Genomic DNA, 144,179 nt, shown 5'->3' on the forward strand with positions numbered 1-144,179 from the left:
GACGGTGCTTTCCGTGGGTGCGGGTCGCCCTCCAATCGCTCCCGTCTTCCCAAATTTCCAGAAAACCACATATCCTCCCACTCCAGTCAGGAGAAATCCAGTGATCATCAAGCCGAATATCCACACGTCTTTGAATGGACAGCTGGCTGAGGCATATGATCTTCCACTCCTTCCAGGAATCCAACATATATCCCACCGGGTGTGTCCCCTGTGGACATGTGGGAGCCCCCTGCTCCGTTCTCATTGTTGAAAAAAATCTTATCGATCGCATTGAATGACCAGTTTATCAAATCCATGGTTAGTAAAAATAGACTTTTTTTGAAGAAATGCAGAGAAGCGCTCTGTGGGCAGACAGGACAAAGAACCTTGGGAAAAAAGATAAGGGAGACTCCATTTCCCACCGTCTGAAGCAAATTTCTCCTCCAGCTGACTTGTACTTCCTGAAACAGGCGCATCTGAGACACCCCCCCCCACCACCACCACCACCACCACCACCACCACCACCCTCCCACCATACAAATTGCAAGACATTCATTCCTACTAGAGGCCACTGTAAATGCATTGATTGAACAGGTGTTCAACACCTTTAAGCTAGGTTTTTTAAATTACAGTTTGTACTTTTAAACATTTCTGTAGCCAACACATGCAAAACAATGATTAAATATGCCAATAAAGACAATCAGATATTTAAATTCTTGAATCGTTTACATTTTACTCCTGGGATTAAGGAAACAAAAGTAGGTGGAGACGCAAATACTGCTGATTTTGGATGGAGTCTGAATAAAACCAGTAAAGGTTAAATGGAACAGTCACTGGGATATTAATGTTGACATTTTCTGACCAAACTTCTATTCATGTCCAAATCTAACTTTAGCAATGCATTTACTGGAAAGAGATTAATACCAATTTCGTAAATCATTCAGGAGGATACATCCGCATAGAGGGATACTCATATGTTAGCTGATCTCTATGTGAGAGAACCCAGCACCTTTTAATCAATGTTTCTGCTCCTCTGGCCATGTCATTTGGTGGAATAAAGGCAAATTTATTAAAAGGGCAATAACAACATTGATATCTCAGCACATTTCATAAAAGGGAAACATATTTAGTTCTGTATACGTTGGTATTATACATGTTCACTGACCTTCACATGCTTCTTATCTTTGTGTAAAACTATTAGCTTCCTGATGTTTGTATTTATTCATTAAAGGCCTTCAAATAATTACTTTGCCCTTCATAATGAATTCATAACAATGTTAAAATTAAAATTTGACAAATACAAAGAAAACCCATTTGAATTTGATCTGATTTCTAACTTGTTTAGGATTAAGTGGATCAGAAAATCACATTTGGGGACTTTGTCCCCGAGAGTGAGACCAAGGTCAGACATCAGAAAGTAAACAGAGAGAAGTCACAGCTCATCTCAGTCAACAGAAACTAAAATGGGCTTATCAGTGGAAATAGAAATCTGAGTGCCGTGTGAACCTAATCTCCACACACAGATTCAGCCACAGAAAGATCTGCTGATTCCCTGATTTACTCTGCCTTCCTGTGAGTCGCGGTGTTCGTCCGGGCGAGGGGCTAACTGACAGATTTTGTTAATGATGAACAAACACTTTCCACTCTTGTGCCTTTCAGCTGTCAGAAAGCTAAATCTGTTAACAAAGGACTCCAGGTGTATTAACTTGAGCCTACTGTATGACTGGCTCCAACAAAATAGGTGGACAAGAAAACAGATCAATCATCCCTCAAAGAAAAGTTTTGCTTTTTGAACACCAGTATTGTTTGAATTTAAGATGAAAATAACGAACTTATAATAATATCATTATTATTATTATTATTATTATTATTATTATTATTATTATTATTATTATTATTATTATTATTAATAGTAGTAACAATAATATTAATAACCTTCTCAGTGGTCTAGTAGAGTGTCTGTCCTGGAACTGGGAGATCGGGGTTCAAATCCTGGTTGGGTCATACCAAAGACTTTTAAAATGGGATTAGGGCAGGGTAATGAATCAAAAATTTATCGTTATCTAAATTTCTGACTCTTATCCGTATAAATTTTACCCATGTGAATAAATTTAATTATACAAAAATTTAAAGATGTATGTAGTTTGGCAACGTTCATTTCCCTTTAAGAAACTGAACCACCTTGAGTCAGGTAAAAATGTGACTCAACGTAAGAAATGTGACAGCCCCATCTAGTGGACAACTTTTGTTTCTGTGCATACCTGTAGTTATCGTCCATTTATTGTTATCGAGGTGAAATCCTCAATATATCGTGATATTAATTTTAGGTCATATCGCCCAGCCCTAAATGGGACCCAATGCCTCCCTGCTTGACGCTCAGCTTTAAGGGGTTAGATTGGGGGGTTAAACCACCAAATAGCTCCCGAGCACAGCCACTGCTGCAGCTCACTGCTCCACACGGGGATGGGTCAAATGTGGAGATGAATTTTACCAAAGTGTGATGACTAAGGGGACTTTAACTTTACCTGACACTCCGTATTTAAAGACAGACTAAAAAATTAAATTTAAAAAATAATAAATTGTTAAGAAACAAATTAAAGAAATTAACGTAACATTTTTCCTCTTTTCATGATTATAAATGAATTTGGATCAATTTCAAAGTAAATGTGAAAATGGACACAATAAGACAAATAGTAACCTACATGCTAAGTTCATATGGGGGGGGGGGGGGGGGGTTAACAACATGAGAACTTCCTACAGCTGTTAATGAGGCTAACTCTTCTTCTGGTGCTCCTATTCCATAACACCTGACTAACAGAGTTTTGCAAAACAAATACATGATAATCTTTAAGTGTGAACAGACGACAGGCAAGAATAACAGCCACCTTTTCTTAACGTTATAAAAGTGTGAAAGTATGAGTTTGTACAGTTGTGTATAAAATAGTCCATGGCTTCAGATATTACAGGTTAAATTTCTAGAGTTTTATTGTTAAACTTATCCATGACTGTGTAATGTTACAACCAAATATGACTGCAGTTAGATTTACAGTACATTAGCTGCTATAATAAGCACTGAATGTTGTATGAAGCAGCTCTTAAGGCTTTGATTGATAAAATCCTGAATTCATTTGGAATAAATCATTTGTTCTATATTTTTCTAATTATATATAGTTTTGATACACAATCTCTTTTTAATGAACTAAACTAATTAGGATGGATGTTCGCTTTTACTTTATTCAAGACCTTAGAAGATACAAAAATATTTCAATTGCTTTTAATTTCATTCGTTTTCTTGACCTGACAGATAACTTTAACATCCACAAAGATTTTCTTCATATGTTGCAATATTTCAAAACATAACCAGGTGGTAAAAAAATTGCCCATATTCACTCCACACTCATGAGGCACACTGGTGGCCACATACAAGTGAAACTTGAAAAAGAAGGATATGGTGTTAAAGATAATTTGTCAGTAATTCACCCTAAAAGGTGAAACTAATATACGAGATACTCGTTACGTGCAAAGCCAGAGATTTCAAGCCTTTATTTGTTATAACAGTGATGATTATGGCTTAAGCTTATGAAAACCCCAAATTCAAGATATCAGAAAAAATTGTGAAAAGGTTCAATATTCTAGGCTGTAAGTGTCACACTCTAATCAGCTAATGAATCCAAAACACCTCCACAGGTTTGCTGAGCCTTTAAATCAGGACTACTCGACTCCGGGCCTTGATGGCCAGTATCCAGCACGTTTTGGTTTTAATCCTGCTTCAACACACCTACTTTCAATCAGCAAGTGGGTAACAGGCTTCTGCAGTGACTGATGAGCTGTTGCACAGGTGAATCGTGTGTTGAATCAGAGAAACCACTAAAACAGTCTCGATACCAACCCTCAAAGTCCAGTTTTGAATGGCCCTGCTTTAGATGGTCTTTCAGTCTAAGCTGAATTACTGAAATAAAAATATTTCCATATATTTTTTGTTTTAATTGTATACAACACTTTCCTCATGTTTTCCAGCTCTAACACTCACCACTCTCAAAGCAAGCATCAAAAACCAGATGTCCTTTTCGTGGGATCCCGGCGTATCCTGGTGGGGTCACCATCAGCTTGTTGATGTTCCCCACTAAAGCATCCTCCTCTCCAGTTTCACTTCCTGAACAAAGAGAGTAATATAAGTCTGAATGTACTCACATTGTAAAATCTTCAGTAAAACATTTTTTTTATTTTATTTATTTATTTATTCAATTTTATTTATTTTATTTTATTTTGCATTTACTCTCTTGAGATCCGAATTTGTATTTGGTGTGATGTAAAATAAAATAAAATAGAAATATTGACAGTTTTCTTAGAAAAAAAACTGAATTTCATTTTTTTAAATTCAATATCAAATGTTTCTAAATAATTATGAAACAGGTCTAAATTGAAGAGATTAAAAGATTCTAGTGCAAGAAGTCGAAGTCATCATAAGTGGACACAGGGTCTCAGGAGGTTAAACATATCAAAAAGTAGCCTACACCCACAAAGTAGTATTACAGAAACCCTGAGTATCACAGTAAATTTAACCAATAAGCATTTTGTCCAGTGCCGTTTTAAATATAATATATTGAAAACTGCTGTTGCTTTAAATTTGAAGAATAATGGGGGAACATTTGAGAAACCCCTGCAACCGGGTGTCTTCTAATTAGCTATTCCTCTGGTGATAATGGTGATACAGCTAGTTAGCACACAATCACTACACCTGTATTGCTGCTCGCTCCTACGACCTGCGGCTCTAAATTAGCCTGCTAGAATTTAGCAGGCACCCTTCCTTGAGCAAACTAAATTGCTCGGATACTTTGTGATGTGATTTACAGACGTCGAAAGCTGAAAACTACGAATTCCGAGTCGTGTTTACTCCAAAGTACCTGCTAGCTAGGCGGTTAGCACACCCAACGTCAGCGTCAAAATAAAGACGCGCTGCGAGCTAAAGGAAGGAAAATAAGGCTCTATTTATTTGTCAGAGAACGATGCAACGTGCCCTTTCTTCCGTCTGCAGAGCAACGAGGAGAAAGACAGACAAAGCTCATATTTACACACCAGCCTCGACGTCTCTTACAGTGTTCTCCTCCATCTTCCTCTCATCTGCTTCCGAGCCGACGCTCACAGCACGTTGCCACGGCAACGGAGCAACATCTCCATCAGTCAACTAGGGGTAGTTTTTACGACTGGAAAAGTATCGGATTCAGTTTTCAGGGCAGATTTGATTTGTGCTTACACCACACTGCTCATAAGGTTTTAAAATTATCTAATTAAAATTGTTTTTATTGATCGTTTAAACAGTTACACTATAAAATGCTCTTTTTCATCTGAAAATAGACATTTCTCATCTAAGCTCATGCTTAGATGACAAGCTCATGACAAGTGCAGTACTGTGGAAAAGTAATACATCTTTTTTGTTTGTTTCTTTTACCTCCAAGCAGCTTTTTATTTATTTATTAATTAATTAATTTATTTATTAGGCTCTCTTTTCAAATATCCAGCTTTCTGGAAGAAAAACATTCTGAGACCTTAATAAGACCTGAGAAATATTTCAAGTCCGCTTAAAACTATACAAGACAGTCTGGCACCTTAGAAGCACAGAAAAGCAATTTAAGGATAGTTTAAAAACGTTGCGCAATACTATAGCTCTGTGATCCCACTAAAATTCCCTAAATAAACCTCAGCGCCTGTTTGCAACATGAAGAAATGGTAACATTGGGGTTTGGCAGACAACAAATGCACCAAAAAGGGCTTTCAATTCAATGCAATGTAATTTGTGTACTGGACATAATTCAGTTTTGTTCCAGCTGTATCGAAACAAGGCCCGTTTTAATGGTATATTGAGAGAAAAATAAGCCAATAATTGCAAGCAGCAGTCAGAGATTGTGAGTTATCCAGCAGATTGATTAAGGCTGAAGATTTTCTAGACAATTGGAGCAGAGATGTCATCAGGGCCAATCAAGCCTGGCCCTATCCCTTTCCCATTACAAAGGCAGCACCTGATTAAGTAGATCAAATGAGCAGCCACACAGCTCCTGGAGCAAGAGGCACACTGGTTGCTGCTGATTTTCAGCTTATAAGCAGTCTGTAACAGGAGCAAATGAATAAGAGCAAGGAGAGGGCACTGATTTTTCTGTGGTGTGTGATCTGTGTGTGATGGCAAACATCAACAGGCAGTGGAGTAGATAGATCTGAATGATTATTTCTTAGATGACAGTAAGAGAATGCAGAGCAGCTGTGTAATATTTTGTTAGAATTGAAAATTGAACAGCTGTCAGCCATGCCAAGTCATTCCTTTACCACTATGCCAATGAAAAAGCTTTATGGTGGTACAATCATTCATCTTGAAGAAAGAGGTTGAAACTGAATTATGGTGCATGAGAAGAATTTATTAGATGCACAATAAGTTCTAATGTTTCTCAGTTTTGTGTAAAAAATAACGACAACATGGAAAGAGTTTAGTTCATCAGAATCTGGCTTTTATTTATTTTTAACAAAATGTTTGATTGAGATGGAAGTGAATGTGTTTCATAAGGGGAAGTACTGAGAGATGTGACTGAAGTATACGTATATATCGGGCCAATTTTTACCGTTCTTTATACATCATCATCGGCTGATATTTGTCCTTATTAAGCCGATTTAAAGTCTGGCACATCCTCAGGCAGCTCGGTGCTGTTGCAGAATTTAATTTAAATATAGTTTTACATTCACTGATAACATCAGCACAATAAATTAACTAAATCAACTTGTGGTGCACAAAGTTCAAATTTAACAGTTAGTAAGACTCAGAATTCAAAAACTGATTCAGCTTCAGAAATTGTGTGCATCAACTGATGTCATAAGTGACATTTTAGCATTTAAAGTATCTATCCAGAGTTTTCCCCTTTCAGAAACTGACACACACACACACACACACACACACACACACACACTCACATTCACACTTATGTCTACATACAAATGACTTAGATTTTAGAGACCGAGTTCACTCCTTTTTCAACACATTTGCAGTGGTCTCTAGTAAGTCAATCTCTGTGGCGAAACAGCTCTCATGCTCCTGTTCTGGGAACTAGGATTGAGCCAGAGAAAAGGTAAGCTGAAGACAGCAGGATTTGGAGTCTATCCAGACGTCTCATCTCTGATTGGCTAACAGCAATGCCACTCTACCAATGAATCTGTTTGCTTTGCAACATTAATGTTTTACATCCACAAATAACACAAGCCTGAAGGAATTCTGTCATATTGTGGAGTTGCTAAAGCTAACTGTTAGCTTCTACTACCCAAAATGCACTCTAGGGCTAATCAACAACAGCCTTCCCCATTGTGAGCCAAGATGCTTGAGTCAATGATCATTAATTTGACAATAAGACGTGCATTTTACTGGCTTTTCTAATCCAAGAGTTTCCTCATCTATTTTCTATCAGTGACTAATAGAGGTAGAAGACTAGAGTGTTAAACTCAGAGGGACCAATCATATTTAAAAAATAACAAAACATGGTTTCTCTGTGAACTTGGTGTTTAACTAATGAAAACCAAAACTTGTAAAAGTAGATATAACATATGATGGTTAATGCACTTCAAAATTGTAGCAGAGTGCGTTTATATAAAAGGATAGTAGACCACCAATGATTCCTGAACAATTATAAGAACTTAAGAGCATACACACCATCACAATGACATTTTAAAAGACATCAAAGTCCAGTTTATGTATTTCTGTGTCTCAGAAAGCCATTATTGTTCCTCTGAACTTTAAAATGATCAAATAACTCAGTCCTTAGAACTCTGTCCCACAACTCTGAAACAAATAAAATAAATAAATAAAATAAAATCCTTATAATTCTTGCCTGGATCTTTATGTTTGTGTATGTGTGTGGTCAACTTTCCTTGTGGGGTCACACCCATTAGGACAGTGGGAGGGTAAAAGGGATACTATGCAACTTTTTCATGTTTTTAAATCAATTTCTTGAGCCTGTATGTGTTAAAATAACCTTTTACAGAGTTAATGATATGTCACACAGACCCCCACCGCCTCTGTGGCCAGAATATTGCATTTGTAACGTCAGACGGGCGGGCCGCTTCCTGTTAGTCTGGTGCTGCAGTCTGCTTCCATCACGTTTCCTGCATGTTTTAGACCATGAGCACAGACGATTTGTTTAATTTAGTGATGAATCACTCCTGTAGACACTAAGGAAGGCTGGGAGACGTTTCAGCTGCTAGATTAAGGTGATAAAAAGATAAACTCACAACAAGGAGATACGTTTCAAGTTTGGTTTGACCACATAGAAATAATAACGAACACTAGGGGATGCTAAAAGCAAGCAAGCAAATAATGTGTGTGTGAATGGATGAATGATACACTGTAGTGTAAAGCGCTTTGGAGTCCTTACTCTGAGAGGTGCTATATAAGTGCGGGTCATTTATCATTTATCATTTAAAATGAGCAAATCTTTTTTTTTTTTTGTTGTATTCACATTCCACCAAATATAGGGAAACCCTTTTTACCCTGGCTAGCTGAGCACTTTCCCACATGACAGCTATCATCAAAGAGGGAAGAAGTCATGCAAAAATCAAAGCAGGCAGGAAGACAAGGTGCAGAGTTGGAGACAGGATGTTTTGAGAGACCTGGTGGGAAGTGCTTGGGGGGCTGGGGAGGAGAAGGGATGGCAGCTTGGGTGCAGAATCCATGCATGCGGCAGTACACAGAGAATCACTATGGTGACAGCAATCAGGGGCTCGGGGGAGTGAGTGTGGGTCAGAGAGGAGAGCTTGAGAAGCAGCTGACTGAGGAATCAGAGCTTGCTCAGGATGATTCAACTGACAGCCCCCCTCCAGGGCGGTGCTGGACCAGCTGTCCCCAGAGACCACGAGCTGTACGGAAACCCTTTTCTTAAGAAAATAATTAACATGGGAGACAAGACATTGCAACAGCGATGCTGTTAATAATAGGTTCACATCTCTTCTCACCAATGAAAATGTTTTTAAATAATAGAAACGTGCTAATTTTAAATGTGTAACCAACGTTATATTTCACGTCCTTCATCTCTGTGAGCCTCCACATATGTTCTCGTTTCCTTGTTGACATATTGGTTGAATCGAACAATTTGTTAACACTTTGCTTTGCAGTTTACTGTTGCTGATGCGCTCATTCGCTCACTTTTATTTTTATCTGTCACTGTCTCTAAATCCCTCTACTCCGCCCCCTCCTTTTGGTGCTGGGCAGCATCCACCAAAACAGATGGTCCAGTGTCAATGTGGCTGCTATTAACTGGCCGATCCCCCTCCAACTCTGATCTCAGACGGCAAAAAGCACATTTAAAATGTTGTTTGACTCTGTCCTGACAAAGGTACCGTGATCCTGCTCAGTCCAACACCATCGACCAACGTTAGAATGGCCTGTATTTGTACAGCGCCTCCTAGAGTTCTACAACCCCCCGAGGTGCTTCACAGCACAACCAGTCATTCCCGAATTCACACACACATTCACACGCTGGTGGGGATGAGCTACAATGTAGCCACAGCTGCCCTGGGGGCGCACGGACAGAGGTGAGGTTGCTGAGAACTGGCGCCACCAGCAGACAAGGAGGGTGACGGGGTGTCTTGCCTAACGACACAATAGCAGAATTCCCTGCCAGGAGCCGGGATCAAACCTACGACCTTCCCATTATCGGACAATCCGCTCAACCTTCTGAGCTCTGCCGATTTGTTTTATCTCAAGAAATAAACTTTTTTTAACAATATTTGTCTCTTTTTTTTACACGAAGATTCACAATCTAATTGAATTTTCCAAACTGTTTAACCCAATGAATGCAGTGAGTCATGCTCTGGCTGTTTCCTGTTCATTTAGGAGTCGGGATCTCCTGCCACGACTGTGACTGGTTGCTGCGTCATCACTGTGCCACACCCTGCTGAGGAAAAGGACAACCACCTGACCTTGACGCTCAGCCCAGCAGCATTTTTCCTCTGTTTTTTTTTTAAAATCCAACTCCCATTGAGTCTCCCTGTGTTTTATTATGTTCCAATGATGCATTTCCTGTAAATAATCTGAATGTTTTAAAGCAGATAAAATGTTGTATCTCTTTTATTTGCAAAAACATGAAATCATTCAACAATATTAAATCCCACACATCCTAATTTTGTTCGTTAATCCTAGTTTAAGTTCTAGCTTCTTTTAAGTGTCTGCATCCATGTCTGGTGAACTCACTTGAAAAGGAGGAGAAAAGAAGCAAATCTGAGTGATGGAAGAGGAGGAGATGATGGTGCTGATGCTGATGCTAGAACAGTTTTCCCACCTTGTGGTGACAGAGTGAACTGTAGCTGCTTGAATGCACGAGCAGTGGGGGAAGAGGGAGTGATGCAGAGGGAGGTGGAGGGGAAAAGAGAGAGAGAAAGAGAGAGAGAGAGAGAGCAAAAGGGAGGGGAGTTTAAACTAAGTGCTATGTTTTGGGACAGGCTAATCTGCTAGCGAGCAGTGTGAGGATCGGAGCGTATTGTGTGAGCCAGTGTGTGGGGGACAGATAAGGGAGCCAGCCAGCCTACCAGCCCGACCCACCGACCCGCCGAGTGCGTGTTTTAATGTGCTAACTCTGGGGAGATTTTAAAAGACAGCAGCGTATTGACTCCTCAGACGTGTGCGGAGACCTCGGGCACAAACGCCTCCACTAAACAGCCGCAGCCAGCAGAAGAGCATCAGCAGAGAAAGAGAGAGTGAGAGAGAGAGGGAGAGAGAGAGAGAAAGAAAAAAAGAGCAGGGAACTGAAAACAGCACCAAATCCTGAAATCAAAGAGGATTTTTTTATTCTCCTCTTTTTTTCTGTTTTCTTTCTTTTTTCTTGTTCCTGGGACAAGAGGGGCTGACTCCCAACTGCAGAGAACGGCCAGAAAAAAGCTGAAGAGAATCTAACAGTTGAAAGGACAGAAAAAAAACCTCATCGAATCTGAACATGTTTGAAATAAGCCGAACACTCAACGCTGCTTTGTTGAGCAATGAGGTAAAGATATCTGGATTTACCTTTTTGTGTTTGCATCTCACCTTTGTATGTCTGCTGCCAACCATTCTGTCATTTGTGTTATAGTATGTCTGCGTGTGTGTGTGTGTGTGTGTGTGTCCCTACACCTCGGTGTGCTTGCATCCAGAAGACAGAAGGGATGATTGATAACAGCAGCTGTTTATTTCTGAAAATGAAGGGACCGCTATGCTTCTCACACTCATTCTGCCTTGTAATCATAAACAGAGAGCCAGAGCCCCTGCCTCATTGTAATAAAACCACCGTAGCCATCTAGCCCATCAAACATAGGCTTTGCTTGTGAAATTGTCCACCTGAGGCTAAATCTGTATGTGTGCCTTCATGTGCACGCACGGCGTGAGTGGACGTGTGTGGCTCTATGTTCACACGTGTTGGTGTGAGTGCAAAAATGTTCTCGTAAACCCATCCACCTCCCTCTTTTCTTCAAGGTTTTTCCCCTCCTCACTCCCTCTTCTGTCCTTCCTACCTGCTGTTGTCTGCTCTCCTTCCCATCTAAGACACCCCTTTCCCTCTCTCTCTCTTTCTCTCTCTCTCTCCCCCTTCCTCCCCCACTGTCTCTGCTCCCCTCTCCTCCCGTGTCTTTGTATGAGCGTGTGTGTTCTGTGAGCAGCATCTCAAGATGATGGCGAGGTACGGGCAGCTCTCGGGACTAGCAGCCAGTGGCGTGGGCACCGTCCCCGAGACGCACTCGCCGCTATTTCCCAGGGATCTCCTGTCATCGCCCGTCCAGATGGGCTACAGGTCACCCCTGGTAAGAGGATAGACAGACCAACATACCTCTGCCTCTTTCATGAGCACAGGCGAGCGTAAAACCTGTAAATGAAAAGGCTGTTGTGGTAGTTAGTTTGGATACGGTGTGTGTGTGTGTGTGTGTGTGTGTGTGTGTGTGTGTGTGTGTGTGTGTGTGTGTGTGTGTGTGTGTGTATTGGAAAAAAAAGAGTAAAAGGGGTAAAAACCAAAAAAAGAGCAAATCAATTATGGGATTCTGCCTGTATCCCCAGTGGAGAATATTAGTAAATATTTACATTGTTATGTTTGTTCAATTACAGCCGCCTACTCTGTCTTTAACCTCTGCCAGTCATATTACTATCAAGGGAGTTTGAGGTGTTTGTGTGTGCATGCATGCATGTGTGTATGCATTTGGTAAATTTGGTAAATGCTGCAGCACTAAATGTCCAGTTTAATTTCCTTAGGTGTTCTAGCTATAGTTTCTGAAGAGCTGCTCAATGACGAGTTGTAAAAACTTCGGATTTTAAAAATGAAGTCTGATTTCATTAAATAATTAATCAGGTAATTTCTAATCGTTCCATTTTACAGAATCAGAGAAAGCAGGAAGTCTGCAGAGAGACATTTTCCACCAGAGTCAACATTACGCTGCAATTTACATAGTAAAGATTACTTGAGGCAAAAGGGACCGGGAGAGGAAAGGGGGCATGAGGAAAACCTTAAGTGTTTAGGCATAAAAAGGAAAAAAAAAAAGCCTTGTAAGAAAATCCCTGACTCGCTGCATAAAAGCGACATGAAGCTGTGGGTGTCTAATCTGCTGTGGGCTCCTCATTGGTTCGGCTCCCCTTCTAACTGGCTCAGATCCACACCCCGGAGCCTCCCGGAAGCCTTCATAGCCCACTGTCATGCTGCTGACTGTACCCAGGGGTGTCCGTCAAGTGTATGCTAATTCGTGGAAAAGGGATAAGCAGTGGAATATGTCCATGAGGAACTGAGCTTTAAAAAAATGGCTTTACTCGACTTCAAAGCCATCTGTCCAGCGCTTTGCTGATGCTTTTCTGAACGTGAAGCACTGTGTGCTCCGCTGGCTGTTTAGACCCACAGCAGCGTTATCAGCTGTCTGCATGAAGGTGCTGAACCACAAACCAGTGTTACCTCGATTTATGACATAAATACAATTGGCACATTAACGTATTACAATAAATCGTTTAATCATTCTAATGGCTCAATTTCCATCTGGGATTAATAAAGTATTTTTGAATTGAATTGGATAAAATTCTGTGGCGCTCACTTTAGGGGTTATTGTCAGGGAGGATGCATCTCAACAGGGAAGAAAGGAACATGCTTGGATTAAATTAAACGTAAGCATTAATTTCAAGAATTGTAATGAAGTCATTAAGCAGCTTCATTTATTACAAAAAATGTTTGTTAATAGTAGATTTGCGGGGATTTGGTGCATTTGTTTTCAGTTCATTTCTGGTGATGAAGCTTGTCCTTCTGTGTGTTTGTGTGGGAAAGTGCAAAGGCTTGTGTATTTGTTTGAAAATGTGCGTGCTTGAGTATGTGTGTGCCTGTATTCATGATTACCCTGGTTAAAAAAGAACATCGTTAAAGTGATTAATGGTGCCTTCATTAAGCACATCGAGATCATTTGCATACATTAGATAAATGTGCTGGAAGATTCTGGTTGTTTTGTTGGGTGAAGCCTCAGGTTTCAGAGGGCTGGTGCTACAGAAAAGAAACCGTCTACGAAAGCGGCTGCTGAATATTGGCAGATATTAGTAATAAATAAACCAGATGATCTGTAATTTATTATACTCTTTCATTTAATACAATAGGTTTTAATCTTGCTGTTTGTACAATTCAGTTTATTTTCCATTACACATGCACATTTGCAGTACCTGCACGTTTTGTGAGGCATGATTTTTGTGTCTCTTAGCGTGTGCACGTGTTCTTATGTTGTACCCGGTGGTGCGTTTAAAAAAGCTTTCAAAGAATTAATTTTCTGAACCGAGAAACATAGAGGAGCAGATTTCTGACAGAGTTAAAACTAACATTTTTCTGTTCTTACAGTTTTAGAACAACCACAAAGACCATCTTAAACAGAGTGGAAATTTGTGGACAACATTTGAACAAAAATTCAAATAGCAAATGATTCCGTGTATTTTTGTTTTGTTTTGTTTTTTGGCAGTGCGATCCAGTTTCCAGAAGCTCACATCTACAAACACACTGTGCACCATGCTTCAGAGATGAATGCTGTTAATTTTGAGAAAGCTGCACTGATTACCCACTGCAGGCAGCTGCCGTTCCCCATGTGACACTGGGCTTTGTTTGACAACTACTGTTTCCGTGTGAGAAAAAAAACGAAAGGCTGCATTTCAAACCTGCCTGAAGTCATTTTTAATCCCTACAAAATGCAAGAAAAAACAAGAAGGGAGAAGGGGTGGCTGGTGGCACAGAAGCTTGCAAACGTGTGTCACCACAGAAAATAAGCAGCCAGCAGATAGTTAGAGGTCATCTCTATTTCATAACAATAATTAGCTCCTTCCATCTGCCGCTCGCTGCATTTCTCTGAGCCTTGATTGCCGTGTTGTCTATATCCAGGAAATTAGTTCATTTATGCTCTGCAACCCTGCTGTCACCCAGGCACAAACAGGTGCAGCACGCTGAAGGGCGGCTGAAAGAGCGAGAGACAGAGAAACGCAGAAGTGTGCAAATTGCTGAATCAAACATGATAATCACGCAACAAGTACAATAGCGGCTGATTAACACAAGTACGAAAAAGCAAATGTAGCTTTTGTTGATGTTTTGAACTATTAAGGGATCTGCTGAAAATTTAAAACTGTTTTTAAGGCTGGCATATCTTTTAAAAAGGTGTGGCATAACCATTCATCTTTTGCTCTTTTACAGTAAAGCCAGTATGTTATAGTGGTTTCATTGATTCAGCTATAAAGCTGTCGGAAATGTTTCAAAAGACTCACTAGTGGACCATATCACACCTATAGTGTATCCCTCACAGTGCAGTGTGTTACGACGCCCCGGCTTGACTGAATTTACCGTCGGCGTCACAGGAACACAGAATGTGCAGCTTGTGCATCACGGCACGCTTATGGATGATCTGAGCACATGGTGCTTCAGGAGCACAGAGAAGCACACTGCAAAAGGAAGGGAGGGTTTGGAGTAGTGTGCATGTGTGAGTGTGTGCGCACATGCGTGTGTGTGTGTGTGTGTGCCTGTGTGTGTGTGTATGTTGGCCACCAGTGCTGCAGGGAGGACCTAGTGATCAGCAGCTGAGCCTGCATCCCGCAGGGAGCCATCACTGCAGAATGGAGCAGGTGTCTCATGCACCCCCCCCAACAAATCACACTCACCTTTTTTCACACTGTACACAATTGCTGCAAGCTAAGGGTAATTTTCCCCTCATTTTTGTCCTTTATTTCACATCATCCTCTCTGTTCTCTTTATTCATAAAACCTGGCCGTTTACATTCCGTCTTTTTGTGTTCCACTTTACTTGGAAGCTAAATTACTAAACAGCATTTTTCATATTTCCTACATAAAAGTGCTGCAGATGCAACACACACATCAACACCCCGCTACGGAATATCTCTTGAATACTTTCAAGCTTCAGTAATGTACGTGCACCACTGAATAAATATGTGAACAGTCATGTGATGAATTATCCCAAATTATCACTGAGTGAATATTACAGAGACGAGGGGAGAATACAACCCATAATCCAACTGTAAACAAAAGAGTCACACCCACCACTAAAAGTCAGCTTTAATGCTGTTATTCCCCACATTGACCGAGAGCTTTGTTCCTACACAGATTAGCATGACTAAATCATTATAATCCCAGTTGATGTGGATTATATTATTAGATTATATGATGCATTTTTAATTCTGTCTGTGCCGTTTTAGTGGAGTGACAAAATTAATTTCGAAACAACTTAAAGGTTGCATTTCTCTGTGGAAATATAAAGAAATGCAGCCAGATCAATGATTTTCCATTCAGTTGTGGTGTTTTGTTTTTGGGTTTAAAGATAATAAATACAGAGAAATTAATAAACTGACAAGTCTGGAGAGAAACAAAGGATTTTGTCTGTATAGCTGATTTGATTTAGTTATTAACACAAGAGAAAATAACTATTATCTGACAGGTTTGCAGCTAAATCTATTCTAGATTAAAATGGCCATATTGTTTGCATAAAAAAGATGTTATTGGTATTAGATGATCCAGCTTTGGGGAAATAATTAGAACTCTGACAGCGATATCAAAAAGCAGCATGGATATCTGTCAACCTTTGAAACCTCGACACAAGAGGTATTAGCCAGAGCAAGCCCTCCACTGACCCATCTCCATAAGTGATAATCTCACTCAGACGGCTTCGGCTCATCCCTCTTTCACGCCACACAAAATAATAATAATCAGAATGCAAACACAATTTCCTGACGACAAGAACATCAAGTGGTCTTTTTTTTTCCCCACAGACACCCGTTCTGCAGGTGAGAACGGTCATTTTAGAAGCAGTGGAAATGTGCTCTTATTGTTCACAGCTCATCGCTTGTTGATGCTGATGATACAGCGCGATCATCCTCGTCTGATCCAGACATGTTGATGAACAACGTTCCATCTCCTCTCAAAATGGATGGTTTCAGAGATGGTTTACTTTTATTGATTTGTTAAGTGTAGAGGATGAGGTGAAACATTTGCCATCACCATGAATAAATGATGGAAGTCTGAGTTGTGCATTAGTGAATTAGTAAATAGTGCATTAGTAAAGGAAAAGTAACCGCCAGTGACTTAGTGACCTCTGGTACCACTTGGGGATGTCCCGAAGCTAATCCTCGTAAATACCTTTATCCTGTTGCTTTTGTTGATGGATTTTGACAACCCAGTTAAATAAAGATTTATTGAAAAAATAATAAAGACAGCAGGGGAGGGATCATTTTTCTACAGAACTGAGAAAGCAATATCATTATTGGCAAGTCTCTAACTTCCAATAATAATAAACTTATTCTAACAGCTGCATTGGTGACAAGAATTAAAGTGAATTTCTCCATAAGAGTAGACATAAATCCCAAATGGAACATTTTATTATACTATAAATAACCTAAATTAGCATGTTTATTTATCTCACAACTGTAATTTACTCAGAACGTTTCTACGCGAGCTCTGTGTGTGTTATCAGTGAAATATCTGTTTTCCTCTGTGGCTTTTGTCATCTCAATTCAACTGAAAGTCTCGACGCCACAGAATAAGTGAAACATGTCTCGGAGCACGCAGGCATTTAAGCTGAAACCCCTGCTTTTTTTTCTGCTGCATTACACCGCTGGTTCTCTTCAAGCATGAAGTGACATTTCCAGAGATGGATTTGTTCGGTGTGGGCGCGAGATTTTGTCCCACAGAGCCGATGGCCAGACTGGTAAAGGACACTGCACGTGTCTAATTTCTGAAAGGTTAGTCCTTATCAGAAATCACGCTGCAGTCATTTATGCAGATTTGATGCTTGAGGAGGTTTAAAACACTGTGACAGATAACAGGACTTACTTCTCTCCTCACTTAAGGTTCTGAAAAGGAAGTTCGTAAAAAAAGAAAACAGGTGTTAGTTTCACAGATTATGAATTGGAGAGATAAATAATGTCAATAAATGAGCAGCAGCCTCAAGTGGGGAGAGTTTGTGTGTGTGTTTGTGTGTGTGAGGAGGAGGGCGGGGGGTGTTGTGATTAAAGCCTCCACCAGATGGACCACAGCAGTTGCCCTGTGAGCGTGGATGTACCCCGACCGGGATCAAACACAACCCGGGCTGCCGTCCTCACAGCCTCAAGCCCACCAGCAAACCCCCGTGATCCTCTGACCCACCACGCCGCAGCACGGCCTCGGCTTCATTTCACACGCCCTGTTCAGAACGCAACATAACTCACGGGCAAAAATTAAAACCCTTTGCCGTTGTTGTCATCACAAGCTTCATTGACTCTGTACACTCCAGTGATTCTGCATGTCTTTGAAATGATGACACGTTGTTAAAAATGACAGCAAGGCTGAACTTTATGACCAGCGAGGACCGCAGGCCTCCCGATGCTGAATGTCAGCCCGTGCTGCGGACCGCTCCGCCGTCCAAATGGACATTAATTCACCAGAGCCCTGTTGAGAATACACACTCAGTGCCAAGACACATACCAGACCAAACAGTAAGCCTTCCTGGACCTTCTGCACAAACCCTCCCTCATTTTCATTACTGTGAACACCAGCTTCCAAGACCACAGTCACCAAAAAGAGAACAGTAGTGATACTTAAGCTAAATCTAAATCAACAAAACAATAAAAATAGGTTATCTCTGCTGAGCATTATGAGCACAGTTTATTATCAGAGCCTACATAGTGACCAAACAAGTGATTTCAACAGAGGCATTTCAAGCTTTGGCTCAGAAAACAGCCTCCCTGTCACATCTGTGCAGACTGCATGACTCCAGCCACAGCAAACAGCTTTGAGTTAAAAGTTGAAGGAAATGGCTGTGACAAATGCAGCAGAGCCTTGCTCTGAGATCGGCATGAACAATTCACTTCAGATCTGAGGAGTTTCTGGCAGAGCGACTGGCAGAGGCCAGGGTTAAGCCGACTGTGCATCATGCCCACTGTCACTGAGGAAAGAAGATGTAGAGGACGAGCTCCAGCTAGATTTGCTTGATTTTTTTTTTACCAAATACAGATCTTAAAATAGAGTTTAGCATGGAATATTTGACATTCACCTGCTATATTTTAGAAAAATATAGCCCAAATGTTAGATTTTGAAGAGAACAAGTTCAGCACGAGCAACAATTAATTAAAAATCTTATTGTAGGCAATCACTGTGACTTATTTTCATTCCCTTAAATTGGCCTATCTGCAGGATGACTAGGAATTTAAATTGATTTGAAGGTTTTGTTCACTTGTTTACAGGGGCGGATTTAGGACTGAAGAAGATCCGGGGCTTAACACGCACGCGCACACACGCGCGTGCACACACGTGACACGCACTAGTCAACATCATATATATTTGTCTTGTACCACATAATTTTTAATCTGAAGCTACATATTAAGAATATTCAGGGCAGAGTATTGTTCCTGTTAGTGTTTAGTGTGAGATGATAGTAAATATTCCCTTTCTTTCTCCATCCACTTTACCTGATAAGCTGACTTTAGGCAAACCAGCAGCACAACAAATATTTTCAAATAAGACTCACAAACCTGAGTCAACACCAGTCTCATGAAAGCTGGGGTTCTGTCGCGGTATTTTTTGTCTAAAAAACGTCCTTATGTCCATTTTCACTCATGTGTTTCAGGCAGAGAGTGTAGAAAAAGCCGTCTGCTGAAGGGCTTCTTCTTCAGTGGTGGAGGCTCAGGCAGGCTGTATACAAACTACTGCCAGCTGCTCCCTCTCTGTTGGACTTTGGTACTGCATGTTACTTCCACGATTTAGATTCGGGGCTTTTCATGAAACATCCGGGGCTTCAGCCCAAGTAGCCGGGCCTAACGCCACCCCTGCTTGTTTAATTTAAATTTGCTGTGGTCTCTAGTAGGAATGAATGCCTTGTAAGATGTACTCTGAGTACAAAAATCCCTGGTGCGCCTGTTTCAGGATCAAGAAGACTGCCAGATCAGAGGAGAGCTTCAGACGGCAGGATTTTAGGGTCTTACTTTCTGTTATTTAAACATCTCACCTCTGATTGGCTAACACTATTGCAACTCTACCACTGACTCAGTTTGCTTTGAAACATTGATGTTTTATCTCCACAAATAACACAAACCTTGAGCAGTTTTGCCATGTGGTGTAGTTGCTAATGCCAACAGTTAGCTTCTACTAGCCGAGATGTCCTCTGCTGTTCCCTGGGCGCTACACCAACAATAGTCTTCCCTGTCACGAGTCAAAATGGGTCAGTCTATGAATGTTAAAGTGGCAATGTGTATTTTCCTTTACGATAGCAAGCAGTGCATACATAAATCATTGCAAGCAAGCAGTATTTTTGTGTTCGAGTAAGACTTTCCCAACGGATAGCCATTAGAGTCAAAAATCTCTGGGAGAACAACGTCCAGCTAAACGGCGCACGTCAGACTTGCTTTCATCACTGGCAACGAGTGAAGACATAAATGTGTAAAACAACATAGTTTATGAATGGCAAAAGTTTTGTAACTGTTTCTTACCAATCAGTAAATGCATTTTGTCCTCACGGGCTGCCGTAGAAGGAAACAAGGTATCACCCAGAGCCCTGGACTCCTCCCATGTATTTTCGACTAGGGATGTCCCGATCAGGTTTGTTTGCTTTTTAGTCCAAGTCCGATTTTGAGAATCTGCCGATACCGAGTCCCAATCCGATACTTTCGATACATTTAAAAAAAAAAAAGAAAAGGAAGAAACTGTTCCAGAATCCTTATTTTTTATTTAATTACCTTTTTATTTTAATTTTTAACCACAGATCACTTCTGTGAGGTAGCTTGAACAATCAAGTAATAAATAACATAAATTCATCACTTTGGACTTTATTGCAAATATAAAAAGTCTAATATAAAAACAGATGGCACTTCAACTTAAAATACCTGGCAGGGGTTTATTTTGCCTCGGCCCCCAAAATGCTTAGATACGTCCCTGGGCATGGGACGGAGTTTTGAAGATGATCTGAATTGTATCAACTATATAAATACTACATGCTGATAAATTATTGCTTTATACAGGTACAAACGTGTAGTGGGATAAATCTACCTACATTGTTTTAAGAACTTTTTGTTTTCTTGGTTTTTATTTTCCTGTCTTCCTGTCTTGTCTGTCTCTGATCTTCATGTTACGAAGCCACCAATATTTTTCAACAACTGGGCATCATTTAATTCATTTTTATAATAATTCCAGAGATTGTCTGTAAAAACTACACAGAAGCTGCGTTTACATGCGCCAAATTTCCCCTGTCCAATTCAAATACTGGTTTATCGGAAAATCCCAAATCTCTGTTTACATGAACACTAAGTGAATTAATCTGATCATGTTGTGAGTATACATGCACCAAATATTCAATCAGATTGAATAGGTTGAGCCAAAAAATTGTAAACAAACTAAATGAAATGAAATGAAAAATGTTAAAACAGAAATAATAATTCTTCCTGCTTCCTGAATCATGTAATCAATTTATTGTTTTCTCGTAGAAGTTATGTTTTCTTCAGTGAATAATTGTATATTTGTGCTGTGCTGCGTTTTATTGTTGACAACATTAAAATAAGGGAGGCTGTCATTTTAAGTCAGGCTGTCCAAATGACAACGGGGAGGTTCACTGGCTAGTACTATGTTGCACACATGCGCAGTGGGCATTATTTTACTCCCAACAATCTGAACAAGGACAAGCACCATCTTACATTGGTTATCTTCTCAGTCCCTACACCCCCAGCAGGTCCTTGAGGTCCAGTGACCAAAGCTCACTGGTTGTGCAGCGCACCAGGCTAAAGACCAAAGGTGACAGATCATTTGCTGCTGTGGCCCCCAGACTCTGTAACTCTCTCTCCCTGAGCCTGAGATCAGTGGACTCAGTGGTCTCCTTTAAGAAGTAGCTGAAAACTCACCTGTTCAAGCTAGTTTTTGCGTGACCTTCGTCACCACCCTTTCTTTATTCTGCTCTTATTCCGCCTTTCCCGGGATCCACTGATTTCCCTCTTTCCAATTCATTGTCTCTCTCCCTTTACATTTCATTAAAAAAAATTTCTCATTGAGACAACGTGTAGTTTTGACCGATTTATCTCTGGAAATATGCATCGAAATGTTGTTAAAAAGTAATGAAATGATGCCCAGTTGTTGAAATATATTGGCCATAAAAACATAACCATAAAAATCAGATCGAAAATACATGGGAGCTGGTCTAAGTCTCCGGGTGACGCCATATTAGATGCCATGTTTCCTTCTACAGAAGCCCATGAGGAAAAAAGACATTTACTGATTTGTAACAAATGGTTACAAAACTTTCACCATTCAAATACGTTGTTGTTTTACACATTTAACTCTTCACTCGTTGCCAGTGATGAAAGGAAGTCTGATGTGCTGGTCATTTTGCGGAAGTTTGCACTCCCTGGGGATTTTTGACCCTAATGGGCATCCATTGGTATGGTCTTACTCCAACACAAAAATATTACTTGATTACAATGACTTAGGTTTCTACTGCCCCCTATCACCAGGAAAAACACACACTGTCACTTTATGTTTATGTTTATGTATTTAGCAGACACTTTTGTCCAAAGCGACTTACAAGTGATTATTGGCATGTTGCCCTTGAGGCTAACAACAACAATAACAGCAACAACTTGACATCAATCATGGAGAGGAGGGAAACAAGGAGTGAACAGTAGAGAGGGGGGACGGGTGCAGGGAGGGTGCTAGTTTAGAGGATGCTCTCTGAAGAGCAGGGTCTTCAGGAGTTTCTTGAAAGTCGAAAAGGAAGCCCCTGTTCTGGTAGTGCTTGGTAGGTCATTCCACATTTGTGGAACGATGCATGAGAGGAGTCTGGATTGTCCTGAGCGTGGTGTAGGCACTGCTAGCCGATGATCCGGTGATGACCGGAGCGGCCGGGCCGAGACGTAAGCCTTTGCAAGAGGATTCAGGTAGATGGGAGCCGTACCATCTCGGACTTTGTATGCTAGAGTTAGCAATTTGAATTTGATGCATGCAGCTAGCAGTAGCCAGTGGAGCTCAATGAACAGAGGGGTGACGTGTGCTCTTTCTGGCTGATTGAAGACCAGACACGCCGCTGCGTTCTGGACCATTTGAAGAGGTCTCACAGTACAGGCTGGAAGACCAGTTTGAAGGGCATTGCAGTAATCGAGGCGGGAGATGACAGTAGATTGCACCAGGAGCTGGGTGGCATGTTGTGTTAGGTATGGTCACATTTTGAATAATTTTTTTGTAAATCTTTTTCATATTTGAATTGTTTTTGTGAAGCGCTCAGTTTTTACCTTGAGAGGCGCTATTTAAAAGATAGTTTTGTTTCTTTCTTTTTACATGGACGCCAATCGGAATGAAGTTTCATTCCGATCGGGCTGCATCGGATCAGAATTCTGACTGACATGTTTACATGAAGAATTTTTGATCTGATAGGGCATTCATTCTGATTTTTTGTGCCTGGAACAAAGATGTAGGGGACTATTATGTAACTCAGAGAGACCAGTTATAATCAGAAATAATCATTAAAAACATTTTTTAAGTGAACCACACCTTTAAAATCAAATTGTTTGGCTTTTGTTGAAACTGCGCGTATTTTCAGGATAAGAATACAATCAAGAGTGGTGGTTAATGTCTACTGGAGTGAAAATTGGCACGTTTGGTTGTGAGTTGTTCTTTCTCAGTCAGTCCTTTGACCAAAGATGTATTTTTTCTTTACTCCAACAAGGGGCTGTCTCTCTTGTTTGCACCCTTCAGTGTGAGTGGGTTTAAGCTTGACTGTCCTCTCAAAATGCTTTAGCATCAACCAGCCTTAGTATCTTGGACTTGTTCTTTCTCTTGTTTTTTCTCTCATTTTGCTTTCAAGGAGCAGCTTTGTGGCCAAACTACACCCAAGTCAGAGAAATCACTTCACATCGAGAAACCCTGATCATGAAACTACCTAAAAACATCCAAACTATGTGTAAAAAGTCAGTCAAGCCCCAGGCGCAGAGAAAGCTTGATGCTATCATGTAGACAGTTGTTTATCACCGCAGAGGGACACAGACATGCTGAAGTCTGCAACTGTCATTTGCTGATTGTTACCGGCAGAGGGTGGACACCTGCCAGGAGGAGGGCAGTCATCAGTCTGAGTAGCACAGCGAGATGCTACTTCTGCCAGGACTTCAATGGAGTAACTTAAATCCATCCTTCAAGGACAAATCCAAAAGACTCCTGGCAGAGCAGCAAATACCGCTCTAATAAATGTATAAACCAGTTTTAGTGCATCAGCTGCTGTAAATCGTGTGATATATGTTGATAAGATTGTTCTCCTCAACTCCGTTCAAACTGTCTTTTACTCCTGGATACAATTTCTCTGCCTGATGGTGATAATTCGGTTTGGCGGCATGTTTTCCATCTCCTGTCCTTGTCTGCATTCATTTCATCTAACTTGCAATCGCAAAGATGAGTTTTTCTTCCTAAATCAGAATCAGAATCAGAAAAAGCTTTATTGCCAGTGCTCCAGCGAACCAGAACATAGGAACTTGACTCCCCAGCACAGCCTGACCAAGGTTACACACACATGTAGACAGAACAGATACAGGCAGACCACGAGAGCAACCATAACGGCCTGGTATGCTGCACAACCAGTGAGGTTTGGTCACTGGACCTCAAGGACCTGCTGGGGGGTGTAATGGGGAAAAAAAAGTTTTGATTCCCTTGTTAATAATGGAGGTATTTTCTTCCAGCACACCGAGGTAACACCTCAGCTGGCGTCTTCACTTTCCCTCCTTTTAAAATAGAAACCTTATTATGCAGAGTGAAACATAAGACAGGTGTTGAAACACTGCATGTGACAGTTAACAAGACTCAAACCGAGAGCACCCACAATTATCAATGTGTGCACTCTGCATTTTAAAACCAAACCTGCATATGTTGCACGCCGCTTTTCTTTACCTCTTCTTTCACACTTGTTACACAGGCTCGCCGGGTTCACGCATTCACCAGAGGATCCTCTCTTACACAGCACCACATCCAGAGTTCTAACCTTTAGATTCACGATCAACAAACAGATTTGTCAGATGTGGCAGAGATTTAGTGAGCAGGAGCATCGCGATACATTAAGAGGAACAACACAGACTGCAAGTAATCTGTTAAAGTCTACGACCTAGAGGTTTAAAGGAGCCAGGCAGATTGGAGGGTTCATTACAATTATTTATATAGATATAAAATCCAACATGTTTTGCTTCTGTGATCCATTCCTCCGTGCATGCATTTGTGATTGAATGAGGTGTGTGTGTGTGTGTGTGTGTGTGTGTGTGTGTGTGTGTGTGTGTGTGTGTGTGTGTGTGTGTGTGTGTGTGTGTGTGTGTGTGTGTGTGTGTGTGTGGACATGAGCCAGAGCTAATAACTGAGATGGGATTCCACATTGCTGACAGTGTGTTTGCTCTTTCTGGGTTATAGCCACAAAAGCTTTTTAATTTTTTAAATATTGCAAGAGCAAAAAAAAAAAAAAAAAGAAAAAAAAGAAATTTAATTGAATTTTAAATTAAAATATAGCTCTTCAAAAACTATTCAGCATCAGTCATCACCCTAAAGGCCATAGACTGCATCCAATCCGTGAAATGGACTTCAAGTTTTTCTTCCAACAAAGTCTGACAAAGTGGAAAAGACATTAAAAGAGTAGCTTTTCTTCATCATTGACCCCAATAATAATCTTAAATATATCATGGATTAAAATCCACACTGCAGCATCCCTGACATTCAGGCTATTAAGGATCTCGACATGGATGCCTTTAATGTAACAGTTAAACAATAACATAATGCACAGGGTGGTAACTTGTACACTGCAATAACATCATTCCATCTTCGTGTCACAGCTACACACACTCTGCAGCACAACATGGTGGAAAGCACAAACTGTGTTAACAGCTAATTTACTGAGTAGTGGAAGTCATAGTCACCTCTTTTTTAAAATTACGATCCCATAGAGCAATCGAGTGAAATATCATGCCACGCAAGGCTACCGTGAGAAACTATTTTCACTTTCAAATCGTGTTCTCATTTAGAGAAAAGGTTATTTGGATCGCATTGGCGGGAGCGATAACAACCTCCGAACTCTGCCCATTATGAAATACAAAAGAACCCAATCACCTACTTTATTTTATTGTGAACACAGAACAGAGACACACAAAGGCCCAACAAAAATATTCTCATTTGATTTGCGACTAAGTCAGCTCTCTCTTCCGTGCTGTAGGGAATAAGAAGAAAAGAGCAGCAAGAATAAAAACATGGGTTTGCCAGGCATACTGGAGGCTGGGGTATGAAGGGTTTCTTCTCAGGTCCAACCCAAGCTTTTATTAAGCAGAAAGGTCAGAGAAGGAGGATAAAAGATGGAGAGAAGACTGAGGGCTTGTTGCCTGTACTATTCAGCTGCAAATTTTGCTTCCCCTTCTGTTCAAACAGTAAAGATAAAGCAGTGTGACAAAAGAAAAGAGACAAAGACACATTTCTATTTTAATCCATTTTCATTGTGTTTCATTCTGTATTACTCTTCCTCTCTGTTTTGTTATATACAGTACGACTGGTACAAGCCTCGAGAACGCAAGAGCCAGCATTTTCTTCTGTAGGGAACAATAGAGAGCTTGTTCTTCTGTGTGTGTGTGTGTGTGTGTGTGTGTGTGTGTGTGTGTGTGTGTGTGTGTGTGTGTGTGTGTGTGTGTGTGTGTGTGTGTGTGTGTGTGTCTGTGTGTGTGTGTGTGACTAAATCCTAATTGAGGGTGTCACAGATATTCTTATTTGTATGTCAGACACATAGTTTCACTAAGCCTAGTTAGCTAGCAGTAGCTAACCAGACAGGTGGAGGCACAGACATCATACACAAAGACACCCCGTGGACTGGCGCTGCCTATTGGAGCTGCCATTATTGCAGCCATCTTGGATGGGTCTCCATTCACCCTCAATGCACTTATTTTTACTGAGGAAGGTGTCTACCCAACTAAAAAAATCACATTTTATTATGCTTTCACAAAATCAAACATATGACATTGCATGATTTGGTAAAATATTATTATAATTGCATAAAATAAATACAACTAATTTAAAATATATATTCTAAACAGGCTAGAAAAGTCCCAGAAAAGTACTAAGTGATCTGTTTTCATTAGTATGCCGGTTTTTGCAACCATAGGCTGTACAAAAACAGGCTAGTTGCTTACTCTGCTTTGACTCCAGTTGGAGTGAGGGACCCATCTAATATGGCGGCAAAGTGCTTACGATCTCCAGCACCAAGTGGGATGTCTACGTATTCATATCTCTAGGTGGAAATTTCAGAGAGGAAACAGTCTGGGGGTATGTGATGCCTTTGTCAGCCTTAACATCCATTCTTCTTTACCTTCGTCTTCTTTGTGCTTATTTGAGATTTTATTTGTGCATTTAATTTTTTTTTGGGGGGTGGGGGGGGGGAGTGGTTGTGGTCAATGTTCCATATGTGTTAGATAAGATTCACATGCAAAGCCAACTGCTCATAAATCTGTCAGTGGGATATGATTTGTTACAGCAAGTTTGCATTTGGAGCTTAAATATCAACTTTGCATGAAGTTTATTATAATAGAGGGACTACATAACATGTTTTATGTTCTTTATTTCTAATCAGAATGATTTTTATATCAGTACAGGGTTCTGTTTTGTTAATTTGTTAAATAAGTTGTTAGTTTAAATTTGGCTTTTTGGATAAGAAAAAGTGACACAGTTCTGCGGCCTCTACACATGATTTAACCAACAAAATAACAATGCTAAAAGTTAACCAAATGGGACTTAATAAGAGAAAATGTACAGGTTGTTAAAGCCTAACAACAATGGCGGGTGTGTGTTCCTAGCTGCAGCATGAGGTGTTTGAACTTGTGAGAAAGTGGAACGGTGTGTACATGAATTTGCAAGCATTGCGAACACAGTATAGCATTAAGCTGCACATGTCTTCAGTAAATCTATGGTGTACATGAGTGTGTGTAAATGTCTGTACGTGTAAAAGTTCCGCTGAGTACATTAGCCTGTCAGGTAACAGTGTTAAAGGAGGCAAGAGCTCCCTCTTCTTGTCTGCTTGAGGTAGAGTCCAGAAAGGAGGATACAAGAGCTCATGGGAGGGGACAAAAAATGTTTTGTTTTAAACATTATATTGGATATTATACTTAATCAGAACTCTCAAATGAATAGTTATATTAATGCTATTATACAGTCTATGCTATAGGATTTATTCCAGTGTGTGAGGAACAGCTTTGGAAGTAAACCCTGCTGTGCATGCCAGGATCAGTGCTGCCCTTTTCCAGCAGGATTTAAAGGCACCACATGGCTGTAAAACAGCAACCACTCATGCACAGCAGCAAAAATGCAGACAACTCTTTCCCAGCTTAATGATAAAGGAGGGACGTGGAGGTGTATAAACTCAAAGCTTTGTGCTCTGATCTCATGCACAATTATTACAGTCGGCTGACAGATAATTATGCGCATACACAAATATAATATGGTTTTAACTGCTCTGTGGCAGTCTATCTCCCCGCATGATGCTTCTTCCTCCACCCCTATGCTCCATGAACCACCTCCACTCTCCTCCCTGAGCACCCCGCCCCATCTGCCTCTCCTCAGCCAATCAGAAACCTTCAGGTGAAAGGCCCATCCCTAATTGGGGAAAATTGAAAGATGTTTGATGTGGAAGGAGAGCATCTTTTTGTGTTTTGTTTTCCTGCAGCACGGGAAGGGGTTGCCGGTCTTCCACACTCACCCACGCTTTTACTTGATTTACTTTTTCTGCTCCTGTTACTACGCTCCACCACCTCTTCATCTCATTCATCCTCTCCAGCGCGCTGCTCACTCTCCACTGACTTTACCAGCTTTTCATTCTTTTTTCTTTTCTTTTATAAGTTTGTCAGCTGAGATCACCTTTAGGATCCAAACAGCCAACAGGAGAATGGTCATGGTGAGTAGACAAGATGTGGACAGGTGCCTTTTCCCTCTGTGTGTGACTTATTGTACCACAGCAGGCAAGCAGTTACATGAACAACCTGCTTATATATTCATTTATGTTGTTTTCAGAAATAAAACTATTCTAAATAGTTTGCTATGGTGTTTTCTAGTTGTCCACGGCACATGCGGTCAAATAGGTGTGTATAATTTAGATTTTTCCCAGTTTCATAAAAAATATATAAGTTATCATGTAAATTACCACTAATTTATGTCCAGATTTATTTTGTAACTATAGAAATTGAAAAAAGGGAATACAAACCATCCCTGAAAGATCTTAAATCAATGTTTTTTCTAACCAAAAGCTGATTGTTAAAACTATCTGAGTTAGGGGAAACAGACAGGGAAGAGGTATAGTCATGTATGTACAGAGGATTTACCATACACCCTGTAATAGCTAATTTAAATACTCTGTGCTGCGCAGGCATCCTATTACCATAACGCCTGAGGCTGCAATCACTCCTTTACTCTCCTCTCTCTTCCTCTACGCGCTGCTCTGCTCACTCAAACACTCAGACTTCAGCTGCGATTGATTGCCTTGCTGGGATTCAGAAAGCCTTTTCTCTGCCAAAGCAGCCAGAGGTTGGCGTGTGCCGAGGAGAGCTCAGAGCCAGCCAGAGAGCGAAGGTGTTAACGCTGAAGGGAGGGGAGAGAAGAAGAGAGGAGAGGAGGTGAGGCTAGGGGGCGGACAGGCAAGGCAACGCGCCAATCATAGAGAGCTCTACCGCTGACGGGGGTGGGCTCTGACCTTCCAGCTAAGCAGTCGACTTGGTGGGAGGTTGAGAGGAGGAGGAGAATGGCGGTGGTGGGGATGCAAGGAGGGAGGGGTGTAGGATGGGAGGGAGAGAGAGAGAGAGTCTTGCTGCAGCCCAGCACTCTCCTCCAGACTCATCATTCTCCTCACATCTGTGGAGGAAGGCAATGCTTGCGTGCACATCTTAGAGTGCCGTACGCTCAAGATCCAGGAAGAAGCGGGAGAAGAGTCAGAAAGGAGAGAAAAAACAAAAGGAGACAGTGCCGGAGAAGACTGAGACAAGGGAGAGTTAGAGCAGGAGGGTTTCTTTTCTGAGGCGTTGCTGTAGTTGTGAGGAGAGAGGGAACGCGAGACAACGGCTGGCATCTCCCAAATGGAGTGGAATGGGTTTAAGATGGTAAGAACGGCTACAGGCAGCCTGACAACATGCTTCATTTTCAACTTTCTGCAGCAGCTAAAGGAGCTTGTAGTAAATGCATTCTCACCCAGTGCATGCGATGTTCTTCTTTCAGCCAGTGTAGTGATGCTGGCCAACTGTTTCTCACTCAGCATGTTAGGGTTGCTTCATTCAGGCAAGCAGCTTTCAGCAGGGGGTTTAGTTAGACTAAAGATTTGAATGAGAAATGGAAGATGTCAGGCACAGAGCTGGACAGCATGCTGATAGGAGACGGGTGGAGGCAGGAGTAGAGGTAAGAAAGGTGGAAGGAAGCAGTTAAACTGGGGAGCAGCACCCATTTTACGTTAAAGCTAAGGCTTTCTCTGATTTTGCATAACTCTGCAGTAAGAAACTATCTTTACCTGGCCGTATACTCTGTGTGTAAATATGGATTCAGACTTCTGCATGTGAGTTAATGAGTGGTGAGTAGGCCTCTTGTGTGCAGTTTCAGTGCTTTGCCTGTGTGTGAAGAGAAACTTGATAGACTAGAGTCACAAAAGATTTTAAAGCTCATCTTAAAGCATGTCTTATGTTAAAGTGTGTGTCAGCACAAAAGCTGTGATTATGAGCTACCCAAGTGTTCTCCCTTCCTCATCACCCTGAGACTCACTCTAACATCCATCCATCCATCCATTCATCACATTCACGCTACAAAGTACGAGGCTGACTAATAAAACCAGCAGCCATTTTATCCTCCCATCTCTTTCACCTGTCACCGACTGTAAGACAATCATATTTCATCGTCAGTACAGCTCCAAGTCGTCAGCGCTATAATTTTGCCTTTTAAATGCATCCATCGTTTCCACAAAGGCTTTCTTATCATCCACTGACTCGTTGTTGTTTTTTGCATTTACATAAAAATAATTTTGCAGCAAGTAAACGTTTAAGCGTGCGCAGGCCACTGACAATCCTACGTCATCAAAATGTTAACGGAAATGAAGGCTATTCCTCCCTGATTACGTGGCTAGAAGCTGTGGTTGCTCCTTTGTTCTGTCTCCCTGGGCACTGAAGGCTTCAGTCATGTGTCAGCAAAGGTGTTGATGCCCAGCAGGAATATACAGTATGATGCATGTAGACAGGCGTGACCAAAGGACGACTCCATACCAAGTTTACCTACAAATTACATCAGGATTAAAGCTGCAATGCGAATTTCGGAAAACAAATTAGCTTAAAACATTTTTCATGCCTTTTAACAACGTTCTAACACAGCAAGGCTATAAATGTGTAGGGAGCCTAAGTCACGCCCATCTACTTCTGGACCATGGGTCCCTGGAAGAATGAAAAAATGAATGCAAGTCAATGGGGCCAAAAACTACCGGTTCCCTATGGTGGTGATAAAAATAAACTAAATAAATAAATTAATTAAGTGGTTCTCTTGCATTTGTCTGAAATCCTCCGCCAATCACACATTTCAGACCGAAAGCAGCTATTGGACCATCTGGTTGTCGGTCTGGTTAACCGCTGCACTGTTGCACTTTCATGGGTCTTTCATTCATTACTCACTCATGCATTCAACAACAGAACACCACTGGTGTGAGAGGTTCTCTGTTTAATAATATCAGCTGGCTGCTACAACTTCAAGTTTAGTACAAACTACCTGAGTCCCAAAAAGAAAAACACTGTTTGAAGTCACGGACTTAGAAAACGACGACGGTGTTTAGCACATTCTCGTTTACTGTGGAAATGAGAGTTTCTGGTTCCAGTGAACAGAGAACCAGTGAAGATACACAAGGGGTGAGATGGATAGATAGATAGATAGATAGATAGATAGATAGATAGATAGATAGATAGATAGATAGATAGATAGATAGATAGATAGATAGATAGATAGATAGATTGATAGATAGATAGATAGATAGATAGATAGATAGATAGATAGATAGATAGATAGATAGATAGATAGATAGATAGATAGATGATAGATAGATAGATAGATAGATAGATAGATAGATAGATAGATAGATAGATAGATAGATAGATAGATAGATAGATAGATAGATAGATAGATAGATAGATAGATAGATAGATAGATAGATAGATAGATAGATGATAGATAGATAGATAGATAGATAGATAGATAGATAGATAGATAGATAGATAGATAGATAGATAGATAGATAGATAGATAGATAGATAGATAGATAGATAGATAGATAGATAGATAGATAGATAGATAGATAGATAGATAGATAGATAGATAGATAGATAGATTGATAGATAGATAGATAGATAGATAGATAGATAGATAGATAGATAGATAGATAGATAGATAGATAGATAGATAGATAGATAGATGATAGATAGATAGATAGATAGATAGATAGATAGATAGATAGATAGATGATAGACCGATAGATAGATAGATAGATAGATAGATAGATAGATAGATAGATAGATAGATAGATAGATAGATAGATAGATAGATAGATAGATAGATAGATAGATAGATAGATAGATAGATAGACAGACAGACAGACAGACAGACAGACAGACAGACAGACAGACAGACACACACACACACACACACACACACACACACACACACACACACATATGTTTATAGACACAGTGGCTCTGTTACACTCAGGCCAATGCCAGGTGCTCCAAGGTTACACCTCAATGCTAATAGGCTACAGTGCCCTAAGAATTTATCAGCTGCCCTACATGCCGAGGGGTTCAGATGTCACTGCACGTCAAAATAATATCAGATAAGGGTGCGGGTATAATTTACTGTTGTAGTTTGAACCTGGTCCAACCATAATCCAAAGAACATTCGAGTGCGAGAGGATTTACGGATTGTTGAAAGCAACGTGTCATTTTTCTGTTTTGCACGTTGGTGTCGTTGGTTTAGTGTGTCACAGCACCTGCTTATGTGCGTTCAAATACAGAGTGACATGGTTAACTAGAAGCTGATTAAACATGAAGTTCATTCACAGTGTGAAAGGAAAGATGCCGTTACCTCTTCATCTCCGCTGTTGAACTAATCTCATGAAAACATGGCTCTTTGTGGCTTCATCCTGTTTATATTCAATATATCGAGCAGAACTTGAAGAATGTGCACAATTCTACCTCTTCCATGATATATTTAAAAGGTGAATACAGAGCATGTTGTCTCTGGGTGCAAGTGCTAACTAGCAGTGTGTCTTATGAGCAACTTGACTAGATTTTAATTAAACTCTCAGAAAGGCTTCGTTGGACGTGCGTCTGATTAACTTTTACAGTCAGTCTGATTCAAGATGGCCCCACAGCTAACTGACTTTTGCTCCAAGTGGCATCAAATTCATCATTTTGACAGAGATTGGGATCAAATTCCATGTGGTGGAAGTTGAGTGTCATTCACAACATAATATTAAAACGTTAACAGATCTTAATGAGATTTTTTGTGCCTTTATTTTCGAAAATGTGACCCAAAAAAAAAAAAAAGAAATTTCTAAAATTCCATTAAATTTCAGCAAAGAATTATTTTTGTTAAAAAAAACAGACACGGAAGGTAAGTAATGAATGGTAGCTCTTTATTTCATTATTAATATGGATAATATATGGTTCCAACTTTTGTTTGATTTAATTATTGGTTAAATAAATATTAGATGTCTGGAAAAAGAATATAATTATGAAGTGCATGTGAGATTAAAACTGTTTTTAATGAGCAATTTTAGGCTGATTTGGAGAAATAAGGTGTACAAAAACATGATTAATAACAAAACTTTACTATAATTTGAAAATAACTTGATAATCCTCAAAACCTCATCTAAAAAGTAAATTTCCAAACTGATTGGTCAGTAATATTTGCAGTATGTTTGTATGATGAGACTAACTAACAGACTGAATTAAAATGAAGTGATTCCAGATGAAGAATGTTTAAAAACGTTTAAATCTTCTCCAAGGAACATTGATCAGTACAGTTTTGGTTTTCTCTCCTTGCAGGAAACGAAATAATATTTTATGGATTTCTTAATATTTATGACTAAAAAGGACGATGTTAAGTAATGTTTGTTGATTGTGAATGGAGTGTCCCCTAGTATGTAGCTAATGCCTCATAAAGACTGATCCGTAAAGGTCAGTGCTTTTATCTGTAATGTGATTTCATGCAAATCAAAAGATAAAGGTGATGCCACATTGTTCTCCCCTAATATGTTTGTTACATGGATGATGAATTCTCACATAAATGTTTAAAAATGGCTTCTTTTGCTGGTGTTTAAAATCATAACTCTGGGATACCGCACCTGAGAAAATTCGGTGACACTTTATAATAAGAGCCCCTTTATTAATACTAATTAGAGCATTATTAAGCATTAATCAACAAAGAATGCTCATATGGACATTCTCAATATTAATTATCAACTCTCCTTAAGTTTAGGACAAAGGGCCAATAATTAATTACTTAATGTAAACATTAATATTAAAATGACAGTAGTTTCCTGGCACTGGGGGACAGTACATACATTTCAGGGTAGCTTTATACCATATTGCTGTGACTGTTGCTAGCTTAAAAAACATTATGGTAAATATTGTCACTTGTGGAGCAGAAATCAGGCGACTTCGGCAGGACTCCGCACACTTTGATGGTTCTTCAGTTAATTTCATCAAGAAAAAGCAATGCTGATTGTAGTTTTCAGGCGTTACTCTCCGGATCTGCTCGGGGTCCTGTGGCTGCCATGACGTCATCATACTACGGCAATACCGCTCGGACCAAATACACTGCATCTCTTTTTGTTATTCTGTTCTTTCACATAGGTTTGGGAACGAGTTTAGCATTTTCTAAAATGTGTGTTTCTTACTGTCTATATGTTTTTGAACGTGGTAATGTAACTTCTGTAAGTCGTACATGCAGCCAACCATCTAGTGTGATGTCATCGCCAGGCGCAGGACTCCGAGCCGGCCAGAAGGAAACATGGCGTTTAACATGGTGTCCCCCAAAGACACTAGATCCGTGCCCTATGTACTTTAGACCCGATTGTTATGGTTATATGTTTCGAAGCCGTCAAAAATTTTCAATGCCTGGACATCATTTTATTAATTTTCAACGATGTTTCAATGGCTATTTCCAGAGATTAATGGTAAAAATATACAATGTAACTTCAAGCAGTTGTCAACACTTTATTTAATAGTTTATTAATGCTTATTAAGGCACTGAATGACATTAATAAATGGACCCTTATTGTTAAGTGTTAACAGACAATTCAGTTGTGTCAGAACTAGTTTAGTCCTGATAAAAGTCACAATTAAAAGACAAATATGCAGCTGTTATAAAGTGCACTAGTTTAATTAAGAATGACTTGACATCAGAGCTTCTGACTTCAGAGGTTTTTCTATTGCTTTAGTGTAATTTACAAAAGTATTTTGTTGGAGGGTAGAATGCCTTCTCCAGGTCAGGGATGAGGTCCTACCTCAAGTGGAGGAGTTTAAGAATCTCGGGGTCTTGTTCACGAGTGAGGGAAAACTGGAGCGTGAGATCAATAGGCGGATTGGTGGTGCATCTGCAGTGATGCGGATGTTGTACCGGTCTGTCGTGGTGAAGAGAGAGCTGAGTCAGAAGGCGAAGCTCTCGATTTACCGGTCGATCTACATTCCTACCCTCACCTATGGTCATGAGCTTTGGGTAATGACCGAAAGAACGAGATCGCGGATACAAGCGGCCGAAATGAGTTTTCTCTGAAGAGTGGCTGGGCTCTCCCGTAGAGATAGGGTGAGAAGCTCGGTCATTCGGGAGGGGCTCGGAGTAGACCCACTGCTCCTCCACATTGAGAGGAGCCAGTTGAGGTGGCTCGGGCATCTGGTCAGGATGCCTCCTGGACGCCTCCCTGGTGAGGTTTTCCAGGCACGTCCAACCGGTAGGAGACCTAAAGGTAGACCCAGGACATGGTGGAGGGACTATGTCTCTCACCTGGCCAGGGAACGCCTTGGGATTCCCCCGGAGGAGCTGGCCCAAGTGGCTGGGGAGAGGGAAGTCTGAGCCTCTCGCCTTAGGCTACTGCCCCCGCGACCCGACTCTGGCTAAGCGGATGAAAATGGATGGATGGATGGATGGATGGTGGATGGATTTTGTTGGAACATTGACACTATGAATGTTGCAAAATAATATTTATCTTTAAAAGTCTTGTCTATTTTCATTTAAATAAATGCTGGATGGGAGCAGTTAATGAGCCAAAAGCCTGTTTAAATAAGAAGATGCTTTAAAAAAGGGGAAAAAACCTTCTGTCCCAATTTGCACACTTTGTTTTTTTAAATATTCCTTTTGTGCAAAGCCTAAACACACATGAAGACTCGATAAATGGTTGCATTAAAAATTAAATCGGCTTCCGCAGTGATTTCCTTCATTTATTTAAAATGTTGTTCCTCCCCCCCCCATCTCCCTGTCTTTTTAAAAAGCCAGAAATCTATGCGGTATTGCGAGGCATTCTGCTGCGAGGGGAGCAGCATTCACAAATACTAGACCTAATTCCTTTGGCAGCAGCTCAAACTGCTACAGACAGACACATAATCAGCTGGGGAGCGTTAGCGCCTCGGCCCACTAGCAAACACAGGAACGAGCCCTTGTTGTGCATCGCTGCTTTTTAGAATAAATATCTCAGTGGAAAATACAGTGGAAGAAAAGGGGTGTTTTATGTTCATATGGTGCTTTGCTCAGTCACAAAATATGAAAGGGGAGAGGAACACGGGCTTTCCTCACTCCTTCTGGAGCAACTCTCTCCCTCATCCTTCACTGTACTCTGTGTATTTTGGTATTCATGCAGATGTTTGGATTTGACTGGCAGTTTCTCCGGAGACCGTGCACAAGCCGTTGATTCTTCTCATCTGCATTTTGCATCCCTGGAAAAAAAAAATAAACAAAAAAAAAGAGAGCGGAAAGCAGCGTAGAGCATCAGCAGGCAGACAGGCTGAGTGCATCAGTAGAAGTTAGAGCGCTTGTGCAGCTCGTGCTGCCTGTTGTTCGGCAGCTTAACTGGCCCCGGCGCTGTTGCTGTGTGATGTTGAAAGGACATTTCAAGGTCACGCTTTTGACAGGCCCCATCGCCTCAAAAACATGAAACATTTATGTAGTTCTGTAGCCAGATGAATTATAGATTCAACATGCAACCAAACACGGTACAAAATGGCAGCTTTAGGCGTGGTAACAGACACATTTGGGGCCACAAATAAAAGAAGCTTTGTTTAGCCTTCCCTTTGGCATCGACCGCAGGTGTGTCAAACTGAACATCTATCCATCCACCACTCACATGTTGTTGTTAATTCGTGTGATGTTTTTTGAAGACACGTTAAAGAGTTGAGCAGTTGTTTTCACCTAACTAACCCTTTAATTCTAATCATTTAATCTTTTATTTTTCCTCCCATTTTATTATGATCTTTTTTCATCTTTTTTTATTGTTCTTGAGAAGCTCGTGATTTTTATCTTGAGAGGTGCTACATATGGGAGAGATCGTGCGTTCGTGCGATGGAACGGTCCATCTTTTCTTGGGTTGTAGAATCCCAAGAAGGCGCTATACAAATCGAGGCCATGTACCATATAAAATCATTTTTACTTCATCTGTTACATGGCTTAAGAGTTACAACGTTTAGTCTGATTTGTGTTCTTGAAAGCAAAAGATGATCGTCTTTGTTGTGGTTGTTCACATTAAACACAACTCCCCTCTTACTTCTGTTTACTTTGCTTGATGAATTGCATCATTTTTATTGTGCCTTATATGTTTTTTGCTCTCACATTTTTTGTAGTTTTCTTTGCTGTCTTGTTAAATTCAGGTTAAAAGCAAAGAAACACTGTTACAGATAAATGATGTCTGTCATAATGTTATACTGAAAAGTCATTTTCTAAGTCAGCTACAACTTTTCAGGCACATAAATTACTTCCAACTTAAATAAACAACTTTTCCAGTGCATTGTTGAGTTTGGCCAATTGCTGGAAAATTGTGAACATTTGTGATTAACTCCGGATTTACCAAGAGACTTTCCTGCAAAGGCAGTAACAGAAACATGGAATATTACTAATCAGTTATTGTCAATGGCTCTCAGAGACTTGACAACACCAAGACCTTAAAGCTGACTCAAAGTAAAACTTACTTTACTTTTCCAATGTTAATACAACGTGAACCTACTATTTTGCTTATTTTTTCCCAATAGGAATGTAGAATTAAAAACGTTAAAGATGTGGTTTTTTAAATACATTTTTTATTGTATTTTCTGATTTAAATGAGTTATTCTGAGTATTTCATCCAGGCCGAACATGAAAATAGTCTCCTACACCTGCATTAGCTTCTGATAGAAAATAGATGGTGAAACTCTAGGATTTGACAATCCTGACAGATCTACCTCACACTGTCACTTAACATTCATGGACTCACAGATCTTGACTCACGACGATGAAAGCTGTTGTTTTAACATCCAGGAATCAGCAGTGGACGCCTTGGCTATTTTAAGCTAACTGCGAACATTAGCAACACCACCACCAGGCAGAACTCCTCCAGGCTTGTGTTATTTGTGGAGAGAAAACTTCAACGTTACAAGTCAGTGGTAGAGGCGCATCGCTGATATCCAATCCAAAGCGAGATGTCCAGATTTCAAGAAATAAGACTCCAAATCCTGCCGTCTGAAGCTCATCTGTGATGTGGCTCACTTGTAGTTCCTGAAACAAATGCACTAGGACAACTCCCTGCCCATGCATCTGTATACCCCCCCCCCCCCCCCCCCAGACGACTTAGTAGATATTCATTCCTACTAGAGACCACTGCTAATGTACTGATTAAACAAGTAAACCACTACTTTAAGTATGCATTGACTCTCAGTTGTGAGAATTGCTTTCTTTCCTAGACATTACAACTGGCAGCAAATGGCAAAGAATGTCACACTCAGCACTGATCAAGCCTGAGAACCATCACCAACAGGAACCTCTGTGATCTGGTAAACCCACAGAGAAAAAGACACAAAAAAGTACAATCTACCAGCCTATAGATGCTCGACTCCCCTGCTTTTGTCACAGTGCTGTAGATATTATTTTATGACAATCAGCCACCACTTTTTCCACATCTCCTCCGTGACATACGCCACAGTACATGAGCAGAGATAGCCTCCTGTGAGCAATTTCAATTACTCTGCACTATCCAGCAGTAGGGGGGATTTATCTGCTTATTTCAACGCACGCCACACTTAATGATTTAGCTGGTGTGCCGCAGGCCTCGGCTGTTAGCTGTGCTGTTGTACGTGTGCTGAAGGCTTTTGTTTCTCTCCCTGCGTGTCTCCTGCTGCAGCAGGAGCTATCTTTGGGGTAAAACTCGAATCCCAGAGTAACTTGACGAGAGAAAGGTGCATTCAGGAGTGGGGAAGTTAAACTCTAAATTTGCAAGGCAGCTTTAAAGCGTCATGAAAACGACCAAAACTTCACAGCACTCAATTAGCATACAGAGTAATTCTTGTGTTGTGATACGACAAGAATCCAGAAAAGAGAAGAAGGGAGGATACCTGTTGTGTGAAGAGATGGATTACATTTGATATTTTATCAGAAGATTGTTGCTAAGTGGTTTTCTACAGAATAGGTTTTATGTTTCAGCTTGTTGCTCTGTCAGCGACATATTTGCTTCCTCTACAGCTGCATGTAGTTCTGAGTTATCCACCGCCTCGATCAAACTGTTAACTCATTAAGACAGATGACGGACGGCTGTCCTTTTCCCTAGCAGCTATTAGATTATAAGAGCTCCGGCTCAGAGGCAAATCAATAACAAGATTATATAAACTGAGCACACGCACGCCAACATACACACACACACACAACCTGGGGCTGTAAAATGAATTCTTGAGTACCACGGTCAGTCTGTGTCTATGTGATGTGGCTGTGTGCTTTTGTGGGACACGCAAAAGTGTGCGCACACACACACACACACACACACACACACACACACACACACACACACACACATGCGAGATGAAGCTGATGGAGGCAGGGGTGGACTAGGACCAAAATTCGGCCCTCCCCATTGGGAGAGTGGTGGGGGTGGGGGGTGTTGCCGCCCGCAGACTCGTCTCTAGGCTGAATGTGAGATCGAATATGGACTGGGACTGTTAAATTACAAGCAGGGCCAGACCACTGGGACCGGGAGCCCTGGCCTTCCAGATCAGCTCATTCTCCACGGGCGGAGATCAGCGGGACATTAGCTACACGCTAACACAGTAAAACAACTCCTACGTCATCGCTCTACCGCGTTTTTCTTGCTAAAAATGCCTGGAAAACTGTTAGCTTTGGGTTACCATGTAGCTAATGTTCTGCAGATCACCAACTGTGGAGTGGTGTCGGCCTAAGCAGGGCAAGCAGCCCACTTGGCTAAGCGGCCCACCGGGACACTGCCAGAATGCCAGATAGGCCAGTCCACCCCTGGATGGAGGAAACAGTGATTAGATCAGGTGGAGCTCCGCCTCTGCTTAGCAGCCAGCCGTGTGTTTATTCCTCTCTCTCTTGTTCTCTGTGGAAGTGCTGCGTATTGTTTCTATCATAACGCCTCCAGGCTGTTTATGGCTCTTTAAAATACCTGCTTCAACAAATCCAACATTGCCACTTCCAGCTGCAAACCAGTTTTAATTAGAACTACTGTGAATTATGCTGAAAATGAAGTTCAGTCAGAGGAGTTTTCAAGTTTTTTGATTCTGCTGCTCCCATGTTTGGAAAGCTTTTGCTTTAATTGCAATCTTGAGCAATGCACAGATGTTTGTAGTTGTTTGCAATATTAAGACACTGCTGAACTGCTTTTTCTCTGACCTAACACATGCAGTCAAAGCACAGTGGAGTAGTGGAATCAAGTGCTTTTTGCACAGTTGCACATGGCTGTCCTGTGCACTAGTGCAGCGTCATGTGTTTGGCCAAAGATAGTATGCAGCTTCACCATTATGGCTGGTTGCCTGTACAGGTGCACGCCCGGTCTCATTCACCTAGCAGTCAGCCGTGGAGCTGGTGTCCTGGCTTGCTGCACGTGCTGTTGCTGACTCAGTAGGATTCACCTGCCTTTTGCTTCAGACCCAGCCTAACAGGAAGTAGCTCCTCAGAGCATTTGAATGCATCTTAAATGTTTGTACCGTCACACAGTAGACAACGTGACACCATGCTTGCACCATTTATTATCACTCGGGGTGGGAAAAGTACTTTATTTTCTTACTTAAGCAAAAATAAATAAAGAGAAATAAAAAATGAAAAGTAATAACTTGGTGTAAATCTAGATGATAATTTACCCGAACCAATAAAACAAGCTAAAGTTGGTCACTTTAACAGATACTGAACTAAAACTCTTCATCTCCAACAAAAGATGTGCCAGGTCTTTAAAGATGTAGTTTTGGCCTTCAGTAGATTAATTAATCCCCCCACCCAAAGGAAAAAATATCTTAATGTGACTGATCTTTTTTTTTTGTTACCATTAACATAAAGAAGCTATTTTACTTATTGAACAAGCTTTAATTATGGATGGAAAGTAAGAGACTATTATTTTGCCTCTTTAATCCACAAAAATTATCTATGTAAGAGGCTCAGCTAATCAGGCCTATTCATCACACCCGGGGATTACAGCAAGGCACACACCGGCGCTCTAAAAAGCTGCCTTACTGATTAAACTTGAGCTGGAAGTTGAAGCTCGGGCAGAGGCTGGCAAGCTGATTATGAAGCTTGATTTTGTTTGAGGGTAAAGATGGCACCGTACAGACTTGCAGCTGACAGTTGGACCAGGAAATAGAGGTGAGTGGCTACAGAGCGAGGGACATTTACTGGCACAGGAGTGAAACTAGAGGAACAGCGATGAGGACCAAAGAGACCTGGCCAGGGCTGGGGCTAAAGGACAGGGACCTGGGCAGACAGGCAGGACCAGGCCTCCAATTCCACGGTCCAGTCCCCTGCGCTCCGGGCTTTGGCCAAACAGCTAGGCAGGTGTCCAGCTGATCTCACACCCCCACAAGGGAGGAACTGCAGAGTATCAGTCACTGGAGCTGCACAAATTGAAGTGTCATCTCTAGAGTCAAGATGCTCACCAATTTTCTGCATGCGTTGGTGCAGAGCTGGGATTCAGCCAGTGGACAAATGGTTCCAGTTCCGCCTACAGTTTGGCTCAGAGAGGGAGACTGGTGTGTGTGTGTGTGTGTGTGTGTGTGTGTGTGTGTGTGTGTGTGTGTGTGTGTGTGTGTGTGTGTGTGTGTGTGTGTGTGTGTGTGTGTGTGTATGTGCACTGAAGGTCAAAAGATGGGATTCTCTGTCTTTTAACAGTCCACAAGACAGATTAAAGTATTTTTTTAAAGACTCAAGGAAAACAAATATTCCGCGCAAAGTAGATCCTGAAAGAGTGTGTGTTTGTGTGTCTGTGGGGTTTGACATGTGCTCTTAAAATTGAACATCACATATTTTTTTATGAGAAATACATTCAGCCATTAGGCAGCCCTTGTTAGGCAGACCCGCCTGAAATCAGCCTCATTCTGTCTTCTCCTGACCTCTGACCTCACACAAGCGAGTGCCGATTACCCCACAGCTGTGAGGGAATCAGTGGGAAAGCTGCATCGATCTCGCTGAAAGACCGAAACATCACACGTTCAAAAGAAGAAAGGTGGGAGGGGCAAAAAAAGTTAAGTCAAAGTTAAATGAAAAATTGCTTACATACATGTCTCCCTCAGTCTGGAACATTTATTATTCTGAGTCACAGAGAGAGGAAAGAGGAGGAGGAGGATAGAGGAGAAGAATCCATTTGGTAAAGTAGATGCAGATCGATGAGACTGGAGGCAGGCGGGCCAGAGTGCATCTGAGTAAGTGTGTGTGTGCGTGTGTGTATACCTGTGATGTGTCTGCGTGTCTACTTGTGTGCATGAGGCGTCCCAGATTACTTTTGCCGATTGATCCGGACCAGATCCGTCTGACCTGCAGGACATTTCAGAGCTCAGAAGAGGCTGGTGGAGGACGAGAGAGATGGCGAGAAGGAGTAGGCCAGGGAGAAATGGGAGAGGAGAAAAGAAATATAAAAATCAATAGCGCAGAGAGCGGTACACGGATCTTGACTGGCCGGGAAGCTGAGATAGTAAAGTCGTATTAATCTCTTTGTGTCTCAGTCGGTTTGATAGGAACTGAAGCTCAGCTTCACTTTCGCTCAAGGAGAGTTTGAGGAAGCAAGAAAAGGGCGACATGTGATTCTCGATATCTCAGCAGCAGGAAATAAATTTCAGACCAGATAATGGCTTTGTTGGGGGTGGGGGATTGTTTTCACTCATCCATCTACTTTTAACAACTTAAATAATGCTTTTTCAAAACATGAAAGCCAAAGGAAACCACAAATAGTGCCTAAAATGAGATGATGATGCGAAATCTAAGATGTCAGATGCTTTCATGCTTCCATTTTGTTGCTGCCAGGCAGTTTATCAGCCGAGCGATCCTGCATCTCACTCTGCGGTCTTCTATCTGCTCTGGCCAAGTCAGGGTAAATGGACTGACTAAACCTTGTAAAAGAGGAGGAAGGGAAGCTCGCACCAGACCAACAATATTAAAAACAGATTAATCTGCTAAAAGCAGAGGAGGAGTGACAACCCGGGCGATGCTAAAAGGAAAGCAGGCCTCCTTGATCACATAAATCTTTTTGTCAAATCTGCTGCAGATAGTATACCATCAGGACCCAGGGAGAGGTAAAAAAACATCAATAATCTTTTGTGCTTTCTAACATAAAAGGAAAGCAAACATGCACTCCTCCTTTAGCTGTTGGAGGGTAAAGCTCATCTTATTTTGACTGCGGAGCCCGGATACCGCTGGCTGGAAGCCTGCGGAGACAGGAAGCACTTTTGTGGCATGAAATATTAATGGCCTTATAGAGTGTATTGATTATATAATAACTTTTTCCACCATCCGAGAGCCGACTGAAATGTATTCCCTGAATAATTGAAAATGTATCCATGAGCGGTTTTTCATCTCAGTGGTTGGTGGATGTAATTGCACTGCAGATTTTATCAGAAGCAGCACATGTGTTTTCATACGATAAACGCAGGCATGGCGAGGATATGAAGAAAGATTAAACTCAGTGTGTGTGTGTGCGTGTGTGTGCCTGCGTGTGTGTGTGTGTGTGTGTGTGTGTGTGTGTGTGTGTGTGTGTGTGTGTGTGTGTGTGCGTACGCGTGTGTGTGTGTGCGTGTGTGCGTGCGTGTGTGTGCGTGCGTGCGTGTGTGTGTGTGCGTGTGTGTGTGTGTGTGTGTGACCTGATACCGTTTTCTTTTTGTCGAATGGTTGGGCACTGAAGACTAAACAGTGGTTGGACAGTGAGATACAGACTCCAACACGCTCCTAAGCTTCATTTTACCCACATTTTGCTCCCTTGCACCATGTTAGCTGTTGAAACTGAGACTCATGTGCATCTGCTTGCTGCTTCTCACATTTTACCACATGTGTACATCCTACCAACACACTGCACCGTCTATTTGCTGCGGCACATCATCCACTCCCTACTGAGTCATTCTTTGCAGAATGGGTAAAAAAATGACAAACATTTTTAATGTTTCACCTCTAACTTTTCCTTTTTCAGGGTAGCTTTAATTTTTATGGATGGGACAAATATGATGTAATTTCCATACTATTATCTGATTGTTGTGAGCATCTTAGCTGCTGTAGATGTTGTCATCCCCGGCATTACTTCTGTACCAATCAAAGCTCGACTGTGTCACCAAAAGTTATGCTAATTGGAGAATGTGTAGCTCATTTGTTCCAGTCAGATTCTGTTCTACCCCCATCACAACTTTTTATAAAAGATAAACCTTTGACTCTCACCACCTTAAAATAAAAAAAGTAGCTCAACTGTTTTATTTATTTTATTTTTATTTTTATATGACCACCCCAAATATATCTGGATATTTACCAGAGGCTGTCAGCGGAGAGACGTCTCGTCTTCTCTCTACCTTGACCTCTCTGGCCCTCCGAACCGTCTCTCCCCCCATCTAACTGACAGTTCGCACTCATTTAGACCTCTATTATGCATTCCTGCCTTAGTTTACAAGACACATTGACAACAGAACATGTACAGACTTTGTCTCCTCTCTCCCACCTCTGCCTCTCTCTTCCTTTGAACAATTGGAAGCGTCTTCCCCATTACTCAACCCTTGCTTTTTATTCCTCCTCCCAACTGATCCCTCACTCCTGCTCCTCATTAGCCTAGTGAACTAGACCAAATTCTTGCTTTGCAAAGAATGGTCTAGGCATGCTCCATTGGAACCTCAGCAGCTCCTACCAGGACTCTGGCTGGCCAATCACAGCTCTCTAGAGGGGTTTCAAACACATTCAGAGCTGTGATTGGTCCATAATGGTGGGCCAATCATAGTGCTCTATCTGCTTAGTGAACAAATCACAGAGCTTTATCCGCTTTGTGGGCCAATCAGGGCACTCTATATGCCTGGTGGGTGGGATGATGCAACAGAGTGAAACAAGAGTATGTCACATTCATTGTCCAGTGGAATGCGGAGATCATTTGAAAGACAACGGTAGAACCCGCCCCACAACCGAGAGCAGTCAATGGAGCGTGGCCAGACTAAATAATACATTTATTTAGTCTGGCTTGCCAGGCTAGCTCCTCATCTCTCTGAAGGACTAAATGAAAGCAGAGGTCATACCTCCTTCTCTTCCTCTCCTCCTGCTAAATTGGCTGTCGTAGCATCCATAGAAAGCTGCGAGGCATTAAAGCCCCCTGCTCTGGAGAGTCAGAGAACCAACTTCCTGCTCATTTGTGGCATCGTTGCCTTTTTCTGCCAGATGCTTGTTTACCCTCAGAGAGTAAGAGGGAAACCCTCATTATAAAACCTTCTAAGGTCACCGCAGTCACCACTCCAACCTGCCAGCACCAACATACATGCACTTTTTATATTTTCAACAAAGGAGGAGCTTAAAAGCAGCAAATGAGGTGATATATCTGTTTCCTGTGACAAATCCCAGCTGTAGCTTAAACTTTTTTCTTTTCAACACAAAATCAAACTCTTGAGCTACCTGTCTTTGTTTTAGTTTCCCTGGTGGTGACTGTCACTGTGGCTTGTTTTTAGCAAGATGCCATACTCCCAATACCCTTCAACCCCCTCCCCCTCCTCCTACCCAAATCCCACCATAACCCTAACCTTGCAAAGTGAGTGTCTGATGTTGACAGCGGGCCATGCGTCCCTCCCTCCCTGTGCTCCGCTCCATAGGGGTCAACAGAGACACAGTGGCGTCAGGCAGAGCTCCCACAGCTCCAGGGCTGGGCAGAGAAGGGATTGCTGACACAGCCAAAGATGGTAAGGAGACAACTGCTGCCAAATGGATGGCCTAGCCATTTTACACACCCATGAAGTGACATGATCTGATGTTGTACTGTGCACATATAAATACACGCTGGTTGGTGATGCTGCTGACTGAGAAAGTGGGGATTGGAGCACAGAGTGATGGATGGGGACAATAGATACTGGGCAGCAGGGAAGACTGGGACTGAAAGGTGTGCAAACATGCTGACGTACTCACGTGTGTGTTCATTAGATAATGAGTGGCACTCATTCGTTGTTACATTTTTCATTCCTTTACAAGTCTGTGTAGGACTGGCTGAAAAATTAAATATCAGATTTTTTTATTCAAAATTTGAGTTAATTAGATTTTTTTTCTCTAATTCCTTAGTTAAACAGAAACTGAGTGAATATATTTTCAAAACCTTGCTTTAATTTGTTTCTCCCTTCTGAGAGTTGACCTGAATTCAAAGTCCTACTAAATACAAACCTGCTCGGGAAAGACGTTCCAGACCCAGTCCCAAAACTCACACTTCCACCCTTGTGCCCCCCAGTTGTGCATTCTCGTCGAGGTGCTAGTGCGTAGGGTGTCCCAGTTCTCAAGTGTAGACCCTTTTGCACTCTTGATAAACACCAAAGTCCACATCGGCACAGAACTATGTGAAGGGTATTACCCACAATCCATTGCTGCGTGGAAATTTTGAAAAGAAGGCAATGAAATGGCTCAAGTGCCCTTTCTGAAACTATGTTGTTTCAATTCTAAGTGTTAAAATATTGAATATTTTATTATTGCATAAATATATATTATTACAATCAGATGTTTTTCTGATGGAAAGATGCATTACATAGCAATTGTGAGCTGATAACGGTGTTGGCGTGTATTTCTTATTTTAACATCCATCAATTTCTAAACTATTTCAAGCAGAAAATTTGCACAAACAGCGAGCGGCATTCACATTTAAGGAAGTCGCAGTCGATGACGCAATGCCCGCTGTACCAATTCTACCAACACATTCTCACACCCAAAGCATCAAAATGTGACGCGTGTGACCAAGCCTCAGTATATGACGATTCGGGATGCCCCAGCGCGTCAGGGGACGACGATCAGGGACACACTGATGACGCACCGTCCCAGAGCGTCGGTATCAGACGCCGGTGGTGAGACAGACATTAGAACGACTTGTGAACTACTTAACCTTCCCCTCACCCCAATCCTAACCTTAAGGTTACAGTTACTGACCTTAAGGTTAGGATTGGGGTGAGGGGAAGGTTAAGTAGTCGAATAATATCTGTGTGACCGCGGGCGTCAAGCACTGACGCCAGCGGAGCCACGTGTCCCTGCGTGTCCCTGATCGTTGTCTCCTGACGCGCTGGGGCATCCCGAATCGTCATATATTGAGGCTTGGTCGCACGCGTCATATTTTGACGCTTTGGGTGTGAGAACGTGATTCTACAAATGCTTTCACACTTAATTACAACACACTCCAAGCCTTACATGCACTTCCACCGAGTGCACTCTATAGAGGACTGTAGGCAGCAATACGAGTATTCGGAAAGGGTCGCCTGTTGTCTTTTGTTTCAGTTTGCTAATGTTTTGGTTAGCCAAGTTGATGGTAGTGCTAAGGTGCTAATGCTAATTTAGTGTTGTATTGAGCTAAACTACTCATCAGTGTGTTTTAGCAACCTCACTTTAACAAGCTGCAATAATGCTCTATAACCGGATTGAACCGGAGGCTCCCCCTTCATGGTGAGCAAAAGCTAACAGAGCTAACTGTCTGGCACAAGCTGGTTTTAGTGAAACGCTGCTCTAAAGGCAATGTGACTGAAAACATGGCAGCAGATGATTTTGTGAATTCTAACTTCTGCTAAAATCTTAACATTAGGCAATGTTTGTGTGGGAAAAACATTCATGTGGACTGCTTTACTCAAACTGTGTTTTGTGCTTTGTTAGAGGCATGTGGGCTGACTCATTCTCAACTACGGAGGCCCAGAAGTGGAAAAAATGTCTGAATTCCCTCAAAAAAAACTAATTTTTCACAGGTGCCAAATTTGAATTCATCGGTAAACTAAACTATCACTCAGCACTAACTCTATGTACACATTTTTGTATTTAAAATGTACTCAGCTTGAATCTCTACCCATAGAAATTTCTAGAGAACTTAATGAAAGACCGATGTTGAATGTGTCAAGCACCTTTTAAATCTGTATTCTGTTTCTTCACTGCACTTCCCTTTTGAACGCTTTAACCAGACTAAATCTGCAGCCTTACAAGTGAAGCTTTTGATCTAGCTGAAGATTCACAGTGTAAGGAATTCAAAACTCACACCGACAAAAAAAAAAAAAATAAAACACACACTCATATTTGTGTTACAACATTCCAGTAACTGCATAGATTTCCCTGTGTATTACTTTTAGCCAACAGCCATGCGCTGGTCCGTCCCATGCAAGAGCTGAATTCTAACTCTTGAGACCAAGTGCCAGAGAGGGTTGAGTTGAGTGTTGTGCCCAGTCAGCAGGACGTGCAGTGAATTGTGTCCTCAGCACCGAGCTGCACAGTGGGAGAGCAGGGACAGCCAGAGTGTTCACTACCAACACGAAGAGGATCACTGAGCAGGATGAACGCTGGTGGGCAGGGATGAGGAGAGGAATATAAACGGCTACTGAAACTCAGCAGGTCCCTGTTAATTAGAGGCAGCCATTTTGGTGTAAAAAAAAAGAGAGAGAGAGAAAAAGTCCTCAGAATACGTCCCATGGAGTTGAAAGTCTCTCTGACAGAATGGAGCCCAGCAGGGAATGTAAACAGATTTAATAAGGCCCTCTCCAATCAACTCTGTTATGGCTGCAGTCAATGCTTTTCTCTCCGCCCTCTTCGTTCTCCCCTCGTCTTTCTCAGGCTGTCTTGGTGTCTCTGTTGTGGTGGATTGTTGAGTGAGCAGGGAAGGATACTGTCAAAAGAACAATTTGCATGCAGCTCTCATCTTGAGAGCTTTTAGACATCTCCCTGTCTGTTTGTTTTCTGCTGTGGGCTTCAGCCATTGTTCTCCCTCTCTCTCTCACTGCGTGTGTGTGAGTGTGTGTGTTTAAAATAAGAAGGTGGAAGCAGATTTGAGGCTGACATTTTTTGTTCCTTCCCTGGAAACATTTATACGGAGGAAGAAGAGAATGTTGGAATTACAGTTTTATTTCTAAGAAGCCTTCTAAAATGTGGGGAAATAAACAGTTGAACCCCTCGTATTTAATGAAATGATTTCACAATAGAGGGGATGGGATAGTGTATTTATCATTGTGCAGAAGCAAAGATAAAAGTGTGTTGATTAAAACACAAAACACTTACTGCATCTAAATTTGTTTTAAAAACCTATTTCTGGACTAATGTTGCGAAATTCCTGCTTTCAGTTGTATTATTAGAACACTGGGCCCAGTCTTCTGATAGTCCATAAATAGAGAGAAACAGGACTTGTCGTTTCTCTTTTGCTGAAACCAGCCTCGCTTCCGAGTGCAGCCTTTCTGCTCGTACTTAAGAAAAGTTAAAAATAGACCGAGAGCTGAACAGGAGAAAGGAGAGATCTGACTTACAACTTTAATTGTATGAGATTCCAGGAGGTTTGCATTCTGATGTAGGGTTTTCGCTATGAGGTGGGTGGGATGTATGTTCTCTGGATTCTCAGCCGTACTAAAGGACATGGACGGGTGTTTCACAAGGTGTTTTTTATTCATCTTAACGCAGAATCACTACAGGTCAATAGTGATCACATGCACACCTTCTTCTGGCTTGATTTAGTTAAAAAAAGCTAATATTTGTTTCCTTTCTCTGATCCATACAAATGAGACCACACACACACACACACACACACACACACACACACACACACACACACACACACACCTTGTTGTTCATTTAAGCCAATAAATACTGATTTGCAGCTGTTTGAATAGCCTTTCTTTGTGTTGTTTTTCTATAGAATCCTGTTGACTCCCAATCAGCATGTGCATTAAATAAATAACAGAGTGTTTTGCTAGTAAATCAAAGTGCAACCAACCTCCTGAGACTCTTTACACCCCTTCCTGTATTTTTTCGCACTTACACTAAGGTCTTAGTTGCTCTTTGAACCTGAGAGGCTCTCTGAAACCACATATGGAAATGCAAGTATCCCTCTGTCACAGCAGCAGCATCAGCATCAGCCACCTCACAGATAGCTGAAGGGCTGCCCCTGTCGCCGTCACCTCCCACAATCCTCAGCAGCTATCAGTACAGGGAAAATGTAATCTTTGCACACACTTCCTGTTTCTCCTCTCTGTCTGTTGTACCTGGAAATGTTCAGAGATATTAGACGTGTTGTCTCCAGTGTGTTAGCTAATTTTGTTTCTGTAAGTATCAAATACATAACAATTCAAGTCATGGCTGAAGACTTAAGTAATTTCAGTGGAATAGATGAAGCATGTTTTTTTAATGAATTTAGTTATTGCATGAGTTAGAAATATGGTTGTTCATACTGACTTTCATAACTTCAGTATCAATGCAGATTTTTTTATATTCTAGGTTTGTTTTTTACATTTGACCAAATGAGCATTTGATCTTCTTGGGTGTTCAACTGTTTAAAATCTGACGTATAAAATACTCAACAAGAATAACCTTTAACTGGGTGATAATACATACAATCATTCTAAAATGTTTTAGATATTGTTATCGAAAAGTATATTAGCTCTCAATGTGAGATGCACTTCATCCGGATGTTGAGGAGAACATTCAATCATTTTCTGAACTGTTTATACATCAGTGCATCTCCACTAGGCTACAGGACCCCGGACAGTTCACCAGTCCATCACAAGGACACGACCAACCATTCACTCTCACCCTCACCAAGGGGGTACGCAGAGAAAACCCACTTGTGCAGACTTCCTGCAGAAAGGCCAGAAAGGTTATATAGGGTTATTGATACAACAGCCATAATTTGAGCTGCAAAAGATGAGGATGAAAATTTAGGGTTAAACACCTAAGCTCCATCAGATTCTGAAGATTTGTTACTTTAAAAAGTTCCTGACAGAATCTGATTAACTCTAATGTCTAAGGATTTTAGTGTTACCATTCAAGGACATGCAGAGCTTTTCAAAGCCTTTGAAAGAATGTGTTTAAAATAAACTTTTTCTTTCAAGGAAATGTGCCCTTAAGAAGTAAAGATAAGCAGCAAATCATGGACAACAAAAGCAGATCAGATGCTGAAATTTCCCAAATCAGCTCAGATAGAGCTGAAGTGAACTGATGGGCGTGCACATGTAGTTAGTTGTACAGTGATCAGACATATTTTACCTGCATGAAAGAACCATTGGGCAGATTATTTAAATGGTAAAGCAAAAATACATATTTTGAAATGTCAACTTATTAAATTACATCAAAACAACAAAAAAGTCACAAATCATTGGTGTTAAAGGTGAAGCTGAGCCATCAGACCTTGCAATAACATTCTTAGTTTTAAAATGTTTTAAAGCTCTAAAACAATCACAATAATGTTGCGTAATGTTTTAAAAGATGGAATGTGTTGCTTCGACTGTGTAAAATGCCAAATATTCGACTCAAAAGCATTTTTTTTACATCTGTTTCGATTTGATTATGTAATATTCATCTGCTGGCTGGCACGGCTATCTAAGAGGATCAAATGTTCTCTGGTACAAATCTGTTAAAAAGCCCAGAAATTACCAAACTTCTTGCTACATCCAATTTCCTTTGGATGTTTTTATCCTGTTGAAAAGCAAACATGCTGCTGTAAGTTTTCACACAGGCATGCATACAGCCTGTTTAAAGATGCCTTTCAATGACTATGTTTATTGAGATGCAGAAGTATTAATGCCTTCAAGGCAGCTACATTTGTTTTCTTATAGAGCCTTTGCTTTTATATGCTACCGGTCTCCTTTTTTCTCTCTTCATCATTCCCTCTTTGCTCCTCTTCGTCAGATCATTAGTAACATGGAGGCGCCGGTGACAAATGGCCCCAGCGGAGGAGGCACCACATCTAACGGTCCGACCTCCAACAACCGCGGCTGCCCCTCACCCATGCAGACCGGTCCCACGAACGACGACAGCAAGACAAACCTCATCGTGAACTACCTGCCCCAGAACATGACCCAGGAGGAGTTCCGAAGCCTGTTCGGCAGCATTGGTGAAATCGAGTCCTGCAAACTAGTGCGTGATAAGATCACAGGTATGCAATGGAGGCTTTTATTTTGGAAACTGTGAAAACAATGGGTTTTAGTGTATTATGATAATCCTAATTCCTAAATAAGCATGTCTCACTGACTTGAGACCATCTGTTTTATTAAAAGTGGGGTTGGACACAATTTAAGTCAGAAATATAATTTCAGGATGGAGTTTGGGTTTTCAAGTCACATGGTTCTGTTCTTGAAGGGATACTTTTTCATATTTTTCATATTTTCTTGAACCAGTGTGTGCTAAAATGACCCTTTAGATGCGGTGTGACAAACTCAAATTCACACTGGGCCGAAATGAAAAATTGGGACAAAGTTGCGGGCCAAACCCATTCCTTCAAACTTTCAAACTTTTTTTTTTTACACTGAATGTGGAATAACCAACTTACACACGAGCAAATCGATTTTAAATAAAGCACACATCAGTTGTAGTAATTAGTCATGTCTCATTTAAAAATACGTTATTCCTTAAAATGTGTGTATATACAGCTTTCTTTTTATTTTTTAAACTTTTGAATCTTTTAAGTATTTCTATTTCATGTTTTCATGCTCATTCTAATTATTTACTCTCCTCTTCTGCTCCTGTAATGAATGTTATCGCTGCCGTGACACCAAGCTTTCCCTACTGAGGGACGATAAAGTGATTTTCTATTCTATTCTTCTATCTGTAATCTTTCCAGTTCCTGCTTTAAAGTAGGCAAAATCTTTTTTCACAGGCCAGCAACATAAATAAAACATAGTAATTCTCTTAAATCAAAATGCAACATCTCACATTTTAACTTTCCTGCTTTGAGCAGAAAAAGTGCATACAAACCTAAATAATCCAAGCCCAGTTTGCTCCACTCTGATTTACTGTGATGCTCACCTGTTGCAGCCAGACACCTGCCCCTGTGGGGTTGGGCTCTGAGCCGAAGAAGGAGCTGTGTTGTTCTGTTCATCTTCATCACAGACAACAGGTGCTCACACAGGTTTAAGCTGCTGAACATGGAGAGCAGCGGGACCATGCTGTTGGTCAGAGTGTCGGGGAGGAGAGATAAAAACTGCACCAGCTACAGAGTCAGAGTGACTGGAGCTAAATTATCTCAGTCTGGAAGTTGGTCGGTGAGCTTTCTCTGTCAGCAACAGACACCTGAGTTGTTAAAATCCATTTCTGGGCTTCAAAGTCGGCTAATTTCTGAGTAATCTTGCTGAGTAAGAGGAGTGTTCTCAGTTTGTCGGAGACAGAGGAGGTAACGCCACAGACGCTGATGCTAGTAGCATGGATGCTAATGACTGTAAATTTGTGGATAGTTATTTTCTCTTGTTGCATTAATTAAACACGAATATGGATACATTGCAACCTAGTGGTGAAATACTGTCACTGCACTACTAACACAATCGCCATGCATTATGGGAAATGTAGTTTATAGCCAATGCACACTTTGAGGCAGCATAGACCTATTTTAAGTCACTTGAAGCTATCGCGGGCCACATAAAATGATGTGGCGGGCCACATTTGGCCCGAGGGCCTCGTGTCTGATACATGTGCTTTAGAGGATTAAAGTTAAGGCCGCCCAGCCTCTATTGCCCCCTGTGGTCAGAATATTCCACTTGCAACTTCAGAGTGGCAGCCGCTCTGTTGGGACTTAAAAACTAGGGCTGACATACCTGGCGCTGCAGTCTGCTTCCAGCACGTTTCCTGCATGTTTTAGATCATGGACACAGCTGATTTGTTTGATTTAGTGATGAATCAATCCTGTAGGCACTAAGGAAGGCTGGTGAGATGTTTCAGCTGTTAGATTAAGGAGTTAAAAACAACGTACGGACAACGAGGAGATTAGTTTTGCTTTTTGTTCTATAAACGGACACTGTGGGGTGCTAAAAGCAAGGCAAAACTGCCTTGTTCCTCTTTCAACTGGGCAGTATCAGAAACCTGACCTGCACTAGAGAAAGTTTAGTGTCAAGAGAAGAGATTAGACATGAAGACCATCACTTCTTGAAGAATCGATCTGTTAGAAAATAGAAGAGAAGGAAAAGCCGCTCACGCGGACCCCAAGAGAGCATGTTCCCCCGTCTGTCTCTCTCTCTAAAGTAAATCAGAACAATTATCTTGTACTGAAGAGCAGCTTCAAAGATATCTTAGGACGAGGAATTCAAATGCTGCCTTAAATGAAAACTAATTACGCTAAAAGTTTGTTCCTACTGAGGTTTAAAGATTTAAAGCTCCTTTCTTCCATTCAGCGGCGTCTCAGCTGAACTTCTGCGAAACACCCACCCTGCATCTGTTTCAATAAGATTTGGAGTCGATCTTACTTATTTATTGGATCAAATTCTTAGATGATCTTGGTGCATTAATATTTATGTTAAAATTGTTCTCGTAGAAAGCTGAAGAACAAATTTGAATAAATAAAAAGCTTAAGCTATTTTAGTGTAAGGTTTTAGAGCCTGCATGACACACGGTGATCTTAGACATTTATAATAGATCCACTCTGGGGTTTGGAAGGTTTTTTATTCTTTATTTAGAACAAAACACATTTTAAAGAAGCCATGTCTGCATCTGACAGAACAAGACTGAAAAAGAATGCAGCTGCATAGCAGTCACATTTTAATTACACTATTTTATATAGATATTACCTTATAATGCAGCCAATTAACGTAAAGATTAAAAAGCAGAGTTGAAAGACGTTGCTGAACATGGGATTATTTTATCTAGCTTTCTGATTACATGTATGGGTGATGAATCAGCTGGCTAATAAATAAAAAAATAAAATCAAGTTTGTTGCCGATTATTTTCATTGTGCCAGTTTCTCAACAAGCACCTGTTTTAAGGCGGTTTTGAAGGATTTGAAGCATCCTTGTTCAATGTTTAAATGTTATGCCCCCCAAAAATCCAGAAAAATATTAATAACTCAAGATTGAATGCAAAATTTATTCATCAGTTATATTTTGCCAGCTCAGTGGCCTATTGGTAGAGTGTCCACACTGGGACTGGGAGATCGGGGTTAAAATCCTGGTCGGATCATACCATAAACCTTACCAATGGGACCCAGTGCTTCCCTGCTTGATATTTAGCTTTAAGAGGTTGGATTGGGGGAGGGGGTTAAACCACCAAATAGTTCCCGAGCGCAGCCACAGCTGCAGCTCACTAACCCACCCATGGGGTTGGGTCAAAAGTGGAGATGGAATTTCACCAGCGAGTGATGGTGGACTTTAACTTTAACTTTTAGTATGTCCCAAAAAGCCTTTAAGATGAAGTGGATTGCTGTAACTGAGTACATTTCATTTATATATTATAATACTTTAATTTGTCACTTTTGCAAACCACTCACTGAATACATTTTTAGACTAAAGTTGGAGAACATCATTTCTGCTAAAACATATGCGAGGAGCTAAATAAGGCAGCAAATGTTCTGAATTTTGCACATACTAAACAGTTTGACTCTGTCCTGTCTGACTCGAGTATTTGGGAAGATCTGCAGAATGCGACGGCGTTTTCTATGACAGATCCGTCTTCATCCTCAGCGTGCTCGAGCGCTACGACTCGGAAATGCAGCAAAGTGCCACATGTTCTCCAGAGGAGCTTAAATTAGGCAGCACTTTGCGGTGCTAATCACGGCTGTAATCTGGGCGTAGTGGCTGTGTGGGTGGCCATGCAGCAGATGGATCGGGGGTGGGTGGGGGTGCAGCTCTGTGATAATGCTCCATAATGGCTTTCATTTTAGATCCTACTTACTGACACTCTACTCCTGATAATCTCATTAAAGAGCACCAGGCAGGGATCACCGAGCCATTGAGGGATAGCAAAGGGAAGAGGGTGAACACACACACACACACACACACACACACACACACACACACACACACACACACACACACACACACACACGTGACGCAATCATTAAATTGGATTTCCTGTAAACTAAAGGTCCGATTTTAATGACAGCTTGGCTGTGGACCAGAGACGGCCAACGATCTAAACCATCTCTCCCTCCTTCGGTGCCCACTCTTAGGAGAAGATTTCTGCTGCTTCAGGATCCTCTTTAGCACCGTCCTCCTCTTGTGCTGTAATGGGTCTCGAAGTGGAGCCAGATTCACCAGGATAATGGTAGATGTTGTGTACAAAAATAACACTGGGATACCACATGCTATCACCATCACCATCACCATGCTCCCTCTCCTCCTGGTCTGCAGCAGTCAGGAGCCCGCAGGAAGTCGGGAGAGCGTTTTAAAATGAAAAGCTTCACTGTAAACCTGCGAGGATCTTAAACGGGGACTCAAGGAGGTAGAGGTGTTTGCGTTTCTAAACCATTTATGGAATTTCTTTGCTCTGCACTACAAGGACTACCCCCCCTTTCCCCCACCCACCACCACCACCACACACACACACACACCCCCCGTGGTGCAAGCCTGTTTTGCTCTCCCATGGGTGCAATTTTCCCATGCAAACTTTTAGGCTAAAAAAGCACAGGTTCCTTCCAGCAGGGAATGCCAAGAGGCTCCACGCTCTCTAACCGTCATCCAAGTCATTAACAGACTAAGCCAGGCTTGTGGAAGGGAGGAAAGCCATCCCTCACTGAAGCTGAAGCACCTGTGCTGTTCTTCATCCATCATGCAACTCTACAAATAAATACAAGATCATTACGATGCTGAGGGGTTTTATCATCATTTCTGGGTGAGTTAAACATTTAGTGAGAAGATTTTTCTCCTTGGTAGGATTTCAAAACCAAGAAGCTCTGTAGTTATGAATTGATGCTGATGGGAATAACAGGACTTCTCTCTTCTTTCATATTCTGCTTTTCTGAATCTGGAGTACAAAAGTGGTTCTTGGAAGTTAAATCCACTCACATAAATTTCAACAAATGCCCTTGGATAATTTCTTTTTTACCAGAAAATGAGTGTTTTTTTTTACTCAGTTCTCTTTCAAATATCAAACTGACTTCAAACAAACAATAATTGGCATTTGTTTACACCTCTGTTTCCTCCCAGTGGTTGAGTCCCGGCTAACCTGCTGACAAGGTGTTAGCTCTTGAGCCTCTCTGAGGTATCTGAGACAGACAGGTTTTCAGCACCCTCTCTGCTTCCTGTGGACCTACTCATGTCAAACCCAGTGACGCCATCATGGTGTGAAGCTCAAGGCGAGCGCTGGCAGGCAGAGACACTTCAGCTTCTCCTGTCATCTCAGCTGACTTCAGTCAGTGGAAGAGCCACCTCTGGGTGTCTTCCCTGTTCCTCTTTCGCCCGCCTGCTCGCACAACCACTTCTGCACGGTGCTCTCCCAACACGCTGGGGACATGCAGGTTAATCTTTTATTTAAAGCTAGCATTCACTCCTCTATCTGCAGCCCACACAAACACACCTGCACAAAGCCCTGGACTTCCACCTGTTCATTTCTTCTCTGCCTGTGGAGACGAAGAACACATCAGAAGTGTTCTTCAGTGATCTCAACATCTCTTCTTGTGTTTAAATGTTATGTCATATTAAGAATGGTGAGCCACAAATATTCCTTCTCTCTGCTTATCTGAATGTTCAAGATCAATAATAATTCCTTGTGGTTTTAGAGCAAAAACACAAAGGCATTTTTTTTTCCAGAGGGAAAAAAGGCGAATGTGGAATCAGCATTCCCAAAATGGGATTGACTGATCTTTGTCAGCAAGTCATTTTACGGGATAATTTTCTGCATCAGCTGCATTTCTGCTATAGAAATGGATCCATTTGTTTTCATAATCACATGGAGGAGAAGAAAATAGCTTTCTTGATGCTGGAACAAGAACCGCCTGCATTGGTCTGGTTTGGAGCGGGAGAGAAGGGGGTGTAATTTCAGGGCCGACAAGCATTTGCATTCCAATACTTCCATGAATATTAGCGGCCAAAAAAGAAAAAAAACATTATAACGTTGATAGCATTTTTTCTGCTTACTTATTCCTCAAGTAATGGCATTTGCATGACTTCACCGTCAAAGTCCTCTCTCGCTGATATAAATGTGAAATACGATCGAGGTTATTTTTGCTCCTAAACCTATCTCTGTTCTCTTTGTGCACACCACCCCAGTTACCTTCCACGTGTTGGCTTTATGCGTGTAATCTGAGGGACTGATGCAAATCATAGTGACAATCTAGCAAGCCAAGCAGATGTTGGGTATGAAAAATGGATGGACTGATGTCAGATGTGGAGCAGTTTAAGCTGGAGCACCTCCGACGGGCCGCAGCTTCAGTTCTGTGGTCTATCAGTGCATCTCATTCACATGGTGCAGGTGGGAAGAACACTTTTGACTTCCATTAATACAACTGTTATTATTATGGAGTCAAAAACAGTGGGTTTGAATTCTTCTCCTGCACAAGGATCACAAGGCTGCTTTTCTTTGTTGAGCCATTTCCCAGAACAGGACTCCCAAAGCACCTACCTACAGGGTTTTCCGTGCAGTAATGGACTTCTACAAACTGTTCAAATTCACTCTGAAAGAGTACTGTGTGAGGTCTGCTGTAGTGTTTATGTTCCACACACAGGCTGCATTTATCTAAACCTGAAATAGGCTGAAGGCTGGCTGAAGACAGTGTGAACAAAGCTGACATGGAAAGAGATGAAAAAAGGATTCGACATCTCCAAAGCCAGGTATTAGGAGAGCTGACAGGCTCAGGGGTGCATACACAAGTAGGCAGGCAAGACATGCATTAATGTTTTAGAGTCCCAAGAATGTCCTGTGTCTCCTCAGGGTGCCCCCCTCTTCTTTAATTTCAACCCCTTTGCCTTCTTAGCTCCAGATCTGGCTGTCCTAAGCTTGCCCAGCTCCACCGGTCCTCCTCTGACCCTCATATTAGACAGCTTCTGTCCCATTTCATCTCACTCCGAGTGGCCTTTTCATGGAAGGCAGGGGTTGTGACTGTCCCCTGTGCCTCCTCAGTCTGAGTCAGCCTCCAGGCTGGCTCCTCAACCCCCAACCTTCCACTCTTACGTTTACTTTGCCTGGCCAGGCAAGGAGAAAGGTGTAAAGCTAAGGAAGGCGGGTTGGGCTCTCGTAGGGGGGTCTGAGCAGGTTCAGCATGTCAGGTTCCTCAATCCTGACATAACAGGGTTATCCATGACTCAAAGGGGGACTCTTTTCCTACCAGCTTTTTCCTTCTGCAGCAGCACCGTTACAAAACAAGCCCACACACTGCAGGCTGCAGTCCACCGGCCCCAAGGCACAGGGAGTCACCGTGAGGGGGTGGTTTACATGTGTGTGTTTGTCCCTGAGCCTCTACGTGGGCAAGAGTGTGTGTGTGTGTGTGTGTGTGTGTGTGTGTGTGTGTGTGTGTGTGTGTGTGTGTGTGTGTGTGTGTTGGAAGCAGGGCCTTGGGAACTGAGAGTGGGAGCCTCCTGACTGCAACAGTGACTGCTACCTTGGCAACCCAGGAGGGAAAGATGTGTTGAATGAGTGAGTGGGAGAGGGATCTACAGTCGATGCCTTTGTGCGGGGGATGTGGCTCTGTTTATGAATTTACTTATTTAAATGGGCTCAATACACGCCACATGTTATGCTCTTACTGTACTCCCGGTGTTTAAGACGCCACAGTCTTTTGTTCTCTTTGTATTTCTCCATCTCCCGATTTCCCGGCGGAGCTGAAAGTCTTTGAGATGAGCGAAGCAGAGCCTGCCACGAAGCTTGTGACAGGCTACCTTTTTAAATGTTGAGGAGCTCCAGCCCATCAGAAATAGCTCTAGTTAAAGTCACTGTAGAAGCCAGGCAATGAAAGATGGAAGAAGCAAGCTGAAGCACATTATTTATAGATACTTTTTTTTATCTCTGCACTAAAATGTGGCTAGTTTCTTCTTCTGATTGAGTAAAACTGTGTTTTTAAGTCTTCTTTTGGTGCTCAGGCATCATCATCTCCTGTGGTCCCTTCGCCCTGCAGCTCCCCCTCACAATTTCTGCTCCGCGGGCCCTCTTATGACTTCAGAATGACAGAAATATTTGGCTGGTGACAGTGTGTGATAAAAAATGGGGGAAAGAAATAGCCTGTAAAGGTCCACTCTCATCAGGTTTTTATTTCTAGATCCACACAGAGATTTCCTCCTTCCTCTCGTTGCTAGTAAAACCTAAAAAATGCACACACAAAAGAGAAAACTGAACGATTTTTAACAGAACCGGCACAAAATGCCTCTGCTCTGTGTTTGACTAAGGAATTACTGTTTTGACAACAATGTCTACAATACAAATTAACTTTTTGAGTAATAGCTGCATAATTTAGAACATGATTATTAGCAACAATGGTGAGCATTAGCTGTAAAATAAAGGTTGTTGCAGCTTTGTGTTTCACTCGGTGGCTCCCACTTGAGATCAAAGTGAGTATATAGCGTGCTGTCTGAGCCGTGCCTGATGACAGTATGAGATGAAGACGCTTTCATGTCTGCAGTACAAGGCTCTTAGTCACAGAATACAACAAAGGGCGAAAAATAATGACAGGAAATATGCACTGGACTCTCTCATTTGTCTATTTTACAGCATGTGACTGTGTATCATACTGTGCCCCTCACTGTATTATAAGATTGTAATATTCCAACTTGATTGTATAGAAATTCAGCATAGCCGTGCTCATATCCACTTTATTTCATTTGCATGAACCAGATAAACTCCTGTGCAGTTTTGTGGAGGTGTGTTAGCTTGCATATACATGCTTTAGGTGTGCATGCACAGAAGGGAAAATAAAGATGAAATTACATATTAGTGCCAGCAGGCAGGACACCAGCTCAAAGTACACTCATTTTCTCATCTCACACGTTGGGCATCCTGCTGCTCCTCAGGAAACAAATAATGGCTTAGTCATAACTCCTCGCCAACACACCAGAGAACTACTCACTAGAAATAGCAGTGATTTATTTTGTTTTACTGCTGAAAAACAAGCCCACCTCCCTGTAGAATTTATGTCCAATTCCACAAAAAAAGGTCTGCCAGACGCAGGGTTCACCTCAGCCCCCGCCTCGTGTGGGTCGTCCCTCAGCGACGGCAGACATGTGCCATTAAACGATGAAGCACCGCAGCATTGTGGCATTATCTGTGCAGCTAACTCGCTAATGCTGCCATTAATGACCTATAGACCATCTGTATATAAATGTGACACCTATTTCACAAGTTCTTCATTAGATTTGCATATTTTTTCATTAATTATACAAACACACGGGTATCACTTTTCTATAATATGCTCATGTGGCAACTGACTAATCAAACTGACGATATCTTACCTCGTTAAAAATCCATTTAGACCAGCAGTGCTTTGTTTAGGTTCTGTGGCTTTAAATGACAATAAAACTTATATGCTAATGCGTTTATTAGGCTAATTGATCTGCGCAGGGCTGTTTTTTTAGTTACCGCTCCATCAAAGCTATTTATCAAGTTCTTTCATTAGCTTCTCCACACTGCCTCTGATGCAGTGCGTTTTTATGTTTTAATCATGAAATAGCAGACAGAGTATTATCTGTTTGTGAAAAATGCTGCTCTTAGAAACATTAGAAAAAGGGACAGAGAGGTTAACATAAAATACAAATGCATTTTCTCTAGTTTTATCTGACATTTCCACTAACATTGTTAACCATCTTCTGTTTTTTTAAGTAAAATATCTCGCAGAAGCAAAGCAACATCGCTGATTTTACATTTTTATTTAAAAGTGTGGCAAAAATTCACAGAAAGCTTTTGAAAAATAAATCATCCTCTGTTGATGGTAATAAAGCTTCTCTAGGTGCTAATCTGCTCATATTTAAAGATGCAGGCCGACCTTGCTTTCATAAAACACACCACGCTAGGTCAATTGCTGCAGAGCTGTGTTAACGCGCGTCAGAGCTGTGCCTATCCATGGTGTGTCGGGCCAAAACTGAGATGGTGGGATCCTACAAGGCTCCTCCTGCTGGGGGATTGTTCTGAGGGGCACACAGGAGGGGCTGTGATAAGTTCAGCCCCTCTGCCTGTTGAGTATGCAAGCATTCACTGTAGGCATCCATGGTTTGAGTCGCTTACATAATTACTTTCACGTGTGATTATGTCTGTGTGGACCAAAAGTTTCATATAAAGCGTTCTCATCTTTTGAGTTTTTGAACCAACAAAATACTGCTGTCTCTTCGATCCTCGCTCTCCTGATGTGAAGGTAAACCTCTACTGCTCGTACATGTGTGCACATACATTCCAGGCAGCAAGCTAGCGGCTCCCTGCTGTTAGTTGGCTAGAAGCGGAAGGTGGAATCCCCTCCCGGAGCTTTCTCTGAAGCTGTAGGCAGATGTCTCCCTGCATCTACCCTCATCTCCAGCTCACCTGGGGAACAAAGCTCGGCAGTGAGCCCCATTCCCACCTTCTTCCCTCCAGTTCTGGAGGCTAGACGTGGCAAAGGAGGAGTAAAGATGAGGCTGAGTGCGAAAAACTATGCCAAACTGTGGGCTATTATCACCACGTGTATAACACACACACACACACACACACACACACACACACACACACACACACCTGTCGCATTCAAGCACAATTAGACTCAAATAAATGCATTTTTGTAATGTCTGTCTTACCCCACGGCTGACTCAATGCATGCCCACACAGATAAGTAAAGACCGATTCTGCAGTGTGATGCTTGCTTTACATCATGGTTGCCAGCTGGCTGCATGAACAGCTTCACTGAACCAGTCTGTCTTGATGGCCGTCCATTTTATGTAAGAAAGGGAGAGTGTAAATAAGAATGAGGGGGTCCAGAAGTTATCTTTACTTTTTAGAGTGTTATAATAGTTTAAGAATACCATTAAAATTATTCTTATATCACTTAGAAAACTCATGAGTGACGGTGCTTTGGCCACAAACTGACCAATTCCAGGCTTTGTTCTAAACACCTTTCTCCCCTTCTTCGTCTTTGCTCGTGGTCTCTGGTGTGTACAATCAGAGTTATATTTAAGCGGGCAAACTCAACACCTGATGTCAGCTGAGAGTCAGGGAGGAAGTGGAGAGTGGAGAAAGAATGGCCGGTTATAAATAGCAGAAGTCTCTCCAGGATGGCAGATTTTTAATTAACAATAGAGTGCCTTATAATCCACCGTTAATCCAGAGGAGAAGAGGGAGGAGAGGAGAGAGGAAGAGAAAAATCATCAGCTGTTTGATGTTAGGACTACAAGTCCCTCCTGGCCCTTCCCCTGCTTGCTGCTGAGCTCGTCTGCTCTGTGATATCCATAGCCCAAATGTATTTATTTTGCGAAAGAGCCATGTTTCATGCTCTGTGATTCACTTTGTTTCTGACTAACTGCTGTCTGTTCTTATTAGCATAAATGTGTGATTGCTGCTCCTTTTAGATGCTTGTGTGTGGCGTGATAGAGGCTGAATGTTGGAAACTGGGGTTCCTGATGGGCGGGGGGGCGTGTCCGCTTTAAAAGCCCTAAGCCTGTTGAAAGTGTTGATCCACTTGGGAAACACAGGCCTGTTCAGCTCTCAAGGGGGCTCGGCTAAAACCCTGAGAAAATGGCTGTTATTTCTTTTTTAATGCAGCTACAAAGCTCTTCAACGTTTTGTTCTTGCTTTAAATTTGATTCCTCACATTTTATAGATCGCATTAAAGTAACACTGAGCCGTTTCCTACTCCTCCTACTGTGGAATTGCAAAAACAACCCTACAGCAGCCTGCTGTAGCTAGCGCCAACAACGAGCTAACACTATGAGCCAATTAATATCAAAATAAACCACAAAGTAAAAGGATTCCACACGGTTGGACTAAAAATGTCATTATCTACAATTCCAGTAGCAATAAAAGTACATCATCATCAGTCTGTGATTTTGTAGCCTCCTTTAGCTCCTTCAAAGGAGTGTTGCGCCTACGTTCACTCTGGTTTGAGCTCTTTGCTTCACCTACAAAGGCTTACTCTCTTACTTTTACTTCCAGGCTCCACCATGAAGTGAACAGAAAAGACAAACTTCTTCTTTTTCTTCTTCTTGTACTTTTTATTGCAATTAGCAAACAGAAAATGCTAAGCGCTAGCATAATACGTAACAGCCATAAAGCATGTAAAGTGCACCCCCTAGAACACCTACCCACTCCACAAAGCTATCTAGTGTGCATTTTGGTCAGCAGAGGGCTGCAGAGTGGTTTCAAATATGAAACTGGTCAAGTTCATTACCAACAGTCTCTGAGATCAATGTTGGCCTGCTGGTTGTGCAGCGCAGCAGGCTAAAGACCAAAGGTGACAGAACATTTGCTGCGGTGGCCCCCAGACTCTGGAACTCTCTCCCTTGATCCTGAGATCAGTGGACTCGGTGGTCTCCTTTAAAAAACAGCCGAAAACTCACCTGTTCAAGCTGGCTTAGGTGTGACCTTCATCACCACCCTCGTTATTCTTCTCTTTCTACCAACTCTGTCCATCCCAGGATCCACTGATTTCCCTCCTACCTATTCATTTTCCCTTTCTTTACATTTCTTAATTACATTTTTTCCCCTGTTTTAACCGTATTTTTAAAATCTTTTTCTTTTTAATTTTTTTCATATAAAATTTTTTGGTCTTGCGAAAATGTATTCTTCCAATTGTTGGAAGCAGACCGTATCTATCATGTGTTCTAAAGTCAAATTGAAACAACGAATCTTCACTGGGAATGCAATGGGAGTTAGTTAAACATATACCAGTTTTCAGATTTCTGAGCACCACTGTGATATTTAAATCAGAGATAAAATTATGTTTTACTGGATTTTCGAGGTAAGATGTTCCAAGGATTGCTGCTGTTGGAGACTAAAGACTGAGTTTCAAAAGATCAAAGAACCAAAGGGTTTTTATATTTGAGCTCATATAAAGAAATGACCCTTAAATTCTAATCGTATTTTTGTTTTTCCTTTGGGGTTTCAGGACAGAGTCTTGGCTACGGTTTTGTGAACTACATCGACCCAAAGGATGCAGAGAAAGCCATCAACACATTAAACGGACTCAGACTTCAGACAAAAACAATCAAGGTAATAAACATGGCATTTACCCTCCAAAATAAACAACTTGATAAAAATATCCTATTTCAAAATGTTACAGGGATGGTCTCTAAATTACAACGCTGGGTTTTGCTGTCTGGGGTGGCTTTTGGATAGAGATGCTGTTATAGAACATGCCGGCGGGCAAGATTAGATTAACGTGCATGAGCCACAGGAATAAAAAAGACCATCAAAATCAAACAGACACATTAAACAGCTTGAGACTGTGGCTGATATGCTAATTACATCTCTAAATGTCAAAACGTAAAGGTAAAATTATATACATATTACTGACTGGAAAGCAGGAAACATATCAGTCTTTCAGTTCCCACAAATTATTGAGGCCTCTGGTGTTTCTCTTAGTATTATTGAGTGCTTCATTATTTAAACAGCATGACTAATGGAAAGGATTAGCTGTTGTTAGTGAGGTAGGATGGCTACACCAACGCCAGTGCTGCACTGTCCTTTATCCTAAACCATGATGTTTAATTTGCAGATGTTTTGACAGCAACGTTTGTCTTAATGAATATCTAACGTCCACATCTCCTATTCAGGCTGTCCTCTCTGCGGATGTGTTGCTGTTAAGCTGGGGTGTAATCTGTTGCTCTTTGGCCATCCCTAGATTCTCGCTTTATGTCATCCAGCTTAATCTGATCTAGTCCAGTCTAATGTAATCTAATAGGATGGGATTATCTTGTTTGCATGCCGTCAATCTTACAGGGAATCCCTGCATTCCCTGGAGGGCAAACTGGTCTTTATTCAGCTGGTTATTCCATCTCCAGAGGAATAAAGTGGTCAAATGGTTCAAGTTTGTTAAGGGGAGGTGTGTAATAGTCAAATGATACACATTGCTAGCATAGATGAACTAGAAAGGGTCTGGATCAGATTCAAAGAACACTGATGCTGATTTTCTAGAAAATACAGTGACATTAGCACCTAGGGAGCCTGGGTCTCCTCCCTTATTGGCCGGCTCATGGCAAGACAAGGCGAGGCAGCTTTATTTATAGAGCACATGTCAAACACGGAGGTAATTTAGTGTGCTTTACAATCATCAGGACATGACATGAAAACAACATAAAAACACAAATCAAAATACAAATAGATAGAATTATAGTTAGAGCTAAAGGAGAAGACAGAGTTACAGCGCAGATTGCTGGAGACAAAGCAAGATAAGAGACAATGCTTTTAAAATGCTGATGAGTGCATTAGGGTTTTTAGTTTTGATTTTAACAATACTAGGGTTGGGGCACATCTGAGGTCATGGGGACGCTGATTCCATATGTGAGCAGCATAGTAACTATAAGCATCTCCACCTTGTTTGGTTCTGACCCATGGCTCTACCAGCTGATTGTTTTCAAGGGATCTCAGAGCCCTATTGGTGTATATACAGAGATGAGATCAGACATGTATTTTGGTCCCACGCCATTGAGTGATTTATAAACTAGTAGGAGCACTTTGAAATCTATTCTGTTGTTCAAAGGTGACCAGTGTAGGGATCTAAGAACAGGAGTGATGTGCTCCGTTCTCTTAGTTCTTGTTAAGACTCTAGCAGCAGCATTCTGAACAAGCTGCAGTTGCTTCACAGCTTTTATGGAAAGACCAGTTAGGAGACAATTGCAGTATTCCAGCCGACTAGAAATAAAAGCATGAATAAGTTTCTCCAAGTCTGGTCTGGACATGAGACCTCTAACTCTTGAAATCTGATGAAGGTGATAAAACGCTGATTTAGTTATAGCCTTGATATGTCCAGAGAAGCTCAGGTCGGAGTCAATGATAACACCAAGATTTCTAATCTGGGTTTTTGTCTTTATTCCCCTGGAGTCTAGCTGAGCAATAACATCCATTCTATCCTTCTTGTTGCCAAAGACAATAACTTCAGTCTTGTCTTTGTTTAACTGAAGGACGTTTGACTGCATCCAGTCATTTACTTGTTCTAGGCACTGACAGAGTGAGACAAGTGGTTGACAGTTACTAGGTGATAAGGCTAGATATATCTGGGTGTCATCAGCATAGCCATGATAGGCTATGTTGTCATTAAGTATGACCTGACCCAGGGAGAATATATAGATTAAAGAGTAGTGGTCCTAGAATTTAGCCATGGGGGACCCCACACGTCATGGTGATCCGCTTTGATTGGTAATCCCTAATACAGACAACATAGTCTCTGTCTTTGAGATATGATTTGAACCAGCCAAGATTGGATGGGAAGAGCAAAAAATTAACGCAAGTCAATGTCTCTAAAAGAGTCAATGTATCCAAAAGAGCTATTTTCTAGTCTGCTTTGCCTTACCCCCTGAATCACACATGTTGTACATCAATTTAAATGAAAAGTAATGTTGTCTGTTTCGAACCACGCCTTGTCACTCTACTTGTACATATATTTATCAGCTTGTAAATGTTCGTAATTAGCATGATTTGTCAGGGTCAGAGTATCGACCAGCCGGATCCAACAACCACACTACAGAGAACGTTTTTAAATGTTTATTTGAGGACTTGGTACAGCGAACTGGACCCGCTGGAGTCGGTTTCGGGCAGCCTGGCCTGGGAGACAGAAAACAGTCAGCGAGGGAGATGATTCAGGTGACTTATTAGAAGAGTAGTCCGTGGTCAGGCAGGCAGAGGTCGTGCAATAGAAGGGCAGACAGGTTCAAACGCTCAACAGACTGACAAGGCAGCAGACGATCTCACACCGAGCAGCAGGAGCCAGGTGCTTAAATAGGGAGCAGCACAGGTGGAATTAATCAGCTTAGATTACTGCTGCTGCAGGGTGACAGGTAAACACAGACATCAGGGCATGATCATGACATGATTACAAACAGACAACATGTTGCATATATGACATCACCACACAATCTCCTCTCCTCTAGTGTAGCTGCTACTTACTACATGGTCAGATTTATGGTGGTTCTTTCCTCCTGAAGGTAAAAAACGATTCCCCCGGTTCAAAAATAAGCAGTTCTTGGTATCAAAATGCGTATTTAAAATTCACGAATATCATCTGTGAAATCCATGGCACTTAACACGTGGAAATATAAGTTTTTAGCCCAAATGACTTGCATTCATTTCTTTGTTCTTCAGAGGACCCATGGTCCGGAAGTAGATGGGCGTGACTTAGGCTCCCTATTGTCAAATTAGCGTTCATGGACGCACCCATCATGTCTTAAGACGGGGAACGCTGTTGTTGGTTTAGCGTCCAGGAAACAACAGAAAACGGCTCGGCTAGTAGAAGCCAATTGTTAGCATTAGCAACTACACAAAATGGCAGAACTCCTCCAGGCTTGGGTTATTTGTGGAGATAAAACATCAACATTGCAAAGCAAACAAAGTTAATGGTTATCCAGTCAGAGGTGAGATGTCCAAACATCAGGAACATTAATGAGTAAGACTCCTAATCCTTCCGTTTTCTGCTCCCCTCTCTTCCACTTCCTGAAACAAGAGCACCAGAGCTTTCTTTTTTCCTACAGAGAAGGACTCAAGCTATTTATTAGACCACCACAGATTTATGAAATAAAATGCATGTAAAATTCCTCCTGTGGTCAGAAAGGTCAAGAGGAGCTCATAAACAAAGATGTGCATTACCCAAGTATCGGGAATGCAACAGTGTTTAGCGTCAAACTGCAGAACTGAGTGAGAAAAGATTTTGTCAGTGGCTAAAAATGGAAGTTTGAAGTTGTTTACACAGTGTAGCAGTCAGTTTCTTTTTCACACCCATGATGCAAGAGCTTGCCTCAAGTTGTTTGTGAGATAAAGGAGGTCTTTGTCATGACAGAAGACAACACTACATCACTCTTTTACACTTAATTTGCTTCCTCCCACTACTCCCTTTCCCCTGCTCTCTCTCTCTCTCTCTCTCTCTCTCTCTCTCTCTCTCTCTCTCTCTCTCTCTCTCTCTCTCTCTCTCTCTCTCTCTCCACACAACAGACCGAACCCCCCTGAAGGCAACAAGGTTAATTAAAAGCAGCACAGTAATTCTAAAATTAAGTTTTGTCATTCTTCATGTCACACCCTTCCCACTCTCTGCCAGTACACTTGTGAGGAAACGCTTCGGCTGGAGATTCACGTTCTCCCAGGCGACGTGTCTTTTCCAAAGTGTCTTTGACTTGTTTCTGCTGGTAAAGTTTTCTCCGTCGTGACACCTCCGATTTTTGTCAGTGGTGTGCAGCGGTGCTTCTTTCCTGCTGAGGTGTGAGGGGAAGCAGTGTGCAAAAAGGTGCGAGGAGCTCGCAGTGACACATATGCACACAATATGAGACACATTTATCCAGCGCGTGCTTGTGATTACTTTATGATTTCTTTAATCTTCACACTTAGTTTTACTAACTTTTCCTGCACACGAGCACACACTCCTGTTTCACACATGCTTCACACCGCACAATACTGCTCACAGCTTGAGGAGGTGTTGATGGATTAGACATCTGCAGTTGGCTGACAAGGAGAGAAAATGAGGGAGAGCTGTACAGCAAAGAAAAGAGGAAACGCAGGGAGGGAAAAAATAAGCACAGTCTGGAAAAGGTTTAGTGAGGCAGCATGCAGGAAGGAAGCAGAGAAAATATAACCAGGCAGCAAAAAGGGGCAAGCTACGGGGAGGAAGGAGGAGACGGAGGCGCCGAGCAGAAGAGGAAAATGTGTGAAAGAGAAGTGAGACTTGGGGCGATCCAGTTGTTCCCAATCCCATTCTCTCACAGGCGGGATTTCCATGCTGTTGCTCAAGGATATGGCTGCATATCCACCATATATTTGCTTGACTTTAACCCTATTTGATGACTTATGTCTCTGCTTGTCAGAGGTAATGAAAGCACTCAGAGGGAAAGCTGCTTCAGTCAGCAGCTGTAGTAATGGGATTTACACGATTCCACTGCTGCAAAAGTGAGTGTACGATTGAAGGTGTAGGGGAAGTTCACTAGCAGCACGGAAAATCACTTCCTGCCGAGAGACTACGCCCATGCGTGGAGTCGTTTTAGTGGAAAAAAGAAGCACCTCTGCCATAAAGTGTATATAGTTTCAAAAGAACAACAAAATAACTTTCTTCCCGTTTTGTTTTCAGCATGTTTTCCCTCTCAGCAGTGCAGAGTGTGAGTGAAGTGACTCTTTTGTCTTAATTGTGAGCCGTCTATTCAAAGTGAAACAACCTTTGGATTTTCCTCGGGGGAAACTTTTCTATACTTCCCCCAGCAAACAACCGACTGAGGCATGAAGTGTTATCTCTCTGGGGTTCTAAGCAGCTAAATCTTTTCCTAACAATGATAATCCCCACGGCAAAGAAGAAAAATACAGTCTCATTTTCCTCCCTGTGGATCCAATGATTCACACCCTTTCCTACTAAGAACACACACACACATGCACACACACAAGTCAAATCATTAATTGTTTTAATATTTTAACTTTCTTGTGTCGAGAGCCTTACAAACCTTGGTGTGTGTTCTTCAGGTGTCATATGCACGACCCAGCTCAGCCTCCATCCGTGATGCTAACCTGTACGTCAGCGGCCTGCCGAAGACCATGACCCAGAAGGAACTGGAGCAGCTCTTCTCTCAGTACGGACGCATCATCACCTCCCGTATCCTCGTCGACCAGGTCACAGGTATCCATGGGGCAGCGCCTGCTTTACCCTAACACCCTGACTCTGTCACATGACTAATCAGATAGCTCGAGTTAACTATGGTTCTCAGTAATCAGACAATTGACGAGACAGGTCCATTTGCAAAAATAGCCGTGTTTCCACCAAATGCCCGTTCGCATTATTTGGAATCGTACGATGTCCAAGGAAGGCCCCTCCTTTCTTGCCTCTGATTGGACTTGAAGGGCTCTACTACGATTGGCTATTTCATTTAGTAGCAAACCGTCTTTCCTCGCTAAGTGCACACCGTCCTCCTGCCACCAGTAGAACAGCTGTATCGGGGAGTTTTGTAAAGGAAATGTGAACTTGGCGCTATAGAAGCCATTCTTTCCTGTTTTGCAAAATAGTTTTTTTTCTGTTTCTTTTATTTAAAAACCCTGAAAAACATAAAATGTGAACTTATAATAAATGTTGGTAACTCCAGTGCTTGAGAGCAAACAGATATAAAATCAGTCTAGCAGAGTGAAAAAAAAAGATTTATTACAAGTACATATTTGACGTTTTTCAGGTTCTTTCATGAAAGAAAGTTTAAATGAAATGTTGGAAAGCAGGACAGACTGGCTATTATTACACTTTTACAAAAAATAGTCAGGATCTGGCTGCAGACATAAAAACCCTGCAGCAAGAGAAAACAGCTTGCTGTTACATGAAATAGCCAATCGTCGGAGAACCTTCCAGCCAATCAGAGGCCAGAAAGGTGCAACCTTCTTTGGACATCCTACGATTCCAAATTACACAGCCAGTTCATGACTTTGCGACCATCTGGGCAATGAGTGATGTCACTGATCTGCGCCAAAAGACATCCACGGACATTAACATCATTAAAAGTTTTATTCTGTTAAAGCACATGAGAGACATAAAAAGCTGTATCCAATTACCAGAAGAAGCTCCATTTTTTTTACTCTGTGAGAAAACAAAATGCAGAGAATTGTGGCATTGCAGGGGATTTCCAGCGCATCTTTCAGCTTTGTTAGTTGAGAAACTGTGATTTTAAAGCAGCTTTAATGCTTCTATCGTTCCTTTCTGCCTCACCGACTACTTGTCCAGCTTTACAAATGTCGGGTGTTTGGAAATGGTTGCTGAGTTACAACCAATCAGCGTGAGGTCACCAACCGTCACACTCAGCAGCTCTACTGGGCATTTCTTAGTAAATACCCCAGGTATGCTGGTTCCTGAAACTGGCCCGGAAAATGGCCCTTTTTGGGCCACCCTGCTGAAATAGAGACATGCGCATCTCACATAGGTCCGGTAAAATCATCTGGAAGCTCCGTTAGTGGAACCTGGCCTCATTTTCCACTTCCATACTTTTGTTTGTTTCTTTAAAATAACAAAAAACTTTCATTCTTTAATTTTTGAGTGAAGTCAGGTGAAATGTTTTGAAATTAACTTTGTCTAAATGACTGAAATGCTGTAAAATAAATGTAACGTTTACTTCTAAATCGTTTCCTTCCAGCTCAAAGTGCCATTTTCTTATCTGCCCAGATTTTATAAATATTGATGGTCCAGGTGCCGGTCTGCTCTGAAATATAATGAAACTATTACGTTGCACAAAGCATCAAAGAAATGAAGCAAACAAAGCAAATATCTTGTTTCTTAAAATCTTTGTGCAGCTTGAATCAGACAATGAGACTAACTAGCTAAAACTGTTCATTATATCGCTAAAAATTTTAGTGTCCTGAGCTGATTAGTAACAACACAGTAATTAAATACTATTTATCAATATTGTTTTTATTTTTAAGATAAGAATTACAGCTAAGTAGTCTCTCAGTATTCTTTTAACCAGTGAGGACAATGGTCCTGTCGATTAAGCCGCCAGGTCTCAGTAACCTTCTCCACTCATGTTCTGGCTCGCAGAGTTCCTGGATTGATAAATCCAGGGAAGTGTCTGATCATTTATCCAATCATTGGCACGTGATAAAGTCAGTGTCACCTGGGATGCTCAAGTCCTGTACAGACGGTATTATGGAGTCTCTTTCCAACAAAGGCACTCTGCTTCCGGTGGCATTTGCTAGTTCTGGCAACAACAGCATGTATTTTCCAGCCACTCTGGGTGTGGGTGCAGGTGCTGCAGCAACATCCTCGTTTTCCTACCTGTTACGGTTTTGATTCTTCCCATCTTAAGCTGAAGCGTGGTGAATCACAGCTTCAGCTGTCTTCCATGTGTTCCCTCCTTTCTGCTTTATGGAAATGTAACTCTCCAACTATTGAGTTAAAGATTAACGTTGAGTTTTCCATTGAACTATCTGTCCATATGGAGCACGCCTCTTGGTTTCATTCCTTCCCTCCCTAGTGTCCTCTACACACCAGACAAAGTGACCTCAACAGGCAGTTTAATAAAGCGTGGAGAACACAATGATTACATGCGAGGCCCAAAATGAACACACTTATTTACACATGTTGCATTACATTTAAAATTCCCAGCTGAATCACATCAGCCTGTTGTACAGCACAGGAACCCCTCCAGCATGACTCAGATCCATTTCAGTGGATGTGTGTTTGCCCACAGGCTCCAACCTGCTCCAGCATTATGTGCAGTGTGTACTGATGAAGCAGAAAAAAGGAGTAATGCACTGTAAGCCACGCTCATTTGCCTAAGCAGTATAAATCACCGCTGGCAATGAAGTGCACGCCCGTCTCCACAGACTGAGCAGACGAAGCAAGTGGGGAAAAGGAGATGAAAGAAAAAAAAAGGAAACTTGAGAGCATGTAGATGACCAAAGATGTGGGAGGAAAAGGAAATGAAGGGAGGGAGGATGCAAACTAATTGCTGAGGAGGGTGGAGGCTGTAGAAGGGGAGAGGAAAACACCCTCAGAAACATTTTTTTAACAAGTCTTCATAAAACCATGCTTATTGCTGTGTACCTTTGCTATAGACGTTTAAATCTCTGATATCTGGCTTGGAGAATCAAATAACGGTCTAAAAACAGCTGAGCCCAGATTGTTCTGACTCATCTAAAATGTCACAATGTATATGTATGACCAATCAGAAGCAAAATAAATCCTCTGTTCTCTGGAAATAGCAACTCATATGTCTTGGTTAAAGGTGTGGAACACTGAAAAAACCTTTTTAATTATTGTTTCTGATTATAATCGGTCACTCTGAGTTTTTTGTGCAGACTGAACATGAACATAGTCTCCCACACCATCTCCAGCATTAGCTTCAGACAGATATTAGACTCTAGGATTTAAAAACCCTGACAGATCTCTATTATGCTGTCACTTAGCATTCATGGACTCACCCGTCGTGACTCTCGACAGTGAAGATTGTTGTTGGTGTAGAGTTAAGGAACCTGCAGAGATCGTCTGGACTTGTAAAAGCTAATTGTTAGCGTTAGCAATTCCACAACATGGTAGAACTCCTCCAGGTTTGTTTTATTTGTGAAGATAAAACATCAACGTTGCAGAGTAAACGGACTCAGTCATGTTGCTGTTAGCCAATCAGAGCTGAGACCTCCAAATATCAGGAAATAAGACTCCAAATCCAGTCGCCTGAAGCTCAACTCTGATGTGGCTCACTTCTAGTCACGCCCCACCCCCGAGTACGGCTGACAAAGAATTTATTTCTACTAGAGACCACTGCAAATGTATATATTAAACGAGTGATCCACACCTTTAAGATGCATTTTATCCACATTTATTCAATGTCCACCCAAAACCATCTCTTTGCCAACATAAAGAAAATCCTCTACTGCATCTTATGATCAGATCTCAAAGAAGCAAGATATTTTTCTTTAGGTTTTGTCTAGAATGTTTGCAGAAATCCAGTTATGGTAAAGTATAATAAAATAAACTGTAGAGTTTTACATGTCAGAACATCATTGAAAATGATCAGATCTTTTTCTAGATCCTAAAATTACTCCAATATAACCTTGAATAACCTAGATTCCAGCATTACTTTAGTTATTAAACAATAAGCTGAAAAGGAAAAGCTTTGAGAGATATATTAAAGGGGCATTATGGAAGTTTGACAAAAACATGTATAGAAATAATACATTTCTTCTTCATACATTCTCCTGCAATGCCCAGGTCCTGTAGAATGAGCCCTGGCATTTTTACTGTGATTGCCTATTTTTCTGTAAAATCACAGAAAAAGAGAGCTGCTTGGGTCGAGCAGGCTGCTTCATGCGCGTTCACGCTCAGGCATTGCCCTCTGAACCTTCTTAAATGGTACAGATACAAGTGACGTCACTGGCGTGTTAGCTTGCCTGGTAAGATGTTGGACTTTAGTGCAGAAGAACCGTGTTTGATTCTGGATGTGAATGTAGCTTATTTAGAGTTTCTTTTTTACATTAATGGTATATTTTTTTTACAGTAAGATGCCCACATTTTTATTTGAGACTCGCTGAACGGCATTGAATTCACAGATAAAAAAGATGTGGATTCAACTTTCATTTTGGAACAATTTTTCAAGAGCATGCAGGAGGACTGACCCATCTTAAACCTTTGTCGGCTGTGCTGAAGACAAAGGTACAGAACCAAATTATTTAATTAACTAGCTGCGCGTTCTCCTGTCCTCTGTCCTCCGGGCCCTACACACACACACACACACACACGGAGTTGACTGTCTCAGCTGTTATTTTCGTTAAGGAGTGTGCACGTACAGCATGCGCGCCTCGTGCACGAGCCTACTATTGAAGCTGCCATTACGCTTTTGGCCTGAGGGGGCAATCGCGAGCATACAAATTCAAAACTCCGTAAAGTCCCTTTAAGGTGCTGCTTATAAAATACATTTAATTAATCATCATCAGTGTGAAAAGCTCTGTGCAAAGTAAGAATTTTGAGTTTGCTGTTCTGGAGCATACAGATGTGTGTTACCACAATGTCAAAAAGCAAAGAACAGCCATCAGCATGAAGGTAGTGGGCTTATGAATTGGGTTAGCTTGAACTCCTCTGTAGACCAAAGTATTCTTGAGTCTACACCAGGCAGCCGCTGTTGAACCAAACTGGGGCATAAAATATGAAAAGCATCCCAAACACAGCAGCAAATCTTCAGCAGAATAGGTGTAAAACACAACAAATCAAAATATTGCATTTATACCCGACTTCAACCTGAATGCTGTAGAGGGCCTTTAATAAGAGAGTGGTGCCTGATGGAATAGCTGCAAAGCTCAAGGAATTCTTAAGAAATCTTAGAAAGATAATTGTTTATGTTTGTTTATTTATTTGGCAGATGCTTTTATTCAAAGCAACTTACAATTTATAACCTATAGGGCACGTTTTGATCTATGGGGGAAACCGGAGTACCTGGAGGAAACCCACGCATGCATGTGGAGAACATGCAACTCCATGCAGAAAGGCCGCAGCCAAGTTTCGAACCTGCAACTTCCGTGCTTTGAGGCAACAGTGCAAACCACTGCGCCACCATTCAGCCTGGACAAAAATGTCCCCATTCCATAACACAAGTTGTTGGTTTTGGGTTTTTGTCCTGGCATCGTGAAATCGCTTAGGCGTTTTTTTCACTTGACCAATATTTCCAGAATCTTGCAGAGATTGGATCCTTTTAATTCTGAAACGTAAAACTCAAAGACTTAGAAGAGGTGTATTCTCGCTTTACCACAACTGTACCTGTCTTGTATATCAGTCAGTACGCATGCAGAGCAGGCAATGTTTGTCACCCTGCTCAAACCTCCAACTTGACTAATTGTTGTCCGAATAACTAACACACACACACACACACACACACACACACAAAGATAACACGAGAGAGGGATATTCTGCGAGGTGCCCCCCAGGGGGGGGGCTGAGGATCAGCAGGAGAAATGTTAATGATTAATTAGGTGTTAGAGTTGCTGGTGATTAAAAACATGGAGGATCTTAGAGTGGCCCTGAGAGTAGTATGCTGGCACCATTGACTCATCTTTTTCTTCTCTCTGATACTGTAGAGACAGAAGAAACACACCCGCCCACACACTCACTGCCATTAAGAAAGAAATGGGCTGCAAATTAATACTCTCCTGTGACTGCCAAAAAAGTAAGCACAGAATAATAAACAGAGAAAGAGAGGGAAGCAGAGAAAGAGGCAAGTTTAGTCCTTGCTTGATTGTTTTGGGACTCTGTTAATTCTGTACCTGATATCTGCTTTGTCTCTGTGACAATGCCCTGGAACAAAAGGCCTCTTGAGAAGAAAACGTGATTAAAACTTCCTCTTTTCCTGCTTGTCGACACACATTGAATGAAACAGATGCCAAATCTGAGATCTAATTCAGTTTGTGATTCCTACAAAAACTGTTGGTTAGTCTGACAAGCATCATGAGTGGACTGATGCGCTGACAGAAACACACAGAGCGATGCGGCAGAACATTGAAGTAAAGGATGCTCTCCAGTGACCACTGGCAGATGGGTTGATGATCCACTGATCCTGCTCTGCTAAACTGGGAACAGAGAGTGTTCTCCAAATGACCTCCTCATCAACAGGATGCCGTGATTCTTTTGTTCGTAAACACAAGAAGCAATTTAAAAAGCCTCGCTGCTCGCATCGCTCACAGTCAGATGAAAAACTGGTACCCCCAATCCACCCCTGAGACTCCGAGAGCAAGTGCTACATTGACTCAACAAGGGATTCTCGTCATCCCTTCCTCTGCATATCGATTGCTTCTGAGTAGACAAGCGTATTTATTTTTCCTCTTTATTGGTGCAAAGCGTGCCAGGTTCCCTCCCCCTTCAGCTTCTCTCACCCCCAGGTGAGGAAGTTGGGGTGCGATTTTGTATTCTCGCAGCTGGTTCAAGCAGGTCTCCATTTGAAGCAGATAAAATATCAGAGATGGCTTTGGATCGATGGCTGGCTATTCCCAGTTCTTCCTCCCGGACCTGAATGTACACGGAGGTCAATGCTTACCTGATCAATGACTGCAAATACAATTGATCCAGAGACACGACTTCTGCAAACGACAGCTCTAATGTGAAACTAAATTGCTGCTCAGTTTGTTGAAGGATTGACTGTGAAGAGGCTGACACCATTTATTTGTGAGGCAGGGAAGGTGTTAGAGAAAGGATTCTCATAGTAACCAGCCACAAGCATCAGCATTGTAACACAAGCCATGATGCGGATTGTCTTAGTCAGTAATCGGTGTATGGAATAACACTTCTCATGATCTATATCACAATCTATTCATGAAACATACAATTCTTAACCTTTTGATGCATGAATTATGAAATCTTCAACCATGATTTTTTAACATTTTTTTTCATTCGTCTTTAGGTGTGAATGAAACAAATTTCAAAAAATATTTTTTGTAAAATTTTATAATTTACAAATAATTTATTACATGTCCACTTCAGTGGGCAGCGTGCATTCTGAGCATGAAATATGGTGGCTTGGCTTACTGAAGTCCAAATGGAGGGGCTCAAATGCAATAAAGTCTTCAACAGCTGTGCTTAATAGCAAAAACAAATAAATAACAATTTTGAGTACCTGTCCACTGTAGTGACCATTATGCATCAAAGGGTTAATTATTGTCTTACTATTAAATAGAGAAAAATCCACACAAAATCTCACTATGCACTAATGTGTGCCTGGGTTGACAGCATTTTCAGTAAACATGTTTCTTTAAACAGGAAAAATACTTTACCTGGTAATTATTTAATATAGAGTTCTGTGCCATGGCTATCGCTCATATCATCATGTTTTGCCTCCATTCATCCACATTACTGTTTCTTTAATTACAGGCGTGGTTCACTGTAAACCCATGTTTTAACTGTCATTTCTGATTATAATCAATCACTCTGAGATTTTAATGTAGGCTGAACATGAAAATAGTCTCCTACACCTACCTCCTGCATTAGCTTCTGATAGAAAATAGATGGTGAAACTCCAGGATTTGAAAAATCTAACAGATCTACGTCACACTATCACTTAACATTCATGACCTCGCCCATCTTGTCTCACAACAGGGAAGGCTGCTGTTGGTTTAGCCTCCAGGAAACAGCAGAGAACATCTCTGCTAGTAGAAGCTAACCGTTAGCATTAGGAACCACACAGCAGAACTCTTCAGGCTTGTGTTATTTGTGGAGATAAAACACCCATGTTGCAGAGCAAACAGCCAATCAGAGGCGAAATGTGTAAATATCAGGAAATAAGACCCCAAATGCTGCCGTTTGAAGCTCAGCTATGATCTGACTCCTTTCTGGTTCTTATGACAGGCTCACCAAAGCTCTTTTTCCTTCCGAGTATGCCTTACAAGGCCTTTGCCCCTGCTAGAGACCACTGCAAATGTATTGATTAAATTAGTGAACCACACCTTTTAATTCATAAAAAATAACCCAAGATATTAGGATAAAATCAGGACAAGCTACAAACTGATGTGCAAATCTGTTCTGCCGCAATATTGAAGCAAATTTCCCCAGTTTTTATTTTTTTTTATTTTTGTTTCTTGTAACATCCCGGCTTAGGGGGCAACACCCTTTTGTTGTCTTGCTCTGAGTGCAAAGAAAACAGGAAGAAGCTTTTTTTTTTTTGTTTCCACTGATTTCAAACTCACTGTACTTGATACTTGATACATTTTATTACACACCACTTCTAGGATGACAACTTCTCTCCTGAATACGTAGTCGTTCTCTCCTCCTTCGGCTTAAATAGTGACATTAAAACTGTCTCGCTGCTTTCTGTCTGGCCACGTAGACGAGAACGGAGCAGTCAAGGTAACACAAGCGCTCGCCTTTTTTGCTTGCATGTTTTCATTAGAAATGTAGTCTACTTCAGCTGCAGCCAACACACATTAAACCAGCTACATGCATCAACACACACACACACACACACACACACACACACACACACACACAGAGAGAGAGAGAGAGACAGATGGTTGGAGCTCTGCTCTGACAGAGGCTAAAGCACGGGGCACCTACACTCTTCAAAGTCTCTTCTCCTCTCCTCGTGTTTCTGTTTCAAATGCCATCTGTACGCAGGAACACTAATGTTACTTAAAACAAGGACATTGCTTTCTTTCTGCCTCTAATTAGAAGCCAGCAGGAAGTAGGTTTCTTTTTTCCCTGTGCAGCGTTACACAACATTTGAAAATGTATGCTTGATTTGGTGTTTTTCTGTTATAAAAGACATGAAATGGAGCAGTAAAGTATATGAGAACAACATTTTACTCATACGTTCCCAAGGTCCAGTACATTTTGACTGCGTGGGTTGTTGTAGAGGAATATAGTGCTCTAGATGGATGAAACTGTGTCTGTGCGTCTGAGGAAGAGTCAGGATGCGTGTGTGTTTCATTACCCAGCAGTCGGGTTTCTCACCTCTTCTTTTCCCAGCCTCAGAGGAGCAGTCGTTTCTCTTTGTCAGTCAATCAGTGTTTTGAGAAATGATAGTGGGTTTTAGAGAAATAGGAGCTTTGTTTGGGAAGGAGCGAGCAAGAATCGCAGTGAATCCTTTCATCATCGTCCCTTTTTTCTCTCCTCTCACCTTCTCTCATTTTGTCCTTCCTTACCTCCCATTTCTGCCTGTTCCCTTTTACTATTTTCATCCTAGCCATACCTAAACCCCCTTCCCCGGTTCCCCCACCCCTGACCGAGGGAGCGTGTTATTAGTAAGGCAGACAATGTGCCTGTCGGTGTGTGTTAGAGAGAGATAAGCGCAGGTAGAGAGAGTTACATAAGCCTCTGTTGATTACTGTGGAGAAGGAAGCTAGAAAAAGAGTGAGAAGGGGCAAGAGTGAGTGAGAAAGACAGACTGCTGTACTTTAGTAAGTACATTGTGCTCTAACGCCGCCTCTGAGGCTGGCAGGTTCTTGATAAGTGGGTCCAAAGCTTCCAGGGCTGCTTGACGGAACAGTCAGGATGGGTTGGACTTGCTCGAACAGCCGCAGAGGTTGCAGGTTGGTTGTTGTCACACTGCTAACCAATCTTATGGTTTATTACACTAATGTGGCATGGCTCTAGCGAGATAAACAAACAAATGAGACAACTCTGCAGTCTGAGCTGATTTGTTAGTCACAACTTAGTTAATTATTCTTGAAAGGTGTTTTGCTCTTAGATTCCTTCTCCTTTCTGTCTAAAGCCAGGATCTCGCTGGGTGACACACAGCTTTCAGAGTGGAGTTCAGGAAATATCTCATTACATTCTGAAGGGTTCTCGGTTTCAAAATCTTTCCAAAACAAATATTATCTCTGGATAAAGTAGTCAAAGGTGTCTGAAACCCTTTTCAATTTAGTTTCCATGTATTAGACTGAGTCAGAAACATGGGTCAGCTTTGGGACATTTTAGTGACACAAGAAAGAATAAATTAAGACAATTTGGGTCCAATTCCATACGTTTTCATCCACTTATCCGGAGTCGGGTCACGGCAGCAGCTGCCTAAGCAGGGATGCCCAGACTTCCCTCTCCCCAGCATCATGGGCCAGCTCCTCCGAGAGAATCCTAAGACGTTTCCTGACCAGCTGAGAGACAGAGTCCCTCCAACGTGTCCTGGGTCTTCCTTTAGGTCTTCTCCCAGTTGGACGTGCCAAAAATCCTCACCAGGGAGGCGTCCAGGAGGTATCCTAACCAGATGACTGAGCCACCTCAACTGGCTCCTCTTGATGTGGACTACTCTACTCTGACCCCTCCCAGATGATCGCGCTTGTCCACCATCTGTAAGGGAGAGCCCAGACACCCTTCAGAGAAAACTCATTTTGGCCACTTGTATCCGCAATCTCTTTCTATCGGTCACTACTCTTGACCGTAGGTGAGGGCAGGAAAGTAGATCGACCAGTAAATTGTGAGCTCGCCTTCCGGCTCACCTCCCTCTTCACCACGACAGGCCGGTGCATTGCTGCAGATGCAGCACCAATCCACCTACTGATCTTCTGCTCCAGCTTTCCCTCACTCATGAAAAGACCCAGAAATGCTTTAACTCCTTCACTTGAGGCAAGACCTCGACCCTGACCTGGAGAAGGCATTCTACCCTTTTCAGACTCAAGTTAAAGGTAAATGGTAAATGGCTTGCATTTCTATAGCATCTTCACAGGGTTCTACAACCCCCAAGGCACTTCGCAGTTTCAGTCATTCATTTATTCACACACACATTCACACGCTGGTGGGGATGAACTACAATGTAGCCACAGCTGTCCTCGGGTGCACTGATGGTCCCTCCGACCACCACCAGCAGGCAAGGTGGGTTAAGTGTCTTGCCCAAGGACACAACAGCAGCGGGAGCCAGAATCAATCCTACATCCTTTTGATTAACGGACAACTCGCTCTACCTCCAGAGCTACTGCTACTCTAGTTGTGACATAAAAATGATTTGTTCCATTAAATGCCCTCTTTACCCTGTCGTACATAAAACTGATAAACATGTTAGAAAGCTGCCTTTTGTCAAGCAAAACAAGCATCTCTATTGTCTGTGTTTGTTTACCAAGAACGCAGCTTTTTACTAAAGCTGCCATTGATGAAAGCTCATCTAGGTCTGCCAGCAGCTACAGTTTAACAGAATAAACAGATATTTTCACACACGCCCACATAGGGATTGAACTGGTCATTAAAATATTACTCCAGCACAGACTCTTTTTTTAATCCAAAACAGAAAAATATCAACAATACTCCACCTGCAAACAGCAGATTAATGCTCACGTCACTGGGTCATAACGTTAACAGGATTCTATGGGGGGAAATGCTGCAACCTTTTGAACAAGCTTTACTTGCTTCAGTCACACAAAGGGAGACTTTAAATCAATGCCTCGACATCAGTGCTGCACATGCATGCTCCAAGCTTAATGACAGCTAATTTGACCGAGAACATGAGGCTGCCGACACCAACTCCAGACGGCTCTGTGAGGAGCAGCACAACAGAAAGCACTGGCATGAATGCAAGTGAAGACCATTCATTCATTCTGTCACCTCTAATGTAATAACAAAAATAACACAAGGACAGACAAAAAAACAGAGTGACAGCTCAGAAATGAATGTCAGGGAGTTTGGGGAAACTAAGACTTGTACTGTTTCATTTTGGTTTCCCTGGATGCAGCTGGACACATTTTGTGTTTAAGCAGTGTAGCAACATTCCCTATCAGCACTCCTCTGTTTATCTGATTGTATCAAACCTGCTTCATATCAACCGTTAGAGCCAACCTGCCAATTGCCTGCTCGTTTTAAGCAGCGCTCTCCTCCTTCGTTTCCTGGAATCGTCATTTTCAGAATTTGTATCATCAAAGAAAATAACACCCTCTGAGCTAGCGATGCAGCTGAAAACAGCTAGTTGTGTTAAGGATCTGAATCAAACAGTGAGGCATTTATGAAATTTGCTGTCTGAATGGTGGATGTTGTACAAAAGGACGCTCCTGCCCAGAAACGATCACGCAGCCCAACCTCAGAGCCGCCGTAGTTGTGTTTTCTTTACACCAAACTGTGTAAGTGCTAAAAGAGAAACCAGACTGTTCTCTACCTGATGAACTTCAGCAGACATGAGAAAATAAGATTAGACTGTTTAGAAGGAGAAACAAATGATGCAAGCCATGTTGTCGTTCTTTTTTAAAACACAGAAACGGTTTTGTTACCTGTTATTGACGCTACAGTTTCGCCGACGGCTGCCGGCTTCTTCAGGCTGACGCTGATGGTGGCGCGTCACTTCCTTCTCCGTTTATCTGCGGGCAGCAGAGGACGTTGTCGCCCTCTACTGCCCGCTCTCCCCTCTCCGACGATGCAGTCCCATGGGTGGTCCAGCGTGTAAACTCCGTCGTCCCTGTTCATGGTCCCACATCCACATAGGGCAGTAGAGGGCGACAACGTCCTCTGCTGCCCGCAGATAAACGGAGAAGGAAGTGACGCGCCACCATCAGCGTCAGCCTGAAGAAGCCGGCAGCCGTTGGCGAAACTGTAGCGTCAATAACAGGTAACAAAACCGTTTCTGTGTTTTAAAAAAGAACGACAACATGGAATTAGAAATAACGCACAGCAAGAACACACCTAAGATGATGCAAGCTGTCTTCACCTAAACAGATAGTGCAGTACAGTGAACATAAATTTAATCAATTTGGCTCACAAACAATTAAAGGTGTGGTTTACTAGTTTATTCAATTTGCTGAGTTCTCTAATGTAAATCATTACCTTACGAGTCATTTTTTTAAAAAAAGCTATGATGCTCCTTTTTTGAGATACAGAGGTTTGCTGGTGCAGAGGTGAACTGAAAACGCACGAGAACGCCTTCATCCATGTTGCAAAAACACCATCACCAAGACACACTCTGCTCTCTCTCTTCGCTGCAAAATTAAAAGGCTTCATGTGGGCCAAGATGGGCGAGGCCATGGATGATCCAGCTGGTTAGCTACAGCTAACACCTGTGAAACATTTAACTTGAGACAACATTTAGTCTTGTTTTAGACAGCTTTATTGTCATTTTGATACATTTTCTGCTTCACAATTACAGTAACTACTTCATGTTATTTAATTTAAATAATCACGCACAATTCTTTTTAACATTAAACATTTATAGGCAGTGATTTACAAGTTAAATCACAATAAAAACCTTCTCAACTACAAATGCAAAAAGACAAGAGCAGAAAATACATTTTAAAAATAAAGAATGGTGATAATCATCTATGACAGAAGACTGCTAATGACAATATTTGTTGATCTTTGTGAACTAAAACCTGTTCAATATTGATGTATAGACTTTAAACAATTACTGTTTGTCTGGTGTTTGTCATGAAAGAAACATTAAATTAGTTTTAATGATCCAACATTATGTTTCCATGAATCTATTTTAATGATTCCAAATGTTATAATTTGAAAAATGCATAGATGCTTGTGAGTGGATTCAGTTATAGTTTGTTCCTTGCTTAGATCACTCAGTTCCTTAAAATTCTGCTGGAAAACATCACAAACAGGAGCAGATAGCACACACACACACACTTATGTTGTGACCCAAAGAGGTACTGTTCAGCATCAAGTGAAGAAAGTTGAGGTGTACTGAAGAGCATCTGAGAAAGTGTATAATTTTGTGCTGTGCAAGTGCACGTGTGTGTGTGTGTGTGTGTGTGTGTGTGTGTGTGTGTGTGTGTGTGTGTGTGTGTGTGTGTGCACGTGTGTGTGTGTGTGTGTGTGTGTGTGTGTGTGTGTGTGTGTGCACATGTGTGTGTGTGTGTGTGTGTGTGTGTGTGTGTGTGTGTGTGTGTGTGTGTGTGTGTGTGTGTGTGTGTGTGTGTGTGTGTGTTGGGTCTTTATCTGTATGCCAGGCATTTATCTGAAGGGCCTCCAGCAAGAGCCAGCTTAGGAGGAGCTCAAGGCCAAACAAGTGCAAGGATTAAAGGACGAAATAGAGTCCTCTCCTCTGTCTCATCGTGGAGGAGGACGAGAATGAGCAGCCCTCTTCACTTTCTTTGCTAACACTGAGGTGCCCTTGAGCAAGCTCTTAGAGTCTTCAAGTGTCTGTCTGCACCAAGCTATACTGAAATGAGTCTGACTTCACACATCAAGCAGGTGAATGCTACCAGTTGTTTGTAGGAATTTTACAAACCACCAATATTCATTGACACCAGATTGAATAGCTAAAACAAAAGCCTCAGAGACAAAACGATGACCCACAGTTTACCTCCAACACTCCATCATGAAATAAAAAATGACCGAAGCAGTCGGCGGATGCTGTTTATACCGTGTAGATCTCAGCAAGAGCATTGTTTTGTTTCTTTTATTAATTTGCCTGGGACTGACTAATTAAAGACCACACAACACAAATAGGTGAGGAAGACTTGTGAAACCAGTCATGGGGTTTGGATATAGAGAAGGACTAAATTATATACAACACTAATTAATGAGATAATTTAGCAGACAGAAGAAAAATGCTGTGGTTCAGTTCTGGTGGTCGGTGAAGATGTGATTTCACACTCAAACCCAACAAACAGAGCAGAAGGAAGAGTTCTGCTTTTGGTGCTGCTGCATGAAGAAACAAATGAACACCATTTTAAGTGATTAAAGGCCTTTTACAGTGTTGACAGCTAAAAAATCAGCTCCCACAGAGTGTATGAAACAGGTGAGAACACTAAGAAAACAGCAAATAAGCTCTGCGACTAAGCAAAGGGTGCAACTATGTAACAAATGAAACACTTATTCAGAAATCTGGTGTAAAATTTGATTTCTGCATTTTGCATACAACTATGTCTTTCTGTGGAGCTTGAGATGTTTTGATTTCTTGGAAGGAACAATTGGTTTGTACAGATGCTGCTTCGGTTAAAGCCTCCATGTTGCGCCACCGTGTTACATTGTAATGCACAAACTGAACCTCGACTTTAAATTAAATGCTGCATAAACTTTTATAGTTTTCACCATCTTCCCTACTTGTTAATAGGAGTTTAAAGGTGGTTCACAGAAAAACATTTTTAATAATTATTTCTGATTATAATCAGTCACTGAGAGTTTTTCATGCAGGCTGAACATTAAAATAGTCTCCTGCACCAAACTGCTGCATTTGTTTCTGAAAGAAAATAGACGGTGAAACTCAAGGACTCGAAAATCCTCATAGATCTATATCACACTGTCAGTTAGCATTCATGGACACACCATTCTTGACTCACAATGGGGAAGGCTGTTGTTGATTTAGGGTCCGGGAAACAGCAGATAACTTCCCAACTAGTAGAAGCTAACCGTTAGCAATAGCAACTCCCCCACACAGCAGAACTTCTCCAGCCTTGTGTTATTTGTGGAGATAAAACTCCAACGTTACAGAGCAAAGTGAATCAGTGGTAGAGTCTCTTTGTTTTAGTCAATCAGAGGTGAGATGTCAAAATATCAGGATTTAAGACTCCAATTTCTGCCTTCTGAGGCTGCTTTCTCCTCCAGCTGACTTATACTTCCTGATTCAGATGCATCTGAGCTTTTTTCCCCTCCAGAGTACAATTTACACAGCATTTATTCCTACTAGAGACCACTGAAAATTAATTGATTAAATGCGTGTTCCACACCTTTAAGGAGCAGATTTCCAGCCAACAAGAGTAAATTCCACACACTTCTAGTTTCAAACCCACAATGTGATGCATCCACCTGAACCAATCCTCATGTAACCCTCTTACCTCTATTAAGGTAGCGCGACTCGGGTTGCGAAAGACCAAAGTCACCGATTCTTGTCATGTGTCTTGCCCATGTATGTCTGATCTCTGAATTGTGTGTACTGAAACTCTAATTCACCTCTGGGATTAATAAAGGATTGATTGATTGATTGATTGATTGATTGATTATAATGAGATTACACAAAACAATGTTTTTTGTTAGGTTTTTTTTGTTGGGGTGAGGTGGATGAATCCAAAAATAGTAGGAAGTTAATCACCACGTGTAAAGCCAGACTAGACGAAGGGTAAGACATTTTTAATTAATGATTTGGCTTTCAAAGAATGTTTTATTTTTATTTTTTCATGATGCAGCTTGGCTGGATATTAAATAACCTTGTGTTGCCTGTGTCCCGCTGAGAAAACGAGAACAAAAGATGGTGAGCTGGTCAAGGTGCTTCTGTAAATAAGAATTCAGGCGAACGAGCACCATGAGACAAGCCAACAGGAAGTGTGTGTATAAAAAAGAAATGGGGAGAGGGATGGCATGTACAAAAATGTGGACTAACAATAAGGGGGAGCTTTTTAAGAGTGAGAAAGCGACTGCCCACAATGATGCCTCAAACATAACATTCCCTTCTTTCTTACTGCCTTTCTTTTATTCTGCCTCAGTCACACAGACTTGCCTGTGTGCACACAGTATTATGTAAATAGTCTCTTCGGCAGAGTGCTGCTGCTGAACGAGCATCCTCAGGGCTATCCAAGCAGCCTCATTAAAAAGAGGCACAGCATCCATTAATAGATACCAGCACACATGTACACATATGCACGCACACATGCATGCATAGGCAGTCAATAAAACACACAAAGCATTCGTAGACACCAATAAAAGACCTCCCGGGAAGCACATCTCTAAATGTTCCTCTTAGGTGGTAGTCAAAAAAATAAAATGTCTCCAAGGAAACGGCTCAAATGTCACTGAGAACAATGCATGAAGAGGATGTGGTGACTGTGACTGTAGAGTAGAAGAAAAGAATGGACAATGTGGCTCAAAACCCAGGATTTAGCCTATAACTAGTCTGTTACTGGTGTTGTACTTAAATAAAGACTGCAGACTTTATTTATCCTGTCTGCTGAAGGTGTTAATACTTTTTAAAGGCTAGACCTTAATAGAAGACATCATTTAAAACTTGCAGCACGACCACTAAGGCTTCTTCTTTACTCTTTACACATTTACTTGTTAAACTGTGATTAAGTCAAAGTTTCAGTGCTTGTCTCCCTTCAGAGAAATTTACTTTGGATAGATGGTTTACAGTGTACCACAATGCTTCACTCATCCAAGCCCCCCCCCCCCCCCCCTTCACTGTTTTAACGTCCAGGAAACAGGAGAAATGGTCTTGGCTAATAGAAGCTAACCGTTAGCCTTAGCAACTCCACCACAAAGCAAAACTTTTCCAATATTGTGTTATTTGTGGAGATTAAACTTTAATGTCACAAAGCAAATGAGGTCAGTGGTAGAGTCGTGTTGCTATTAGTCAATCAGATATCTCAACCCAAATATCAGGAAGTAAGACTCCAAATTAGGCCGTCTGAAGCTCAACTCTGATTCCAAAACAAGTGCACCCAGACTGTTTGTACCCAGAGTTCAACTTTCAAGGCAATCATTTCCAGAGACCACTGAAAATGTACTGGTAAAATGACTGAACCACATAGGTAAAACTGACCATGGCAAGCTTTATTTGTTTTGTTTTTTAGGAGAACTTCCTTTTGGGAAAGGTTATATTTAGGCCTCCCCTCTGATTTGTTGGATAAGCATGCAATTTATTTTTAGGTTAATTTGTGAATGTTGATGCTTTTTTTTTTAATTTACAGCATACATTTTTAAGTCAGAACACAAGGTGTGAAAGAGTTATTTATCAACCTGATACATGTCTGATGGCATTTATTTTTCTATGATTTTCTGAGCTAGAGAAACTAGGGAGCTTCCTGGAAGGGAAAAAAACTTAAAGGCTTTTTCTGGTTATATGTGCACAACAAAGATGGAGTAATACCTAGCTGGCTGGTGGGACATGAAGGAAAGTCAAACTGTAATTCTTGAATGATCTGCTGTTGTATGACTATCTTCTCACCAATGTTTACAAGATTTTTCTCACTGCACTTACATGTTGTATGACAACATTTGCACCAGTAACTATGCAGTTTAATTGTTTCTGTTTGTCCCTGCTCAGCTCCGTTACAAGCCATTTCCATCACACAAGAAAGTCCAACGTTCAACCTAAACAAACACTTTTACTGATTCTTCTGACACTGAAACTGCAGAAGTTCTATGTAAAACCTGTAAAGTAAAAAGGGGCCTCTGTTTTTTGTGATCTGCTGGCCCCGCAGGCGGCTCCCGAGGTGTGGGATTCATCCGCTTTGATAAGAGGATAGAAGCTGAGGAGGCCATCAAGGGTCTGAACGGTCAGAAGCCATCGGGGGCCGCCGAGCCCATCACGGTCAAGTTTGCCAACAACCCCAGTCAGAAGACCAGCCAAGCCCTTCTGTCACAACTCTACCAGTCCCCCAATCGCCGGTACCCCGGCCCGCTTCATCACCAGGCTCAGAGGTTCAGGTGAGTACAGCGGTTTAGTCACCACATTTACTAAGATCACAAAGAAGCATGTCAAATGGGGGAGATCTGAATTTTCTCAAACAAATTTGAGTTGAGGCTCACTGATTTTTAAGCAGTCCTGCTGACATTAGTTATCTTTAAATACCAAGAATAAGCAGCTTTACTTTTTTAGGCCAAGTTGTGAAATGAGGATCCATTTCACATGCACATGGCTGCAAAAGTTATTCTCAGTCTACCTCTTTCTGCCTGTAATATTATTAAATGACCCAGATGAACCAACTTGATGGATGAAGACGTTTTATTTCAGCAGTTTTTTTTTTTTTTTTTTTTTTGCTTTTTTTTACAACAGCTCTATTACTTTTTCAACAATAAAACCCAAAAGATCCAGCCCTGAGCACATAACCGTAAAGGAGCAGTAATTAGAACTCCCATGCTGAATTTTGTTACAAGGAACTCAAAGTGCTTTTATTATGTGCAGATGTACAGATACTTTATTTTGCTGACAAATGCAAAGGATATTTTTACTGCTCCAAAGTCAAAACACAAGCAAGAGTCCTCTGAAGCAAAGTTAACTCGTTTAAGGAGATGGCTTAACAAAGATTAGCAACAATGGTGCTGTTTTTAGGCCGTTTCTGTCTCCATTAGGCCCGTTTCCACTTTTGGAACTTAAGGGTAATTTTATCGGTACAATGTCTCCATTTCACCGTACCACTTAAGGGACCAACCAACCACCTGAACTGGGGTATGAGCTCAGAAATGGCCCAGTAGAGTTGCTGGGCAGAACTGGTGATTAATTTGTGCTGATTGGTTCTAACTCAGTAGGAAATTATTGCCAAAACAATCGGTATAATTTAAATTGGAAGAGTTGCTGGTTGTCAGGAGAGATGGGACTGAGGGCAGCAGGGAGTTCAACAGTGGCATATGTCACAACCCAAGAGACTAGCGTTGGTTGTGGCTGACACGCGGTTAATATAGGAACGTCTGCATGAAGCTCGAATAGAAACGAGGTCGTACTTGCGTTCCAAAGTAAGAAAGGTTGGCTTAGTGGTTGATGTCAGAGTTGAAGAATAGAGCTGGTCAGCTCGGGTACTCGTAGCTCGATTCCAAAGAAGCAATGACTGAGTGGAAACAGAAGTGGTTTACTTCCGTGCATAGGCAATGGTGACCATGTAGTCGGGATGTCCAGTGTAAGGGATGCTGGGAAGTAGGGTTCCAGGCATCGGTTCCGCGTCCAGGAGGATGCTGGCAGGTGGATGACATGCCACTGATGAAGCAGAGTGGAAGGAAAAGAAAATGAGCTGTGTTCACTTTGTTTTAAAAATTGCCGTTTCTAAACTCCCAACGCTGAAAAATATGGCAGAAATAATTCATAATGCCGTTGTTATTAGTGCACCTTATGAAACAGCACTTTGTCTGGTCATCAAACACAGCTTTTAAGTGACACAACCACTCTCCCAGTCTTCCAATTGGATTAAATTACAACATACTTCGACAGAATAAAACTTTTAGTTTCTCCGGATGCCTTTTTGTGCTCATCACCGACGTCCTATGCTGAAATGTTTGAGAGAAGCGTTTGAGAAGCTCTTGAAAGGGCTGATGGAGACAACAACGGAGAGGACGAGCCATCTTTTTTTCCCAATGTCACCTTCCACCCTCCCAGAAATTTCCCAGGACTCCTTTAGTGGAAACAAATCTACTGTGACCTTAACTGGGGACATCTTTAAACTGGGACCAGTGGCAGCTCCTACTTATCAGCTCCTTTTCAATCAATCAATCAATTACTCAATCAATCTTTATTTGTATAACACCTTCCACTGCCTTTGCAGAGCCCAAGGCACTGAACATAAAATACAACATACAGACATGAAAGTGCCGTACAAAATGTAAACAAGGAGCATAAAAGCATACAACCAGGTCACATAAAGGCCAAACGATAAAAATGAGTCTTCTAACGACTCTTAAAAACCTGAGGCAAAGGTGAAAGTTTAATATCAAGTGGAAGCTCATCCCAGAGAGAAGGAGCCAAGACAGAGAAAGCCTGATCACCTCTAGACCTGCACCTAGTTTGTGGGACAATCAGTAGCTCCAGATCAGCCAAACAATCAGGCATTTAAGAAAGCAAATCACAAAATTAAGACTAGGTTTGGGATCTCCCCTTTCATTGTAATTGCTTTATTGTGTGTGTAGAAGACTTAAATAGTGCCAAATAGCATCATCTCACAAGGCTGTTAGAAATTAGATTTAATGAAATAAGCTCAAATTACAGCTACAAGTGATTCGTTCCTAAAATTTACTGCAATAACTCCCAGTCAGCATGCTTGCTCTAACCAACAGGCCTGATTCAGAAACTATTTGCATCAAAATTCTATTTATATGTTGTTCAAACAGAGGATATAACGCCTACACACGTAGAGAGCGTGACTCATCAAATTGTCTGTGTCACAACAGCGAGGCACCTTTATTCCACTCTTGCAAACGCTCATTTTGGCCAAATATGTCCTCTGATTGAAAAACAGCTGAGAGCCCCGCACCTGGTGCAGGTGTTGGACAAACCGGTGAGCGTTCTCTGGGCGGTTCGGCCCAGATCAAAGAGGAACTGTTCATAAGAGACTGTGGGGTTCTGTCGTTCACAACTACGTCTGTCCCCTCATTTCATCCCACTGCCATCGTGTCAGTACCTCTCAGCAAAAAGCATGAATTAGGATTAAAATGCGTAGGCAATAAAAATTTTAATTTGAATAATTAATAAGAATTTTAAATTGCAGCTAATATTGTCAAGCTTATAATGAACAATAATTATGCAGCAGTTTGCAGAAGCCATATTTCTAAGAGAATGTCTGCCAATTTTTTAGTAAACGAGCCTCAACAATACAGGCTGAAATTATTTAGCACATTTGACATCTTTAATTGAATAAAATTAGGTTAAAATTGCTGTAATTTGGATTTGATTAGTACCCAAAACAATTGTAATAGATGTTTTTGCACAGATTAATAATCTTCACACCAAGACAGGATTGCAAGCTTTGTTGAGCTGATTCACACAGACTGTATAAATGACATTTATAGTGATCTCATCACCCACTAATGATAGATAAAGTCTCATTTTAGCATAAATGTTGAGAATCTGTAGAAATTGTTTGGACATTTGGCATCGTTCTCATTTCAGCTAAGCAATCGACACACACCAGATCCAGGTACTTTTCTGTACTACTCTCCACCATCAGACCCAATGAGATTATTTTGAGAATCAGGCACAGAATATGTGCTTATATAATTTCCCAACTCTTACAATAGTGCTAAACCAGTCGCGATGTTTACTCTCCGTCAAAGTCAGAGCTTGGAAGGTATTTTTCCTCTTCCTCCACTTCCCTGGTGTGACACCTGAGCAATCTAGCAGGGCTGTGTGTCTGTGATACGCCAAGCCAATTTACAGGCTCCGCAGGAGAGCTGTCACTTCTCATCACAACTCACAACCGCAGGACACTTCCTCACTGCGTCCTCCGCTCCTGAGCCCGTCGCTGAAACCTCGACACTTTAGAAGTTATAAACGTTCTGATGAGCTCAGCTCTTTTTGCTTTTAACACTGAAATTGTATTAAAGTACAAAATAATTTACAGTTTTCTTTGTTGTAATCAGTTTATCTCTAATAGGATAAGTTTACTCTGTACCACAATATTAGTGAGTTTCAGGTCACACTTTAGTCCCTACAGTCCCGCAGCTCTTTTAGGACACTTAATAGTTAACAATATTGAGACTGTTAAAAACAGGGACCCTTTGTTTATTGTTTAATAATGCACTAAGTAACGGTAATAAAAGGATCCTTATCGCAAAGTGTTACCGAAAACTTTTTTCATTGCTTTGTTTCTTTGCCAATAAATAGTAAGTCTCTCCCAAATCAACTTTTTTTTTGCTGGTAAACTTTATCGATGAGTGTCTAATGATGCTGTAGACAGGTGTTGTTGTCATTTTTGCATTTTAGTGCATCTTATTTAAAACATAAATATAAATGTAGCGCCCTCTTCAGCTTCAAAGTCTGCTCTACATCTGAACTGGAATCAGCCATTACTGTTGGCTAACGCCTACTGCACACTGGAAGCAAAAGCGCCACTGAACGGCAGCGGAACGGTTTACTCGCGACAACCACTGTACTGAAGTGCACACCGGGAGAGTCTCAGCAGCAATGCTCCTTGCTCGACTTGCGAGATCAAACAATCCCTCGAGACCTTGAATATTACGGTTTGTTTGTGCAATCCGCCATTGAACCAAAAAGAAGTAAATCACGTGTTATCGCTGTTTGACATCATATATGATGTTGTTCCTCTCCACCGCCAGGATTAAAGCCATGAAAACACACCACTGCACATCTGGAATGATGCTGTGAGTAACTAAGCTGTTAGGTCACACATAAGCTTCATGTATATGAAACTACACCACTGCAACACTTTTATTTTGAAAATTACCAGGGATTTTACACTGAAACCGTGTACGATTTCCTGTCTAGCCCTATGTCGATTTTGGTAATTGACGCATTCCAGAAGCAGCTCGCAGAAAAAATAGAACCCAATCCTATTTTTAGTGGCACGGCATGCCGCTTCTGAAAATTGCCGCGTCACGGCTGGTTTGACACACTCCATAGATTATAATGAATTCTATTAGAAGCGGCGCCGTTTCGCTGCTGTTCCGCACCACTTTTGCTTCCGGTGTGCAGTAGTGGTGAGCTGGTATCATCTATATGGGCAGTTTTTCTGTCAGACACTGCCACAGCACCACTCCCTCTGTCCGCCAGACAATCAAACAGGAAGTGTGGGTAGAGTCAGACTCTGGTAGGGGGTGACTTGCTCTTTAAAGAGTTAAAGTGAAATGAAAGTGATTTCTATAAAGTAGTGTGTATAAGACCCACAGGGGTAAAATGCCTCAGACTCAGACACAATGCTTGAGATATTAGAGTCCGCATCGATGTGGACTTGGGTGAAGTGCGGATCAAGGGTGCAAACGGGGCTTGATTAACTTCTGCACTTGAGAATCAGGACACCCTGCAATATAACATGACAAAGCAATCAGTACAATACATATACAGTGATTTACTTGATTTATTACAATACAATATGATCAGATATGTGGTTTGATATGTAATTTATCACTAATGCATTACTGAAAAAGTATAATTGTATAAATGACATTATTTGTTTTCCACATCTACAAATCTGACTCCACTGTGATGTTTACTTCTATTGAAGGCCTTTGTTATATTTGCATCAATAAATACGTCAAACCCCCTCCCCCATTCTAGAAGCATCCTGCACTGCTAAAACTTTTCAGGAGGCAGACGTCAAAAATCAACAGCATGTCCTACAAGATGCCACAACTTCCTTAAATGCACAACTATGTAGAAAATGGCAGCTGTGTGACAGAGGTGCAAACGTCAAAAAAGCAACAAAGACCAGGACACCTAACACAGCATTATGATAATACACTAAATATGATCTTACCACGTTAGAAAGCAATCACAAAATTATGTTTACATGCTTGTTTGAATCACAAGGGCCCGCTGTACCTTAGGTTAATGTAAAATGTGCTTGCATGGTCTCTTTCCAAGTCAGAAAACATAATCGACAGCAACACAATGCACCAAGCCTTGGATCCAGGCTTGTTTCTGATCCTCAGTTGTTACCTAATGGTAGTAATTAGCAAATTAGCCTGATTATATCCATGGCGGGAGCCAAATTTAAATGAACAGAATTTTGTTTAAAAAAAAAAGAAAAAAGAAAAAACACCCATTCCTCCATTAGGCCACATTGATGAGGAGTACAAAAGCTCCATTGTTTACATCATGCTTGCAGAGGCAATGTGAAGAGCTGGCAGTGTTTTTGTGGAGAGCCTGCATCAGTGTGTGTGTGCGTGCGCGTGTGTGTGTGTGTGCGTGTGTGTGTGTGTGCGTGTGTGTGTGTGTGTGTGTGTGTGTGTGTGTGTGTGTGTGTGTGTGTGTGTGTGTGTGTGTGTGTTGCAGAGGGAGAGGGGGTTAGCAGCAGGTTGTTTGTTGTTGCCCAGTGGCCAGCAGATGTCTTCGTGCTCCTGGGCATGGAGCACCTCTCCTCTGAGCTTCCTCTTCAATTGACTCATTTTCGCACAAAGCACACTGCTTGTTCCCTTCCCACATTGTAGGCTAATTACGGATTTGATGATCATTTCTGTCATTCGGCTGCCTTTGAAATTTCTAAGATCCATGCTCATATGAAGACAATCGAAACAAGACAATTAACCCTCCCACTGTCTTTATGGGTGACCCCGCAAGGAAAGTTGACCATTGGGAGGGTTAAGGAAGTTAGTCAGGATGGTATAAACTGTAAAAAATTACAAAAATTGTAAACTTTAAAAAATTTACAGATTAAGACCAATGTGTGTACATTTTACAATTTTTTTTTATTAACAAACTAAATTCATCACACAAATGAAAAAATGTGCTAGAAGAGATCCATCCTATACAAGTGTCAAGACAGATTTTAGCTAGATTTCCAATTATTAAAGTTGTTAATTACAATCACAAAGCCCCCCTGTGTTAAATTGCCCCTGACTGGAAAACTGTTATTCTAGTATCACTAACAGGCAAAAGAAGCTTTACTTAAAACCATTATTACAAATAGTTGTGTGATCATTAGTAAGACAATAAAAGCTGGTAATGAAAGAGCAAACAAAATGGATTACAATTAAATTGTAACTTACGTAGCCAGAGGCTGTTGTATAGTGCTTCTTATATTACGTATGCACTTTGGATGTAGATGTATGACAGAGTAATGGAGTAAGCACATTATTTTATGCACCATTGGTGCTCCAGTAGTAATTGATTCAGCATTCTGCAAAAAGACTCCAAAACACACAGCATCGACATTTAACTTTGATGTGATTATTTAACCCTTTGATGCATAATGGTCACTACAGTGGACAGGTACTCAAAATTGTTATTTATTTATTTTTGCTATTAAGCACACCTGTTGAAGACTTTATTGTATGTGAGCCCCTCCATTGGGGCCTCAGCAAGTCAAGCCAACATATTTCATGTTCAGAATGCACGCTGTCCACTGAGGTGGACATTTAATAAACTATTTGTAAATTAACAAAATGTTACAAAAATTATTTGTTGAAATTTGTTTCATTCACACATAAAGATGAATGAAAACAATTGTTTAAAAAATCATGGTTGAAGATTTCATAATTCATGCATCAAAGGGTTAAGCAGTTCTCAACTTTTTTAAAGGTGTGATTCACTGAAAAAACAATTTTGAATCTGGTTATAATCGGTCACTCTGAGTTTTTTATGCAGGCTGAACATGAAAATACTCTCCTACACCTAGTGCCTTCATTAGCTTCTGATAGAAAATAGACGGTGAAACTCTAGGATTTGTAAATCCTGACAGATCTATGTCACACTGTCACTTAACATTCATAAACTCATCCATACACCGGGAAGGCTGTTGTTGGTTTGGCATCCAGAAAACAACAGAGAATGTCTCAGCTAGTAGAAGCTAATCGTTAGCATTAGCAACTCCGCCGCATGCCAGAACTCCTCCAGGTTTGTGTTATTCGTGGAAGTAAAACATCAACATTGCAAAGCAAACTGACTCAGTGGTAGAGTTGTGTTGCTGTTAGCCAATCAGAGGCTAAGAACATTTCTAAATATCGGGAAGTAGGACTCCAAATCCTGCCATCTAAAGCTCAAGTCCAATGTGTCTCACTTCTGGTCCCTGAAACAGGCTTAATTGTGTGACTTAAAAGGCATTCATTCTTACTTAGAGACCACTGCAAATGTTTTGATTAAACGAGTGAACCACATCTTTAGCCTCGTTAGTCTGTGTGTCATCACTCTGGAAAAAGAGACCAACAAGAAACACTTTACAGTTGAAATTGTTTCCATAACTGCAACTGGCAAAACAAATCTACTTTACCAAAGCTTGTTTCCACATTTTTAAGCATACTAATGTCACTAAATGTACTGCAGTGGGTTCTTACCTTGTAATAAATCTATCAACTGTAGATTATCACTGACCTCAGCAGTGAAGAGTTGTGATTGATTAATTATAGCTATCATCCATCTCTTGTATGAATTTAAATAACCAAATAAACAACAATAGCATGGACTACACTTTTCAAAATGTGTTTTCCATTTTTAAAGCTACTTCTGGAGAGTGGGACTGCTCTGCTGCAAAACCACCATTAAGGAGCAAAAAAACAACCTTTATAGTTATGTCAAAGTCAAAGTTTGTAGTGTTTTCAAGAGGAATGATGCGTTGGTGACCAGCTGTTGCTCAATAAGCCGTGGCCTCTGTCATTAGGCCAGAGGAGTTAATAAGACATGAGACAGGCCAGACCCAAGTGAGAAATGAAGGTCATTGAGTCACCAAACAGACTGCATCCATCCACGAGGGCCAGCATTTCACACAGCCCACAGGTCCGTGAGGCTCGGCACACAGACACAAACTGTAATTTACACTGGCGGACTGCAGTAGCTGCAACCCGCAGGCTGGAATGATTATGAAACCACAACGTCTCCCAAAAAGCTAACCCTTTTAGACAGAGGAGCCCATCTGACTAACATTTAGCTTTTTCCACCTGACCCGTTTCCACTTAACAGGTTGACCTTGACCACAAGACAGACATCCACGATTTCACAGCTAGTTTAACACGCTGTTGTGTTTTTGTTGTTACTCTACCGCATACAAACCCACTAATCATCATCATCATTGCTCTCACGCATCATTCAAATGCCAAACCATTACACTGATAGAACTCTGGATCATTTCCTGTCATTTCAGGTGTTCTCTCCATTGAGTTAACACAAGATTAAAGCCCATAGATAATCCCAAAAATATCCATTTATCTCCATCCTAATGAACCACCAGTGTGGTGGCATAATTTGTACGGAAATCTCCTGCACAGCGAGTTAAAAGAATGATCTGCAAATGTGTAGCATTCTGGCCTTACTACCACCCCCAGTAATGCCTGTTGCAATGCTCTGCTCACACTCTACCTGCTATACCATTAGTGCTCTGTAACCAACTCTAAAGCTAAACTGTGACCAGTCCACTGCTGTAGTCATGTATAACGATTAATTGGACACACCTGCAATAATGTAAGTGCTCCTGTGACAGTGCTCTGGCGTTAGCGAGTTCAGAGTCTGCTCAGTGTGCAGACCCTCCTGTAGCTCCAACGCCTGACGATAGCGTTTTCTGCTGGGGCTCCTCAGTGTAATGGACCAACTATAGATGTGTTTGTTTGTTCTCGAGTGAGGGGGACCATGCGGTTCCTGCAGGGACTTTACATTAGTTCCATTGATTGAGTCGACCATCTGCCCACCATTAACCCCAGAACCCTCCTTCTCTTTACAGGCTGGACAATTTGCTTAATATGGCCTATGGCGTAAAGAGGTAATTAAAAACTTCACCAAATGCCAGATGTCCATGTTGACTCCGTGATTTTTCAACATGTTTTTATGATTTCTCCCCTAATTTATGTTACGTTGGTGTTTTGCAGTCACTTTAAGTTTGACAGTTTGTTCAAGGTCAACAGCATTTTTGATTCATTGGTTTGGTTGGGATTTTTTCCCCCCGGCTTGAATTGGCATTTTAACCCATTCCAGCCACTTCAGGTGCAGTAAAAAAAGAACAACAGGCCGTCTTTGTTTTCAGTGCTGATGAATTAGCTTTGTTTTGATTATGACAAGTGCTGGTGGGTTTGTTTTGTATTGTTTTAGGTTGTTTCTGTGATCTGAACAGATTTTGTTCTCTGGTGAAAGACTTCTAATTTCTCAGTGTTTTACTTTATTTATTTTCATTTATATTTTCTGAGGGATTCAGGTTTTCCAACCTTGTCACTTTACAGACAACTTGAGAGCAATGCCTCTAAAGGCCTTTGTCAACTCATTGTTTTAATTATATTTTAGTACATCATGTGCACTTTCCTGTATTATCAGCTACTTTACTGTGTGAGCCTTCAAAAGTGCATAAGTATCCCTAAATTCTCTGCAGTTTATACACAGATTATGAAATGAAAGACATGGTTGGATGAACTTGGATCCCTGCTGGAAACAGGAAATGCTGTTTCGCTGCAGACAGCTCAAGCTTTGCTTGGCACTGCTCTTCTTAATTTCCTTTTGCCTTCATCTTTAAATTTTGCATTGCTGCTGTCATGTGTGTTACGTAACTCAGAGCAGGAGCTACACTGGTGGTAGATGTTTGATGTGCTGACGGGCGTATGTTGCATGCTGCAAGCACAGTAGGCATCAATCAGTAGGCTCAGCAAGAAAAAAGTTTTAGCTAATGTGAATATTCAGTTCAGTTTTGGATATAAACTATTATTTCAAACACCGGTTAGAAATCCTCAATATTCTGATGTTGGATTCAAAGATTAACACTCAATACACGCTCTGACCTTCACATAATTTTCTAAAAGTGAAAATGGCGTCTGATTCAGCAGTCCTGATTGCAATGAATGTCATCAAGTCGCAAGTGTTATTCAGTGTTTGGAGATGGGATGGTTCCGCTTCAGAAAGGACAGAACAGATATCTGGTCAGCTACACTGTTGCTATGCAACCCTATTCTCATCTTTAACAATGGCTAGAGTTCATCCCTCTATGAAGGGTACACACACACACACATATAGCAGTAGCATCAGCCAAACTCCAAAGCATCACCACCACACACTCACTGACCTAAAAACTTTCTGTCTTTTGTTTACATTTTTCACATTTTTCACATTTTTTGGCCTTTAACGAAACACTTTTTTGTAAATGTGCAAAGAATGGCTCTAAATGATAAAATGCTATATAACCTACACTTGTATAGCACCTTTCAGAGTCAGAGGACTCCTAAGTGCTTTACACTACAGTGCATCATTCATCCATTCACACACACCCATTCACATTCTGGTTGTGATGGGCTACAATGTAGCCACAGCTGCCCTGAGGCACACTGACAGAGGCGAGGCTGCCAAGCACAGGTGCCACCGATCCCTTTGACAACCACCTGCAGGCAAGGTAGGTTAAGAGTCTTGCCCAAGGACACAACAGCAGCATTCTCTGCCGGGATCACTCCTACAACCCTCTGATTACTGGGCAACCCGCTTTACCTCTTGCTCTATCTCTACAGTTCACAGTGATATTTTATGCCATACTGGGAGATGTACCAAAAAAGGATTTTCTTTATGGTACGTATAGGACTACTAGTGTACAATGGGAGCTTGTTTCAGAATCAAAACAATCAACTAAAGCCAAAGGCAGACTTTACATGGCTAAAGTCATTCAGGAAGGTCGTAGTGATTGCCAACTACATATAGTCACTGGAGAGAGGAGGCTTGAGGGTCCAGGCAGCAAGCAGCGCTATCGATCAGTGCCACGAGCTCAGCGATAGAAGAGCCCAGAACACCCTGCAGGAGGGAGAGGAATACACTTTGTACCTTAATACCACTGGGCTGTAAAGTGCTTCCATTTTCCTTTTAGTTTGCTCCCCATGTGCTCCCTCCTTTTCCTTAAGAATGCAGCCTTCCCTGAAACAGCTGCAGCTAAGCGGAAATGTCAATTAAAGCACTCCCAATAATGCCTACAGTAGTTTCTTGGAATGAGGTGGCATAAGAAATGAACCTTTTTATTTCATTTACCTTTTATTTATAAGTAGTGGGATTTTTTCCCCCTCTTTTCCTTTTAGCGGAAAAGGCAATTAAGTGAAGTCAACTGAGGATTCAAATCTCTTGCATCACCAGAAAATGGAAAAGATTATGAGGCGAATGAGAACAGATTTAGCAGGCTGGTGCACGATCTTTGATGAATTTCTAGCAACGGTTTAGTTCAACAACTTCCTGCAATTTGGCACAGAAAGAAGCCACTAGAGGACACAAAGACAGAGCATTCATCTGCATCTTCTTCAGCAAAAGTGCAGCTCAGCACAGGCGGTGCTGTCGTCAGTCCTGGCAGGGGACGTTTCAAAGCCAACGAGCTCAGGGAGGAGTTAGTGAGATTTCTGCTGTCCCAACCTGCACATTTAGAAATTCAGGAGTGGTTCGGGTTATGATTCTGGTTATGGCAGTCAGAGCATTCATGGAAAAGCTAAAGCAGCAGTTAGTTCAGAGTGAGATGTGTTTGAAAGTAGATTTCAGACAGCTAAAAGGAAATTTTCATTCTGAATCGTGTGATTTATGAAAAAATGTTCGGGTCTTACTAAACCTCTCCCCAGAAACACTTAAAACAAAACCCAGATTCTAGCTTCGTACAAACACCATCTGAAACAGGAAAGTTCAGTTTGGAGGTCAGTGGTTTAGTGGTTTGACTGGTGAGTGTTGCTTTCTCTCTTTATTTGGAATGTGTGTTTTAAAATGTTAAATATGATTCTACCCATTTCATCTACAGTACTGTAGAAGAAGATTATTTCATTACACGGTTTGACTCATCGTGTTGACACAGATCTCCCACCGCTCTGCCTCCTCTCCCAGGTTCTCCCCCATCACCATTGACAGCATGACAAGCCTGGTCGGCATGAACATCCCCGGGCACACGGGCACCGGTTGGTGCATCTTTGTCTACAACCTGTCTCCAGATTCCGACGAGAGCGTGCTCTGGCAGCTGTTCGGGCCCTTCGGCGCAGTCAACAATGTCAAGGTGATCCGTGACTTCAACACCAACAAGTGCAAAGGCTTCGGCTTCGTCACCATGACGAATTATGACGAGGCGGCCATGGCCATCGCCAGTCTCAACGGCTACAGGTTGGGCGACCGTGTCTTGCAAGTCTCCTTCAAGACTAACAAGACACACAAGTCCTGAACTCTCGACAGGTAGAAGCAGATGCCCCACGCATTTGTCTGCAACAAATTTGGCCCCCAACCCCAACCCCTCCCTTCCACCCCCACTCGTCCCCTTAGGCCCTTCAGTCGCCACCACCACCCAACTACAGCCATCCAACAGATCAAACTACAACCGGAACAAAAATCAACCAATAAACCATCAAACAAATTGAACTATTAATGGCTTATATTATAACTTTGGACCTATAAGCCAATGTTGCCTGAGTATTACAAAAATTTAATGATGAAAACGTTCACAAGTTTTTAGAAGCCCCTGTGATGATGCAGGCTTCTCTTTGTTGTATATTATTTTTGTTTGTTGTGGTTGTTCAATGATTTTCCTCTTCTGTGTAAAAACAGTAGCAATTTCTTGTATCCCTTATTTCAGAGAAAAGAATGTCCTTTTTAGATTGGAAACCTTTTCTCTGTCTTGATTCAGGATTTTATTTTCTTTTGTAAATCCGGATCCACTGTCGTTATTATTGGATACCTCCCAATCAATGAAAGGGAGGGGGCTCTTTTTAAATTAGTGAATCCATTCATTCATTTGTAGCGTGATTCAAAGACTTCCCCTTATTGATTATAGATGGGATGCAACAATCCCAATGACTCAGATATAGAAAAAAAAAGAATTTCTAGCATTTTATGTTTTGTTTTGTATCGCAAACAAAACATAACGTCTTTCCTCACTGGGTTTCAGGGAGATGGGGCGAGGGAGGGGATGGGTTAGCTTTCCTGATGACACGTTCAGTAATTCAAGAAAAAAAATAAACAACACACACACAACACTGTTGCCAAAGAGAAGATCTCTTTGGTTGGAAAAAAAAAGAATTTAGAAAAAGATAAAAATAAATAGAAAGAAGATCTATTTTTATAAATGATAATTAAAATAACTATTGAAGAATTTTTACAGGAATCTGGATTTGAAAAAAAGAGAAAAATATTTTGACTGGCTAACTGGGGGGGCCGGGGCGGGTGGGAGGGGGCACCACCTTGTCTCGTCGTTCTGCCGTGGTACTTTGTAGGATCAAAAGGTCGTTTTTTTTTTTTTTTTGGGGTGAATCCAAGTTGGTTGTGATTTTGTAGACGGAGGGTTTTGTGAAAAAGGGATGCAAAATGAGACAGGTGATTTTGGTAATTTTTCACATGTGTACTAGTGCGTAATTATTCAACAGCGATACCCAAACGGGAAGGGAAAGGGGTCTTTTCAAGACCTAAAACTTTATAGTTCAGAGCCCAAAGCAAGAAGACCCTTTTGTCCACGTGTTCCCTTGTTTCTGCCATCATTCGGTACGGATTATCAGTGCATCGGTGTATTCACATATATCCATTTAAAGAACATACTATACATTATATCACCTTTTCTTGTGTTTTTATTTATTTATTTATTTTGCTCTGCATTTGTGACTTTACATCTGAAGAGAACTTCCTTTTAGCGATCAACAGTAGGTGCTAAACTGCATTATTCACATATCTTAAATATCCAACTTTGTTGTTCTATGTGTTGTTTAAAGTTAAAAAAAAATACTTCGATGTTGGCATTCAACTGAGCTGCTGTTCTTTGTTTGGCATTTGTTTAATGTTGGCCCAGAAATCTGGTGAGACTTTTTTGGTGCTGAATGACGAGATTAAGTGAATTTGGGGCCTTGTAAGAATCACTGAACAAAGTTTGTACTCTTTTTGTTTATTTGTTTGTTTTGTTTGGCTTGCTGACTCTTCTGTTACCTGCTGAGCGTGAAACGTTTGTCAAAACTTAATGATGATTAGCTAGTTCCGTTAGTCTAGATATTTTCCTTAAAAAGGATCTATGACAACTGTGTCTTTTTTTGCTGTGTACAAATAGATGATATATATAAATATATATATAGTCTACATTTGTTTTACAATATCTACTGTACTATCTGAGTTGTCACTGTTCTTTCATTCGAGCTCGTCTTTTTCATATGACAATTTATTATGAAGTGGTGGTTCAGTTACTTAGAAAAAAAACTTGTAAGGAAACTGTTCAATTGTTGTCATGTTGCTTGTGGAGAAAAAAAATTGGATTAACTTTCAGTTAACAACCGCGGCAAAAGAAACCGAACAAAAGTTGAAGATATAAGTGTGTTTGTTTGACGGTTTATTTACTTATCTATTTTGAACTATTTATTTTGTATTTATTTGTATTTATTATCTATTTATTAATTACCTAATTTATATGTGTATTTATGTATTTATTTGTTTCACTGTCTATGTATTTGCGTGATTCTGGTACAGGGAGGGGGGCGTTTCTGAGCAAAAGGGAACAAAGCGACTAGTGGAGAGGCTCTTCCAGTAGTCCACTGCACTGAGAGAACTTTTAGTACGTTTGTGCTTTGTACCAATATATCAAAATGACCATATAAAAAACTCTAAAAGTTAAGAAAACTGAAAAAAATTGTCTGGAGGGTTGGGGGACGCTCTTCCCTTATTACTAGAAACAGTTACTCGCTATGCATAACCTAGTTAATAGTTAAATTTGCTATTGCTTTTTTCTTGTCTTGTTAAAATGAAATCTTTAGATCTTTTTCAATAAAGTTTAGTCTTAATAGAATGTTATAAACAGTCGTTCTGGTTCAATATAACCTGTGATAAGTTTGTGTAGTTTTAAAAAAAGCCACTCCGTCCACACCCTCCCTCCACTTACTACCGCTTTGTGATGAAACCTTATGCAAAAATGTGGGTCTGAAAGCATAGTTTCAGTTTTTCAGTGAACATTTTCTTCCACGTTCAGGCAGGAAACATTTTCAAAGTTGTTATTTGAGGGTCATTCATTGCACGGGACGAGATCGCTCACTGAAGAGTCTGAACTTATTTTTGAGATTGTTCATCATGTTTTCAAATGACAAACCAACAAATCTTTTAAAATTGAGAACTTGTTACCATTGCACACGCGGCTGCCGTTTAAAGCAGCTGCTATATTTAAGAAATACTCTGGAGGTATAAAAAGGGAATGAGTCAATTCTATATTTTATATACATTAATATGATATATATTATATATTTTGAAAGGTGAGAGGTAAGGGAATGGTTCCAGAAGTATAAATATAATTGGATTTTTTTTAGTTTGTTGCTAAGACTTGAAAACATGAAGGAGGTGTGTGGAGAGCAGTCGGAAAACTCAGACGCATGCTCGCATCCTTCTCTCCTGCACCTCACTCATCTGAAAACGCCGGGTCATCTGAAATCATCTCATTATCCAACCTTCATCCCGTCATAAAGGTTTTTCTAACTTCATAACAGCAACAAACCAACCAGACCCCTTCATGCTCCCCGCTGCCGTCGGGAGCTTGAATTATGCAACGACCCCACAAGAATGTTCTGATGTGTGAATTTCCTACACGGCGTGTGACTTTTAAACTCTTACAATGTGCGTTTGTGTGTGCGTGAGTGCATATGTGTGCACGTTTGGATGCATGTTTCTTTAAGGTATTGTGTTTGTCCGCTTGTGTTGGTCAGCTCGGAGAAGGCCCGTGAGTGGATGTGCAAGTGCAAACGTATGTTCTGTGCACATACACAAGCCCGCGCCTACTTGAGTGCATGTGTGTGTGTGCGTGCGCATATTTGGCCGAGATGTCAGGGGTGATTGTTTAGTGTGTATATGACTGTGAACATGTCAGGGTGTTTGAAACATGGGGCTGCGTCACCTCGCTCTATGCCCGACCCCTATGGCTCACACCATCCCCTGTAGCGCCTTATAGTGGCAGCCTGCCAGTAGGAACAACGCAGCCAGTAGTGGAGGAGGGAAGGTGAACAGAGGAACTAGGCTCTTCTTGTCAGTTTTCATTTTCCTCCTAAGACATGTTTATTTACTATCTGAGAAATCTATAAACAAAATCTTTAAAGACAAAAAAGATGAAAAAAAAGTTCACGGGGCCCCATGACCGCGGCTCCCTACTCTCTCTCCTGCTTATGTTATTACTTAACGATTATCAATGATGATTATTATGATTATTATTGCTATTATTCTTAGTATTCTTATTATTAATCCAATTACTGCGATGAATGACTTCATGTTATCCTTGCTAGTTTAGGTCATTTCTGAAACTGGAAACAAAATAAAAATCTTGCTGTAAATGTTTGTTTTTTCCTTTTCATAAAACTGTTGTGTTTAAATTATTTGTACTTTTGAATGTTGGGACAATAAAATGAGGTGTTGAAAACTGAGATGTTGCTCATGATTGAGAGTGAAAATTTCATCTGCATAGAAATTTTTATTCTTAGGCTAAATGAAGGAAATTATAGAGGGCAGAAATAGTCTTCCCTATGTTCCCATTTAAAAATAAAGTAAATTCAGAATGCCTATGTTAATTATTTAATTTAATACATGGCCTCAGGTTTTGGATTCATAGCTTTTCAACAAACAATAAATAAATAAAACATAAATAAGTTTTAATTAGATTAATCTTTTGTCTCTCAAGATTACCACTTAAAAGGTGCAACATTAAATCACACACACACACACACACACACACTTAATTTGTGTTGGGTGTGACCTTTAAGCTACTGAGAGGCAGTCACAACTATGACATAGTAACACTGCAGACATAAAACGCACCACTGATCTCAGAGAGCCCTCTGCCGAGCTGCTGCAGGACTAATGGGAGGAGTCAAGTGTAGTTACATCACTGTTGCTGTGTCATTAACTTTTTGCCATCAAACTGTTACTAAAATGCATAAAAGCAGCAGCTATCTGTGCCTAATTACAAAATGTGTTCCCGTATTAAATTTAATTTTAAACAGCTACCAATGTCCTTACATCAGTTACAATGACTAAAATTCTACGCTTGTTTGTTTTTTTACACACTTATTCGTTTTGTTTTGTGATAATCACATATGGCCACATGTGCATTCATTCATTTTTGTAACATTTCCTCAATTTAAAGAGTAAGCCACTCATTCTATGGTGAATTTTGTATGTCAATGGAAGCTTTAGGGTTTTGAGACATGTGTGCCTCATAAAATTCACCAGTGGCTAGCATTCAGAGGCCAAGCAGAAGCCTACAGTTGAAACTAACCATGACAGTCAGACATGTTCCTCTTCCTTTTCTTTCAGTTTAAAGTAAGGCCAGGAATCGATTAAAATAAATTAAATGATTAATCAAAAATCTGACAAAAAGTTATCGCAATTATAATTTTTTTTTCAGAAAAAGCAAGCAATAAACATGCAAAAATGTACAAGAGGTTCATTTTATTTAGAAAGTGCATAACTTGTTGCAGTGTGTAAAATCATTGAATACTGTCTTTAACAGAGAAAACCCTAAAATCAAATCCAGTTTCTGTTCAAAAACATTGTTTGAAAAAGTCTATTGTGTAAAAAATGAACAGAAAATAAATATAGCACAGTTAGCTTATGCTATTCAATGTAAAGGTCATTTTCCACAGCATCAGTTGAACTAGGATTGCCAACTCCCCCAAAAATAAATAAGGAACACCTCGCTGGCATGGACCCCAAATGCTTTGATATGGCCCTGGGTGGGACGGAGTTTTGAAGGTGATCTGAATTATATGGAATATATGAATATTATGAGCTTATAAATAATATTTACTCAATAACATTAAAACATGTGGTGGGATCAATCTACCTACATTTTCCTTTCCAAGCTCTTTGTTTTGTTTTCTTTTTGTTTGACTATTATCCTGTCCTGTCTGTCTCTGGTCCTGCATCAGGGAGATGCGGGATCTAGTTCTCCAGAAAAAACATTGCCTGGCCGTGGCCGTGGAGCTCGGGTGATGAGTGCAGCAGCGATGCGCGTCAGCCATGAATAAAAAGACAGAAAGTACCAAAGCAGTTATGATCGTGTGTTAAATATATTTTGGTGGCGCTACTTTGAGAATGTTACTGTGGCCGTGCGCAAGACGCAAATGCTGGTGGAGCGCATGAGCGCTCTGCCTCTGTTCATCTTCTCCACTCAAAAGAATCCTCGATGCTGAGAGTCCATAGATGGGTAGAAACTTGATATTTTTTCGGGCTCAGTAAATGATGGTTAGTTTTGTCCAAGGGGAAATATGAGAAATTTTGTTATTGATTTAGTATGATGAGCATCGCCGTTAACTCATTCACTGTCATTGACTACTAAAGTCGTCATTTTAGATCCAACCGTTCACTGCATTTTTTTTTTTTTTTTTACTGTTTGGGGATCGGAACGAGCCCCCGCACCGAGAGAACAAACATCTCAGCTCTGAAGCCGATCTTCAACCGCATACGTCACACGTCACATGGTCAGGAAATCCATGTGTTAGGAGATTGTTTTGGGCCGTTCCTGTAAAAAAAGGTGAGGCGCTGTGGTTTTTTTCTTTAACAAGACACAGAGAGCATAAGACAAGTTGTCCTCTACAGCGTGGGGCTTTTATTGTTACAGTTTTATACAAAACAAGTCATCTTAGGACAGCGGGCGGCCGTAGCACGAGGGCCTTCGTCTGCTCTCTCGATAAAGCCTGTCTCCCCTCGAAATGAGAAACCCTTTAAGCATTGTAGTGACGTCATCCCTGCATAGCTTAGGAAATGGGTCCTCCACATACACATGAATTGAAACTGTTTGGAAGTTTCCTTGCTTCCCAGCAAAACCTACAAAACAGGAAACATCTGTTCGTGCTCAAAATTCAGAAAACACTCTTAACTGGAACTGATCCTGGAACTGATTGCTGTTGACTTTTCAGATAAATATTAGACTTACTGGAAATCATCTCAAAAGTTGGCAAGAAAACAGGATATTGAAACATCACATTACTCAGTTTCTGGCCACTACAGCGCGAACCGGGAAAGCGTCTGCCGATCACAATTTGACAACGGATTATGAAAGAACGGATAACGCTCGAAACATGCGGATTCGTCGTGATGTAAGAAATGAGTCTCCTCTTTGTTTTGGCTGTTTTGGCGTCGACATCGTCCTAGCGTGCAACGTTCTGTCACTCTTAAAAATACAGTAAAAACGGTGAAAAACGCTGGAAGCGAAGGGCTTTAGTGATCAGGAAATGGCTGGCAGTGACTGAGTTAAGAGATATCTTGTCCAATCCTGGTGTGTGAGTAGCATCTGAACCCGGTGACCCCACCAGTGACATGCGGTAGGGATCCAATTTTTTTGTTTGATTTTTTTTTTTATCAGCTCCAGTGTAAAGTGAAATGCTATGGTGTAAATCCAGCAGGGTGAATTCTGGCGAAGTCAGCAACTTGTTTACAGCAGGGAGAATGTAAGCTAACGTTCGTAAGCTAGCTAACACTTAGCTATTGTAATTACTACACTCTATGAGCCCCACATGGGTGTGCTAAATCTTCCCACAACTGAACTGGGCTTGAACCAGTAGAAGCCATACTAAACATCGCAAAATAAACAACGGCAGCAAATTTTCCCATTGTTTTGTACTTTTAACACTTACTGTTTACCTGCTTTTGCCAACCAATGTGGTGGACCCACGTGATAAGGTAATTTAGGTGCAAAAGGTCAGTAGGGACCCTAAGTCTCCTCCCTTTCAGATTGGCTCATAGGTTCCCAGAACAAATTAATAATGAATGCAAGTGAATGGGGCTATATATTTTCTAATCTGATTTTCCTTATGCCCTTGTAATGATTTAATTTACATCTATTTAATGAACCATAAAAAGTGAGATTCCATAGGAAATATGAAATCAATCTTATGGACCTTTGGAAAACTTAAACCAGAAGATTGGAACTTTATATTGCAGGGATTATGTAACCATGGGCTGCATGATGGCACAGTTGTTAGCACTGTTGCCTTGCAGCACGAAGGTTGCAGGTTAGAAACTCGGCTGCGGCCTTTCTGCGTGGAGTTGCGTGTTCGCCCCATGCATATGTGCATGGACGTAATTTTTTTGGGGGGGACAGGGGGGACATGTCCCCCCCACTTTTTCCAAAGTCAAGTCAAGTTTTGACCCCTGCACTTTTTACCATCCAAAAACAATATTACGCTATATTAAATTGACACTGGTTGAGCTCTAGGACCAAGCAGAAAACAACCGTTTGTGTTGAAGCCTGTTTCCCATTAGAGCATACTGTAAAGATAACACCCCACCCCCCCGCACCCCCCCCCACACACACACACACACACACCCCCCACCCCACCCCCCACCCCGTGTCCCCCCTACTTCTAAAGTGAAAATTTTGTCCATGCATGCGTGGGTTTCCTCCGGGTACTCCGGTTTCCCCCACAGATCACAACATGCCCTATAGGTTATAAATTGTAAGTCACTTTGGATAAAAGCATCTGCCAATTAAATAAACATAAACATAACCACTTCATATTAACTGAGAGACGAGAGAAGAGACAAGTTTAAGATTTACTTTAAAAATGTTTAAGAAGATTTATTTCTAAACAATTTTAAACAAGACTAACTCTAAACTCTAAACTCTGGGTGATGAATGAATCTTGGTGTGAATGAGACGTGAGATGGATGGTGCATGTGTGAGTGATGTTGTCATCAGTACTCTCGTATCTGGAGAAGCAAGTCTGAGTGGGAAGTGATGTTTTGCTCTTAAGCTATGATCGGAGTTTCATAAACACATGAGACGCCATTTTATCGCTCCACACATACCGTTAAGATGAGACCTCCGTACAGATCCAGAATGCCAGGTCCTCGGAACCCCCTTTCGGTACCGGAGCCGATTAAACAGTGTCAGCAGTACGACAGACTAGTCTTTGGATTGGCTCCAGGTAAAAAGCGACAGTTGGTTGGCAGCGTCAGATGGACCCTGAGGGTCAGTGAGTTCAGCTTTTATTCTGAAAGGAACCGTTGCTTGGATGGTAAAGTGCAACAGATTTCCCAGCTTGTCGGTTCTTTGCTTAAAAAGGAAGTCTGGGTGGCCGGTCCGATACTTCTCTTAGAATGCGGTGAACTGGCTTAAGATGGCATGGGGACTGGTTTTATTAATCTGGATGTTTTGATTTAAGGTTGAATCAAAGTTTGACAAATTTATAAACACCACAGAGAGCATGCCACGCTTCAGAAAGGAAGGCTCCGATTGGATGAGAAAGATCAAATGTGTCATGTGTCTTGTAAGCATTACGTGGATCAGTATGTCTTGTGCAGCTAGATTAAAGTCATATTACTTATTGAAATTGTTCATAACCATTGTCATTTCATAGATCGGTTCACATTTTATTATCGGACTAACACTTTGTTTTATTAGCTTTATTAAAATAGAGTTCTTTGATTTATTAAAAAGAAAGAGTTTGTCTTCTTTCTTCTCTTGAGCTGGAAAGGAAACAGTTTTAGAAGCAAATGCATGACCTTGAGGCAGTCTCATGCAGATTAGCTCTTCCTGAGGAGAGAGGGTAAATAACCTTCGGTGGAATCGCTCCTTCAACACGTTACACCCTGAATCCCACATATGTTGTACTTCAATTTATATGAAAATGAATTGTGTGACTTTTGACTTTGCCTATCACGTACCTTGAAATTTATATGCTTGTGAAAGTTCGTAATTCAAAAATCTACAAATTCACAGATATCATATGTGAAATCCATGGCAAATATCAAACAAGATTAGAAAATAGCATTTATAGCCCCATTGACTTGCATTCATATTTCCTTATTTCCAAGGACCCATCCAGAAGCAGATGAGTGTGACTTAGGCTCCCTATAAGCTGAGAAACTCCGATATCCGGGAGGGGCTCTGAGTAGACTGGATGCTATATGCTAATTTCCCTGTTTGTGATGTCACAGACAGACAATATTTGAAATGGCTTGTATAGGCACATAATTCCTAAAATCAAATACTGACGGAAATTTTGATTGAAGAATTTTTTCCAAGTTTGGAGTGTTTACAGACAAAGTAGAACACATGACAGCACAAAGAATGCAAAAGTTTAGTAATGCATAATATGTTTCCATTAAAAGTCCTTCGAAACATTCAAACATTACCGTGAGAGTTTAAATTTGTTCCAGAAGAACACCGCCTGATGTCACTGCATTTGTTTTCTGATGCTTAACCTCTGCTGCCTGGGATTTTTCCTCCAGCTACATTCAAAATATCATCTTTAAATGCTTGCTACGCCCCAGCTAATGTTTCTGAGACGCATGTTTCCTTGTGTCTGTGATTCAAGCTAATAAACAATATTCACAGGGGAGCAGGAGATAAAAGGAGGGCGATAAAAATAATAGCTTTGTAGTTTGAAACACAAACCTCACAGAGATCAGCACCTTTCAGATTAAAACAGGAGAAAATAAAGAAATAACCGCACAAACGTTGGCCTTTTAAATGGCAGAGATGCTGAACCGACTGAGGTAAATTAATTAAAAGTTTTTCCATTTCAAGAAAATTTCAGAAACTCTATAAAAAGAAATCAAATGTGTTCTGCTCAGTGATCAGTGACTTAAGATGATTTTATTGGCCTCTAATCAAAATGTCACCAAATTACAGCAGATAGAAAGATTTTGTTTGGTCGTTCCTTCCACGTTCAGCTGCTTGACTTCCTTCTCATATTAGGAACTTAATGATCCTCGGCTCGTGCGATAGGGACAGCAGGAATCTGCACATCCTTTCAAGTTCCCTCAAATGTGATTTAATAAGCAAACGCACAAGTGTTGATGTTTAAAGTCTGAGTGCGGTTTTATTTTTACTTTGAATGGGATACAACTAAGCACAGCCTGGCTGAAAATATCAGCTGAGAACAAGACGTTTAATTTGCAAAGGAAGTGAAAGTGCTCTCATTGCAGGGCGGTAGTTGTTGGGTTTATTATGGCTCTCTTCTCACCATATTCTGTCACCAGGTGCAACCATATGATACAGCCTCTCAGTTTCTATATAAACCACTTTTCATCTGCTTGGGTGAGAGCTGATCACGCTTACTCCGCGGTGTGAATGTCAGCATCCTGCCGTGCTGCGATGTAGAAGGCGGCTCTGCCAAATGACAAGCGTGAGCCTCGCAGTTGGAAGCATAGTATTTTATAAGAAGCTTCTTGTCTTTGACAAATCTTCCACAGTCAGATCTGTGCAGCAGGGGAGGCTGCTGTTGGCCTTTAGCTCATCTGGGATCACACAACAACATTAATGGGACATCTCTCCTCGCCCCATTGTCCTCTTTGCAGATTCTACACCAACTAATTAGAGGAATTATGAGTCACAAACATGTTACAAGTTATTTATCAACATGGGTTCTCTCAAGTGAATGTGGGCCGCTTTATTTTCCACCTTGGCATTAAGATAATGATCAGGCTTCTTCAACTGTTGAATTATAAAATGTGTTTGTTCATTTGCAGCATGTTCATTTCATTAGTGTTTGAAAACATCTGTATTCAAGGATGATTAGGAGTAGATTTTAGAAGTATACTGCCATATATGTATATACATTTATATTTTGTATTGATATAGAGCAGCCAAATCATAGATGACAATCTAATTGCATTTGTGTGTTACAACCAAAACCCTGACAGTTACATTCAAGGATAACTGTGACAAGGGGAAAGAAGGTTAAAAGCATCAACTAGCAGAGAGCTTTTATTAATGACCCAGCAATTAGCTAATATGCACTGTCATGTCTCATAATAGGTCACAATAATTAAAGCCTGGATGACATAATAGAGTATTAATCATTTGTTTTAATCACAATGGAAAAGACAAGCTGAAATACAGGAAATAGATTAAATGCTCACCTTTTTAACCAGTTTGACAATATTTTTGACTATAAACTTGTTAGTATGTGTAAACCTGCAAAGTCAAATGATCTAAGCTGTTTTGTGCAGTGGCAGCAAACAGCACAGGACTTCATCCGCTGATGACTGGACTAACAGATGGTGAGTAAATAATGTACGTGGTCTCTTGGGAGCAAACGAGTCTGTCTCTGTTTGGTTTCATGCACTAACCCTTTTCTCTTTTACACAAAGTGATCCCTGCAATACTGAAGACTCAACCAAATGACTGTGGGTGCAAAGATTGAGAAAAAAGTTTAAATAATAAACTAGGAGGAGACACAAAAAAACTGATTTGTGCTGTAAAAGCTGGATTTAGAAGCTTTTAAACTTCAAACTTTTTTTCCTTCAGTTAATTTTATCCTCCTGCAAACACAAAAAATGTGTTTTTACTCTTAATTACTTTGTGTGCACTAAAGGTTTTCTTTATTTTTTTTAATCCAAATACAATCCATTGGAATGTGTGTTTTCTTTTCACTTGTTTTGCTCCGGAGGGGAATCAAGGAGCAGATTCAGAGTTCGGATCAGCACTCCTGCCTCCTAAAGCTGGCGAAGACTCAATGTCGTTCTCAAGGGCACCTCATCCGGGGATCATCACCGGGGCATTCTCCAGTCACAGTGTAGTTTCCCAATAAACTGCCAGGACAGATACTGGAAGCAGTAATGAGATCCTCTACATGGTTTCCTCTCTCTGCACAGGGCTGGGTTTTGGTCTTAAAAAATCCTGAAGCACACGTGAAAGCTGAGAAACCCCACATCTCTCTAACAGCACGAAAACTGAAAATGATACTTGCTGCTGTTTTTATGATCTTCTGTACTTCAAAATCCAGGATGTCTCTATAAAGCTCAACTCCAGAAACACTGTGCCTGCTTTAACCTGAGTGCCATTATTTTATATAAAACTGTTAGCTTTTCTCATGAATTTGCGCAAAAAAAAAAATTTTTATTTGGGTTTCCTAATTCATCAATTACCAAAGCTCTTTAAAACTGGCAGGTGAAGAGGAAAAACTGGTAAATTCAATTTTTGGTTCTTTTTAAAACACAGGAAAGGTTTCTCTTTACCTTGCTAACGTTTCGTTTGCCGACTGCAAAACATCCTCAGAGCTGACGCTGATGGTGGCGTCACTTCCTACTCCGTTTATCCACGGGCAGCAGAGGACGTTGTCGCCTTCTGCTGCCCGCTCTCCCCTCTCCAATGATGCAGTCTCATGCGCGATCCAATGAGTAAACCCCATCGTCTCTGTTCATGGTCCCACATCCACTTCTCCTTATCTCCATAGCTTCCTTTATCCATCTTTTGTATTTCTGTTATTCGTTGTTTATGATCCTTGTGTTGTCCCAGTCCATTACATGGTTTTCTCGTGTGCAGTGATCTGTTACGGCTGACTTCTTTATTGTTCTTTCTGCTTCTTGTTTTGCTGCTCTTGTGTGTCTTCGACTTGTTTCTCTCTCACACTCCTTTCTATGTTCAATTGTTCGTGTGTTGAGTTGGCGTCCGGTTTCTCCTACGTATGTTTAATTGCAGAGTTTGCATGAGATTTCGTAAACAACTCCACATTTAAGTCCAGCTGGTATCTTGTCTTTTGGGTGTACTAGTCTGTTTCTAACTGCTGCGTATGGTTTTGTTGGTGTGTTTATGTTGTGTTTTTCCATTGATGCTCTTATTTTTTCTGTTATGCCTTTGATGTATGGTAAGGTTATCACTGGTTTTGGCTCTTGTCTTTCTGGGTTTCTGGTTCTTTGCTTAAAGACTTATAAACGGAGTAGGAAGTGACGCCACCATCAGCGTCAGCTCTGAGGAAGTTTTGCAGTCGGCAAACGAAACGTTAGCAAGGTAAAGAAAAACCTTTCCTGTGTTTTAAAAAGAACCAAAAATGGAATTAGAAACTAAACACAGTAAGAAGACACCAAAAACTGGTAAAGGCGCCATTCTTTAAGCATTGTGAACAGATCACAGACACTGACTTACAAGGCACAAACTCACAAGGCACAAAATCAACTAAACTAAACTTGACCTAATACAGCTACAATGGCTAATTTGGAAACCAAATTAGCTTAAAACATGTTCTCATGCTTCTCTACAACATTCTAACATAGTACAGCTGTAAATATATTATCGGGATTTTAAAAAATGAAAAAATGAATGAAGTGGTTCTCTCGCAGTTGTCTAAAAACTTCTGCTAACACGTTTCCGACCGAAAGCAACTTTTGGACCATCTGGTTGTTGGTCTCGCCAAACCGCTGTACTTCCCTGGGTCCTCCACTCATTACACACTCATGCATTTAGCAACAACACACCACTGGTGTGAGAGGTTAGTGGCTTAATAACGTCACAGAAGGACAAACAGCTGGCTGCTACCACTTCAACTTCAGGACAAACTACCAGAGTCCCAAAAATAAAAACCATCATTTGAAGTCACAGATAACAAAATATGATGTTTGGACCCTGAAAACGACAACGGGTGTTTAGCACTATATTGTTTCTTCTGCACCACGGGTTTCCAGTTCTGGCAGAAGTGACTCAGGGAAGATACTCAAGGGGAGAGGTTGGTGTTCCGTGATGAGTTTGTGTTCAAACCGTAGCTTGTTCTGTAGATTTGCTAAAGCAGCTTAAAACCTACAATGGTTTTTGAACCAGGCTGTCAACTACAAGTTTTGTCACTTCTACGTTGACTTCACTTTTGGCAGGCAGAGATTCTCCCTGACTACATACACACGTTAAAAGGGATTATTTTAAACTTTATACAGAGTTACAACTCTTACATAGAGTATAGATTATACTATTGGGTATGTTATTGGGATTTTATAAATGTAAATTTTACAAATATAATCTTGGTAACCTCACAGCCTCAGCACAGACAATCTTGTGGAGTCGTGGACCCCAGGGTGGGAACCACTGGTATAGACCACAGGACTATATATTTTTTAAAGTTATACTGGGTCTCAATTAAAAGTGCATGTTACAAAGTGTTGTGGAGCACAGCTTTCATTCTGTCTGCCTGTAGTATTGATCACTTTCTTGTATGCTTTAAAACATCATCTAGCTTTAATCTCTTTGATTCTTAACTTTACAATTCAAACAATTATGTATAAACTGAAGTAATTTGATTCCATTTCTGCATGACTTGTAAAGCTCCTTAGTGGATGCACATCGTACATTGAAGGAAGATCCATTTCTGGGATTAAAACCTTCTGATCACTGTCACAGATGTTTTGAGTCAGCTTAGAAAAATTAAACACATCACGTTCATACTGTTTTATCACTGAGGTTTTTACATACACTGCCACCTGGATTTAACTAAGCAAAAAGGTATTAGCCTCCTGTTGGACAATTACTGCATGGGTGACGATTATCTATCAGCTGGCAACACGTTATTTAACCCCAACTGGTGCAATGAGTTGCTTCTCATTCAAACAACCATGTGGAAAAACACATTTGGTGGTTGTGGAAAAGATGTTAGTCTGTGTGAGAATGGTAAGATCATTGGCATGGATCAAGCAGAGAAAACATCTAAGGAAACTGGGTTAAGAACTGTCCAACGCATCATTAAAACTGGTCTGATGAGTCCAGATGGACCCTGTTCCAGAGTGATGGTGCATCAGGGTAAGAAGAGAGGCAGATGAAGTGATGCCCCATCATGCCTAGTGCCGATTATACAAGCCTGTGGGGGCAGTGTTATGATCTGGGCTTGCTGCAGCTGGTCGGGTCTAGGTTCAGCAATAGGATGTGCTCCAAGAATGAGATCCGCTGACTACCTGAATATAATGAATGACCAGGTTATTCCATCCTCCCTGATGGCACGGGCATATTCCAAGATGACAATGCCAGGGTTCATCAGGCTCAAATAGTGAAAGAGCGGTTCAGAGAGAATGAGACATCATTTTCACACATGGATTGGCCACCACAGAGTCCAGACCCTAATGATTTTGGTTTTAACTATACCATGCCATATCACTTTATTTGTAAAGGGCTTTCAACACGGGTTTACAAGAGACCAAAGCGCTGCACATAAAAACAAATAATAAAAAACACAAGCTAAAATAGTCGTGTATATCATATGAAGTAAAAAAGATAAAAGAGTTAAAAGAACAACAGACTAAAACCAATAGAACAAGTAAAACCAGAATATAAAAACACAAATTTCAAATCGAACAAACAAGGTGGAAAAACTAAGGATGAGTTACTGCTTTATGGTTTGAGAGTTGAAGGCCAGGGAGAAGTAGTGGGTTTTCAGGCGTGTACTATGTACAGCACTTTGTTCACTCTGTGTGCGGAAAGAAAGAAAGAAAGAAAGAAAGAAAGAAAGAAAGAAAGAAAGAAAGAAAGAAAGAAAGAAAGAGAAAGAGAGAGCGAGAGAAAGGTAGGTTGGTTGGTTGGTTTTGGCAAATATATTTATGTCATAACCCTCGTTCAAATTGTTCTCTAGGCCACCTCACCTAAGTTTTAGATGTTCATCTGATGTCAGAATATTAGTTATGTAATGTTAGATGAATTTGTGGCATTTAAATAAGAACTCTGATTCTCAATCACAGGGTGAAAGTGACAGAACTTGAAACCCAAAGTTGATTATTTTTCAATTTTCTTGCAACACTATGATCTACTCCATATGAAGCTATGGTGTAGTGTTAAAGCGAGTCGGTGGGTCAGCTGGAGCTGTGGTAGCACTTTCATCTCACCAGATCTGACAGGATATTTGCTTTTGGCAGTGCAAATGGTGTGTAGCAAACGGAGTGGTGTTATTTGTTGTTGTGGTGCTGACGGCTGTGGTGGCAGTGGCAGTGACAGAGAGAGCTGTATTGGCTAGCAGAAACAGCAGGCACCAGATCCCCTCCTGTTTGCTCAGAGAGACACACTGCAATGCTTTATTGTGTTAAACCCAAGGCTGCACACCCCCCAGTAAAACCAAAACACTGGCACTGGTTAGGACACATTGTTATCACGCCATTTTCCAAAATTCACACCCGTCCGACTGAGCGTTTGTCTGTGCATCTGTCTTTCTGTCTATTTATCTGCTTCTCTTTTCAAGTGTCATCATTGCATGTTTGTGTTATCAGAAGCTTTTGTAAATATCCAGTGTTCATGTCTGGCTTTTCTAATGTTCTTAGTCCAGATGAGCGTAGAGATGGAGACAACAGACCTTCTTGTACTCATGATGACATGTAAACATGCATGTTTGAGCATGTGAGGGAATCTTTAAAGGTTGTCCGGAAAGAGAATGTGTGTGTGTGTGTGTGTGTGTGTGTGTGTGTGTGTGTGTGTGTGTGTGTGTGTGTGCGTGCGTGCGTGCGTGCGTGCGTGCGTGCGTGCGTGTGTGTGTGTGTGCGTGCTTGTGGGAGTCCACATATGTGTGAGTGGGTGATTTCGGCTCTGCAAGCCCAGCACCCAACCATCTGTCACAAATGGGCCACCATTTTCCGAAGCCAATCATCTCTTTCCAACAGCTTCTAGGATTCTCGCTCCGCTTTCCAACTGCAGTCCGGCACGCCAAATACACACACAAACAATGACAATGTCTACCACATGCTCTCACACACACACACGCACATATACCTAATAATTGTGAAGATGCTTGCCTTAAAAACTCAGAAGACTCTTTCCATTTTTGGAGAAAATGTAGTTTTCATCTCGGATCCAAACAGTTGCTTGTTTAGTAGCTCCAAGCGGAAGCTGCACCATTAGCTGAGGTAATTTTTCAATCATGTTTTTGGCAAGAATCAAATTGAAAACCCATATGCTGCATTCTTGTATACTATATGATGCACGGTCTTATGCAAATGTTACCTCTTATTTTTCATCATTTGTTTCACAGATGTCAACTGTTCTTCTATTCTTTAGCATTGCTCTAACAACGTCATTCCAGGCTTTCTGAAGGCTTTTAAATGCTGTGTTTTTGGAATTTGGATGGTTTTTGTGACTGTTCTGGTGACTGAACATGGCAGCATATTGTGCTGTGGGTGTGTGATGAAAAAGTGAAGAAACAAAACAAATGCTGAATCTAAAAGCTGACTAGAGCATGAATCTGACTGTGAGTAATGAAATAAATTCAACAGGGACCTGAAACAGGACCTGAGAGAGGAATCATCCTTCAGCTGCTCCTCTGCTGCTGTCCAGCTTTCAGTTTAACAGCGAGATGCAAAAATCTGCCAACTGTTGCACATATAAGAGGTGACCTGATCTGCCAGAAGCAGGAAGTTAAGGAAGATGCAATGTTCTCATTGTAAATGTAAGAATGCAAAAAATATTAATTAAAAATTTCATTCAGAAAATATCTTTTTTAATATATTTTCTAAAGTGATTTTACATTTATATGTTAATGCAACTTCACTTGTATGTTTAGTCAATTGAAGAACATTTTCTAAGCATAGATGAAGATTCTCAAGTGAGAAGACTTTAGTAAATGTATTTATTACTCACCAAACTTCACCCATTCTTCTGAGCCCACATGTTCCTGTGCAGGGGGGGGGCGGGAAGTGGACTGTGCGGTCGTCAGTCATTCACTAGATAGAACAAAGAACATTAAACACACAATAAGATAATTTAATGGGAACATTAAAAGTATTAAGATAAATGCTGATAGATGTTAAAATGTAAAGATTAATCCAATATTGTGTACAGAACAGCTTTGATTGTTGAATACTGTCAGAGTTTAGAGACACCAAACTGCAGTTGGAACAAATTTCCAAATACTATTTATCACACAACTGTAAAATCACAGCTTTGAATGGAACAATAAATCAACAAAACACCTGGCAAATCTATAATTCAGCCTACAAAAACAAAAACTAACAAAACCACGATCCCAGCAAAATGAAAAGCATCAGGGGAAATGATCCAAATCCCAAATGGATAAAAAAAAAACAAGCACACAAAAAATCTAGAATCATCAGAAAAAAGTCAAGCGCCGAAAAACTAACGCAAATTTTCAATAAATGTGATAAAAGAAGATCTTAAATAGAAATATGAAGCAGAACCAGATTTTCACCAGATTTGTTTTTTTAATTATGAAATGCCAAGTATTTTTTCCTGCTTTCCACCCTTGTACGGGACAAACGTCTCCCAGATCTGTTTTACCTTTATTCCACCAGGAATTTTCCTTTTTCACCTCCATTTATTTTTAGTAGTTCGCAGTCAAAAAGTTATTAAAGAACGATAGGAAAAATTATTTAGTTTTGATCAAATTATAACAATTGATCATCTTCTTTAAGTAAATTAATACATCATTATTCAAACCTTTACAGGTAAATTTTCACTATTTTCACAATCAAGCAGAAACTCTGTTTAGCAGAATCTCATTACTTTTTTATTTACTTTCTTTTTTAATCCAATCTTCCATGAAAAAAACACTATGCAGAAAAATACAAGATAAAGAGCCATGTTTCATTTAGCTAGCATGTAAACATCTAACCAAGAAAGACCAACTAACCAGACACATTTTTAAACACAATCTGAACATTAACCAAAGTAAAAACCGTGATAGATGACCAATCAGACTGAAAGAAATGCACAGTAAACCATTTAAACAGCAATCAACTGAAAAACAAAACATTTGTTCCGTCAAACAGCCAGCACGCAGGAGCAAACATTTTAATTGGATTATTTCTTACATCTGCCAGTGCCTACAGACTGAATACAAAAAAACATGCAGTGCACTTTCTTCCTTTGGACTGTTTGTCATTCTTATAGCACCAAGGTACCTTCATGACAGTTCCTGCTGTTTCCTACGTGGTTGATTTGACATTTTGAATTCCAGACTTCATCAAATTGGATCAGGGCAGGGTCACCAACTCCAGTCTTCAAGGGCTACTTACCTGATTGAAAGTGACAGTGTGCCATTTGGCACATTTGTTTTGGAAAGAGTTTAGCAGTTTTGTTATCAAATTCGTGTTTCTTACCGCCTAAATGTTTTTGAACGTCGTAAAGTCATACATCCAACTAATCAGTGTGACATCAAAAGGCGCGGGACCTCGAGCCGGCCAGAAGGAAACATGGCGTCTAATATGGTGTCCCCCAAAGACACTAGACCAACACATATGTACTTTAGACTTGATTTTTATGGTTATATGTTTTGAAGCTGCCAATATGTTTCAACAACTGGGCATCGTTTTATTCATTTTCAACCTTTGAATGGATATTTCCAGAGATTAATGGTAAAAACTGCACATTGTTTCTTTAAAGGAATGGGTATTTAACAAGCTTCAGCAGAACTCAACATGGTGAGGAGGTGATTAAAACTTTCTATACAGGTGTACTGGAGCAGCAAACATGTTAAACTTGCAGGATGGCTGCTGGCAAACTTGAGGCCAAGGTTTCCAGCTACTTCAAATTCTTGTGATCTTTTATTGGATTTTGTTTTTGTCAGACATTGTTTTTAGTTTTAATGTGTTAGTTTTATAGTTTTTATTATAAAGGTCAGAAATCCTGCATTGCACAAGTCCTGAACACATTTTGCTTTACTCTTAATGACACAAGGATTACACAAAGCCGTTTTCACATCTAATCGGTAAACCTGCTTTGCATCGACTTTCAACGGTGAGCACAACCCGCTCTCCAGAGTCAACATAAAGGATATCACTCAGCTCTTTTCTCAGCTTGAAGCCACGAGACACGGTGATATGAGGAAACATTCAGCTTGTGAAGATATACAGCACAGAAAGTACCTGGGAAAGAAGCTGAAGTTTTGCTTCAGGCATTTTACATTGGAACCAGACTTCTAAATGATAAAAAAAAATCTTTTGAAAGTGCATAAAACACTTTTACACCCTAGCATGTTCAGCAATAATAATATCTTTGCTTTTATGAATTCTTGTCAAAATGTTGCCTGGTAATTGGAATTTCGGCTTGCTGATATACTGAATACACACTGGAACACCGCGCTGTGTGGAGGAATTAAAGGCCTAGCACTTCTTGGAAGGAACTCACATCACCCACCACTTTTAATGCTGGAGTTTTAAACTAAGATTATTTTATATAGGAGAAATCTCAGAGTCGGACCAGTTTGTGTCAAAGATTAAAAGCGTTGTAATTTGGGATCTCAGCCAGAGTAAGTGATGACTCTCAGCTATTAACACATTCCCCTCCCCTTCAGGAAGAAGCTGGAATCCACGCCTCATGCAGCGCATGTGAGCACAAATAGCCTTGTAGCAAAAATGAAAACGTAATGTTTTATATGTTCCTGCTCAGATACACCTGGGGTTTGTCTCAATGTCAAGACGCCTGGCCTTGTGAGGCGGTGTCTTGCGAGATCAGGTGCCTTGCTTACAAGGACACTGTCCTTCCTTGGTCAAACAGTTCAATGGAACAGACTTGCATCACGTGACCGCAGCTTCCACTGTGGTCACGTGACACGGGAGATAACGTTATATTTTATATGTATTAGCTTCAATATAAATACATAACGAGCCTTTTACTTTTTAAACTGTGTATATGTTTATTAAATTAAAAATATAAGCGAGTTACTACCCGCTAGCCACCAAAGCTGCAACTACTAAGCAACTGATCATCCATAGAAAACTTCTTTGGATCTAAAAATAAACATTTTAAATTCATTGACTTACTTTTAAACTTGAAATTTGTTCCCGAAGTAGCTGCCAGCTACTGATCCACCATCCTTTTGAAAATACCGTGATGTATTCTGGGTAATTTTTGACCAAGGCCAGGCTACAAGACACCTCCTGTGTATCCTTGCTCAGGTAGCTAAAGGGCTAACAAACAGAGAACACACGCTTCGGTAGAACATGAACATTGGAACACGTCTTGGCGGCTCCTGATGTCGTATCTCCTAGGCAACCGGGACGGGGCCAAGACATCAAGGCGAGGTTCCTTAGCATTGAGAAACACACCTGATTCTAACTGCTGAATGATCTCATCAGCCTTCATCAGGTTCTGCAGAAGCTGCTAATCGCTCATTTTAATCAAACCTGCAGTGTTGTAGCAGGGAAACATCTAAAACCAGCAGGAAGCCAGCCCTCGTGAATTTATGCTTCTCTGTCTGCGTTGGTTTGGAGACATGCACCGCCATTATCTGTCAGTGAGAGGGCTCTCCAACAGGCTTGCAAGGATGGACGAAGTCAAGCCCACTTTTCTAAACATCCGTCAAACAAAATGGAGAGTGCAAGCTTGTGAATGGTCAGGACACCACTTACTTCAAATTCTTCAACAGCAGCCGAAGATACCCGTCAGCAGACCGGAGCAGTATGAAGAATACTTTGCGGAAAAACTCAGAAAATATGAATATTTATTCACCCGTGACTGGAGGTGTATTAAGATACGCAGCAAGCGTTGTTGTTTTTATTATTTTGTGGACGGAAATGACGGGAAACATGGGTTTAGAGGTTGCGAGCGTATGAAGAGGTGAAGGAGAATGAGGGACAAATTTGTCCGAATTAAAAAGTCTGTGAAATACAAAAACACAATATAAACACAATAGTAAATGCACCATCTCGGACCGGATGCGTGACAAGATATCCCAGAAAATCGCTACACCCTCAGTTGTCCTGGCGGGGAATTGCTTTGCAACAATCCCCACGTGAAGGAGAAGTCTGAACGCAAAACGTTTCTGTTAAAGCGTGTGCATCTCTCCCTCACGGAGCTGATGAGAAGCAGAAATCAGGCTTATGGTTGAATGCTAAACTAATCACTTAGCTCCAACATCCCTCCCTCCTCCTCCACAGTTAGCTTGAAGTTTACAGACTGACATTAAAACTTTGCCACTTTTGTCTCCTGGGCCTGTGGCACAGCTGCTGATTCCCTTCTTCTGCCCCCTTTATCCTTCATTTCTGTTTCCGTGTCTTTTGGGCTTTAAAACAACCAAAAACATTTGTACTAAAGTTTTGGTATGAGGTGAGGCATCATAACTGAAGCTATACTGCTCCACCTGTGAGAGTAAAACTGTGAGGCTTCTCTTCGGCACTCAGACATCAAATTCTGATTGCTTTACAGCCGAACAGGACACGGGGGAAAAATAATTTAACTCTGTACCCCAGTTTTAATAGATCAATGTCTTAAACGTACCATTTCATTTTACTTTACGTTTTCTTCCGAGTGTGTTTATCTTTGAGTGATCTGAACATTTGTTAGTTGAAAAAGAGATCATAATGTAATATGGTTCCCCTACCGGCCAATTCCACAATTAGTAGTTATTACTTTTCACTGGGAGAGGTCTGGCTTGTCCACTCCTTTAGCAGCGGGTCAATTAGGATCTGACGGAGTGCTGCACTTCACTGATGGAGCACACTAAAATCTTTGACCCTCCTGATTGCACTGCGTGTCCACTAACACTATAATGGGCTAAGAGTGCTGAACTACTCATCTACTGTAAGTACCAGCCTTTAAAAGTTAGAGGGACCATATCTAAGTCAATATGATCCATCTGGAACCTTAAAAGCCACTCAAACTTTGGATTCATTTATAGCAAAGCTTGGGCATGGATGTAGCTGTAATTGATTTTTACAAATTGTAGTGCAGCAGTGTGTGTGTGTGTGTGTTGGGGGGGGGGGGCAAAACTGCAGGATTTGCAGTGTGTTTCCTTTTGCGTTCATATTGTAATCTATCAAACTCCACAAAGTAGAGTTTGATAGATTACAAAATCAAAGCTAAGGCCAGAAAGCGCCTCACAGGATAAGCAAAACGTGCTAAATATTCCATACGAGCTGCAGATGTAAAAGAAACACACCGCGCAGGTGTGATCTGATTTATGCAAAACAGACATGGAGGAAAACGGCAGAGAAAATTCTCATTTCGTGTATTGTTAATACATATCTACTCAGCAACAAAGTTCCTCCTCCCACGCAGATGAAATTGACGTGCTGCCATTTCCAGGAGTCAGCTCTTCTGTCCGTTCCCAGCATGGTCAAAAATCCTTAAACAGATTCGCAAAGACAAGGCTTCCTCAGCAGTCTGCTAGGATAGCAGACCAGCTCAGCTCCTGCCCTCAGAGCCGTGCTGCTGTATTGAACCGGTATCTGATTCACTGACCTTCTCGCTGCCTCATGCCTTGCTAATGTAATCTAGTGCTGTTGCTGGCTCATGTCTCTGACTGCCTGCCTGCAGCTCTATGCCTTTCTCTGCTCTTATTTCTTCACGTTACCCTGGTCACAGATTGTTCATTATTACCCAGTTAATCATGAAAATACTCCATACCATTTTTTTCAAACAGGAGGTTTTAATAAAGCTCTAAATTATTGTCGAAATACAAGTTGACTGTTTTATTTAGTTTTCTTTTAGTTAAGTCAATGATTAAAGCAACCACCAAAGTAGGAAAATCATTCAATAGATTCTGTTTTAACCTTTATGCAATAGATCTAGTCTTACCTCTGCCACACTTGCATGTGTGGATTCTTTTCATTTAGTTTTTAAAGGGTTTTAGAAAGAAATTGTAACAAATTTGGTCACTTTAAAGACAGAGGCCTGTTTAAAAATCTGACCTATGATCCTTTTAAAGGTTCCAGATCATGCTTTTTCAAACCTTTGAGAGTAAAGGTAGGAACTGTTGGAGCTATTTAGATGTCATTTATCTTAAAAACAAGTTATTTTCATCCACCTGAACTTATACCCGGAAATAAAACGCTTAATTCAAGTGAAACTCTGCCCATGCCCGCTCTGACAAAATGTGACTACAATACTGTCTCAGGCAAGTTGGTTACCATATTGGCAATGATTCAATCCAATTCAATTCAAATTCTATTCAAAGATACCTCATTAATCCCAGAGGGAAATTAGAGTTTCAGTAATTTCACAATTCTGAGATCAGACAAGAATTGGTGACTGTGGTCATTTGCGAGTCGCGCTACCTTTATGACAATCCACTGGTAAAGGTGTCTGCTCTCCATTTCAGTTTTACTATGCGCTGAAGTGGGTTTGAATCCCGGTGGTGTCTGCAGTAATTTATTTAGCCATCTGAAGCATTCCATGTTTTTATTTTTTTTTTTTATTGAATATTTTCTGCAAATATTTTGTGTCTCTAAACATCTTTGTATTTGATCATTTCCAAGCAGCTCACCTCACATGGACTCACTCTGGCTGAATTAACAAAGAAAGCAATTTTTAAATGTATGAAATTGGTTTGTGAGGTACACTTGAGTAAAGGTTTTCCATTGATAAGATTTATTTGACGTCTAAAGCCCTTCAAAGACCGTTTATCAAAAACCACAGAATATAGATTATACATTTATACACTGTTTTGGTAAGGTTGTTTATTCACAAAAAGACATAAAAGTTGTTGAGATTTTATTTTTCCATGTTCCTGGTGGGAACGTACAAGAAGATAAACTTTTGACAAATGGATTCGAAAAACGGGTCGATTAGGACCACAGACGCCCTTGTGATTGTGGTTCCTTCAGAGGAAACAGTCAAAAAGATAAAAAGCTACTGAGCGTAAGGCCCTGGATATAAATAAAAATATGGGACAGCTTAGTTTGTCCATCCTCTGTCCCAGGAGTCCCCGCTTTCTCTGTCTCTTGGGAAAATCTCTGTTTATTGTCTCCACAACTCACTGCATGCTCTTGTTTGGAGCTGGACGTCAGCTTTTTTATTTGAACATGAGCTTCAGACCACGTCACACCAAAGCGTTGAGATGATGGGACTGAGCCACGAAAGCAGAAAATGAGGAACTTGTTTCTTTTGTGATTTATTGTGGATTTTCAAATATCCAAAGATTTAAGCAAGATGAGTGAGTTGCTTCATTTTTTTATTTATTTTTTTAATGAGAGGGTTTTTTAACAAGTGTTTGATAGAGTCGGGAGAATAAGTGAGCTATTGACACAAAACTTGCATCAGATGGTGCCATCAAGCCACATTTTGAATTCATACAAAGAAATCAGAACATTTAGGTATACAAGTTGAGTCATAATAAATAAAGTGAAATGACATTGAACACACGTTATTTAATACTTTCTGTACAGGCCTTTGTTGGTGATTACAGTTTCTAGACGTCTCTTGCATGGAGACACCAGTCTTCTGCATTGCTCTGAAGTCATTCAGACCCATTCTTCCACACAAACGCTCTTTAAATCTTAAAGGTTCCTTGGGCCTCGTTCATTAACTTTGATCTTCAGTTCTCTCCATAGGTTTTCCATGAGATTTAGGTCAGGTGATGGACTGGGCCAGTCAATCAACTTGATTTTCTTTCTTTGAAACAACTTAACTGTTTCCATGGCCTTGTTTTTGGGATCAGTCACCCTCTGTGGGCCTGCCACAGAATCCTTGCATTGAAGCCTCATTGCATTACTTGTCTCCCATGCAGATGGAGAAGAACATATCAAGCTTAAGGTTCTGGTTCTGAGTTAACAGATACATATACCCTGACCCAATTTAAGGTCCTAGAGGTGTATAGGTCCTAAGAGAAAGCAGTTTCCAGCTAATCTCCTTCTCCACAGATCTGATGATTCGCCACTGTCTCCCTTTCTCTCTGGTGGTGGAACCAGTATACTAGACTGACGAAAGGGGTGAGGATGGATTCAGTGACGGATATAGAGAACTGCACCATCACTGATATTGGTAGATTTAGCTTCTTCAACTAATGCAGTAAGTGTATCCTCTGATGTGGTGATTGGATGAAAGAGTGTATGTTACTCCCACTTTAGGAAATGATGGCTCCCAGGGGACAAGATGCCTTCATGATGGGGGCTCGTGATCCAAGATGATGGGGGTTGGTGGGGCAGGTCCTCTATTTGTGTAGTGCCTTCTTAGGGTTCAACAACCCCCCAAGGCACTTCACAGCACAATCAGTCATTCACCTATTCACACACACAGTCACACACTGGTAGGGATGAGCTATAATGTAGCCACAGCTGCCCTGGGAAACACAGACAAAGGTGACGCCTGCCGAACACTGGCGCCAACGGTCCCTCCGACCACCACCAGCAGCCAAGGTGGGTTAAGCATCTTGCCCAAGCAGCATTCTCTGGTGGGAGCGGGGATCAAACCTACAACCTTCTGATTACTGGACAACCCACTCCACGTCCTAAGCTACTGCTGTCCCATCCTACTGCTGGATGATGAGCTCCATCAGTTTGACAGCATTGAGTTCCAAGATATATTCCGTATTCTGCACCGTGTGGTCAGTCAGTCCTGCATGCAGTCTCGCACCACCTGACATCATTCCGATAAGAGCTGTGTTGGTTATGTGCACGTTCACCATTGACTGTTTATATAATGGAGAAATTGCCGCACCATCACCCGTAGGTTTCTGAAGAGCTGAATTGAAGCCCAGTAGGTTGTTCCCATCATCGCCATCTTGGCCATGACACCAGTCTAATCACTCCTGGAAATTACAAAAACAGAGCTGAGATTGGGTAGATGGTTGATACCCAACAAACTCTCCTAAAATGTTTGTTTTTTCTGCTTTAGAGCATGTCCACTTCTGACAAAATTTAAATTAATACATGAGTCATCTGATAGAAAATTCAAAGCAGAATTTTGACCCTCTCAGGCTCTAAATAAGTTTTGATAAAAGGATGAACTACTAAGTCCTTCAGGGGTACTTCTGAGTTAAAAAATGCTCATGAAATGCGTATGTGGAGTAACAAGGTAGGTAGGTTTTAACGTTGCAAATCTGCAACGTCTGCCTCCAGAGGGTTTATACTTGGAAAGGGTAAGCTAAACTTTCAGAATGTACTTAAAGTTTTATTTTGCCGAGATTCTTTTGGCATTAAACTAAATGATCTTTAGATTAAGTTCCTGCATGAATCATTTACAGCAGCGTCTCTGGTGTTTGAGCAAATGGTGCATGAAATAAGACATCCCATCTGTTTCATATTTAAGTGGGTGACCAGCTGATTTGTGATGGTGGTGGCTAATCTCTCATATTATCCTGCACTCTCATCTCTGATTCAGTGAACTTTCTCAGAAATGTGAATCCTTTTTTTTTCCTGCACATATTCCATCCACTTGGGTTTACTTTATACTTGTGTTGGTGTGGGAAAGTGACCATCTAAACCACGAAGACCAGAGAGGTTTTAGCCGTTGATATATGTGAAGACAGTAGGGTGAGAGGAAGGAGGTGGAGGAAGGTAAATCCTAAATTAATCTGGATTCTTAAAAAATATAATTTTTAAATGTGTTTCATTGGCATAAACATTTACACACTAAAAGCATGTTTCAAGCATACAATCGAACATTTACACAGAATACATATGAACAAGTGAACACACACACCTTGGCAGGTGAAATTTTGCATGCATGGCCACATTTCCATTGGCTGTAGCCATGGTTGCTAGGCTACGAGCTATTCAAGTCTTTGGAGGGGACCTGACATTAGGGAGAGCAAATTGACCACAGGAGGCTTTAATCTGCCGTGCAAAAGCAGCAGCACACACGCACACATGCCAATAGTGTATTTGAACAAATTTCTTTTACTGAACATGTTTCTCCTCCTCTTCTCTCAGCCTCACACAGACACATACCAGCATCCACAGACTGATCATGCAGGCCCAGTTGAGACAAAGTTTCTCTTGTGTAGCTGAATGTGAATGCAAAGGCATTTGTGCGAATGTATGGCATTATTTCCACTAATCATAGTATCATAAAACAGTGGTTAACATAAAGCTAAACACTGCACTGTTGGTGAAAATAGAGGCAGGTCAACCACTTGAGACCAAAGTTTTGTCACTATGGTCAAATTCCAGGACAGGGAAAGTACGATGGCTCTGTCCTCTAACAAAGTTAACAGTTGAAATAACAGGAAATAAAGCAGTTGGAGTAGAAGAAATAAGCTGATTGTAGAAAGTGGTCAGTATATCTTCCAGCAGCCTAAGCCTATAGCAGCATAACTACAGAGATAAGTCAGGACCCTTCAGGGTACACGGAGAGAAACTGTGGGACTTAAAAAGAGACATTCAATGACCAGAGGAAATGTTGTTTTACAGCGCTCTGTGGAAAACCACAAAGCTGCATAAATTACGGCATTGTGGGGGGGGTCCATCAAATTTTACCAATGCCGTTCTTTGGCAACATTTGACAAATGGCCTGCACTTGTACGGTGCCTTTCTGAGTCAGAGGATTCCAAAGCACTTGACACAGTGAATCGTTCATCCATTCACACAGACATTCACATGCTAAAGGCAATGAGCTACATCATAGCCACAGCACTTACAGAGGCGAGCCATCAGTCTCTCCGACCACCACCATCTGTCAAGGAGGGTGTAGTGTCTTGCCCAAGGACACAGCAGCAGAATTATCTGTAGAGAGCTGGAATCAATCCTACAACTCTCCAATTACTGGACAAGCCGCTCTACCTCCTGAGCTACTGCTGCCCCATGCCAATATCATTTCACAACACATTAGCTACATGTCCTGCTCAAAGACTCTACCAGGTCATTTCTGAGTATACACCAGTTCAGGTACTTGTTTAGTGACTGAAATGGCCTGTAAATGTCTCGAACTCTGTCTCCCAACACTCCTGCCAGAACTCCACAAACCAGAACTCCACTTCCCATCATCCCAGCAAACTTGAATCATTGTCATCCCAGACATCCCAGAATTAATGTTGGTGAGAAATATTAAGTAAAAGGACAAGTTTGTGAACTGGAAACACAGGATTTATAGTAAACAGGTAAAAATATTACACACTGGGGCTTTAAGGGAGGGTGTGTTGCAACCAGTGCCTTTTTGTTCAGAGAGCAGGACCTGTGGAACTTCATGCCCCTTACACACTAGCATCAGCTCCACTCCGCTCCACTCCGGCAGTGTTTGTTCCACACTGCCTTAGGAATGCGGACGTGATTGAGCATATGGGTGGTCTGTGATCTCTGATGTCATGAACGCATCTCCGAGCACGTGGGCAGGGCAAAAGAGTGCGGAGAAGTCCACTGTGTCTGCATTATTAAACAAAAGCGGTCTGAGCTGTCTTGCTTTGGAGGCTCTGACTCTGATATTGCATCTAGCTTTGCTTTGTCTGGTAGCACTGTGTGTGTGTGTGTGTGTGTGTTCTCACAGCAGTAAGAAAACACAATTTAAGTGAGAGGCTTGTTTAAGCCACATCATCCAGAATGATAATAAATCTCGAATGCGAGAAGCCCCCGCGGGATGATTCTATCCGCCAGTCAGAGGCTCCCCCAATGGTAGGCGTACTTTTGAGTCAGAAGTAGGCGTGCCAGCCCTGTTCGTCTCCAGGCAGAAATCCTCAAGAAGATGGCTGAAAAGACGTCCAATTGCACTCGGGATAATCCAAGACTACCTAAATGAGAAAACTTCCAACCCGGTTCACGCGGAGTGGAACTGATGCTAGTGGGTGGGGCCATTAGATCAGCACCACCTCCTGTTTCCCTGAGTCACTACGCAGGACTCTGCCCCTCCTCTTCCTGTTTGTTGTCACAGCTGCTCCTAATCTGCTCATCATTTACTTAATAAAAGCACAGATATTTGAAGCAAGTAAGGGGGAACATGTCTTTGCCATCAGTAAAGCCACAAAAGTCGTCGATTGTGTTTTTTAACGGGCGGACTACGGAATGAGCTTGCGCATCTTGAGTGTAAACATCGCACCTCCAATGTTGATTTTTACCTGTGTGTCTCAGCGACATGTCACATGATCATGAAGCAGACAAGCCATGAATTAGTAGATCATTTTAGGATGCTGCTATGCCTAAGGCGAGGCGCAAACAGGAGCAGCTTATGCAGCTCACACTTCAGCAAAAGATTGTGAAAGAACACAAGGGTAGAAACACAGTTTTCCTGAAAAGGAAGAGAGTCAACATTTGGTTTTTATGGGGTAGTTTTGGTGTTTACATGGTCATAGAGCACACCATTCTGTGACTCTTCAAAAAAAAAACGCTGGCAGTCAGGGGCTTTCTGTTCAAATTTATAACTAGCTGGCAGCCAATGTACAGGGCGAGGAGGAGGGGTAGCAACCATTTTTCATTCGGACTTATTAATCAATCCCTTACCAATTAATATCTACAGTTCATTCGAACATCTTATTCTTAGTTTTCCTAATCCAGATTGCAAAACTGTAAAACCACTCTTGTTTGTAGTTTTATATCGTCCACCAGGCCCTTACTCTGAGTTTTTGGATCAGATCCCTGATTTTTTATCTGATTCGGTGCTAAATACTGATAAGGTCATTGTAGTGGGGGATTTTGACATTCATGTGGACATTGAAAATGATGCCTCAATGTAGCCTTTAGTAATATCTTAGACTCAATTGGTTTTATCCAAAGAATACATGGCTCCACCCACTCCTGCCATCATACATTAGACCTTGTGCTGACTTATGGCATAGAGTGTGAGGGAATAACAATTTTTCCACATAATCCAGTCCTCTCGGACCACTTTCTGATAACCTTTGAGTTTTTATAACTGAGTTCTCGAGACATGAAAATAAATTTAACTATAGTCGGTCTCTATCTGACAACGCTGTTGCATCTTTTAAATCAGCTGTTCCATCTTTACTGTCCTCAGCATCTCAGAGGAATTGGTAATTCAATAGGTAAAATCATTAGACCGCATGGGAGGAACTTTTACTGTTATGCTGACGATACTCAGTAATATTTATCCACTAACCCTGATTAACCTAATTGGTTAGACAGATTACAGGCTTGTCTTGAGGACATAAAAAATTGGATGACTCTAAACTTTTGCTTTTAAATCAAGACAAGATGGAAGTTCTCATCTTTGGACCAGAAATCCAGAAAAGGAAATTGCTTAGTCAATCACCTAGCCTGAATGGCATTAAATTTAATCTCTGAGAACAAAGTAATGAACGTTGGTGTTATCTTTGACCAGGACATGTCATTCAAATCCCAAGTTAAACAAGTTTGTAGGATTTCCTTTTTCCACCTTTGGAATATTGCTAAGATTAGAAGCATCCTTTCCAGGAGTGATGCTGAAAAACTAGTTCATGCATTTATTACATCAAGACTGGATAACTGTAATTCATTACTCTCAGGAAGTCCACAGAATGTAGTTAAAAGTCTTCAGCTTGTCCAAAATGCTGCAGCTAGAATTCTGATGAGAATTACAAAGAGAGATCATATCTCACCTGTCTTAGCTTCCCTACATTGGCTACCTGTTAATTCAGAATAGATCACAAGATCCTCCTTCTCACATATAAAGCTCTTAATAATCGTGCTCCATCATACATCAGTGATCTGATGGTTCCATACGTTCCTAACCGAGCACTTCGCTCTCAGACTGCAGGTTTACTGGTGGTTCCCAGAATATCTAAAATTAGGATGGGAGGCAGGTATTTTACTTATCAGGCTCCTCTCCTGTGGAACCAGCTCCCAGCTTTAGTCCGTGAGGCAGACACCTTGTCTACTTTTAAGACTAGGCTTAAAACATTTTTATTTGATAGGGCATATGGTTAAAATCTGATGTTAGCCTAAATCTGGACAAGTGGGGGAGTAGAGGGAGGTGGAATCTACAGTCGGTAAAGACGGCTCTCCCTTGCCCTGCCTCCAACTTGCCTCCATCTGAAAAGGCTAGGTTATCCAGAGTTATCTCTGTAGTTATGCTGCTATAGGCTTAGACTGCTGGAGGATATACTTGACGTTGGATGTGCTACTGCTAGTTTACCCATTTAATTATAAACTAAATACGATAAGGTTTATCTCTCACCAAATAGAATACTTACTAAGAAATCACAATGTAACCACTGACACATTGCTTGGTGTGTGTGTGTGTGTGTGTGTGTGTGCGTGCATGCGTGCGTGCGTGCGTGCGTGCGTGCGTGCGTGTGTGTGTGTGTGTGTGTGTGTGTGTGCCTGCTCTGTCTTCTCGATCGCAAGTGAGTCATGGAGGATGGCTGCTTATACTGAGCCGGGAACCTCTGGAGGTTTCTTCTGGTTAAAAGGGAGTTTTCCTTTCCACTGTCGCTACATGCTTGCTTAGTGTGAGGATTGCTGTAAAGTTACTGACACTAGTCAATTTACTGGGTTCCTTATATAGGAAACATTTTTTCTGATTGGCTTAATGAACTGACCTGGATTGGAATTTTTATTATGTGAAGTGCCTTGAGATGACTCTTGTCGTGATTTGGCGCTATATAAATAAAATTTAATTGAATTGAGTTGAACTGAATTAATGAGTTGATGATTACCGTTGTATGCTGTATTTATTGATTTTAACTTCCATCTAAATAAAAAGGTTAACCTTATGGAATGATCTTCCTTTATCTTTACATAGCATTGAATGTCTGGACACTTAAAAAACAGCTAAAGAACATTTAATTTAAAGCTGCTTTTACCTAAACCTATTATCATCTTATTTTAACTCAAATTTGTAATCTTTCATCTGTGTATGACATTTTATAATTTTATGACTATTTTTTCTGATGTTAATATGATTTTATGACATTAGTTTTTATATTAATCTATTTTTGTTTTGAGATCATTATGAATTTATGACTTTGTTTTATTTAGTTTTGACCTATGTGAAGCACTTTGTGATTCTACAATATGTCTGCAAAAAGTAAAATATAAATAAAATGTATTTACTTACAATATTGTTTTTAATTTAAAATTTGAATTATCAATACTTAGACGCCTCTTGCCCCGAATGATTCAAAATGCAAAAAAAATTAAACGTTTTTGTTATAAAAAGTTTGACAAAAAAGGTAATACACTTTGCATCTAATGGATTATTAAAAACACCGAATTTCCATAATAAACTAAGAGAATACACTTTAACCCACTGATCAGGTTCAAACACTGTTTCTTTTCCATCTGTAAAGTACAAAAAAAACTGCAAAATATTTTAAAATACAGAGAAATGAAAAAGTAGAAAGGACATTTGTGCAATTTCTGTACAGCCATCTGTCTCTCCCTCATCTCCTCGGTGAATAAAGTGAATTTAATCTAAAGGTCACAAAGTATAGCACAGCTCTGTGTTCCTGCTGCTCTGAACACCGATACAACTTTGATAATCCCTTTAACATATTCTAACTCAAACTCCTAAATTTGTTCCAATTATCATGCATTTGACCGTTTTCTTTATGGCTGAATTATGTGGAGGTCTCTTTAAATGAACCTGTAATGCTATATCTGATTTAATTCTCAGTGCAGACAATTGTGCTGTATGAGCAATAACCCGGTCACTATATCAATCCTAATGCATCGATTAAAATCTGCCTATGATGTGGTCATGATTAGTCACTTTGTTTTCCTGAACTGAAACCGTCCTGGATCAGAATATGAATAGAGTAATAGTAATATGATTATCTGCTGTCACTTCTCATTAATCACAGCTATAATAAATGGATTCATGAGTCCTTTCTGGACGCTCTCACCTTGTTTTTTTTTTTGTTTTGAGAAACAGATGGTATCATGTGCTGTTAAATAATTATTCCTCAGAGGGTATTACTGTTGTTTCATCGATGCAAAAGCTTTAATATACATGAACTGATGTAATCTGGCTCACACATCAGGGGATTTACCTTGACAAAATAATTTAATAGGAAAAATCAGCTTTCTGCAGCTGTGACACACTGTAGGAAACTCCCTGATGTGTTACTGAACCTGCGCTGTGTGAATACATGAAGTATTTTTCTATCCCTTCTCCCTTTAGTGACAGATGAGAATCTTTAAAAAGTAATTTCCAGCCACACCTGAACTGTAGGTGATGGGAAGAACCATGAATTCAGTGCTGCCCTTACACCTGGTGGCAGATAGCTGGACTAACTACCCCACCAAGTGGCAAGGTGTGTCATATCCAATCTAAATTCCTGCTCATGTCTCATTTATTTTGCAACTTAATCAAGAAAAGTTTATCTGTATGCACACTAAAACTACAGCTGATAACCTTTACTTATTATTACAGTCATATCTTCATATACAACATATGATATCCACAAGCATGTGAGGATGTGTTTCGGTTCCTAACAGGCACCAGCATTAAAATAAAAAATTAGACAAGTATGAACTCTAACGCGGCTTTCAGCCACTCCCCCTGCTGCGTCTGTCTGCTCTCGTTGTTTTCCAGGCGAGACGCTGCTCAACTCGAACAAGGTCAGAGTCTGGGAACTCTCATTCAAATAACCCCACCCCGTGTGAATTCTAACCGAGCTAATCAGCGCTGAGTCTCGTACATCACACACCTTAACGCCGAGTTTGTCATAAACATGGTGACTGAAGTGGAGTTTGCTGCAGCTCTTTCCTTAGTTCTAAATGATTTGTCCATGCCTTTAAAACCACAAGTAGAAGCACTAAAAGCCTTTCTTCTAAAGAGAGATGTTTGCGGTGTCGTCAGACTCCACTTTTACTACAGCTAAAAAAAACTACAGCGTCACGGACGTCACACACAGCGACGCTCAGTTTCTCATGAACAACAAAGACAGCAGCAGAGTTCGCTGCGACTCTTTCCTCTGTTCTAAATGACTCAAATGTCTTTAAAACCACAAGTAGAAGCGCTAAAAGCATTTCTTCTAAAAAAAACAATAAAAGATGTTTGCGCCGTTGCCAGGCGCTATTTTTTACTACAACTAGAAAACTACAGCGTCGTGCCGTACAGTTGGGATTCCCAGTATTTTTTCTGATTGGTCATTTTTGAGCTGCCTAGTCCCGCCCCTCAAGTGCCTCTCTGCCTGTGAGTTACCTTTCTCTGTTTGTGCAGAATTAAACAGAGGACAAGTCTGGCAGGCCAGGCTAATTGCCCTAGGAACATGCTTCCCAGTCCCAGTTTCACTAAAGAAGGTGTTGAATGATAGCCTAGTGAACTAGACCAAATTCTTGCTTTGCAAAGTTTGGTCTACGAATGCTCCACAGGAACCTCTGCAGCCTCAACAGCATTCTGGCTGGCCAATCACAGCTCTCTAGAGGGGTTTTAAACACATAAATAGCTGTGATTGGTCCATAATGGTGGACCAATCACAGTGCTCCATCTGCTTAGTGAACAAATCACAGAGCTTTATCCGCTTTGTGGGCCAATCAGGGCACTCTATATGCCTGGTGGGTGGGATGATGCAACATAGTGAAACAAGATGGCGACAGCTCGTTTGAAACGGCTTTTACATCAATTTTGGACTATTAGAACTTGTGCTTCATTAGAATCAGGAGCAGATAGATTTATCTAAGTGCTATTTTTAAGAAAAAAATTATGTTTTTTCTCCTTCAAATGCGGACCGCCTCATTTACCGATGGCTGTTGCGGTGAGTATGTCACATTCATTGCCCAGTAGCATGCGGAGATCATTTGAAAGACAACGGTAGAACCCGCCCCACAACCGAGAGCTGTCAATGGAGCGTTGCCAGGCTAAATAATGCATTTATTTAGTCTGGCTTGCCAGGCTAGTTGAATGAGTCACCGTACACGTTTAAGTTGGGTAGAGTGTCATGTCTGCCATCTGCTGGCTTACTTAAGCAGCTACAGCTTTAGGTATCTCAAAAGCACATTTTGCCTTCAGTTATATATTTGATGAAATTGGCATGCAACTCTTGAGAATTTTAGTTTGAGCTTTTAAACTATACAACTACTGTTTTAGTCAAGTCTATTTTAATTTTTAATCTAAAGTCAAATGAAGTAGCTTTTCAACAAAGATGATAGTATTCATACATTTCATTTTCAAACTTAATTCACTTTATTCAACAGCAAAACTTTGAATCTATTGGCGATTTCATAAACCAATTGAAAATTAATGCTGCAGAAAACTGACTTCAAGAACATTTGAGAATGTGCAAAGTTGAACTTTGGAATTGTGGCAATGCTTAACCGCTTAATATTTTTCTCCCTCTTCACCCTCCTCTCCAATGCTATCAGTGCCAACTTCTTCATAATCCTTCTCAAGGGCAGCTATATCTTCTCTGGCCTCTGAGAACTCTCCTTCTTCCATTCCCTCTCCAACATACCAGTGGACAAAGGCCCTCTTGGCATACATCAGATCAAACTTGTGGTCGAGGCGGGTCCAGGCCTCAGCAATGGCTGTTGTGTTGCTCAACATGCACACAGCTCTCTGTACTTTGGCCTTTCCCTGCCAGCAGTCAGAGCACTGCTCCAGGAGCTACCTGCCTTCATCTCCGTGGCTGCGGTCTGCAAGGGTCTAGCCGTCCCAGAACCGTTCCGCCTGAAGCTGATGATTTGGCGGCAAGTTTTGGGGTCACACATACACGGTGTCCAGACCCCATATGGCCGCGCTTCCCTGCTGCCATGAGCTGCTGGTCCGCCGCCTTCTCCAAGCCTGCTAAGCTCAAAGCTCCAGTCTCCACATTTGCACCCATATCCAAAGTCGAGGGCTTCTCCGACCAGGGCTGTCCAACCGTTCCTCCACTGGAGCCAGACCTGGCTTCGCTGTTGGGCACCAAGAACCACCTCGCTGGCCAGTGAGCAGTTCCCGCTTCCAAACATGACCAGCTCCTGGCACGGCTCACCGACTGCATACACCAGTGCGCTTTCCAGATCAGCGTTGCAGGAAATAACATCGCCCTTCTTGCCTTTGACGTCTCCAAAATGGAGGAAGAGCTCGAGACTCCTGACGAGTCAAAAAACATCATTAGCAACACTGCTGATGCCATTCTCAATCTGTGTGCTGCTGTACTCACCGGATCTGCTCGCATTGCTGCCTGGCAGACCCTCATCCAGCAGGCCTTGTGGCTTAAGGCCCTGCCCTCCATTCCTGAACACCTGCACAGAGAAATGCTGGAAGGCCCCATCACCCCTGACGTTCTGTTTGGTCCCCATCTTAGGAGCGCCATCGAGAGAGCCCAAAAGACAGCTGAACTGTCAGCCACGGTGCAAGATCTGGTCCGCCCCCAGTCCATCTCTCACTCCGGCCGCTCCTCCAGAGGATGGGACGAACACCGGGGCCAGCGGGGTAATTTCAAATGCCCAGCTGCACCACCCACCCCTCGAGGCCTGCCTCCCCCTTCAGCTCCACCTCAGCGGGACCAGAAGCCTGACAACCAACGGTTCCAAAAGAACCATCAGACGTCATCCTGGCCTTCTCAGTCACAGGAACCTTGCCGAAAGCAGCCAAGAAAATGACTCTTTGGGGGGAATGTGTGTGTTATTGACTGTAATGTTAACTCTGTGGCTGATGTTGGTTTTGAAATAAAACCCAAACAACGTTACATTGAGAGCTAAATCCTACAGCCCTCTGCAGAATCTTCTGCCAAATCATCACACATGTTCCCCACACCAAGCACTGCGAAACACCTGCATGTTCACGCGACACGCCCACAGCTGGCTGTAAAGGTGCGTTCCATTTGCATGCTGGCCCTAGCTTCCAGCCAGGCCCAACACTCCCCGCTCCCCCCACAACGTAGGATGGGGCGGGATGTCATGACGCCATCACGACCACGCGTGGCGTTACAGTGCGCGGCCCCATCCGCTGGAACTTCATTGTCCCCGTGCACGGGCCCGGCTCCCAATCGTTCTTTATCTTTGGACACCACTCTCCGCAGTGTGAATCAGCCTCTTCCAGCTGTTTCCCACTCGCCCTTGCGAGCGCAGTCCTCCATGGGTTGCTCCCAGTTCTCCTCTGGTGTGAGCGAAGGCGGTAAGGGCACGAACCCAGTCTTCAGATATAGTTCACGTGACCTCGAACACGCGTCCGCTGTCGGAACGCGCATAAGAATGGCATCACCTTTGTCACATGAGCAAATGGATATCGGACACCATTCATTACGGTCACACACTCCATTTGCAGTCCGCTCCTCCTTCCTTCAACGGGATCGTGGAGACGGAATTCCCATCACAGGAACAATTTCAGGCCCTAGAGTTGGAGCTATGGGAACTTCTGTCCAAAGAAGCCATTTCCCAAGTTCCTCGTGGGCAAGAGCACTCGGGCTTCTACTCCCGCTACTTCGTAGTACCGAAACAGTTGGGAGGAATGAGGCCAATACTCGACCTTTCCCTGTTCAACTGCTTCATAGCAGTGATGCATTTCCGCATGTTAATAATGAAGCAAGTCCTAGAATACGTGTGCTCCGGGGACTGGTTCACATCAATGGACCTGAAAGATGCATACTTCCACATCCCAGTAATTCCCAAACACCGGAAGTTCCTGCGCTTTTCATTCAAGAGAGTTCAATACCAGTTCAGTCGTCTCCCTTTTGGCTACTCGCTAGCCCCACGCACCTTCTCCAAATGTCTGGAGACAGCTCTCCAGACATTGCGCACAGCGGGAATGAGGGTTTTATTTTACCTGGACGATCTGCTCCTATTCGCCTGGTCCAAGGACGAGGTGTCAGAGCAAACCAGGAATGAATAGAGCACCTGTAAACCCTGGGGTTTTCCATAAACTGGGAAAAAAGCTCCATCCTTCCATTCCCAGTCTATTGTGTTTCTCGGGGTGGAGCTGAATGCCTCCCTAACGAGACCACGTCTATCTCAGGCGAGAGCGGCAGATCTCACCACTACAGTCTACCGCGTGCAACCCCGCAAAATCGTGAGAGCCCTATTAGTTATGAAACTTCTGGGCATGATGGCTGCAGCCCACGCTGTGGTGCCGTTAGGATTACTACACACGAGACGCCTGCAACGTTGGTTCATCCGCCTCTGGGTGCACCTGATACGTCAGAAGAGACGTATGTTGATCCCTCCCACTATTGCGCGTAGCCACAGATTTACTGTGTTGGGCACATGTCCACCTGCTGTCCATCAAAGCCACCCACATTCCAGGCGTCCTGAATGTGGCAGCAGACATTCTGTCAAGAGGGGTACCCCGCAACTCCGACTGGCGTCTGCATCCAGCACTGATATCACAGATCTGGATCAGGTTCGGGGAACCATCTGTGGATCTGTTTGCAGCTCGCGAAAACGCACAGTGTCGCCTGTGGTTTTCCCTGAGTCCACGGGACAACCCCCCGCTCGGAGCGGACGCCTTCTCACACCAGCCCTGGCCTCAGATGCTCCTGTGTGCTTTTCCGTCCGTCCCACTGATTCCCCAACTCCTGGACTGAGTTTGGTTGGAACAGCTCTCGGTGATTCTGGTGGCTCCCAGACGTTGGTTCGCATCATGGTTTCCAGACGTACAAGCGCTGGTGTCCGGCTCCCCGTGGATGCTCCCATGGAGGAGGGCGCCTGGCATCGGTCAAGAGAGTGAGCAACCTAGCCGCCCTCTCAGTGGCTCCTGCATGCCTCAGGATCCGGGAAGAGGTTGGGTCTGCTGTTTTATGCCCCAACCCAGCCTTTGTGCCCAAAAACATTAATACTTCCTTCAAATCCAGGTCACTTTCATTGGCTGGACTTTTTCCTCCTCCCCATAATTCTGATGAGGAGGCAGCTTCCCACCTTCTCTGCCCGGTGTGCGCACTCACACGATATGTGTCACATACTTCAGGGATTAATCGCTCACAGAGCCTGTTTGTACACTACAGAGACTCTTCCCTTGGGCAAGCACTGTCGACCCAGCGTCTTTCACACTGACTATGTGACGCCATTTCACTCGCTTACACACCATCAGAGTGGGATCCTCCTGAGACACTCAGGGCTCATTCAGCCAGAGGTATTTCCTCTTCTATGGTGCTCCACAGTGGTGTGTCAATGGAAGACATTTGTCCAGCTGCTTCATGGGCTTCCCCTTTCTCCTTTACTCGTTATTACTTACGAGATGTTTCTTCAGGATCCATCACTCGTTCAGTGCTTGGACCCCAACAGGCTGAGTGAAAACATTACAGCCTCACATCAGCCCTACTACAATAATACATATCCAGATGGATATGCTCACAATCACTACCTGTGTTCCCCTCATAACGGATCCCATTCAATCCATTGCCCTCTTGTCACCCGGGCTTCTTATTGCCTTATCACCCCTCATATATGAGCTGGTGATTACATCAATGGATCATTAAATCCATCTTCTTGTGGATGATCATTTTAGTGGGAACCCCACTCTTTTTTCTGGCTGCCTCAGCCTTCTAAGCCCTTGGGCTTAGGCTGAGCGGCTCTCTCTAAGAAGAGAAATGTTGGATATGTCTCTTCTTCCGGCTCTTGGAGGGTGCAGACGCTTTTTTTTCCTCCTCTCCTCCATATCTTATCCTCAAGGCCTTTGTCTGTCTGTGTGTGCTGGGTGCATGGCTGCTTCTGCTTTTTTCTGGAAACTGGAAACTGAAATTCACTTAAATGGATCTCGTCAAATGGTCTCTCAATGCGATTGATAAAAGTTTTTCAACGATGAGAATGGGAGAAGGGGCTCCCGGATGCCCCGCCGGGACAGACCCAGTTGGACACATCATGGAATCCTGGAAACAGTGGAACTTGATCTGTCTTTCTCAGCTGTCTGTGGAGGACTCTGAAGACGTATGGATATTCGTGGTGTTGGTGTCAGGTTTCCTGCTCATTGTCTTGGAGGCTTCCTGGCTTACCGGAAAATTAATGAGCTGTCGAGGAATATTGGCCTGATCCCGAAGCTCAGAGATGGTTTGCACCGCGCTGTGAATTCACAGACTCAAATAATTGTCTAGATGAATCGTAAGCTTGGGACTTTGGCGGAGATTCGTTCTTTGGCACAAAAGATGGACGCCATCAAGGAGAGAGTGGACGAATCAGCACGGATTGGGATAGATTAATGTCCATTATTGGGATTTTGAGAGGTTGAGGACCAACAAACTGTAAGACAGAGAGGAAATTATCTCTGGCCCCAAAACAATTTCTAATCGGAATCTGGCGCCCTTGAGCCAGCAAGGCTCCAACGAAAACTCCCCCCTCAGAAGATATGTGGAATGTGCCATCGCTATGGCAACTCAACTCCGTATCTTTTCCCAGCCTGGGCGGGACTGTGGGAAGGTCGCTGAAACATTCCAGGGTCACTGTAACCCTCCAACCCTCAATACTCCTCCCCCTATCCACACTGAGGTGACATGTGCTGCTTATCGTAGCTGCAGGAACTGAAGTAGGGATAGTCCCAACCCACCACCCCACCTAGTGGACACTTATGTGGTGTTGTCTGAAGTCTGTTGCATATGTGTTTGAGGTGTTTTTTTGCAGAGCAAAGCTGCCATCCTGATGGGAGGGTAACTCTGAAGTGCCTTTTTTTCCGCTACACCTGAACCAATCCTCATGTCACCCTCTGATCTCTATTAAGGTAGCGCGACTCGGGTTGCGAATGACCACAGTCACCAATTCTTGTCATGTGTCTTGCCCATGTATGTCTGATCTCTGAATTGTGTGTACTGAAACTCTAATTTCCCTCTGGGATTAAAAAAGTATCTTTGATTGATTGATTGATGATTGATTGATTGATTGATTGATTGATTGATTGATTGATTGATTGATTGATTTATTGATTGATTGGTTGATTGATTGATTGATTGATTGATTGATTGATTGATTGATTGATTGATTGATTGATTGATTGATTGATTGATTTGAGCTAACCAGTGTGGCGTAAACTCATCCAGCTGTGCATTATTCCAATAGCAGCTAGCTTAAGGACCAAGACTAGAGGAAATAGAGCGTTGGTTATGTATTGTAACCCCAGATTCTATGAGTCTAGTCGCAGCCCTTAAGCCAATGACCCCACTGGTTCTGATAGGTCCAAGAGCCATCGGAGGCGAACAGTGGAGTCGCTCCACTTATATACCCACAGGGGTGCCCAAAAAGTTGGGGTTTTTTTTAAAGCTCAGACTCCAGATAAATTTATTTTCTATGACAAGAGTCGGTTTCATGTTGGTAACCCATCAAGCAGCAGAACTAATGGAGCTTTAAAG

General features: G+C 41.5%; 2 protein-coding genes across 13 annotated transcripts in view; one reads left to right on the forward strand and one right to left on the reverse strand.

Moving 5' to 3' along the window:
- The window catches only part of agbl4 (AGBL carboxypeptidase 4), a 459,294-nt gene extending 454,151 nt beyond the window's left edge, over positions 1-5,143 (reverse strand). For 2 of the 6 annotated variants that reach the window (XM_070554140.1, XM_054730077.2), the window contains exons 1-2: positions 4,884-5,018; positions 4,010-4,132 (exon numbers count right to left, since the gene is read on the reverse strand). In XM_070554140.1, the coding sequence (XP_070410241.1) occupies positions 4,010-4,027 (18 nt within the window). In that variant the 5' untranslated portion in view covers positions 4,028-4,132; positions 4,884-5,018. Of the gene's footprint in view, positions 1-4,009; positions 4,133-4,883; positions 5,019-5,055 lie in introns of those variants that run through there. The other 4 variants (XM_070554139.1, XM_054730076.2, XM_070554141.1 and 1 more) reach the window with 4 other exon arrangements.
- Positions 5,144-10,374: 5,231 nt separating this feature from the next.
- elavl4 (ELAV like neuron-specific RNA binding protein 4) lies at positions 10,375-106,127 on the forward strand. 7 transcript variants are annotated; one of them, XM_070554144.1, is made up of 9 exons: positions 10,378-10,985; positions 11,632-11,772; positions 45,751-45,837; positions 51,770-52,016; positions 64,827-64,930; positions 70,367-70,519; positions 88,885-89,120; positions 98,501-98,539; positions 101,596-106,127. In XM_070554144.1, exons 1-9 carry the CDS (start codon positions 10,938-10,940, stop codon positions 101,921-101,923), a joined length of 1,383 nt encoding a protein of 460 aa, XP_070410245.1. In that variant the 5' UTR covers positions 10,378-10,937; the 3' UTR covers positions 101,924-106,127. The 7 variants fall into 7 exon arrangements, with proteins under 7 accessions (XP_070410246.1, XP_070410245.1, XP_015826835.1 ...); XM_015971347.3 differs by having other exon boundaries at positions 10,383-10,985; positions 70,367-70,520; positions 88,895-89,120; XM_070554145.1 differs by lacking the exon at positions 98,501-98,539 and having other exon boundaries at positions 10,375-10,985.
- Positions 106,128-144,179: the final 38,052 nt, after the last annotated feature.

This window comes from Nothobranchius furzeri, chromosome 8, assembly GCF_043380555.1.
Source record: "Nothobranchius furzeri strain GRZ-AD chromosome 8, NfurGRZ-RIMD1, whole genome shotgun sequence".
Taxonomy (NCBI): domain Eukaryota; kingdom Metazoa; phylum Chordata; class Actinopteri; order Cyprinodontiformes; family Nothobranchiidae; genus Nothobranchius; species Nothobranchius furzeri.

Excerpts from the sequence above, each read along its gene's own strand:
- elavl4 (XM_070554144.1), top strand. The coding sequence starts at position 10,938 with ATGTTTGAAATAAGCCGAACACTCAACGCTGCTTTGTTGAGCAATGAG. Across the intron at positions 45,838-51,769 it reads TGCTGACACAGCCAAAGATG|ATCATTAGTAACATGGAGGC; the intron begins GTAAGGAGACAA and ends CCTCTTCGTCAG. Across the intron at positions 70,520-88,884 it reads TCCTCGTCGACCAGGTCACA|GGCCCCGCAGGCGGCTCCCG; the intron begins GGTATCCATGGG and ends TTGTGATCTGCT.